The 138618-nt window shown below is 53.8% G+C and overlaps 1 protein-coding gene and 3 long non-coding RNA genes across 5 annotated transcripts; 2 read left to right on the top strand and 2 right to left on the bottom strand.

Moving 5' to 3' along the window:
* Positions 1-3842: 3842 nt before the first annotated feature.
* LOC137206513 (uncharacterized) lies at positions 3843-10268 on the bottom strand. The gene is made up of 4 exons (XR_010934676.1): positions 10122-10268; positions 9407-9604; positions 8674-8737; positions 3843-5279 (listed from the first exon to the last, which is right to left on the bottom strand). It is a non-coding gene; the product is annotated as an uncharacterized lncRNA (long non-coding RNA).
* A 55103-nt stretch (positions 10269-65371) lies between these two features.
* Positions 65372-68964, bottom strand: LOC137206512 (uncharacterized). The gene is made up of 2 exons (XR_010934675.1): positions 68802-68964; positions 65372-66015 (listed from the first exon to the last, which is right to left on the bottom strand). It is a non-coding gene; the product is annotated as an uncharacterized lncRNA (long non-coding RNA).
* Positions 68965-76117: 7153 nt separating this feature from the next.
* On the top strand, positions 76118-134732 carry PMEPA1 (prostate transmembrane protein, androgen induced 1). Of its 2 annotated transcripts, none has more exons than XM_067708592.1 (4): positions 76118-76250; positions 125377-125531; positions 130028-130081; positions 130542-134732. In XM_067708592.1, exons 2-4 carry the CDS (start codon positions 125421-125423, stop codon positions 131088-131090), a joined length of 714 nt encoding a protein of 237 aa, XP_067564693.1. In that variant the 5' UTR covers positions 76118-76250; positions 125377-125420; the 3' UTR covers positions 131091-134732. The 2 variants fall into 2 exon arrangements, with proteins under 2 accessions (XP_067564693.1, XP_067564692.1); XM_067708591.1 differs by lacking the exon at positions 76118-76250 and adding an exon at positions 77076-77229.
* LOC137208110 (uncharacterized) lies at positions 78729-124286 on the top strand. Its single transcript, XR_010935462.1, has 2 exons — positions 78729-123429; positions 123827-124286. It is a non-coding gene; the product is annotated as an uncharacterized lncRNA (long non-coding RNA).
* Positions 134733-138618: the final 3886 nt, after the last annotated feature.

Genomic DNA, 138618 nt, shown 5'->3' with positions numbered 1-138618 from the left:
TGTGCTAGAGGCAGAGAGGCACGAGACGGGTGGGTGGCGTTGAAGGAGTCAGCGGGGGCTGCACAGGGCATGCTGAGGAGTTTGGAATGGTCTAGATTTTATCCCAGAGGCACACTGCGGAAGGCTGGAAGACAGACAGCCCTCCCACGACTTGCCCCCAAGCCTTCCCCTCCCTCTCCCCCTCCCCATTCCCCCCTCAAATAACCAGGCATCCAGACCTTGGGGCTCCCTGGTTTTTCCAGCTGTTACAGTTTGCCAGGAACTGGACCCCTGGCTTCTCTGAAGGGCTCGGAGGTGAGGGATTGAGGGGTGCCGAGTTCACCCAGGACGAGGGCTACCACCCTCCTTGCTGGCATCCTCCTTCCCATCCTGCCCCGCAAATCCATTCTCCACAGACCGCCCCCCCCCCGCCCCCGGGATCTTCTCAACAGCCAGACAGGCCCTGTCCCTTCCCATCGCCCTCCCAAGGCCAACCAGGCCCGTGTGGTCAGCCCCGGCCCTGCTCCCGTGTCCTCCCTCTAGGCCTCACTACTCTCCCACCACGTGGGCCGTCTTCCTTTTCCCCAAACATTCTGAGATGTTTCCCACCTTAAGGTCTGTGCACGTGCCGTTCCCTCTGCCTGGAAGGCTCTTCCGCACCCGACCCCTTGCAGCTGCTCCCTGGGGCCCTCAGGTGTCAAGAAAGCTGGCGTCTCCTCCAGACACCAGAGGCGGCGCTTCCGCCCTTCATGCCTTGGTGGCACGGCCACGGCCTGTCATTACTTGGTGTTTGTGACTGTTCGCTGTCTGCCCCTCCCCCAGCCCCCCAGCAGACCGGGAGCTCCTGCTGTCACACCCCCAGCATCGAGAACACTGCCAAGCACGGAAGAGGAAGCCAGCGGATACCTGTTGAATGAATAAATGACGTTGTTCAAACGTTTCCGAGCCAAATGCTCTTCGGCTGTAAAATGATAATCCCAGTCCCCCCTCCCCAGGGTTTTCGGGGGTCCTGAGACGCTGTATGTGAAGCCCTCGGAGCCAGGTACGGCCGGTGGCGACTGCTCGGTGACCGCCAGCCCTCACGCCACCTGCGACTCCAGCTAGCAGGACGCTTGAGAGCACAGATTCCGGACCCAAACTGCCCGCTTCCTCCACGTCTGAGCTGGTGACCTTGGGCACGTGTGGAGCCAAATCTTCATCTATGTAAAGCGTGCGCTGCTGTGAGGATGAAAGAAACGGACACCGTGGACGTGGAGATCTTAGCAGGTCCCTGGTGATGGAGAACACCACAGAAATGGCAGCTGAAGTTACTCGGCACACGTCTCTCTGGCTCAGCTGGAATTCCCTGGAAAACAGAGCTGGGGGCCGAGCTCGCCCTGACACTTGACTGTGGAGTGCAGTCCCAGGAAGCAAGAGTGAGAAGAGGGAGAGGCTGGCATCACCAAGCCAGCCACCGCTGCCTGCTCGCTCAGGCAGGATGTCCCGGGAGAGGCCATGAGACCCCTTCCTCCCAGACCAGTCTGCCTGCAGAAGGAGGCGAGGCTGACTCATCTCCTGTCCCACCCTGGTCAGTGCTCTACCCCGGTGGGTGTCGACTGCTCCCCATACTCTTAGACTGTGCTGCTTGGAACAGCCACTGGAGAAACCAAAGCATCTGAGGGTCCTCTTTGTGTGAACCTGGGCCCCCAAGTCCAAGGGCAAAACGGGGGCTTCGCTGAAGCCAGACCCTGGCCAGGGGCCGGGAGGTCCAGGGGTGGGGCGTGCAGAGGTGCAGGGATGTGACAACAAGGGAGGCGGCTGGTGGTTTGCAACCCTGGGGACAGAATGCTGCTTTGCTGGGGAAAGCAGCCGTGGCCCCAGGAGCAGGTGGGACCGTGTGGAGCCCGGAGTGACACATAAACTGGGCTGGCGCCCTCACTCCGCACCACCTGCACGGCTACCCACCCCACCATCTCCACGACAGGCCTGGTAATCGTCCCACACCAGCTTGTAGGAAACAAATCAATTACTATTTCTAAAGCGCTAGGAACAGTGCCCTGCGTACAAAAGCACCACCTAAGAGTTTGTGAACAAGTGAACGAATCTAGGTATTCTTCATGAAAAGGGTGCGGGTGGTTTCCGGTCTGTATCTGATGTATTTGATTCTTCTTCGGCCAGCGTTGGATAGATGGCAGCTCCCTTCGGGGCGAGGGTGTGGCGCGCGGGCCGGCCTCGCGCCGCTGCTCCCAGCGCCCTGGCTGTGCAGTTGCCACCCTCGGTGGCCGTGGCTGCCGCAGGGACTCCGCCATTATCCCAGAGTCGGAACCGGTGCTCCAAGTGTCATTTAAAACTAAAATAAGACGGGGGAGTTCATTTATGCCGAGACTACGGCATTTTCCCAAGCTGCCTGCAGGACAGAAGAATAAAAAATTTATCCTTAATCGCATTTTGCTGAATTTCGCCTCAGGAGATTTCCTCCCCGCAGGAGTTTGGAAGGATTCCAGTCTGTGCTGCATCCCCTGCCTCAGCCAGCCTCCTGCCTCTCTTCTCCTCTTCGGGGACTCTGCAGCCACAGCCTGTCTTCTCTTCTTCCTGTCTTCACCCCGGAGACATGTCTGGACACTGGTCACCCCACCCCAGGCAACTCTGGGAAGGAAAGGGAAAAACCAGACAGCCCCATAATCAACTTCCCCTCCCTTTCCCCCTCCTCCCGCCTGTAGATGTGTGAGAAGACAGAACAACAGGGCACTAAAAGATGCTAAAAATTAAGGGGGGTGCACAGAGAAGTGGTGAAGCAAGGTCCAGGACACTAGATGATACAGTGATAACAACAGTTATGCATTTAAAAAGCAATCCATGTTTATGAATGTGTATTATGTAAATGCAGAAAGAAAAATTTAGAAAGATACCCAACAAACTTTTAACAGTGGTTCTTCTGGAATGGGGCATGAAGTGAGAAATAAGAAAAACGAAGAGGGGACTTCTGATTTCTGCTCCATGCGTACTTCTCCGCTGTTTACATTTTTTAAAAGTAACTTTTTAAATTTTAATTTAAAACATTAAAAGGGGATATCCAGGGCTTCCCTGGTGGCGCAGTGGTTGAGAGTCCGTCTGCCAATGCAGGGAACACGGGTTCGTGTCCCAGTCCAGGAAGATCCCACATGCCGCGGAGCGGCTGGGCGCATGAGCCATGGCCGCTGAGCCTGCGCGTCCGGAGCCTGTGCTCCGCGACGGGAGAGGCGACAGCAGTGAGAGGCCCGCGTACCGCAAAAAAAAAAAGGGGGGGGGATATCCAATGAGATTAAAAATAAATTCAAACTGTATTATATCGCTTTTTGGCAAATATGTGGGGAATTGCTATATGCTACCGATGGGAGTGTATACTGATAATCACCTGGTGGATGATTTTTCAGTATTTGTGGAAATTTAAATCCACAAGCCAGCACCCAGCACCTCCATTTTTCTGAGATGCGTGCACTAAAGAGACAGGCAAGGACATCCACTGTGGGACTGTCCACAATACCAAAGACCGACATCTGGGCTCTTCGTCTTTACCCTTGTTGAAGAATAACCCAGCCTCCCTCGACACGTGCTCCGTGTCACTCCCACCCAGGGGTTAGGGGTTTGGGCAGCTGGGCCAGGCCCCTGCCGGCCTTGTCTCCCACCACTGGCCCCGTTCTCTGCTTCTGGCCACAGCTGTCCCCATGGCGCCAGCAGACCCGGTGAGATTGAGAACCGTGTCATCTTTTTTTAAAATTTAATTTTATTTATTTTTTTATACAGCAGGTTCTTATTAGTTATCCATTTTACACATATTAGTGTATACATGTCAATCTCAATCTCCCCATTCATCACACCACCCCACTTCCGCCACTTTCCCCCCTTTGGTGTCCATACGTTTGTTCTCTACATCGGTGTCTCTATTTCTGCCCTGCTAACCGGTTCATCTGTACCATTTTTCTAGGTTCCACATATATGCGTTAATATACGATATTTGTTTTTCTCTTTCTGACCTACTTCACTCTGTATGACAGTCTCTAGGTCCATCCACGTCTCTACAAATGACCCAATTTCCTTCCTTCTTATGGCTGAGTAATATTCCAATATACCACATCTTCTTTATCCATTTGTCTGTCGTTGGGCATTTAGGTTGCTTCCATGTCCTGGCTATTGTAAATAGTGCTGCAATGAATATTGGGCTGCATGTGTCTTTTGAATTATGGTTTTCTCTGGGTATATGCCCAGTAGTGCGATTGCTGGGTCATATGGTAGTTCTATTTTTAGTTTTTTAAGGAACCTCCATACTGTTCTCCATAGTGGCTGTATCAATTTACATTCCCACCAACAGTGCAAGAGGGTTCGCTTTTCTCCACACCCTCTCCGGTATTTGTTGTTTGTAGATTTTCTGACGATGCCCATTCTAAGTGGAGGTATCACCTCACACCAGTGAGAACCGTGTCTTCTTCTCGATGGCATTCCAGAGCCGAGCACTCAGTAGGTTTCAGCCAACATTCGTGGAATGAAATAAATGAATTCATTTCTCAGGAAGCGTCCAAGAGACTTGACGGGTCCTTGTCAGATCTGGTCCCAGAGGAAGGCGGAAACTTTCCATAATTCTTCCTTCTTTCACAGCGGCAGAGAGTGCCGGCTGCCGCCCCATGGCCACGCTCCCCACCTCCTTCCTGAGCAGCAGATCCCAGCTAATGGCCTACGGGTCCCTGCTCCCCTTGCAGCTCGAGCACAATGAAATGAGCGTGGATGCTGACCGGAGCTGTGGGAGGAGGGGCTCCTTAAGAGGTGGACAGCCAGCCGGGGGTGCCCCTTTTGCCCTGTCCCCTGTCATTGACTGGGTTCCCTCACAAGCTGACTCTGAGTCAAGGATTCAAGCGTAATGGATTTTTTCAGAGTAGCGCCATGGGGAGGTGAGTCGGAGAAAGGGAGGAACAGTGCACAGCACACAGATGGGCAGTCACTGCTGTGGGCGACGACTCAGTGCTGCTGGGACCTTCGGGGAAATGGTGCAGAACACACCTCTCAGACTTATCCCACCAGGAGGCGAAGAAGCTGAGGTATTTATCCACCAGCTCTTGTTTATCTCTGAGGACTGCTTAAGGGCACTTCCTGTTTTCAGCCCCTGTTCCTGAGCTGAGAGTGAATCTCCTGGCAGAGTCATGGGGGCTTACAGTAGGGCAACCTTGGCCTATATAAGAACAGTGAGAGTCATCAGCAGTTCTTCTTACACTCCCAGTCCCTTTCTTCCTCCCTGGAACACAGAGTTGATGTCCGGAGTTTCAGCAGCCATATTTGACCATGAGGCAAATCTAGGTATGGAAACCACACGCTAAAGATGGAGAAGCAAAACCACAAAAACAAAAACCAAAATAACAAGAATAATACCTGGGTCTTAACTAACACCACAGAGCTGCCATCACAACCTACTTTCAAACCAGAGAGGTAAATAAATTCTCATCTTAAGCCACTATTATTTTAGATGTTTGTTAGCAGCAACCAAATGCTCCTAACTGACAGGTCATGCAATGGCCATGTTCCTCACTCCTGTTATGAGCCCTAATAATGCTGCCATGGGTGATCATGAGAGGGAGAAGGGGGATACTCTAATGATACCAAAATAACAGCTAACACATAATGTTTCTTCTGCACTTAAGCACTTTATGTGCCTTAACCTGTTTAGTCTTCATAACAACCCCAAGAAACAGATACGATTATTATTTCTATTTCATGGATGAGACTGAAGCACAGAGAGGTTGAGCCACTTGTCCAAAGTCACACAACTAGTAAGTAGCAAAGCTTGGATGTGAACCCGGGCCGTCTCGCTCTGGAGCCCAACTCCAATCCGCTACAATGCATCACCTTCTCCCTCAGCCTCTCCTGATATCCTTGAAAAGCCATTTCATTCCCCCACCTGCTCCCTGCCTTGAAACTTTCCAGAATGACAACTTTGATACTTCACATTATAAGTGAAATAAACCCATCAGGCTTAACAAAGAAAAGAATATGATTTCTGAACAAGCCTTTCTCAGGACAAAGATTAAATTGCCTCTTTGCAATTTAACAAAGCTCTTTATAGAAGAGGGGATGGAGGGTGGAGAGAAAACTCCTCAGAACCTGAGGAGAAGGCGTTGGGCTCCATAAAGCCTCGGCAGCCGAGGGCACGTGGACGTTCCCGAGCGCGTCCAACAAGAGAGCAGCGGGGCCTCTGCCCTATGCCGGACTGTATGCTGGGCCTGAGGATACAGCCGTGAACAAGACCACAGAGATCTCAGCCTCATAAAGGCACAGTCTGGGGAGGAGTGAGACATTAATCACGTTGTCAAAGGCATAAATGTAAAAGTATGATTGTGATAGGAGGGTCTGACCTTGACACGTGCAAAAGGCCCTGTGGCTGAAATGATTAAATGTGATAAAACGTAAACCTTTTAAGACACAACTTGCTGAATGGGAGCATTATGGGTATTTCCTCGGGCTGATGCCAGCAAGCATTTGCATCAACTAAGAAATTTCCCTTGTTGTGACTCTGCGCTCCACAAGCCACCCTCTGGCTTGTCTTCCACGGCAAGGTCTGCTTAGGAGGAGAATAGGGCTGATCACTGACCCAACAGTAGGTATTTCTTATTATAAGCAAATTCGGTGGCATTCTGGTCTGATGTAAGAACTCGGTTAAGATGCGAGATGGGCCCAGCTAAGCAAGTTGGTGCAATCAGGGGTCTCAGCCAGGGTTGATGTCTCTGACCTACTCTAATTTCACCCAGATAATCAGCCCCACCCAGTGAGCCAGCCCTTTGCAAGTGGACATTCTCCACCCCACCCCTCACCCACTGGAGTTACTGTGAGGATTAAAAACAAGGGGTTTGGCAGCCGCATAGCACAGGGAGATCAGCTCTGTGCTTTCTCACCACCTAGAGGGGTGGGATAGGGAGGGTGGGAGGGAGGGAGACGCAAGAGGGAAGAGATGTGGGAACATATGTATATGTATAACTGATTCACTTTGTTATAGAGCAGAAACTAACACACCATTGTAAAGCAATTATACTCCAATAAAGATGTAAAAAAAAAATATATATATATATAGTTGACAAAAAACGCTAAGTACTTTTTACATATAATCTTATTCTTAACTTCTTTTAGTAAATTAAAATGTCAATCAATTTAATTATTTCTCAGCCATTTCTTGCTAAGATCTAATAAACACATTCCTTTAGCTTATGAAGAAATTATACTGGAATGTTTTCTTTTATCCAATGCTGGCAATATTTTTTAAAATTTCACATTATATAACAATTTTACATCATGTTAAAATCTTGCCGTAGCATCAATCTTTAGATTACAGCATCCTTTTCTTATATTCGTTTGCTTTTATCTGCTGTGGAGAAATTCTTTTATGTCGTACTTCTTTAAAGTTTGTTTTGCATCTCTTTGTCAAAAATGTCCGCCATTTATTTACCCCATGTAGATTTGAAAGAAACAATAAAAACAATTCTTGTTTTTAAAAAAAAAAGGGGGGGTGCTTGGGAGACAGTATGTTTCCTTTTTATCATTTCTCAGATTTCAGACAAGCATCTCAGCCTGGCTTCAGGCAAACCCGGTGCTGCAGGAAGCCCTCAGCTCCTGCGTCTTTCCAGACATCAGCTGAGGGTCTCAAACATCCTAAGAGCAAATGTAAACTTTGCATTCTGTGTCTCCACGTGAACGAGGAGGCCGCTGGCCCCAGCAGCAAACAGAGACTGCATTGACATGTCACCCCACGACCTCATTTCTAAATTCAAACAAGGTAATGTCTCCCATAATGGGCTGTTGGGGCCTCCCTGCCCTGAGAAGGCATATTTTATCATCGCCTTGTTGGACCAGGATTCAGAAAGGGCTCACCAGCCGCCTGACAAGGCATCACAGTGTCCCCTTGAAAGGTTGTTGCCAGCTGTGAGCCCATCACTGTGAGTCTGGGGGGACCAGGCCAGATGCCAGCTCATCTGCCCACAGCTTGGCCCCATCCTGGGGTCCACCCTGTTTGCAAGGCTCCCCCCGGGAAAGATGCTCAGTGTGGCTGGGCCAGAGCAGGTGCGGAGAAGGCCGTTCCTGTGCCAGGAACTGCTTCTTCCCTGCCAGGGTCAGTGTCAGAGGGCACCTCTGGTCCGGCTCACGCCTTATTACTGGGGATGTTGAGACCACAGTGGGGGAAGGACATGGCCAAGGTCACAAAGCAAGTCAAAGCACAGCCAAGAAGAGAGAAACTCATCTTCCCTCTACCCTCCACCGGCCAGCCCAGAGGGGCACGGCAGCCCCACCCAACAGGTCACCCAGACTACTCACGTTTCAGGACCTGGTTGGGCTCCCCCTTCTTCCAGACCCCTCCTGACCATTCAGGCAGGCAGCAGGCCCCTTGTCCCAGCCCCACTGTCCCGAACTTCTCCCAGCACATCACTGAGCCCTGTGTTGGCCCTGCCTGGACACTTGTCTGACTCCTCATAGCACAGACCCCACGAGGGCAAGGGCCGAGGTGTGTGCCTTTATGCTGCACTATGGAAGAGGCACCCACGCTCGCAGATGTACGCACTCGCACAGGCACACGCTTATACAGGCCCACATTCTCACACAAGCTCAAACTCCCACAGAGACACACACTTAAACACACATGCACACACACTTATACACACTAGTACACACCCTGTGAATGAAGGGATGGATGAATGACACACTCACCACCCGTTGCACATTCTTGATTTCACACTCCTGGATCTCTGTCCCAGCAGGACCAGGCTGGCCGCTGAAAAGAAAAGGATTCTGTTGTCCTAGTGGTGCTCTGATTTGCTTTGTGACCTTGGCCACCCTTGCCCCCCATCAAGGCCTGTTTCTCTGTTAGTCAGAGGGGTGGACCATGTGCCCACTTCTCACTCGAGCGTGCGTTCATGACTTAGCACGAGCCCAGACTGCAGAGGTGAGCGGGCTGCGTTGGATCCCGGGCCAGCGCCCACCAGCTGTGTGACTCCAGCTGAACCATTCAACCCCCCTGAGCCCCAGTCTCCTCAACTGTAAATGAGCGTAGTAATAACCTCCTCACAGGTCTGCAGCCCCCGGCACTGGACAAGCATTTGGTCTCTCCTAGTTTAGGGTACCCCAAACACAGAGCCTGAGGCAAGGGTTTTGGTGCAAGTAGTTTAGGGGAGGTGGTCCAGGAGGGGAGGGAGTGGAGAGCAAGGCAGTGAAGAAGGTAAATGAATACAAGGTGTGATAGAGTGGCCCCCCTGTGGCCAGGGACCTGCTTAGAGACTGTGTAGGACATGCCTCAACATTGCCCCACAAAGGGCCAAGGGGTCTTGACCTCCCAACTCCTGTCTGTCATTGACTGAGGCTGCCCCTGGGGAGGGTAAAGGAGGACGTCTTAACTCCCCAGCACTTCTGCTCTGTCTCTATGCTTGGGCTCAGAATACTCCACCTGTGGCCAGAGAAACCCTGAGGCTTCAGAAGTGCAGGAAGCCGTCAGCAGCCGAGCTCCAGGGTGGACCATGGAGATAGGGTGGGCCATTGACAGCATCTGCTAGAGCTGCTGACATCACCGTCATCAGCCACAGCAGCGGCGTCACAGCATCATCACTGCTATATCATCATCATCTTCTTCATCACTGTCTTCATCCTATGCCCAAACATCAACCCGAACACAGACCTTACACCTTTCACAAAAATTAACTCAAACAGGATCATAGACCTAAGTGTAAAATGCAAAGCTAAGAAACTTTGAGAAGGAAACAGGAAAGAACTCTAGGTGACCCTTGGTTGGGCAATGAGCTATTAGGTACCAAAAAATGGGATCCGTACGAATGAAATAATCTATAAGCTGGACTTCATTAGCATGAAAAACTTCTGCTCTGTGAAAGACACTGTTAAGAAAATGAGAAGACAAGCCATAGACTGGGAGAAGACATTTGCAAGAGACACATCGGATAATGGACTGTTACCCAAAATATACAAAGAACTCTCAAAACTCAACAATAAGAAAACACACAACCCAATTTAAAAATGGGCCAGAAACCTTCACAGACACCTCACCAAAGAAGATATACAGAGAGCACATAAGCATATGAAAAGTTGCTCCACATTATACATCATCAGGGCAAGGCAAATTAAAACAACAATGAGATACCACGACATACCTATTAGAAAGGCCAAAGTCCAGGACACTGACAACACCAAATGCTGGTGAGGTTGTGGAGCCACAGGAACGCTCGTTCAGTGCTGGTGGGAAATGCAGAAGGTGCTGCCACTTTGGAAGACAGTTTGACTGTTTCTCATGAAACCAAACTCTTCTCATGGGATCTGGTGATCAAACTCCTTGGTATTTATCCAAAAGAGCTGAAAACATGTCCACACAAATACCTGCACATGGATGTTTATGGCAGCTTTAGTCATAACGACCAAAACTTGGAAACAGCCAAGATGTCCTTCAGTAGGTGGATAAATAAATAAATAAACGGTGACGCATCCAGACAGTGGAATGTTACTCAGCACTAAAAAGAAATGAGCTAGCAAGCCATGAAAAGACATGGAAGAAGCTTAAATGCATATTACTAAGTGAAAGAAGCCAATCTGGAAAGGCTACATGTTATATGATTGCAACTATATGACATTCTGGAAAAGGAAAGATTGTGGGGACAGTAAAAAAAAGATCAGTGGTTGCCAGAGGTGGGGGCAGGGGGAGGAAAGGATAGGCAGAGCACAGGGGATTTTTAGGGCAGTGGAAGTAGTCTGTATGATACGATAATGGTCGTTCGTGACATCAAACGTTTGCCCAAACCCGTAGAATGTACAACACCAAGAGTGGACCCTATACTACAAAATAGGATGGTCAGGGAAGAGCTGCTTGAGGAGGGGACGTTTGAGCAAAGACCTGAAGGAGGTGTGTGGTGAGCCGTGCCGGCATCTGCGGGAAAAGCATTCCAGGCAAAGGGAACAGCCAGTGCAAAGGCCCTGAGGCCACAGTGTGCCTGCAAGGAAGCCAGTGGGGCTGGACGTAGTGAGCAAGGGGGGTGTAGAAGGAGGTGAGTTTGGACAAGTGGCAGGTTTTGTGGACATAGATCAGGTAGGGCCCTGAGACCATTTTAAGAGCTTTGGGGTTTACTGTGAATAAAATGGGAACATTGCAGGGTTTTGAACAGTGGCCTGTCACGCTCTGACCTATCATTTGGAGCATAGTGGGGTGAGGACAGAAGCAGGGAGACCGGGGAGGGGCCATGGCCATGGTCCAGGCTGCAGAGCCTGCTGGCCTGGCCCGGGGGGTGGCAGAGGGAGCGGCAGGCGTGGCGAAATTCCTGTGGGTGTGGAACACAGAGCCGACTGGATTTCCTGGCTGGGTGGAGAGGGTCTTTGCAGTGGGGGGCGATCTTGGGGAACCCGCATTTCCCAGGAGGCCCCGGCTGAGCAGCCTCCCTCAGCATCAGTGCCCGAGGCCTGGCACCCTCGGGAGGCTGTCGTGGCAAGAGAAGAGTTTCCCCAGAGAAGATGCCGCTCTCCCGAGTGGGGCTCCTGACCCAGGAAAACGCTCCGAGAAAGGTGGGAAGCTGGTATTCCTTTGTCCCGAGGAGAACATTCTGTGGCCATGAATCTTCATTCAGCCGTCACCAAAGTGACAAACATCCCCACCTCCCTGCTGCTGCCGCCTGGCAGTCGCTCTGTTTACAGGATGTCTAGACAGTTTGGGGGGGTCGGGGAGTGGAGTCCCAAGGCAGTTCTCAGACTGGGCACATGGCTGTTTCTGCAGAGAAGAACTAAACCAAGAGGCAGAAATCTGCCTCTGTCTGGAGAGTTCATTAAATAGGAATACGCTTAATTCTTTTCTTTTTTATCAGTTGACAGCTTCCAACAGATAAAGCTTATTTTATTTAAGCTTTCACATGCCTGGTGAGATAAATAGCCCTGAATTCCAGTCTTCACTTTCAGGGGAAAAAAATTAAAACGGATGAAATCAGAATCTTGAATAGGTTTCTTGAAACTTGTGCAAGGGTGGACCCATGTGACTGGGGCTGAATTCAACCAACCCCACTCTGCGGGGAGCGTGGAGGCGTGGGCAGGCCCCCGAGAAGGACCTAAGAGAACTTGTCAGTGGAGATCGTGCTAGAGAGGACACTGCCCGGCTTCCATCCCGGAGGGCTGTGAGGAAGAGAGACGGGGCTGCAGGGACCATGGGTTCGGTTCCGGCCCGGCTACCGTGAGCTGCCGTAAAACTTTGTCCCTTGTGCCTCAGTTTCCCCAGCTGGAGTGCTGTGAGCTCACGGGCACAATGTGGGAACAGGTCCCTGGCCCAGAGATGGCAAGCGTGTGCCGTCCCCTCCGCGCGCTCCAGGGAAGGAGATCTGGGATGCAGTCCTGCCTACGAGCAGCATCTGGCCCTGACCTCGGCTTCCAGTCTGAGCCCAGGAGCCCTCTCACAAGGCCAGGGCCCTCTGAGATCCACACGGAGTTGGGGGGTCCCATTTCGGGGAAATGGGGGCTCTGAGCGGCAGCGACAGACACTGGAGCTGATCTCACGGAGAAGCAGCTTGTCAACAGGAGCCGGGGGCTCACAGAACTACCCGGATGGAAGGAGACTTGGGCTCCAAAAGGCAAATCGTGATCCAAGCGTGGGAGGATGGGGGGAGACTTCCGAGTGAGGCCAGTGCTTGCCGCGTGCTGAGGACCCGCGGTGGCTGCCAGCGCTGGGCCGGGACTTCTGCTCGCATCTGAGCTATTAGGGCTGGGCCCAGGATCGCCCCACGCAGAGCCCCACTCACCTCCTGGGTGGCCAGGGGGCACCCAGACCTCAGACTCCCACCCTGGCCTGTCAGGGCTGGGCCCTGGGACCCTGGCTCCTGCTCTGCCTCTAACCCAGGTCCAGGGACCTTCCCCCCGCACCCCAGCTCACGCTCAGAGGCAAGTCCTGGGCCAGGGCCGGGCCTCCAGCCCGGGACACTGAGTCCCTTGGATCTGTCCAGGCACCTCCACGGTGGATTCCCCAGATCCCAGCTGCTTTGTGTCACTAGTTCCTGATCCCCAGCCCGTCAGTGGCTCTGATCAGAAAGCGGAGAAATACCTGTAGTGGCTCCATGAGTCCACCTGTTACTGACCCACCTGGAGTTTTGCATTAAGTCAGTTGGAAAAAATTGCTTTAAAAAATAGTACGAGGGAGGGAGTAACAGGACAGCTCGGGCTTCTTTGGGGTGTTGGAGTGCCTTGGGGTCCGGACTATGTTGGTGGATCCAAGAAATGCACAGGGGGCAGGACGACACTGACACAGGAGGGCAAGGAGAGTGTGGAAATCGGGAAGCACGACGGGTTCATCTTGGTTGTGACATTGTCCTGTCGTTCTGCAAAATGTTACCATTGAGCAGAAACCAAGCAAAATGCACAAATGATCTCTCTGGGTTATTTCTTACAGTTGCATTTGAATCTATAATGACCTCAGTAAGATAACAAACTTTTTTTTTTCTATTTTTGTTTTTTTCTGTTTTTTTTTTTTTTTTTTTTTTTTTTGCGGTACGCGGGCCTCTCACTGTTGTGGCCTCTCCCGTTGTGGAGCACAGGCTCCGGACGCGCAGGCTCAGTGGCCATGGCTCACGGGCCCAGCCGCTCCGCGGCATGTGGGATCTTCCCGGACCGGGGCACGAACCTGCGTCCCCTGCATCGGCAGGCGGACTCTCAACCACTGCGCCACCAGGGAAGCCCACAAACAATTTTTTTTTAATGAAAACCCCTGAACCTGATGACCTTTGAATGCTTTTAATGCATTCATTAATTTATTCCAAAGGTTCAATCGAACTTTTATTCAAAAAATATACATTAAGCAGTGTGTTAGTCAGTGGGCTGCCACAACAAGATAACATAGACTGGGTGGCTTGACATGAGATCTAAATCACAGGAAGAATCCAACCCATGAGGTTCAGGGCCAGAAGGTTCCAGAAAGAGGAAACTGCAGAGCTTGGGCTGTGAGGTGGGAATAAGCCAGCCCGTCTGAGGTCAGCAAACAGCAGGCTGCAGAAGGACAGGGCATATGAGGAAGATGGTGCGGGCTTGTCCCGGACAGAGCTGAGGGGCCTGCGTAGCACAGGTGGGTCAGGGGCCTTTGTCCCTGGTGACGTGAGGAGTCCCCAAAGGTGACATGATGAGTTTTTACGTTTTTAAAAGATCATTGTGGCTTCACATTCCTTCCAGCCCAGAAGCTATATGCTAACTGGTGTTTGTAAAGTGTCCGGCCAGGACTAGGTGTGATCAGACCCAGGAGAGGCCCAGCCTCTGTCCCATCTGGCATCTGGTTGGTCAGTGCAAAGGGGAGACTGAGGGTCCAGGGCCCCCACCACAGGTCCCGGCAGAGGGTGGCACCTTGGCCTCCTGCAGGTGACACCAGCCCGTGGTCCCCCCGTGAGCACCCAGGCCCTGTCTGCCCCCCGGCTCCATAAACAATCCCACCCCCCAGGCACAGGCACAATCGTGGCATCTCGATCCAGGCGCCCCACAGCAAGGAGTCACCCCCAAGCCAAGAGGTGACAGTGGGGTGAGGGAGAGGAAGGCCACCCCCAGTCTTCCCCACCTATCAGGGCTGTTCCGGAGGGGCTGCCCCAGAGGCCCAGGTGCTCACTGCTTGACGGAGAATTCCCCAAGTCATCCGTTGCAGCCGGATCTAAAGCAGAACAGAATTCAGACAGCTTCTCGTATGAGGTTTATTTCTAATTAATTCCTCACTGGCACATGCAGAATCTGCACTTTCTCTCCCTCCCGGCTCTTCCAACCCCATACATATTTAAGAGCTTGACAGCTTTCCTCGTGCTAAATATAAATCATGTTTTGAGCTGGGCGTTCACTGTGAGTCGGTGGTCTTCGCCTGAACGTCCTGGGGTGGTTCTGTTCTTCTGTTTCCTGCCGGCGTGCATGTGGGTGCCCCACACAACCATCGTCACTCAGTCCATCCACAGACTCAACGGGAAGTGGACACGTGTCGTTTTGTCTGTCTAGCATCTGTCCCTTCTCCTCTGGGAACATCGCCCCATTTTTCCTCTGGGGAATAGAGCTGACACCACACGTGAGTGTAGGGTGGTGCCTGACCCAGATCTGGCCAATCACAACAATGGATCCCTCCAGCCACAGTGACTGGTTCAGGGATGTGCCCATCACCCAGAAGGCACCCAATGTGCCCATTGGCCCCCAAAAGGGGCCAATGAGAGACTTCTCTGGGACTTCTGCCAGAACTGGAAGGATAGAGGCACTCTCTTTTCACTTAAACCACTATGTGAATGAGAGGAAATTCTAAAGCTTCTGGCAGCCTTCTTGTCACCAGGAAGGGAAAGCTGGACTTTAACTGAGGCCAACATAGAGAAAAGCAGAGATAGTGAGAGAGGCTGGGCTACAGTCACATTGCTTGAGGCCCTTGATCCAGCCACTCCTGAAGCAGAATCAAATGACATGAGCCATTGTACAGGAGCAACTTCCCTTTCTTTTCTTTTTTTTTTTTTTTTTGGCGGTACGCGGGCCTCTCACTGTTGTGGCCTCTCCCGTTGCGGAGCACAGGCTCCGGAGGCGCAGGCTCAGAGGCCATGGCTCACGGGCCCAGCCGCTCTGCGCCATGTGGGATCTTCCCGGACCGGGGCACGAACCCGTGTCCCCTGCATCAACCAGACTTTCAACCACTGCGACACCAGGGAAGCCCTGCAACTTCCCTTTCTTGCTTAAGCTAGTTTGAGATGGGTTTTCTGTTGCTTGCCACCAGGAGTCCTGATGCTACCAAGAACCACAGAACCATCCCGGCACAGTTGTCGTGAAGGAAAAAACAAAAACATAATAAATAGGAAGGTGTCTGGCACACGTGCCTCTCAACAAACATTGTTTACTTTTCTTTCTTTCTCGATCCAATTTCTTTCCTTCTTCACAGAAGAACCCCCAGGACACAGAACAAAAGTGGAGCCCTCGGAGGTCACGTGCCCGCATCTGAACTACACACCCTGACAGGTCTGTGACATTCCTGGAGCAGCTGGAGGAGGGAGGGACCCCAGGCCAAGCTTCTCCAAGGCCCTTTCCAGCTTAACCCCGCTCCTGCCTCCTATTATTAGCATCAAACACTTTATTTGGCTCTATTTGACTACAGTGCGCAAAGCGCTGTAATCAGACAGTAAACACGACTAATCCTCCCAAAATTCCCAAAACATAGATACTATCATTAACCCATTTCCCAAAGCTGACGCTCATATTAACAGAGCCACCATTTGATGAGGACCTACCATGTGCTGGTCCCTTCCCTAAACATTGTCACACGGGATCATCCCCCCCTAGCCTCTGAGGCAAACATTACCATTTTGGTCGCCATGACAAGGGCAGGGAAACCAAGACTCAGAGAGGTTGAGTCACTCACTCAAAGCCACACAGCTAGCATGCTGGGGATTGAAAGCTCGCTCCCTCACACCCTGCCCCGGGCCAGTGTCGGCCCAAGTGCTGCCTCCCACTGGCTCACCCCCCGGCAAGGGCCCTCGATGGCCAGACTCAAGTTGTTCCCCGGAGAGGCCAAGCCACGCATCTCTTAGAAGCAGCCCCAGAGCGAATATTTCCAACTGCTTTCTTACTGGGGAGGTGGAGCAGAATGCCCCCAAACCTGTAAAGTGGCCGCGAGCTAGTCCAGGAGGGATTCAACGGGGAACCTGGAAGAGATGAAAGTTTGTGGGAAGGGAGGGGGATGCAGACCAGGGAGAGAGTGTTGGCTCTGGACCCTGGGGTTGAAGAATGTGTGTTCAAACCTTGGTCCCCCTGACCCAGCCCTTCTAGAACGGACTGGCTTGTCCCAGTGGATGCGGGGATGCTCTTCTCCGATGAGAATGCCAGCTCACCAGTGCAGAAGGAAAGAGAGCATTAGCGAAGTCACCATTTGCAACCCTCGATAAAATAATTTATTCAGAAAAGGATCATCAGTGGAGATACTAAAACCAGGAAGTGAGAGGTTGTTGGGAGAGCAGAGTCCTTGCGAGAGGCCAACATATCCCCTTCAGAACCATTCAAAGGGAAAAAAGAACTCATCATTGTGGAAACGTTAGTGGCCACCATCTCCTCCAGGCGACCCCACTTAGCATTGCTGAGAGTGCGACAACCTTCCGTTATGTGTTTATGGGAAATAGAGGAGAGAGAAGAACAAGAGAAATCCAGAATGTGGCGTAGGCCACGAGATAGCTAGATTCGTTCACTTCAAAAGTCAATGACATGGGGAAGAAAGGTGGAGGGAAAATGTTCTAGGTTTCAAAAGATTCAAGAGATGAGAAAACGAAATGCAATGTGAGAACATTGTTGGATCCTGGCTCAAAAGCAAAACAGCTAAAAGGATATTTGGAGGATAGCTGGGGAAATTTGACTGTGGCCTGCCCAATAGAGAGTACTAAGGATTTATTCTTAATTTTCTTGGTGAGAAAATGGTGGTGGACATAAAGGAGGATGACCTTTTTCTTAGGAAATGCAGCTGAAGTGTTTAGGGGTGAACTGTCACGATGCCTGCAACTTTTAATTAATTCACACATATGCATGTGCGTGTGCGCACACGCACGCACGCACGCACACACACACACACTTACAAAGATACAGCAAACTTGGCCAAAAGTTAACTTTTGTTAAATCTAGGTGGCAAACAACTCCTGTGTATTTGACAATTTTCATAATAAAAAGTTGGAGTAGGGCTTCCCTGGTGGCGCAGTGGTTGAGAGTCCGCCTGCCAATGCAGGGGACACGGGTTCGTGCCCCGGACCGGGAAGATCCCACATGCCGCGGAGTGGCTGGGCCCATGAGCCATGACCGCTGAGTCTGCGCGTCCGGAGCCTGTGCTTCGCAACGGGAGAGACCACAACAGTAAGAGGCCTGCGTACCGCCAAAAAAAAAAAAAAAAAAAAAGTTGGAGTAGAAACCCAGCCCCATCTCTTACTATGGAGTGACCTTGAGAAAGTGAGTCTAGGACTGTGACTCTCCACTTCCTCGTGCATCACATGGGGACAATGATAGCCAAACATTCATCAAGCCCTTGGAAGTATTCAATGAGACAAGCCATGTAGAAATCTTGATTTTAAGGCTTGTCCCCTCACAGCACTCAGTAAATGGTAAATATTAGCGTCATTAGAAGGCAATTAACCTAAGTAGCCCTTGCTCTAACCCCAAGACCCTAATCCAAATAAACTCGGAAAGCACAGAATAATCGTCCAGGACCGGAAACCAGTGTTTTCCCTGGTCTCACCCACCCAGTGCATTGACCCAAATTCAATACTCCTGGGAGACAGGCTGCATAGGACCACAGTAGAGCCAGGCCCCCTGGAACGCATCCCTCTTTGATCATCTCCTAGGATCTTGGTGTCTACGTAGAGAGACAAAGGTAGGGTTCTATTCCTTGCAATAACGCGCTGTGGTTATGTGTTCAATCGGCAGAGTTGGAAAAGGTTGGTCACCTTCAGGGTTGGTGACAAGGGGTCCCTCACATCCACTCCCGGTGGACTGTAGCCTGGCACAGGTTTCCTGGAGGGCAACTGGCACCGTGCAGCAAAATCCCTGGGAACACGCGCGCCCTTTAATGCAGCGAATTCAGTTTCCAGGAATTCCTCTTAAGGGATGAAGGACACGCCCATAAAAAGATACAAGGACATGCATCCCTGAGCCCATTTGTAAGAGCAAAAGGCAGAAACTACCTGAATGCCCATCAATGGGGAAACGTAAAACAAAATAAGATCCATCCAAACCATGGAATGATGTGGAATCACTAAAAACGGTGATGTGAACAAACATGGATTAACGTGAAAAGATGTTCACTGTAGATTAATGCAGAAAGAAAGAGTTAACAAAATCAGGTGCATAAACTAACCTGACTATGGCTTAAAGTGTGTATGGGGTTGTGTTGTTGCATGAAAAGAAGTATTAGGAAGATTGGTTAAATATGTCATGGACAGCCATGTGATGGAATATCATGCGGCCATTTTTAAAAATGGGGGACCTCGGGCTTCCCTGGGGGCGCAGTGGTTGAGAGTCCGCCTGCCGATGCAGGGGACACGGGGTTCGTGCCCCGGTCCGGGAAGATCCCACGTGCCGCGGAGCGGCTGGGCTCGTGAGCCATGGCCGCTGAGCCTGCGCGTCCGGAGCCTGTGCTCCGCAACGGGAGAGGCCACGACAGTGAGAGGTCCGCGTACCGCAAAAAACAAACAAAAAGTAGGGGGGACACTCTTCTAAGTGCTGCTGTAGGAAAATCTCTAAGATGTATCGTCGGTGGCAAGTAGACAGCAACGTGCACAATACTACACTTTCTGTGAGTAAAACAGGATTAAAATACATATTTGTATTTGCCTGTAAACTATATACAGATCCTTACCACTAAAGAATAAAGGATGTCACCCGCTGGGTATAAGGAACTGGGCCAGCGGGCACCAGGCAAGGAATAAAGCTTTATAGTACATGCATTCTGTGTTGTTTTTGTTTTGAACCATAAGAATATATTACCTATTCAAAACTTTTTCTTCTTCTTTAATGTACCATAAAATAATTCTATAAAGACATATGCTAAAATGATGTTAGTGGTTGTTTCCAGTTAATAAGATTCCTAGTAATTTTTATTTTCCTCTTTACGGCTTTTTAAATGTCTGCCTCTTTTTTTCACAATGAGCATGCATTATTTTCATACCTAAAAACTTCTCAGACATTTCCATTCTAAAATAAAATTACAAAAACAGCCACACGTGCTTTTGTTTCTCCTCTATTTCCCAGTTTTAGCAAGCCCCCCACCCAAATCTGGTCATCAAACCCTGCCCTTAGCACACACATGCACGTGCACGCACACACACACACTCACACACACATCATTTTCACAGCTTTATTTCCTGACCCCTCCAGCTCTCTATTTCAGGTCTATTTATTTATTCTCAGGATTTGAGCAAACAGCTGAGGGCTCCCACACCCAGGGACAAAGCTAGAACCATTTCACAGAGCACAGGGCGGAGAGGGGCGAGCCAGACGAGATGGCCACAGGCCTGCAAAGTAAATAGGAAATGATCTTCTCTAGACAGAAATTAAAATCAAGTCCAAAACCATGACAGCTGTGTTCCAGAAACTAATCACAATGGCAGCTTACTTTAAAAATAGGAGAACAAAAAAAAAAAAAAATAGAACAACTTTTCTACGTCAAAGTGAAGAGCAGCTTCCCCTCAACACTCAACCATTATAGATGGAGTCAGAGAGAGAGAGAGAGAGAGATGTTTGGTTACCTGTCTCATCTAATCCTCACCACAAACAAGTAAAGAGTATTAGAATCCTCATTAAAAAAGAAGAAAAAACAGTAATAACTAACATGAATATGGTACCTAGTGTGTGCCAGGCACTAATCTAGTGTTTTAAAAGATGTTAACTTTTCTAATCTGAACAACTATGGTTTTTCTCAATGTATAGCTAAGAAAGCTAGGCACAGAGAGCTTTAGTAACTTCAGTAACTTTAGTAACTTGCCCAAGGTCACACAGCAGCTGAACAGCGCAGCCAGAATTTGGCCCCTGGCTGTTTGGCCCCTCTTCCATGCTGCCACCACTGATCCACACTACCCCACTGTCCTGGGGAAGGAAAATGGCATGAAGATAATCTTAAAAGCTTGCCCAAGGTCTCAGAGCTACTGGCTCACCCCTCCTCTCAGGTAGGATGATTTTGGATGCAAGTTACAAGGGAACCCTGACTCAAAAGTGGCATACATAAAAGGACCTGGGGTTCTCTCACCTAACAAGAAACCCTGTGGCAAGGAAGCTCAGGGCTGGTCAATATGGCATGGTTATGAAGGACTCGGGTCTTATCCAAACTCCCTGCTGCTCCACCTACCGCCACACGCTGGCTTGGTCCTGGCTGGTTTCCTCCTGGTCCCAATATGGCTGCCATTGCCCCAAGAGTCACATCCAGGCATGACTACATATAATGAGAGAAGGGAGACTCTTCCTCTGGTGCATCTCTTTTTAAGAAGAAAGATAACTTTTCCCAGGATGGATCCTCTTCACATCTCATTGGCCCCAACTGGGCAGAGCCCAGCCCCAGGGAAATGGGACTACCTTGATTGGTTACGCTGCTCAGGACCAGGGCTGGGGCTGGGGCTGAAGTACAGACCCCTGGGAGGAGGGTGGATTCCCTCAACAAAGCCAGGGCTCTGTAGAAGAGGAGGAAGGGAGCAATGGCTGCTGGGAAGCAGACAACCATGGCTCTGCCCCCTTCCATTTACCAATGGGGAAACTGAGGCCAAGAAGGCAAAATGAGTGCGGGGATCCTGACCCCCGCCGGCACGTTTGTACACCAGCCTAAGCCCAGCCAGCGAGCTTTGGGGTTGGGTATTCCAGGCGAGTGGTCTGGGCTCCAAAGGATGACAACACGGTGGCCCCCTCCCCCTGTGGCCCCCTGGGCAGGGCGGCGAGGGGTTGGGCTGGCTTTCCATGCCTGCAAATGCATACAGGGCGCACACATGTCCCCGGGCCGTGGGGGCCCCCAGTGCCCTCGTTTCATGCCCTGATTAATCCGTTCTCAATCAGCGCTTGCAAGGATCTGATCTCAATCCGATCTACTGGGGTCCAGCCTGGGTTCCCCCAAATTACATTGTTTTTTGTGCACCTGACTTGGAGGCAAACAGCGAAGAGGTGGAAACGGCCTGTTTCCTGAAGGTCGACAGCGTGGCTGGAGGACAGTGGCTCTGCTCGCAGTGTGCCGGGCACCACGTCCCCCTTTCTTTCATAGCAGAGACACCCCAGAGAGCTCCCTTTGCTATTCTGGTGACATGGGCATCCCAAGGCACCATCTCTCTGACGAGGAAAGGCATCGTGGCCTGAGGTTGGACAAACTGGACAGTCCAGCGCAGGCTCTCAACCTCTGACCGTCTAGAGGAGACGTTGTCTCCGGTTGGGTCTTAAAAGATTCCGTGAGGCACTGTACCATCTCCAGGTGGAGGCTGGGACTCAGAGTCAGGCCCTGCTATGCCCCACTTCGGCCTGAACTGGGACCCCGGTACTTTTCACAGCCCTGTCGTTTCTCAGCACCCCACACCATCAGAGTTACAGACCCTGCATTACTCCTCGTCTCCCCACACATGTGTCCTGTGCACCCACGCATCTTTCAGGCCCAGCACAGGGCCTGGCACATACAAGGATCAATATTTGCTCAATCACGTGACTAGAAAAATGAAATAACGAGGATTTTGAATCTCCACTAAGTAGGGAATGAATGCAGTAGCAAAGAAATTAGGTCACGCCACGGGCTCTGATGGCCGTGGACCCCCCTAGCAAGCCCAGTCTGGCCCCCTCGGCTGTGAACGAACACCTTCTCCTCGGTCTGCTCCCAAGTGGGGTCAGCTGGAAAGTACTCATGCCGGCCCCTCCCAGTGACTGACATTGGAATCACTTTGGCCTTAGAGTTTTGAAAGAGGTTGATTCTGATAAACTGACCTGAATGTTAAAGGCACGGGAGTTTAATTTGTATTCAGACGGGAAGAGAAGCAGCCACTCCGAGGAGATGGTGCTGTTTAATTAGGTCTAGTAGTTAACTCAGAATAAAGACGACGTGCAGCAGGAACCAGGAAAGGAAAGGAAGTCTCTTGGGAACTCGCAGACTTCAGAGGAGCTGCAAACTAAGGAGCCAGTGGTTTAGAAATGACGGATTTGCTTCCTGAAAGAAGCAGGCTCCCAGTCCAGCGCCAAGGGTGCTTGCCCTCCTGGCTCCTGATTCAGCCAAAACTAAGGAGAAAATAGCTAAAAATGTGCAGGTCAGGACTCAGGCGTGTGTGCAGGACATACGGGTCCACGGGTCCAGTTTTTAATACAAGCAAGACAAACCCCTTCTAATGCTCACGGCAGCACATTTGGTTCATAATAGCCCCAAAACTTGGAACAACACAAATACCCATCCACAACAGAACGGATGAGTCACACGCTGGACTACTATGCAGCCATGAAAAAGCACGAGCTCCTGCCACGCACGAGAATGTGGACAAAATGCAGACAAATAATGAGGAGTGAGAAGGACGCCGCCAAAGGTCATACCCCGTGTGCTTCCATTAATCAAAGAAGAGAAAATACAAGAAAAAGTAATCTACCGTGCTGGGAGGCAGACGAGCCCTTACCTTGGCAAGAAGCACAAGTGGGTGTTGAAAATGCTCTTATCTTGGTCACAGTGGAGGTTAGACAGGCACGCATGTGTGCAAAGTTCAACATGGCTACATGCGAGGTACAGGAACACTGAGCCACGTGTTTGGTAAGACCCGAGCACTGTGCTGTATGTATGTTAAACCTCAGTTTAAATATGTGTATATTTAAAGAAAACCCTATTCTAAGTAACACGGCAGCTAAGGCGGGCTTCTCTGCCATGGCTCTGCTTGGTGTCACACTTCTGACACGTGCAAGCTCGCCGCCCTCATCCCTCCCCATGCAGCCGACAAGCACAGTTCAAGTAATGGGAGCGATTATCCTCACAATTATAGGTTGAATCCTTTGCAGTTATCTCTCCAGTTTACAAAATATATTATACATCTTCCCTGCACTGTCTTTGCCCACATGGTTTAATCAAGTGGGGAGACTTGGCACCTCTTGCTTTTGCTTCAGGGCTCCAAGCGGCAGGGAGACAAGAAGGCACTGCAGAGTATGAACTGCTTTGCTCCTCGTGAAATTATACGGTAAGTGTGAAGCCGTCCCCATGGCCACGCAGGCGCAGGAGGGAGAAATGAATTATGCCGCAAAGTTATAAGATGTGAAAATTGATTCGGGAGTGCTAGCTGTTTTCAATTTTATATTGCCATTTATTTTAAGAACGCCCGGGCTCTCCCAAACAGGAGTTTATAGGCGGATAGAAAACATAATTAACACCTAAAGTGACACTCCAGGTCTTGGGGAGGTGTCTGCTTATATGCTCTGATCTGCATAGCCAAGGCAAATGGGATTCCAACCAGCCTTAAACGAGGCAGCTATGAAACGGCGAACAATCAATAAAACATTAAAAATCTGCTGTCTTTTTTCAGTTTCTTCTCCCTATCCTGTCTCTCTCTGAGCTTTTATGTGGCAACTTCTCTGAGAGGGGAAGGAAACAGTTGGTGAGACAATTCCAGGGACTTTTAGATTCAGCGTTTGAGAGGAAACGGATCTTGTGAAGTTAAAGTGCCCAAGAGAGACGATTTTGTGTGCGCATCTGCAAAAGGGGATCACGGGGTGGCAGGGGGATCATGGGGTTAAAGACAGAAAGATCTGCATCCCAGGATCAGCTTGGCCAGGTTCCAGCTGGCGCACAGCACGCCACCTCTTGAGCCTCAGTTTCTTCATCTGTAAATTGGGGGTAACAGCAGTGCCCGTCACCTAGGGTTGTTGGGAGGATTGAACGAAGTGATTCATGCTAAGCAACAGCAGGGCATCGGGACGAGCGGCCAGCGCCGGCTCTTTTCATCATTACATCCTGTTGCCTCATTTCCAGCAACAAACAGGTCAGGGGCCTGGTCACAAACGCCGAAAAACCAGGGCCCTGCTTATCTCCTGGAGCAGGGCAGCTACATAATTTGCGGGAGCCAGTGGAAAAGAAAAATATGCAGCCCTTCTTCAAAAAGCAGGGGAAAAGTGCCTTTAAAATTACTACACTACCATCCTCTTTCCTTCCTCCTGCAGTCTCTCTACTTGTTGTGGTGTTTCCTATTTGCCATTCGAAGTCATGCTAAGTAAAGAAAAACTGTTAAATCGTTAGCATGAATTTTATCATTCACCTTTATATTATGCAATGTCCGTTTTAAATACAAATATATGAGTGTTTAACTCACAGGCAGCATCACTGAGATGACACAATTTGTATTTTGTAGCTCGTACAGCACACGTGTTTTGTTCTAACCAGAACGGAAGAAACACTGCACAAAACTAACTCGACTGTTCTTACTTCCCTTCTTGGTACGCACACATTCTGCCGACACTCCATCTCTGTCTGGCTGATGAGAAAGGAGCTGGGGTTGCCTTCTCTCTCCCTTTCTCTCTACGGTGTGGTTTCCAGCCTACATGACTGGCTGGTGCAGGGAAACGGCAAAAAAAAAAAAGGATATGATGGGTCACTGGTGTCTCTCAGAGCACAGTTGCCTTCTGTCTGCGTCAGAAGCAAGTCCTCGTTCAGAGGGAGAGCCTTCGGGTGTTTGCCGTGAACGGAACATGCTCTCCTTGAGCTTGCTGAGTTGGCCCACATCTTGGGCCACCAGAATTCAGCCTTGTGTCGGGGTCATCGTGAGGGCTACGTGTGGACGGGGCGGCAGGGAACGAGGGCTCATGGACCGTGCGTGTTCCCTCTGCTTACACACACTCTCCATTGCCCCATGGACTTCACTTACAAAACACAAGTTCAAAGATAAGATGATTCCACATGTTGAGATGGCAGCGACAGCAGAGCATTGATCCAGGGCGTGATCACAAGGGGCCCCCGCCTGTGAGGGTCCTGGGAGGCTTGATCTGCATTTGAGCGGAAGCCTCAGACTCCACGCCGTTGAAGAGCGTGGACGCTCAATCCAAGGGCCGGGGCTCTGGGGCCAAGGTGGGTACAGTCATCATCCCCAATTTACAGACAAGCAAACTGAGACCCAGCAGGTTGTCTTGCCTCAGGCCCCACCTCCAATAGGGGTAGAAGTTGGGCTGAAACGGCGAGAGTGCAGCCAGAGGCCCTGCCTCACTCCCCTGGCCCCTTCTTCACATCTTGGGCCCCATCTTGAAAGGCCCAGGTGTAACACAGATATTGGTCCTGAGGTCAGAAGATGTGCTTCCTCCCTCCCTCCCTCCGTCTCTCCCCAACTTCCTCCTTCCATCGCTTCCTTCCTTCCTTCTAGGGTCGGGACTCGGTGGGGACAAGGGGAGGGAGCAGGGCGATGTCACAAAGGGCCTCGGACCTCCTGTCCTCTGGGACCAATTGGTTCATTCTTATGTGGTGACGGGTTCAGCTCCTCCAGGCCCTGGTTTGGCGTTTCCTTTTCTCCTGCACCTACCGTATGTGAGTGAAGGAGAGGGAGGTCTCTCCTGGGAGTGGGCCCATTTAAAGACATGAGACCTCACACCTTGCTTCCCACTAAGTCCCCCCCTTGGGGACCCCTGCTGCCCTTGCCTGGGGAAGGAGTGGAGCCTGCAGGACAGATCTCAGGATGCGCCCCTCTTGCCTCCCCATCTGCCTGGACCCCTCCCATTTACCACCCAGCCTGGAAGAGGAAGGAGGCTGGGGTGACAGGAGCCCTTGAGCCCCCAGGAAACAAGCCCAGAGACGCTGCATGCTGTACCCAGCAAGCCAGCCATGAACCCCCAAATCAGTGCTCACTCCCCCCCCCCCCCACCGGTCCCCTCACTCCTGGAATTCTGCTCGCGAGCTGCCCTCTGGGGAGAACAAGATAAACCGGGCCTGCCTCGGCCATTCATCTGCATGACCAGCTCCTGAGGACACAGATTCTGTTCCCCATTTAACAGAGGGGGAAGCCGAGGCCCAGAGGGGTGAAGTCCGGGCTGGAAGTTCACAGCCGGGAAGTGGTGACGGGAGACTCGCTCGGAACGGGGTCTCTCCAACCCCTCGTTTCTCTGCTCTGACACCAGCAGAAAGGCATGGATACGCTGTATTTTCTACACCTCAGGCTGCTACTTTTCCTGACTTGAAAAATCCTAAAATCCTGTTGTCACAGTTTCCCACTGCTGTTCCTTCAGCTCATCTTTTTTTTTTTTTTTTGGCGGCACGCAGGCCTCTAGCTGCTGCGGCCTCTCCCGTTGCGGAGCACAGGCTCCAGACGCGCAGGCTCAGCGGCCACGGCTCACGGGCCCAGCCGCTCCGCGGCATGTGGGATCATCCCGGACCGGGGCACAAACCCGCGTCCCCTGCATCGGCAGGTGGACTCCCAACCACTGCGTCACCAGGGAAGCCCTGCTCATCTTTTTTGAGGCTGTATTATTAAAAATTTAAAAAGCAAATACACAAACCCTTTTCACCAAAGGACTGTTACCCATAATGCATATAAAGAAACCAAGCCAATAAGAAAACGCCAAAACCAGTTTGTAAACAATGGGCCCAGTATTTGGATAGACGCTTCACCATAGAAGATACACGAGTGGTCGGAGTACAAGCGGCCTCTGTTCCCTCCTGTGTAGGGGAAGGCTGGCTTCTGGGGTGCCCTTCTTGCAGTCTCACAGGGCCCCGAGGTAGGGACCCACACACTTGGTTTAATGTTCAGCTCTTGCTCTCTTGAAGTTCTCAATACATTTTGAACAAGGGCCCCAAGGTTTCATTTTGTGCCGGGCTCTGCAAATTCTGTAGCTGGTCCTGGTGTGGCGGCTTGGCCACAGTGGGAAAGACCTCTGTTCCTGTCTGTGTGGGGATTGACCACAGTAATAACGACCTCTGCTCCTGGCCAGGTCATAACAACTTCCATTTACTGGACTCACTGCCTACCAGGCCCTGTGCCAACAGACCTACAAAATCATTCACTGCATTCTCACAACATCTCTGGGATAGATGGCATCCCCATTTTATAGATCAGGAAACTAAGGCTAGGAGAAACTTGCCCAAGGTCACAAGGCCAAGAGGTAGCAGACAAGATTTGAACCCAGGTCTGGTTCAAACACAACGGGATTTTGAGTTCTGTTTGAATTCCATCACACCATCAACATTCCTGATGTGATACTGAAAATTAAAAAGCAGGACACCAGAGTAAGACTAGAAAAGGAGCCTAATGAGGGTGCGGAGGCAGGCCCTGGAGGCCTGATCAAGCCATTCCTGAACTCCCACTCACACAAGTTGTGCCCTGGGAGGCTCCCCAGTCTTATTCCTCAGAAGAATCGCTCCCAGGGGCTCACAGAGGAAGCTGGCGGGAACAGACAAGTAACCCCTGATGGCGCTGGCACGTGCTGGGCTCGGCCTCAAGCTCAACCCAGAGCCCAGGACTTTCCTTTGGGAACACATGGGAGAATCACAGAGAAGGGCCAGAGCCTGGGTCTGAAGCTGGCAGAATCAGGGTTCGCACCTTGGCTTTAGCACTTCAGTCCGTGGTTTGGGGAAGTTCCTTTACCTCTCTGAACCTCAGCTTCCTCATCTGTAAAATGGACTAGAACTTCCCTTGTGGAGCCTTTGGGGGGATGAAAAGAGTATAAACAAAGCCCTCAGCTCTTGTCTACCAAATGCTGATCACTCAGTGCTAGGCGAGAGCTCCTCGGCCTCGGGAGCCACGCTGTTCTCAGAGGAGGGGTCTGGGGCAAAGTTTCTCAAAATGGAAACGTGACACACCACATCCCTGATGACTGACAGCATTTTCCTGCTGATAAAAAGGTCAATTCAAGGCTCAGAGACTGACTCCTTGCTCGCCAAGGATTCTTTTGTTTTTCTCTGCTGAGGAATGTTTTGCTTTCCCTTCTTTCTCCTGGGGGCAAACCCACTTCCCTCTCCATATCGCAGGCTACAAACCAGAAGGGAAGAGAAAAGCATGCTTGGTCCTGGGGCAGGGGGTGGGGGGGGGGGTGGTCCATTGTAAATGCACGATTTAATTATCTCCAGTTGAAAACTGGCAAGCTGTCCAGGGTCTTCCGGCAAGACAGCCTGAAGGTTTCCCTTCGTTGAATGTTAATGATGTTTTGGGAAACCTTTAAGCCACACTCCCAAGGAGAAAATGACTCCATGTGGTGGGGAGAGAAGGAGGGGGGCTACCTGGGAAACGATGGCTGGATTCACCACTGTGGGTTCTACACCCTGACACTGGCTGAGCACGCGCTCCCTGCAAGGCCCTCTCTCAGCTCCTTGCGTGTCCCAAGCAACTTTCCCACCCCAGGACCTTTGCACGTGCTGTTCCCATGGATAGAGCACTCTATTTCCAGATGTCCTCAGAGATGCTCATCTTCATGGCTTCAGGGAAGCCTTTCCCAAGTCCCCCCTCTAGCGATGGCTTCCCACACCCCCATGTACACACGTTTGCTTGTTTCCTGCAAAGCACTTACCTCAACCTGCAATAATTGTAGGTGCTTGACCTGTTTATTCATCTTGCCTGCTATGACGTAAGTACTTGAGGTCAGGGCAGGGTGTCAGCCTCACTCGGTGCCCCTGAGGCATAGCACGGTGCCTGTAGGTGGGCGGGGCGGTGGCAGGTGCCCAATGAATGAATGAAAGTTGAATGAATGAACAGACAGGCTCAGTGTTTGAGAAAGGGAGTGACAGGGCAAAGAAAGAGTAGGCCCCTTCCCCAGACCTCAGTGTCCCCTGGGCTCACCTGCTTTGCGCCAGCTACTAGACGCCGTGCCAGTGTCCTCTTCTCCCACCACAAACATCCTCACCCCTCCTCCCCAGAGTGTGGCTGGATGGGCAGATAGGTGGATCCAGGGAGGGGTACATGAGTGGGGACGCGCTGTGACTTTCCTGATTTGGTTTCCATGGGGGGAGACAGGCATCCCTGAGGCCGGGACGGTCACACAGCAGGCATCTCCTGGGCCCCAGGCAGCTGCTTACGCTTCCTCCCAGCCACCCTGCAGCCCTGCACTCGTGCCAGGACACACTTCTACCTTCACTGTTTCCTTGCTGCGGTTTAAGGTCAGTGTCTCCTCCTGTAACCTTTCTCTTGCCTGGGCCGAGCCCCAGACAGCTGGGCTGAGAAGGCACCCTCGCGATTTCCCTGCTGGGGCAGAGCAGGGAGGGGCGTCGTCAGGCCCTTCTAGGCACATTGAGGCTGTCCCCGGGTTACTGGTTCTCACTTCTCTCAGGCCAGAAACCCAGAGACAGCTTTCCCATCCTACAGGCAACCAAAGTTTCTGAGCAAGTAATCTGGGGGCGGGCAGGGCTCAGTGACTTGCCTCTGGGCGGCGGGAGGTCCCTTCGTTGAAGGGGTGACTGAAGCATCCTTATCAGCTGAGTTAGCGCTAACTGCTCTTGCTAGGTTTTGTTCCCATCTCCGCAAAACTGTTGAGATTTTTCTCTTTCCCATTACAGATCAAATGACACTTCTGTTTTGCATTTTATGCAACTGATCTCATGCACTTGGTCACTTTCTTCGAGCTTATAGAGCTTATATCAGCTGCAAAAGCACTGGGGAGACGGGGCTGGGGTTCCCCCCCTTTGCGGTGTTACACTCACAAGTCACAGCTCCACAGGTAAGGCCCACAGGTCCCCCCAGGTGGGAAGCAGCGCTGCCCCCAAGAAAGGGCTCGGAGCCCAAGGATGGCGCCCTGAGTGTTCACAGCAACACGCCCTTTCCAAATTGCCACCCCGTCACCTCAACTGCTTCTCACCGCAGCCCAGGAAAGGAGGAGGGACATGACACGTGAGGGACAGTGGGGCTCTGGGGTCATTCGCTCATCTCACCGCGCGTTCGTAAAGCACCGACTGTGCGCCAGGGCTGCCTGCGCGGTGCCGAGAACGCAGCGGTGAGCAGAGCAGACCAGAGCCCCGCCCCGCAGGTGTTCAGTCTCCAGTGGTGAACAAACGAGGAGCTCCGGCAAACCCACAAAAAAAAGCGAGAAACCCCAAAGGGAAAATGGACAAAAGATATGAACAGGCAATTTGCAGACAAGGAGACTCAAAAGCTGATAAGCACAGGAAGAGAGGTTAACATTCACCAGCAGTGAGAGCTATATGCAGATGACAGCAAAGTCTGACAAGAATTTAAAAGGCAGCCGAGGGCTGGAGGGGTGCACAAGGATGGCCAGGGGCATAGTGTCCAGTGCACTCGGGGGCATAGTGTCCAGTGCACTCGGGGGCATAGTGTCCAGTGCACTCGGGGGCATAGTGTCCAGTGCACTCGGGGCATACAGTGTCCAGTGCACTCGGGGGCACACAGTGTCCAGCGCACTTTATGGCGTTTCAGCAATTCTGGATTCTGGGTGTAAATGTCAAAGAAATGCTCACCGAAATCTAGAGAATGAATGAGTTTTTCATCACTGCCTCGGTGCAGGGCCCCTGGCAACCAGCTGGCATCCTTTGTGGGGGATGAAATCCACGGACAGACAGGAAGCAGTTAGAAGCAGCAGCCCGGATGTACCCATAGCAGCGTGGATGTGCTTTACGGCAGGAGGCTGAGAAAACAGAAGAAACAGTGAGATCCACAGGCTTCTATCATTTCCATAAAATAAAACGCACACACACAGAACAACAAAAGGACACACATCAACACTGTGGGAGGGGTGGGTTGGGAGCGCTGACTAACCAGAATAAAACAAATTAAAGAGAGCGTGACAATGGTGTTAGCTATCGTTACACGTGCTGCTCGAGGCTGGTCCAGGGTACCGACTCGCCTGGCTGGGAGGGGTGGGCTCTCGCTGGAAAGCCTTGACTTTGGGGAGGAGGAATGTCAGGGGGCCACAATCTCCCCACCTCAGCCAGGCTGAGGGAGGACCCCACTGGGAGCCTCGGGGACAGAAGAGAAGCCCACTCCCCTTCCCACCCGGCACAGCCCACCCACCTGCCGGCAGCAAGTGCCTGAGCATCGTTCCTCTGTCCACCCCCAGGCCCCGGGGCGCTGAGTTGTGCACGAAATCATATATTTGGACCAGCTAGGCCTGGAGTCAAACAGCCCCCGAGCCTCCTGCCTCAGAAGTGAATCATCACCTCCCAGCTCTGCCATCTGGACACCGGGTCTCCCTCCCACCACCAGCTCCTGGGCCCCCAAGGTCTCTCCGTTTCCCCTTTGACTTGTCCCTTCCTTCCCTCTCCACTGACCAAGGACTGAGTCATTGTGCGTCGAGGCTCCATCTCCACTCCATCCCCACACTACCCACACTTCCTGAGCACCTGCTCTGAACCCCGGAAGTTTTACACTCGGCAAGCTGTCCTCAAGCTGGAAGGTTCATGCGTTATGATACCCACTTTGCAGATGAGAAAACTGAGGCCCAGAGGGGCACAGAAACCACCCCAGTTCATGCAGCTGTGCAGAGAGGAGCACAGGCTCTGTCTTCTTCTGCCACTGGCGACCAACAGAGAGAGTTTGTGGGGCCAGTGTGGAACTTTCCAGAAAAACAGCCCCTTCTTCAGAGCAACATCCTGACAGAGCAAATCTGTTCTTTCCTGGCATCCCCTCCACTCCCGGTCTGACCTCCCCGTTGCAAGTCTGAGCCAAGAAAGCCAGCTCACGTTCAGAGGATCTGAGGTTTCACAAACACCCCTCAGGCCAAGAACCCCTTAAGGACCAGCCTGGGTCTCGTTCCCCTTTGCCTCCCCACACTCAGTCCTGAGCAGAGGAAGGTGTCTGGAGTCACATACACTGGGTTGAAATCCAGTCCCCCAGGCTGTGTGACATGGAGCAGGTCCCCTCACCTCTCTGAGCCTCCGGGGTCATGGGGGTCATGACTTTTGCCACGGGCCTGGCCCCCAGCTGGCGCCCACGTCCCACTTGTCAGCACGGATTGGGCTTCATTCTGGAAGGTATTTGCAAACGCTTATCCACCCTGGACCAACAGCCCCTTGGGGAAAGGAAGGGAAGGAGAGGGGTGACATCTCCCCCACAGGCTGGGATGCCTGAGGCCTGCGGCCTCGGTGAGCCGGCCAGACAATGCCCCAGAGGACGGAGGGCGAAGCCAGGATGGGGGACAACATTCCAGGGTGGAGAAGCCATAATTCCAGTGGGCGCCACAGACTAGGTGAATGTCCCTCTGCTCCCAGCGACCCCGGTCTTCTCTTCAGGGTTCAGTTTCTTTCAGTTAATCCAATTATTTCTGCTACCAGCCCCAGACATCTGGAGAGCTGGGGTTCCTGTCACCACAGGCCCAGAGGCGTTAGGTCCAGTCTGGCCGGAGTCACACGACGTGAGCAGAGCAGGACCCAGGGACCCGTGTCCAGCCTGGCCCGGTGCCCTGCAGGACCCGCTGCTACAGCCCCTACTCGGGAGGTTAGCTCAGCCAGCACTGACTGAGCACCTGGCACCATGCAGAAGGGGGAGACCTGGGAGACAGAGGGCCGGTGGGCAGGCTCCCTGCTCCCACCAGCTCAGTCTGGGGCAGGAGAGGCTGAGCAAGAGGATATCTGATGATTAAGAGGCATGGTTGATAGGGGGCGGGGTGGTTTCTTCCAAGAAAGAGGCCCTGGAGTGAGGGGAGATTTGAGACCCAGACTACAGGAAGGTGACAGACAGAGAGAGAGCTGGAGGAGAGCACTCCTGGCAGAGGGGGCGGCAAGTGCAAAGGCCCTGGGGTGCGAGTGTGCTGAATATGCTGAGAGAAGGAAAGGGGGCCGTGGTGCAGGGATGGGAGCGGGGCTGGGGGGGTAATGGGGAGAGCGACGTGCAATTCGAGGGAAGGTGCCAGGGGACAGATCACTCGGGCCTTGCAGGCTGCAGTGAACAGTTCGCATTTGACCCCAAGTGCCCTCGGAAGACGCTGGAGGGTCGCAAGCCTGGCAGTGACACAACATGAGCCTCCAAGCGTTGAAGTCTGAGCTGTGCTATCCCAGGAGGCCACCATCCCCCTGGGCTCTGTGCGCCCCCGACAGGGTCCTGAGATCAGCCTGGGGCAGGGCCGGGCTCTGAGGCCTTCAGCCTTAGAGCTGTGATTGCGGGCTGCAGATTTGGCCCTTTTACTTTTCCCAGAATCTTCTGCGTTGCTTCCCACATTGGCCGTGCCCGTTTCACTCCAGCCACAGTGGGAGAGGGTCCCGCTTTCCCCACACTTGTCCAAATATTTCCACACTTGCCCGGTGATGGGAATCACAGGGGTCCCTGCTGCCCACTCAGCCCCAGGCCTGTGCTCATTGGGGGTCCTGCTGAGGGGGTTCATGACCTCTGCAGGCCCCCAAGAGTCCAGGTCACAGAGAAGACCTGCTGTCTGAAGCACCCACCCCCCTACTCATGGCGCATGGCCAGCATCTTCCTCCCTTCCCTCTTCCATTTCTATATAGAAAAGGCGTCGAAGGGAGCCCACCATGGCCACCTCCCACCACCCGGGAGATGATCTGGACAGCGTCTCACCCAAACAGATGGGGGAGACTGAGGCCCGGGGAGGCAGAGACAAGTGTCCAGGGTGTGCGGGTAGATAAGTGCCCCTCCAGAGAGTGCCCCTGGCTGTATGTCGCTGTCGGTTACTGTCTTTGTGTCTCACCATCCCCCTCCTGTCCCGGTGGTTTAGCTCCACGAATGAAACAGGTTTCGGTAAAGAGGGGCCTGGGACCCAGGGGCCAGGAGGCAAATGTTCAAGCCTCCCTGACCTCCTGAGTGCAGTGGGGAGATGACCCCAGCTCTCACCCAGGAGCTGGGAAACCAGGTGGAGGTCCCAGCTTCCCCCAAATGCCTCCACAGGGCCCTCAGCTCATCATAACTCCCGGGACCATTCCTGCTCCGTGTTAAATTGGATAATAACTCTAGCTATTCAGCTGCATCATGGGCTCTGAGAGCCTCGAATGAAATACTGGATGACGATAATGAGAGTGGTGATGACGATGATGGCGACGATGGTGAAGGCGGTGATGGTGATGACGATGATGATGATGGTGAAGGCGGTGATGGTGATGATGGTGCTGATAATGATGAAGGTGAAGGTGGTGATGATGATGGTGAAGGTGGTGATGGTGATGATGATGATGGTGAAGGTGGTGATGGTGATGATAATGATGAAGGTGAAGGTGGTGATGGTGATGAAGGTGAAGGTGGTGATGGTGATGATGAAGGTGAAGGTGGTGATGGTGATGATGATGGTGAAGGTGGTGATGGTGATGGTGATGATGATGATGATGATGGTGATGATGGGAGTGTCAGTATGATGGCTGCTCCTCTGCCCTGACCCCCGTCACTGGCTAGGGGCATCCATCCCCCAGCTGCTGTGGGTAGGGGCTGCCTGTTAATGGTTCCCAGTTAACCCCTGATACAGAAGTGACGCCTTTCACAGGGGGTCAGCAACCTGCAACCAAAACCTGACTGAAGGGGTACGAAGGACCAGTCCCTTGCCTCAAGGGAGGCCAAGTCTGTCGTGCAGTACACGCCAGGGCTCCCCGTGGGATCAGGCTGAGGCCGGACTCCAGCTGAGACCACACCCTTGTTCACCAACCTCCCCCCATCCTGCACACTCTCTCCCTTTCCTCAGACGGCAGAATCGCGCAGGCCAAAGCCCCGTCTCAGGACCTGCTCCTAAGGAGCTCGGCCTGAAGCAAACTCACAGGAACATGACCGTTTATAATCTTACAAAGTACATCCCAGAACGGGAGTCCTCAGGCTTGGGAGGTGCAGGAGAAAGCCGCTGCGCCCTTTGCCCGCCTGGCTCTGTGGCTGTGTGGTCAGGTGCAGCCACCAGAGCAGGGCCACTGGCCAACTGAGACCAAGTGGCACGCGAAGCCTAAGTATTCGCCCTCTGGCCTTTCACAGGAAAGGATGGCTGACCCCCTGCTGTAGACCCGCCCCTTCCCAGCCTCTGATGAGGGAGGGAAAGAGGCGGAGGATAGTGACTGGACTTTTCATAAACGGTATCATTTAATCCTGAAACAGCTTCGTGAATGAGGCACTAACGTTATTCTCATCTTAGAAACGAGGAAACTGAGTCTCAAAACGATGAAAAAATCAGAAGTCAGGAGTCAGGATCCCAGCACAGGACTGCCTGGCTCGAAAGCCTTTAAGGTTCTTGCATTTGAACGAGGGGGATGGTGCAGACAGGAGGCTGACTTTGACTAGGGTAGCCTCAGGGAGAGACACCCCACCCAGCCTGGGACAGGCCCTCAGCGTACTCTTGCCTGGGGCGGATGACTCATTTTTTAATTATAAAAGCAAACTGGGTGTAAGATGTCTGCCTGGGCCTAGCAGCTCCAGCTCTTTGGGGGGTGGGGAGGGGTGACGAGCAGAGTGATGGCTGTTAGGGGCGAGAGACAAGGGTCCCAGCCTGGCCGCTCGGGTCCTCCCTCCTGCATCCTGAGGACTGGTGAGTAACCGCCCTGTGGCATCGCGCCACTTCCCTCCCAAACAGCTGGTGGAGAAAAACAGCAGACACAGGGAAGTTTATTCTCCAGTGATTTCTGGTCCCTGGAGCAGAGCTGGCTGTGAGAAGCTTCCCGATACAAGCCTCGGCCACCCAGGGAGGGTCTCGCCTGGACACTGCTGCGGCCTCCCCTCGCCTCCCCCAACCCGGGCCCACTCCATCTGCACCCCCGTGGCGGCCAGCTGACCTCATCACCCAGCCTGGGTCGTGTTGCTCCCAGTTTCTATCCTCCTAGTCTGAGAACAAGTTCCTTGCATGGTCTGCTAGGCCCTGCAGGTAGGGTTGCCGGATAAAATACCGGACACCCAGTTTAATTAGAATTTCAGATAAATAACAAATACGTTTTAGTATAAGTATGTCCAATACAATACTTGGGATATATTTATATGTTTTCAAGTGTGTTTGGCATTTACCTGAAATTCAAATGTAACCGTGCAACCGTATTGCACACCCTTCAACGAGCCCTCCCCATCCCCCTTGCAGCACCTCTCCCCATGTCTGTTCTGGAACTTACCATGCCCCACACACCACAGGGCCTGTGCCCAGGCTGGTTCAGCCTCCTCCCACTTGGCCTCATCCTTGTTTAATTCCACTCATCCTTCAGACCTCAGCTGAAATGTTACTTCCCCAGGCAGCCCACCAGCCTCCCTGAGCAAATCACATTCCTGTCTTCTGCACACACAGCTCCCGCCCTGTCCGTACCCTTCGCACATCTGTGGTTTACACGTGCGGATGTGATGCTCGGGCTCGTGTCCAGATCTCTGACCAGACGTCCATCTGTACAGGCAGGATCGTGTCTGCCTTGTTTGTTGCTGTGACCCTGGCACCCCGCACAGTGACCGACACACCGGATACTCAGTGAACAAGTGTGCAAAACACAAATGGACCAGGGCCGCAAAGGTCGAGTGAAAGCCCACGCAGGCCCCAGGCCTGATCCCGTCACCGTGGTGTCCTGCGTGGGGGTCGCAGTTTTGCTGCACACCAGCGGGCAGTCCAGCGCCCCTTGTTTGCGTGGATAAGGACTCGGAAGCAGTGTCTACTTAGCAGAGCTGGTCTGGGGAAATAAAGGTGGAAATTCTGAATTACAACAAATTCTGAATTACTGCAATGCACCTTTTTTTTTTTTTTTAAAGTTTTATTTTCCTGGCAGGAAAGAAAGATGCCTTTTCCAGAGTTAATATGGAAGAACTGACGGGACTTGAAAAACTGGCCAGCACCAGCTCCGTGTTCTTCCACGAGCAACAGAGAGATGCTTGTGAAGATAACCGTGAGACCAGCCTCGGGCCCAGCACTGTAAAAATACACATATTTTCTCATTTACCCAATGGCCCAGTGGCGTAGAGCTTACAGAGAAGGAAACAGATTAAGAAGTAAGAGAACCAGCTAGAAACCAGTGCTGGAAACATCTGTCTTCTAAGAACCAGGTAGGAGATAAAAGGACACTCACTCAAAGGACCCCAAAATTCAACCAGAGGACTTCCACTCCTGGTAAGGACTGAACGAGTCCCTCACAGAACCCAATAATAAAACCAGAGCCGGGCTTCCCTGGTGGTGCAGTGGTTGAGAGTCCGCCTGCCGAGGCAGGGAACACGGGTTCGTGCCCCGGTCTGGGAAGATCCCACGTGCCGCGGAGCGGCTGGGCCCGTGAGCCATGGCCACTGAGCCTGCGCGTCCGGAGCCTGTGCTCCGCAACGGGAGAGGCCACAACTTTTGGCCTGAGGCTAAGTGCAGGTGGCACAGTGCAGCCACAAGGCAACAGGACACCAGGGGGACTCGGTCTCTCTGGACCAAGAAACAAGAAAACGGAAGCTGGTAAACCATGACTGTTGACGAGAGCAGGGGACTCCTGGATGGGAAAGATTCAGAGGAAATCCCCCCGATTCTGTCTACCCCCACCTCTGACGGACCCCTGACCACTCCTGGAGCAGACCCAAAGCCACCCAGGTAAGATAAAGCCGTGAACGGGGCCGGAATTGCCGCTCCAGATACAGAATTTGAAGTTCAAATTCGGCCAACGTCACTGCTTGCTAAAACACAAGAAACAGCACTCACTGGATAAAAATAACAAAATCTTAGAATCTTCAAAATGTAACATTCATTATACCCAGGTGTATTCATTTGCTATGATTTAACCAATTCCCGGGAATTCCTGGTGGTCCAGTGGTTAGGACTCAGCACCTTCACTGCCAAGGGCGCAGGTTCGAACCCTGGTCAGGAAACTAAGATCCCCGTAAGCCTCATGGCATGACCAAAAACAAACAAACAAAAAACAAATTCCCACAAACTTCGTGCCTTAAAAAACATACAGTTATTATCTCACAGTTCTCTAAGTCAGGAGTCTCAATTCGGTCAGCAGGGGCTGTGCTCCTGAAGGCTCTGAGGGGAGATCTGTTTTCTTCCCCTTTTCAGCTTCTAGAGGCTGCCTGAGTTCCTTGGTTCATGGCCAAGGTAAGTGAGGAATAACCCTTTGTCATATTAAATCACTGCAATTCTGGGATTGTTTGTTACCACAGCATAACCCAGCCTATTCTGACAGATACACCCTGATATCCATGTTAAATAGGTCATTCTGGATGACCTATTTGAAGAGAAGATTGAAAGGTGGCAGGACCCGTTAGGGGAATCTTACAGCCTTTCAGGCAAGACCAGGGCAGAAGGAGTGAGGATCAAGAAAAGTGTACTGATTTGAGGGCTTTTTAGGAGGGAGGATGAGTGGGCTTGGGGGCTGGATAGCATGTGGGGTGCCTGGAGGAGGTCGATGACACCCAGGTCTCTAGCTCAAACACCGTGAGGACATTAGGAGAGGACCATTCACCACGAAAGGGAACACAGCAGACCGTACCGTGGGGGCTTAGATAAGGTAGCCAGCCAAATAATGGCCCCTTCAAAGATGCCTGCACCTTAACCCTCAGCTCCTGGACTGTGTCAACTCACGTGGGAAAAGACACCTTACAGATGTGATGAAGGGCACAGACCACAGCTGGAGAGAGCAGCCTGCATTAGCTGGGTGGGCCCAGGCCAATCACAGGGACCTGAAAACCAGGGGACCTCTCTTAGCTGGGTCAGAAAGTTAAGATGATGGAAGAGGCCAACAGATGCAGCTTGAGAAGGGCCCCAGCCGTCACTGCCAGCTTTGAAGATGGAGGAAGCACCACGGGCCCAGTAGGGCAGTGGCCTCTAGAAGCCAGAAAAGGCAAGAAATGGCTTCTCTCCAAAAGCCTCCAGAAAGAGGTGCGGCCCTGCCGACACCTTGATTTGAACCCACTGAGGCCCTTGTGGGACTTCTGCCCTCCAGCACTGTAAGATAATGAATGCGTGTTGTTTTAAGCCACTGAGTTCGTGGCAAGTTGTTACGTCGGCCACAGAAAATGAACACAGAAGGCGAGTTCACATTTGGACACACTGAGTTTCAAGGGCGTGGGACCTCAGGTGAGGGACCAACTGTAGTTAAGTGAGGGATTTGTCAGTGCCCTGCTGACCCCTGGGGACACCTTGCGCCGCTTCTGTTGCCTGTGGCATCTCTACAGCGCACCTCCCCTGGGCCACTGGAGCCAGAGTGCCTGGAAGTTAGGGTTCCCTATGCAACAAATCATCACCAATGCCTGGCCGGTGCAGGGGGACAAAAGTCCAGCTCTGCGCCTCCAAACAGACAAGCTCAGAGGCACGATTAACACCAGACTCCCAGGGATCAGGCGGCTGGTCCTCCCCTGGGGCTGCACCTTCCCGCCTTGCTTGGCGTCTTCTCCTGCCTGAACTGCTGCCCCTATTCATCCCAATTCCTCCTGGGAGCGCTTTCCTAATAAATCATGTTCACGTGTATCCTTGCTGCTGGGGAGCCCCAGTAGGTCCAGGTAGTTGAAAAGGAAGGTCAGGGGCGCCGCTCTGCAACACGGTCGCCACTAGGCACGCGTGGCTGTTTACACTTACAGGTAAATGACTTAACATTATATGAAACTAAAAATTCAGATTCTCAGCTGCAAGCTCTCAGTAGCCTCGCTGGCTGGTAGCTACGGTATCAGAGTAGAAAGAACGTTTTCGTTGACAAACGGTTCCATTGGGCAGTGTCGGTTTAGAGCTTAGGAAAGATGTCGGGGCTGGGGGCGGGGAGGGGTGGTCATCGGGTCTGTAGATGGAGAATGAAGCCAAAGAGACAGGCTGAGCTCCCAAATGCAGACAGCGCAGCGCTGGTTGTTCCTGGCCATTCTGGACGCGCAGTCCAGCCACGGCGCGCCTGCCTCTCTCTCTGTGAGCTTGGAACCCCTGCTTCTTGCCAAGAGGAACTAGATCACTGGGTGCTCCATGGAAAACCAGGAGGAAAGATGTATCATTTCCCCCTTCGGCCTGTCAGTCACATCATTAATATAGATGCGGTGAACGAAGGCAACCTCTTTCTCGCTGCCTGTGAGCTGCTTGAATACGCATCCGCAAGCTGACACGCAAGTGCTTTCCCGCTGCTCCCCGCTCGTCTGCATCCTGCTAATACCGTCAATGGGCAACAAGTCACAGCTCCAGCTGATGGGTGACGAGGCCGCTCGGGGATGACGGGCCACGGGCTGGAGTCGGCGTTTGTTGATCTGCAGTTAGAAGCACGGGGCTTGGGTCCAAGGCGACCTGGAGAGGAGTCAGTAGCTGCAATGCCGTGGGCTTATCACCTGATGCCTTTGAGACTCAGTTTCTCCTTCTCTGGCGGGGGCGGAGGTGGTTGTAGAAATCCCTACCTCCCTGGACCACTGCCGTGACGACCAGATGAGATGATGCAGGAAGATGGTCTCACGGGACGTCATACAACATAAGCCCTTAACAAACAGTAGTTGTTGTCAACATTGTTTAAATATGGAAGATGGTCCATGAGTGGCCTGTCCCCTCTCGACCCCCTGAAGTCAGAAATATAACAACACTACTTTGAATCAACAAGTTCAAATCTTCTAGGAGATTTTCCCCTAACCAAGAACTGATGTAAGAGGGAGGGCATGGGTTTAGTGTCACACAGACCAGGGGCCCCTGGGTGGGCCATCTCACCTGTGTTTCCCACTTTCTTTGGTAACAGTGCCAATGCCTCCTCCGAGGAAGGTGTGGGGATCCACGTGCAAACCACTGGGGAAGGGGAGGTACTTCGTTAAAGGATTTCTCCAGTGCTTTCCTGCAAGCAAGGGTTCCCTACTGGAGAGGAGAGTTGGCCTTTTGGCGAACGTGCGTAAGAAACTCTCCTGGGGGACCCCATGGAGGGTCTAATTCAGCAGAGGTGAGCTGTGGCAGAAAGCCCCTCGGCCCAGAGGCAGTGCTGGGCTTGTGTGAAGGCTGGACGCGTGCCAACACCGAGGACGTGCAGGTCTGCTCCGTAGACTTCAGCGTGGAGAGAGTTGAGAGGTGAAGAGTCTTGTGGCTTTAAAGTATGTCCACAGGTTCTCCCTCCTTCAAGAGGTGGAGCTGCGTTCCTCTCCGTGGAGTGACAGCTGGATTTAGGGACTCGCTTCTAACAGCTGGAACATAGAGGAAGTTACCAGGGCATAAAAGGCACTGCAGCCTCCTCCTCGCTCTTTCTTGGATGACTCAGTCTGGGATAAGATGCTGCCATGTCCTGAGGACACTGGAATAGTCCTACAAAGAGGTCCAGGTGGCAAGAACTGAGGCCTGTGCCCACCTCCGTTGTGTGAGCCAACCTGGAAGCAAGTACTGCGGCCCTGGTCAAGCCTTCAGATGGTACAGCCCCAGCCAGCATCCTGCGTGCGACCTCAGGAAGGACCCTGAACCAGACCTACCAGCTCAGGGTGACCATGGAAACTGTGAGATTTAAAAAAATGGTTATTGTCATAAGTCACTAAGTTTTGGGGAAATTTGTTACATAGCACTAGATAACTAACACAGGCTTTCATTTGCTTATTTGAATGAATGGATGAATGTTGGTTTTATTCTTACTTGGTAATGAGAGACAGGACAGAGTAATACAGTGATACTATTGGTTGCCTACAAATAACCATTGCCCCTTCCTTCTTTCCCCCCCAAATTTTAATTTTGTTCAGGTATCTACCTCTCACAGGCACCTCTGTAACTGAGGAAAAGCTGACTCCCTTCTAGATATAGTAATTGGCAGGTCCCTGATTAACCGACCTAAGCCAGTCGTGGTAATCTCATCTCTCTTGCTAGGAGTTGGTGCAGTTTAGCCAGTCAGCTCATAGAAATGCCTAGGCAGATACTCCTGTTTAAATAAGGGGCATGGGATTTAGGTTAACCCAAAGAGACCCAAGGAAAGGGAGGCTTATATGCCATAGGCTGTTATGAACAAGGAAGCCTGCTGCTGCTGGTAGCATCTTGTGACGTGAGGGAAGCCAGCCTGAGAACAAAGCAAACACAAGGAGGACGGCAGAGCCAAGAGACTTGCAGCACGATGGAAGCAGAGCCTTGATCACAACGTGCCTGAAGCCCTCCCTCTGGACTTCCTATTACATCAGATAGTAAGTCTCATTTTTCAAAGTCTTCTTTTTCAGAATTTCCATTTTTATGCACCTTGTTCACCTGTTTCTTTCCATCATTTAACAAAGATTTATTGAGCAACTACTCTGTGCAGGCATGGTGATATTCATCACTGAAGAAAACAGACTTAGGGCCTGACCTCAAGAACTTATAGTCCATGGGGCCCTAGTTGACCTTCAACCTCTTCAAATATAATGGAGAGTGGGAGACAAGTGATGGCTATGAGGATGACCTAAGACCAGAAACAGCCTTCTTCATCTAACAAGCCCATACTGTGGCGGAGTGAGGGGCATAGATGTAGACAGCCCCCGAAAGCCCCAAAGGGAAGGATGACAGTGGGACTGTGAAGGCCCCAGACCCTAACATCTGTAAGATGAAGCTAATATTAGGATCTACCCCATAGAGATGTTTGGAGGATTAAATAACCACAATTTAGTCGAAAGAGAGGGTGGAAAAGTGATCTGTAGAGCCTGAACGTGGGACGTGGGCTTGGCCTCCCACCAAGATGTATAACAAAGGGGTTCCCTAAATGTAAGAGAGGGGTTCAGACTCCGGGTGGCCAAAACATGACACATGCCTGCAGCCCAGGTGTCTGGGACAAAAGCTTGCACATTGAAACGCACGTGTGGCCCAGCCACTGAATGGCTAAAATGAAAAGGACAGACACTACCAAGTGTTGACAAGAACATGGGGTAACGGGAGCTCCATACAAGGGGTGAGGGTGCAGGATGGCATGGCCACTTCGGAGAACTGCTTCGCAGGATCCACTGAAGCTAAGCCTTCACCTGCCAACAATTCCACTCCCGGGAACACGCCTGGGACAAATGCACCACAATGCCCCAAAGATGTGTGCCAGGTACTCATAGCAGCACCATTTGTTAGAGCTGGAAACGACCCAAACGCCCATCAGCAGCAGGGGGGATAAATAAATTGTAATCCACTCATACAATGAGACACAGTAGAGCAGGGCTTCCAGCTTCGGCACCGCTGACATTTTGAGGTCGATCTTTCTTTACTACAGGGGCTGTTCTTTGTATTGTCCTCTACCCACTAGTGGCTAGTAGCGTGCTCTCCCCAGTTGTGACCATCAAAAATGTCTCCACACATTGTCAAATGTCCCCTGGGGGCTAAATCACCCCCAATTGAGAACCACTGCTGTAGAACAAGAAGAAGAAGGAAAGAAGGAAGGATGGAAGGGAGGGAGGGAGGGAAGGAGGGAGGGTGGGAGGCGCAATCCCACGTGCAAACACAGGAACACATCTCCAAAACATTGTGTTGAGCAAAAGAAACTAGACACAAAAAAGTGCCCAGGGAGCGTGTGGGTCCATGTACACGAAGTTCAAGAACAGGCAAAACTAACCAATGGTGATTCCATCAGAGCAGTGGTTATCTAGGGAGGGGTCACTGCCAGACGGGCTTGAGGGAACCTTCTGGGTTCTGGGAGAGGCTTATACAATGGACACTCACGTACAATCTCATCAAGCTGTACAAATAAGAGTAATTAAGTTTACTCTAGGTTTGTTAGATCTCAGAAAGTACTTAAAAAGTAGATGTGGCCACTCTAGCCGTCTGTCTCCTAGGGCCCCCTCGTCATTCCCAAGCCCTCCCCCTGGCAGAGAACCCCGGTATCACTACCATTACTCCTCTCTCCAGCTCCTTTTCTCCCCCTTCCTCACTCCCATCTCCCAGGGAGCCGCGCCCCCTACACACACACACACACACACACACACACACACACACACACACACACATACACAGCAGCGCAGGTCTCCCACCCAACACGGGTGCCGTGGCAGGGGGTGGACCGCATCTAGAGCTGCAATTCTCTCCCAGGAAGCCAACAAGCTCTGTAGAGCCCACCTTGGGCCTCCGGCTCCAGTCCGCCCTCCTGGGGGGCGAGAGGAATTTCTCCTCTTGTTTCACAGTCCCAGACCAACCCACAACTGACCCCGACCCTGGTGGGATCCAGCAGCGTTGGAAGAGCCCCACGCTGTGGCCTGGGGGTTGGCAAGCAAAGCGGGCTCTCTGCGTTAACCAAGGTGCCCTTGCAGAGTCTGGGATCGAGGGCAGGTGGCCCTGTAACAAGACTCACCCACCCTGGAACGTGAGGGCGTCCAACTGCTTCACTGGACGCATGGAGCTGCAGGAAGATGCATACACACAAGGAACCCAGCGTGGACAGAGGACCAAGAAGAGCCCTGGTTTATGCCCCCATCCTTCCATTCAGCTGAGAGGCATGGAGTCTGAGTCCATACTAGTGTCTGTAGGAGGTGCCGGGGATGCAAAATCAGTCACTTCTCCAAGGCAGGTGTGCAAACAGCCAGTGAGCACATGAAAAGATGCTCCACGCCGTTAGTCATTAGGTTAATGCAAACCAAAACCACAGTGAGACACCACTTTACTCCCACTAGGATGGCTAGAATCAGATAAATGGACAAGCACAAATGTTGGTGAGGGTGTGGAGAAGTCAGAATTCATATGCAACACTGGCGGCAACGTAAAATAATCCAACCGGTGTGAAAAACAGGGCTGGCGATTCCTCAAAGGGTTAAACACAGAATTACCACAGGATCCGGTAGCTCCACTCCTAAGGGTATACCCAAAGGAACTGAAACAGGGACTCAAATATAACGTGTACAGACGTCCAAAACCACATTAGTCACGATAGCCAAAAGGTGGAAACAACCTAAATGTCCATCGGGAGACGAATAGATAAGCAAAACGTGGTGTATCTATACGGTGGAATATTATTCAGCCTCAAAAAGTTATAAAGTACCGACCCAGGCTACAACGTGGAAGACCCTCAAACACATTATACCAAGTCAAAGAAGCCAGCCACCAAAGACCACATATTGTACGATTCCACTGATGTGAAATGCCCAGAACTGGCAAATCCATAGTGACAGAAAGTAGATTGGTGGTCGTCAGGGGCTGGGGGACGGGGGAGGGAGAAGCGGGGAGTGAGTGCCTCATACGCACGGCTTTCTTTGGGGGGTGATGAAAATGTTTGGGAACATGTTAGAGGTTGTGGTTGTACAACAACATTGTGAATGTGTGAAACACTGCTGAATGGTAGGATGAAAATGGTTAATTTTATATTATGTGAATTTTGCCTCTGTTTTTAAAAATCAATGAGCTAATCCCTGTTCTGAGGAATCCCAGAGGAGGCCGACTGTTTGGAAGGCAAGGACACATAAAGCACATTGTTCTGATTATTTATTATTATTACATTATTCTGATTATGTCTTATTATAATTTGAGTAAAAAAATTACCCAAAATCCAGCGGCTCAAAACCATTTTACTTTGCTAACAATTTATGGGTCAGAAACTCGGACAGGACACAGCAGGGATTAGTTGTCTCTGCTCCACTATGTCCTGGGACTCAGCTGAGAAGCCTCAAAAAGTCAGAGCATCTTCCGGAGGCCTCTTTATTCACATATCGGACACCCAGGCTGGAGTCATTCGTAGCCTGGGCTCAGAGGGGAGCCAGAGCACACCTTCACTGGACCTCTCCACATGGTCTGGGCTTCCTCAGAGCATGGCAGCTTCAGAGCCCAGGCAAACCAGGCAGAAGCACTATGGGCACTTCTAACCCACCATGTGGTCAGATAGCATCACTCCCGCCATACTCTATTGGTTGAGGCAGCCACAAGGCCACCCACCTTCAAGGGAGGGAACATAGACCTTACCTCTCAGTGGGAGGAATGTCAGAGCATTTAGCGATGTGTGTTGAAATCTTCATGCCCATCACTAGAGTGTTAGATAACTTATGCCCGTCTATGTAACGGAATACTATGCGCCTGTCGGAAAGAATGAGGCAGCGTATGATGTACTGATAAGGGAGATCATTCGAGGTGCAGAGTTAAGTGAAAATAAGCAAGGGGTAGAGCAGAGTACCAAGAAAAGAGGGATGTAGTTACAGCAACTGCTTCTACATGCACAGACTGTCTAGGAGGATGCACAGGAAATCTGTAATAGGCTTTGCTTCTGGGGAAGGGAAATGGGGGCTGGGGACACTGTCAGGAAATGGAGACACACATCATTTTCACTTTCTATCATTTTGCACAATTTTTTTTTTACTATGTGTCTGTATCATAGGTTCAAGGGAAATATTTATAAAAATTAAAAATAAAGGAATAAGTTAGATAAGCAGTGCCGTGGAAACACGCCAAGACGTTGTTTTCAAATTTACTTGTTTTCCTTAATATGCATTAGTACAACCACTTTTATAGACAAACAAAATGGTACATATACACACACTCACGATCGCCCTCCTGAAGGTCAGGAAAGACACGCACCAAACCGTAAGGAGAGGTATAGGATTGGGTGGGGGTGAGACGGCCTCATTTTACTCCTGATGCTTCTGGATTTTTTTTTAATCTTTCATAATAAGAATGTTTGCAAAATACTTATGAAGATGTTTTAGGGAAAGTTTACAGCTTTAAACAAGAGACATCACCATTCAGGGATTTCCCTGGTAGCGCAGTGGTTAAGACTGCGCGCTCCCAATGCAGGGGGCCTGGGTTCAGTCCCTGGTCAGGGAACTAGATCCCACATGCATGCCACAACTAAGAGTTCTCATGCTGCAACTAAGGAGCCCACGAGCCATAGCTAAGGAGCCCACATGTTGCAACTGAAATAAGTAAATGCACAACCAAATAAGTAAATAAATAAATAAATATCAAAAAGAGAGAGAGAGAGAGACATCACCATACGGCATGATGTGTGCTAAAAGGGGAGCCTGGGGCAGCAGAAGGATAGAGGAGGGCGGCTAAATGGAGCTGGCAGTCAGGGAAGGCTTCCTGGAAAAGGAGGCATCTGAGTTCTCAGAGGCTGTTGTCTCTCCCTGAGTCAATGGAGGAACTGCCCTAGAGGGAGCCCCTCTGCTTGGTCTCACCGGCTTCTCATCCAAGAGGACTAAGTCCCAGTAGGACCTGCCTCTCCTTCCTCCATCCAATGCCATTGGGATTTGCTGGGCCAAGACTGAATGCTTATAGACATGGGAGCCCCTGCTTCTCTTTTCCCTCTTTTCCCTGCTCTTTATAATAATAATAAACTCAGATTAATTAATAATCACCACTTTGTGCCAGTTGTTGCTGAAACACTTTATTTGTCTTAACTTAAGGAGGAGTACTATTATGATCAGTGTTCCAATTTTACAGATAGGAAAATGGAGGCACAGAGAGGCTAAGTGACTTGCCAAGGTCACACAGCTGGAAAGTGGCAGAGCTGGGATTTTGAACCCTTGATGTCTGGCTCCTCAATCCAGACCCTTACCCTCTCACGGGGCTGCCTGGCCTTCCGGGTACTCACTCTGTCCCCCAGTGGTCCCCAAATCCCTCTTCCTCCCGTTCGTTTCTCCCTCTCTCCTCTCGTCTCTTCCCACCTTTCCTCCCTCACATCTGCTGCCAGGTTGGCCTTGAGGAAGGTCAGCTTCCTTCCACAGACACAGCGCATTTCAGCCAGCTTGGGTTCCTGAAGGCGACCCTCCTCCCAAACTCTTTAAAGTGTATTTATCTAATTAAAAATCTCTCAGCAGCCCAACGTGCTGGAAGAGTTCATATTTAACCAACATACATGGTCAACTCAACCTGTCCGGGCAGGGCAGCCCCATCCCAGGAGCATCACCCTGCCAGGCCTTGGGAGGCCGGGGACGCCCAGAGCAGCCATCCGTCCAGCAGAGTCAGCGCCAGCCAGCTGCGTTTCTGGCCACTGAACCTGCCACTCAAAGCCCCCTTTTTAATTAACTCCAAATCTCAGGGGGCCGGAGCACGTGGGCAAACTTCTGTCTGACTTCACTGCAAAGCCCAAGCACATCCCAGTTTGCTTTCCAAGAATAGAAGTGGGAGATGGGGGAGGGAGGAGGCTGGGATCTAAAAATGAATTTGCAGCCCAGAGCAAAACAACCCAGCCGAGGAGAGGGGCGAGAAAGCAACACACACGCATGCAGCCCAGCCCAGTGGGGGCTGTCTGCTGCCATCCCGGGTGTGAATCGCGGACCTGGCAGTCTGCCCAACTGTCTGGCAGGGACGGTGGGGGGGGTGGCGTGGCTCATGCCAGGAGCAGGCAGCTGGGGACGCCCATGGGTGTCTGGATGTTTCCTGGGCTCGTTGGTTTTCCCCAGTAGACAGAAGTGACTCACGGGCTTGCAGGCTGGGCTCGGGGGGTTCATGAGTGCCCCAGATGTCAGTCGCAGGAGGTTTCAGGCATTCAGAAGCCAAACGCCTGAGGGGCAAGGGACGAGATTCCACCTTCAGGGATACCCTTACCCCCACCGGGCCCCACTTAGGAATTGATAGGGGTGGCATACTTACCTGCAACTTATAACAAAATCAATAACAGCAACAAGAATACTAATAACAGCTTCTATCTATTGAGATTTCACTCTGCCCATCGCTGCTCCAAACACTTTGCCTGAAACATCTCATTTGAGCCTCACGACAACCATGTGGGGTATGAGCTATTCTTGCCCCCATTCTGCTGATGAAGAAACTGAGGCCTGAGGGTTTGTCCCATGCCCAAGTTTGTCCCATGCTCAGGAAGGGATACCCTAGGATGGGAACCCAGGTGGGCCTCTTGTACGGCCCAGGCCCTTCACGTCTCAGCAGCAGCATCTCCCTGAAAGCCCGCCTGCCTCTGGTCACCCACGGCCTACGGCAGTGCCGCCTAGGCATGGCCTGCCTCCCTCAGGAGGCTCTTAGGGGTTCTCAGACCCAGCATCAATTAACAAACTACACAGAAAGGGCTCTTGCCTTTCCCTTCTCTTTCATCTCTTCCAGTGAGATCTGTCACAGAGAAAGTCTCTGTGGGGTACTAGCTCGTGGCCTGTCCTTAACACCCCCTAACCCTTACTAGGCTCCCTCTGGGGCCAAGAGAGCAGGCTGGCACCACCTAGAAGTTTATGACACTGATCTGTTCTCTTTGTGTTTATCTTTCCATCTTTATGGAGAGTGACCCAAATTTTCCTTTTAAGGTTGCGATACAAGAGTTCGCTTTTAAGATAAACTCAGTTTAAAAAGTCGAATGTTTTAGAGACAGGTACTGAAATATTTATGGATGAAATGACATGATGTCTAGGATTTGCTTCAAAATAATCTGGAGTGGGGGCAGACTCTGAGTCAAGGTATAGAAGAAACAAGATGGGCCACGAGCTGAAGTTTTTTGAAGCTAGCTAATGGGTCGTATATTGTCATAAGTATAATTCAAAAGATGTTTATATATAATTTTATATAAAATTTATTTAAAATTTTAATATACCATCGAATATAGTATATTATAAATTATATATAATATATTAAAATATTATCAATTATGTAATAAGTAGTTATATAACTAGACCCTATATTAATTACACATAATATATTATATTGCAATATAGTTTATATTTTATGTATTACATCTTGTGGGTACCTTGTATTATTTTATTTAAGCTACTTTTGTATGTATTTAAAATTTTCCATAGATACCAATGTTTTTCTCATTCTATATAAAAAATTCTATTAAAAAAACTTTTCAGTAAGTTGTTTTAAAGAAAAAGGTGAAGTAACAGTGTAAGCGGTACCCAGAGATGACAAAAACCATGGCCGGGAAGAGCAAAGGAGCAAGGCGTGCAGAACACTGGCACGCGACTTATTTTCAACATTTACAAGTTTATTTTCCTTCCCAGGAAATGGGGAGGGGGGTGTACTCCTCCCCCTCCCCAGGACTTTCTTCCTCTGGCTGCAGGACGTGGGCCCCTGATGAGGCCAGTGGTCTGATGTCATCCTTGCAGAGCTTGGGAGAAAGGGCAGGAAGGAAAGCACTGCCTTTTTATCTTTCCCTTTCAACGATATAAAAGTGCAATATTGCTAAAATGATCCCATCTGGAAATCCAAATGCATTAGGAGCAAACAGGCCTGGCTCGTGGAGGGGGAGTGTTGAAGGGCTCTGTGCTGAGGGCATCCGCAGGCCACGCTGCAGGCTCCACCCAGAGGACCTAGGCACTCGGAGCCTGGGGAGACAGGCCATCTGGTCTACCCAGAGCCCCGCCCCACGGAGGCTGCAGACCCTCGGTGGAGCCGAGCCAGACCCTGAGCGGAGCGGCTCTGGGCCCTGGGAGTCGGCCCAAAGGGACCTCACAGAGCAGAGACCATGAGCCCAACAGACAAAGGCAGGAGGGGCCTCAGAGTCCCCACCCAGAGTCCCAGATCCGCACGTTTCCCCCCTCGGGCCCCTCCCCCCAGCAGGGCTTCAACTGTAGCTTCAAACCCCAAACAACTACACAATGCCCCCCTTCTCATGGACATTCATGTATTCATGCATTAGTTCATTTAGTTATTTAACTAACACTTATTAAGCGCCTACCGTCCACAGGGCGGGGGGGCGTGTTCTAGAAGCCGAAAATACAAGAGGGATAATGACACTTCCCAGGAGTCTTAACACCGCCAAGTCAGGAGAACACTTTCATCACATCCATTCTCAGATGGGGCCTCTGGGGCCCACACACAAGGTGCCAGGGCTGCAGGCAAGGAAACAAAGAGGTACAAGCAGCAGCCGTGGCTGACGTCCACTGAGCCTGCGCCGGGGCCGGTCCTCCCCACGCGGCCCCGGGAAGTGTGCGGTCAGCAGGTGCCCTCCTCACACTGAGCTGAGGGGTGGGAATGAGGCTGGCCCGAGGTCCCCCGGCTGCCACGTGGCCAGGCAGAGGTTCCATCGATGGCAGCGGACCCCCGGCCACCGGGCCGTGCGCTCTGCATCGCCAACAGCCCCACCAGACTCCTGTTGCGGTGACCACACGGTGACCGAAGATACCGAGGCACAGGAAGAAATGGACCCTGGTCTGAAGTCGATGAGCACTTGCCTTGTTCCAGGCGCCACGGGGGCCCCTTTGCCTGGATCTGCGTGGTCCGATGCTACAAGCCCTGTGAGATTTGAAACGTGGCTGGTCCAAAATGAGACGAACCGTCAGTGTCAAATACTTGCTGGGTTTCCACTGGTTGATATGAAAACGAAGTATAAAATATCTCAGTGATAATACTTTTATTTGCTTACATGTCAGAATGATAAGATTTTGGATATATCAGGTTATACATAATTTTAAGTATATCGTTAAAATTAATGTCACCTGTTTCTTTTTACTTTTCTAATGTGATTACTAAATTTTAAATTACATATTTGTCTCAGGCTGTTTTATAGGTGGGGAGACTAAGGACACAGAGCGGGGAGCAGAGTCAGGGGAAAGAAATCCGTCCAGTCACACGGGCCCCCGGCTGGGAGAGGTTGTTGCCATCTTGAAATTCTTAAGAACCCAGGAGCGAGGGGTTGGGTGTTTGCATTTTGCAGTCGTGCACACACAGAGGAAGGCCAGCTGCCCACACTGGCCGCAACGCGAGGGTGCAGCAGAGTCAGCTTCTAATGCCGCGGCCCAGGTGCTAACTCTCAGCACCCCAGAGCCGCCGTCTGGGTTTGGCGGCTGAGCGCAGCCCAATGGCTGCAGCTCCATTGTGCGTCTATCCGCGAGGATGTGGCCTCTCGGACCCCAGAGCCCACACCCCCCCCCTTAACCACATCCTTGGTGGTTCCTTGGCCAGATTCCTCTCCCTGAAAATCTCCCCCATGTCAGGTACGAATGGGCAATGCATACCTCCCGGCCCTTGCTACTTATATTTCCCAAACGGGCACACCTCCTCTCTGCCCCAGGAGGCTCCGTCTAGCCCTCCAGCCAACTCCTCACTCATTCCCTGGGTAAACAGAAGCAAAGAGACCTAACTGGGAGCAGTTTCTGATAGGCGGGAATATTATCCAGGCACTTAAGAGGTTATTGACACCTTTTATGAACCTCATTGTTTAAAAGCCTGCCATGCTTAATCATTTTAGCACCATTAACTCAGTATTAACAACAACCCCACCACTTGTACTCCGAAATGTCACCATTTGATAGCACTCATGAAACGCAATGCCTTGGAAAATCCGAGCAGAACAGTTGAGTGTTCAGCTTCCCTGCAAACGTGTGTCCTCAGCTTGGCAGGTCCCAAACTAAAAGGGAGGGGGGCTGCTACCTGGGGTCTCAGAATCTGTCCCCTACCCAGCTGCTTCCCAGTCATTCCCCCTTCACTAGAGCAGGCCTGGGATCCTTCCAGGAGACCTTCCGAAAAAAGTCACCCATGAGCCCCACTCAGAAGAACACGCTGGGAGGTAGCAGAGGGCCTGAGATCAAAAGGGTACCTGATTGGAATTGTGTAAACACCTCACATTTTTATTTTTCTCATGCTTGCCCAACGATATACCCTTTTGTAAAGTAAAAAGTGTTTGCCCTTCTCCTCCGCACTCGAATCCCAGCTCTGCTACTCGAGAGCTGTGTGACCTTGGCCAAGTGACTTCACCTCTCTGTGCCTTCATTTGCTCATCTGTAAAAAGGGCATCAGGATAGCACCTACCTCCTGGTCATGTTGTAAAATTAAGTGAGAGACTCTGTACCTTCAGCACAGTGCTTAGTACCTAGTTAACGCTCAGTAAAGTACACGACCTCTTAAATTCCAGAGGTAACATTGTCCGCAGATTGGGGTGTATCCTTTCAGACTTTAGTGCACCTATAAAATACATCTGCATGCATATTTCTAGAATTTTTTCGTTTCATTGTTCTTTCACTGTTCTTTACAGAACTGAAATCATCCCATTTATGCTGTGGTACATCTCCACCCCCATTTAGGTATTTTTCTCATGTGACAGTAAGTCCTGGAGAGCCTTCCACCCCGATGTTTATTGACGTAGCAGTTTTTCTGAAAATGGTCAAAGAGTAAATACTGTAGGCTTTGCAGGCCATCTGGTCTCCATGGCAGCTACTCGACTCTGCCATTATAGCTTGAAAGTAGCCGTAGAAAATATGTAAATAACTGGTGTGTTCCAATAAAACTTTATTTACAAAAACAAGCAGAGCACCATCCCTAGCCCTCAGGCTGCGGTTTGCAGAGCCCGACTCCAGCCCCGCCCTTGTGGATAGCTCCCCAGTATCCCCATGCAGTTGTACTGTTGCGTACTCAGTTCCCTTTTGTAGGGCATTTAGGTCATTTCCAAGTTTGACTTTTCAAACGATGCTTCCAGGTCTCACACCCAGGTCCCTGGGCGTCTGTGGCAGGAGGCTGCATGCCTCCCGCTGGGATTGCTGGGTGATGCAGGAGGGGCCCCTTGAACGTTACGAAGGAGTATTTTAAATGCATAAAGCACACCCCTGGGCAAGTGCAGGCTGAAAGCACATTGAGGGATCAACTGTTTCCACTCTTGCTTTCTGAACAAAAGCAGGGCTATTCTATGAACTTGACCTCTTCAAGGTCACTGACAAGGTGGTGGGGAGTAAGGCCATAGGGACCATATTTCATGAGTGGAAACTCAGCCTGGGCTGCAGGACACAGCCCCCTCCTGGAGCTCTCACTCAGATAACCATGACCGACCTGTAACAATCCTACAAGGTAGGGACCAGTGTCGTCTGCACTGTTAGCTTAGGGGGCAGAGGTTCAGAGAGGGGATGGCAGAATATACTTGGTCTTGCCCCCAAATGTATTCGGATCTCTGTATAACTTATTTTAATTTTTTTTAACCTGGTTGCTAAAATGTACATATCAGGACATTTCCCATAAAAATCAGGATTTGGGCTTCTCTCGAGTATTCAGACAGGACTCGTTAAGGGCGCAGACTCGGGCAGAGGACCATCTGTGCTGGAAGCCCAGCCCTGTGAACTTGGACAAGCCACGCATCTCCTCGTGCTTTGGTTTCCTCTGAGTTAAAACAGTGACGCGAAGAGCACGTGTTCCCTCCTTCCTCTTGCTCCAGAACGTGCCTCTCTAGTTTCTCAAACTCACCAAGGTCTTGTCCTTAACGGGCCGGACTGTTCCTCGCACCCCAGCCTCTTTCCAAAAAGAGCTCCTTCACGTCTGGTCTTTCTGGCCTCAGCACAGAGGCCTCAACCCCAGGGAAGTCCTCCCAGACCTGCAAATCCAAAGCAGGTCCCTCCTCTCCTCCTGTTCCCTTATCTCCCCAGGAGTGCCAGGATCTGCCATCACTTGGTATCATTTGCTTGTTTGCTCCTTTGCTGTCTGTCTCCTCCCACCTCCATCACCCCCTCGATGAACGCTCCTTCAGCCACTCAGCCCTCAGCCCCCATAAAAAGGCAGAGTCGGAATTCGAACCCAGGCTCCTCTGACACCGGGGTTCTTCCCTCTAACCCTCGCGCCCCCCTCCCGCATCGTGATAAGAGATCCTCCATGGTGGACATCGGGGCTCCAGAACCACACCACTGCAGAGTCTGAGTCCCCCTCTCTGTCGTTCATCTTCCTCAGCTGGAAATGGGAACCAGCGCCCAGCTCCTGGGCTCATCCGGGCATTAGATGAGTCTGTAAGGGTTAGAACAGTGCCCCGTGTGGGGTATACGCAGTGTGAGCCATTACTATGTCATCATGATTCTCCACTTCTCAGCAGGTACACAGGTCCCCAGAATCCCTTCCCAATAGCAAATCCAAGCTGTCCTGGCTTCCCCGAGGGGCCAGCCAACAGCAGTCCTAAGCACTTTCCAACTCACGGACCCCTCCCAGCAGCTCCATTTCCAACTCATGGACCCCTCCCAGCAGCTCCAGGAGGTGCATTCAGTTCCAATTCCCACTCTAGAAATGAGGAGACAGAGGCACCGAGAGGTTAAGGAACGTGTCCCAGATAAAACGGTTGGTGAAGGGAAGAGCCCAGATTCGCCCTCACGCCCTTGATGCCAGGACCCACTGTTATAATCGTATGCACACGAGGCACCGCCTCTTCGGAACACTCTTTCAGGCATCAATTCCACCCATGGGAATTCATCCCAAGGCAAAAATCAGACAGTTACACAGAGGATGATGTTCAGGGGTGCTCTCTGCAGCATCACGTACACTGTAGTGAAAAACCAGAAGCAACCTAAATGTCCATCGACCGGGGATTGCTCACATCACAAATACTACACCCAAACCTCGATGCTCTGCCGCCATGAAAGATGATGAGAAATCTATGTTCATTAGCATGGAAAGCTGTGACAGCGAAGTAGAAAAAAGCAAGCCACTCAACAGCACTCGTAGTGCAAGTCTATTTTTGCTTCAATACGTACTTAAATATATATATTAAATACATATATATCCCCATGTGTGCAAATATGCGTAGAAATGAGATTGGAAGAAAATGCATCAGAATGTTAGAAGTAGTGTTTGTTTCTGGGCAGTAAGATTCTGGATTCTTTCCACTTTCTTTCTCCTTATAATTTTCTGTTTTCTCTATTTTTTGCCATGAGCATGTATTGCTTTTATAATTGGGGGCGGGTGGAGATGCAAAAACCGATTTAGCTCTTTTCATTTGGAAAAATGTACAACTTGCTTTCTGTACTTCAAGATGAATCGTGGGCACCTCTCTAGACCTACAGATAGGAATCAAAGCCTTCTCTGTGATCGCTGCCCTTGTTCTAGAGTATGGAGGGATCACACTTATTCAACCATTCCCCCAGTGACAGTCAAGGGTAGGGGGTGTCACCCCTGTGATCACCTCACGGCACACGGCAAAGCTGATGGCGTGTCACTCCCACGCTTACATTATGCTGTAAGGACCGTCTTGCTGCCAGCCTCCCTCTGGACACTTGGCTTCCTCACTGCCTTTGAAGAAGCAAATGGCCATGAGTCCTACAGCCACAAGGGAATCAATTCCACCAATAGCCTGAGGGAGTGCGGAAGCTGATTCCTTTCCAGCCTCACACCCTGATTTCAGGTGAGACCACCACCCCAGTTAGTACCTTGATCTCAGCCAGGTGAGACCCTGAAGCAGAGGCCAGCTAAGCCATGCCTGGTGTCCTGACCCACAGCAACTGTGAGATGATGAATGTGGATTGTTTTTTTAAGTATAGTTGATTTACAATATTATATTAAGTTTCAGGTGTACAGCATTGTGATTCAGTATTTTTACAGATTATACTCCATTAAAAGTTATTACAAGCTAATGGCTGTCATTCCCTGTACTCTACAATATATCCTTGTTAGTTATCTATTTTATACATTACAGAGTGAACGTGGATTGTTTTACACTGTGACGTTTATGCAGTAATAGAGAACTAAAACATCCTCGGTAATTCATTCACCCAACTCAGCTTTGCTAGGTAGGGGTGTCTGATTTAGGAAATAAAATACACGATGCCCAGTCATGTTTGGATTTCAGTGGAACAATGAAGAATTTTGTAGTATAAGTATGTCCTCTGTAATATGTGGAGCATATTTATACTAATAAATTATTTATTGTTGAACGGAAATGTGAATTGACTGGATGTCCTTTCTTTTATCTGGTGCCCCTACCGCGGACGTCATCGGTAGAGAGCTGGGCATATACCCGTATCTTCTGCTGGAAAGGCCTGCACAGCAAACCCAGGGACACCCTGCGAACAACCCTACAAGACCAGATAGGTGAAGACAAGGGCCTCACCCCAAGTTCCTCTTTCGTAACCCCAGATGTTCAGCACCATATCTCTGGTCCTAAATTGAAGCGCCCTGCCCTGCTTTTCAGCTCTCCTGGGTCAGAACACACCCAGGACCCACCTCCAGGACTCCTGGCCCCAACAGCGAGGGCTGGTCCCTTCACACGTGATGCTCTCCCGTCCAGTGGAGACAGCCCACCCTCCGCATAGCATAGCCCAGGGCCTGCGACTCTTGGCACCAAGCTACAAAGGTAAGTAAGATATAGTCTCATCCCTCAAGTGGGTCACGGCCTAAGAGCCAGAGAGAAAGAGAGAAAAAAAGGGGCGAGGGAGGAAGAAAGGAAGGAGGGAGGGAGGGAGGGAGGAAAGAGATTCATACGTGCAAAACTGTCGATAGATGCATTATTCATTATGGCCAAATACTGGAAACAGCTCCCGCGTGCCTCACAGGAGAAGGGATAAACACACATCCGAGGGCTACTCAGCAACAGAAGAACAAACCGTCGACACAAGACAAGGGTGACGTTTCAATCATCATGTGGAGTGAAGACGCCAGATACACAGAAAAGAACATCTTGTATGATCCGTGCACATGAAGCTCCAGAACCATCAGCTTAATCTGTGTGTTAGAAACAGGCTGGGGGCCCCCTTGGATGGGAGGCAGGGACGCGAACGGGCACGTGGTTTCCGAGCTGCTGCTCTCGTCCTGCATCTCTATCTGGATGTTAGTTGCAAGGGCGTGTCCACCATGAAAATTCACCCATCTGGTCACACAGGAGTTGTGCACTTTGCTGTATGTATATTATACGTCAGTAAATAATCTCATTGTAAAAAAGAGGTAGGTTGATAGGCAGGTGAATGGAGCTGGGGTCTAGCCACACGACGGAATACTACGCAAAGATAAAAAGCAATGAACTATTGCTACACGCTGCGACATGCCCAAATCTCAGGCTAATTATGTTGAGTGAAAAAAGCTAGACCCAAAAAAGCACATACTGTATGATTCCATTTATATAAAACTCTAGAAAATGCAAAGTAATCTATGGTGATAGAAGCAGATCAGTGGCTGCTTTGTGGGAGGGGGCGAGAGAGATGGCCGGGGGCACAGGGAAACTTCTGGGTAGTGACAGAGATGTTCCGTATCATGATTGCGAGGATGGTGTCGTGGGCGTGTCCCTAGGTCAAGACTGGTCAACTCGCACATTTCAAATACGTGTAGTTCATTGTTTGTCAACAATGCCTCAATAAAGTTATTGTTTAAAATAGAGGTAAAACCCCAGGATGTGCCAATAGATGGCACGTGGGGGGCAAGGGACAGAAGGGAGGTGTCGGAGGGATCCCAGACTCATGGATCAAGGAATGGGGGAGAGGTGGTGCGTCCCCCAGGACAGAGAGTTTTCTGGCCCCAAATGTCAATAGCGACAACACTGTTAAATCCCAGCCTAGAGGTAGACCTCCGGGGGTTGAAATTCTGGATCTGCCGCTGTGGGGTGAGAAGATGCAGCAGAGGGAGACCTAGGCCAGCTCACGCCTCCCTTGGGAAGCTCACAAACGAGGAACAGAGAGCACCAGCCCCCCCCACCCCAAAAAGAACAGGCACATTGTCACATGCCCTGAACGCGTGTGTCTGACGGTCGAGTTTGTCAGGAGGATGTGTAAAATGATACACAGGGGTCTAAAAATAAATAAATAACTGGAGAGGCCCGAATTAGCCGTCTGATGGTTTTAGCATGGAGATTTGGTACAGCTCGCTCCAAGCATCCTGGTTTCCCTGGATACGTTGGCCACGCATTAGCTGTCTCAGGCCAAAAATAAAAGAATTGCAAGAAAGAAGCCACGGGACATTGTCGCTGCCACCGCTGCTGTCAGGATCGCTCGTCATTTTAAAAACCAGACACCCCAGGCTCCTGGGACAGACGAGTGCCTCACTCTCTCTTCATCCTGACGGCAGGACAGTGCAGTGCCTGACGAGGTGGACCCTGGAGCCAGACTGGTCTGAATTCAAATCCTGACTCTAGGACAGCTTGTAAACGTATCATTTGACCTCCCCCAGCCTCTGAGAAGTTGCCTTCTTTGTTCAGCAAAAGGGAAGATGTTCCCACCTCATAAGGCGGTCCGGGGTGTTGGCACAGAGTGAGGCCCTAAATCTAGAAGCCACTTTCATCACTTCCAGAATAGCTGGCACAGGCGGCCAGCGTGCAGCACGCGGAGAGGGGGCACCATTAGATGAGGCGCATCCCTGAGCCGGCATCCCCCCGTGCCCACCCTGGCTGGAGCCCAGGGAGATGGCCCTCAGACAGGCCTGCCCCGCCCCCTGCCCCACGGCTCAGTCTCTCTCTGGGGAGCTGGTCCTGGTCTTGCCGCTGCGTTCTGGTTCTCTATGCATGCTCTGCGCTGTATCGACAGCAAAAAAGAGGAGTGGTAATTAACGGGCAGCACCTAAAGCAGCACTCTCGGCCCTGGCTGCCCATCAGAACCTTCTGCGAACTCTTAAACATCCCCAGGGCTTCCCTGGGGGCGCAGTGGTTGAGAGTCCGCCTGCCGATGCAGGGGACGCGGGTTCGAGCCCCGGTCCGGGAAGATCCCACATGCCGCGGAGCGGCTGGGCCCGTGAGCCATGGCCGCTGAGCCTGCGCGTCCGGAGCCTGTGCTCTGCAAGGGGAGAGGCCGCAACAGTGAGAGGCCCTCGTACCGCAAAACAAACAAACAAACAAGAAACATCCCTATGCCCAGGTTACTCCCTGGACCAGTCGGGATCTGAGGCTGGGCCCTGGGCCCCAGTGTTATTAAAGTTCCCCCAGTGTTCAGTGGAAGTTGAGACCCAATGTCTAGACCAGGGGTCGGCAAACTTTTCTCTTAAAGGGCCAGAGAGTAAACGTATTCGGTCGTGCAGGCCCTGAGGTTTGTCGCAACTACTTACCCCTGTCCTTGTAGCAGGAAAACTGCCACAGATGACTCGTAAAACGATGGGCATGTCTGTGTTCCAATAAAACTTTATCGATGGACACAGAGGCTTGAATTTCATAGAGTTTTCATGTGTCATAGGATATTTCTCTTTTTGTCTTCTAACCTTTTAAAAATGTAAATACCACGCGCAGCTCAGATGCAGGCGGCAGGCTGGATGTGGCCACGGGCTGTGTAGTTTGCACCCCTGGTCTAGAGGAACCACAGTGAATTTTTAACTCGCGTTGTTTTATTGAGCATCTACGATGCGCCAGGCGCTGGCGCACACAGCCAGACTCTGGGATACAGCGAGAAACACAACAAAGTCTCTTATTTACAAATCAGGGGCACAGAGGGGACCACATTTTCACCTCTTAACACCCCCAGGAGGGGAGGCCCCGCAGCTGCCAATAGAAGCCTGAGTCTAGACCAGAACTCGGATTCTGTGAATTGACACCGGAAGCTGACCCCCTCCTCCTCAGCGAGGGGCCCGTGTGCCCCCTGACCCCTGTGTGCCCCCTGACCCCCGTGCAGGGTGCCAGGAAGGGCCACACAGGAATGCGGTCCACTCCTTCCCTCCAGGGGAGGGGAACCAGCACTGAATCTCAGCCTCACACCTCTATATCCCAGGGAATCATTTTTATTTTCCCACCCATTTTACAGATGAGCTAACTGAGCCCGGAGAGGTGAAGCAATTTGCCCCAGGACCTTAGCTGGGCGGGTCCAGCTCTCAGGAAACCAGCCCCACGGAGGGGGTTGAGGTGATCCAGTTTCAGACAAGTGAAGCTGTGATGAGACCCAGGCACCCAGCAAGCTGCCCCCACCCTAGGGCTGGACTGACCACTTCAACGTCCCCCTCATGGCTTCCCCCAGCCTGGTATTTCCCCAGAGCCCACCATGGTGCTCTGAATAAGAATAAATATTCTTGTTTATTTCCAGCATGCGGACATGTCACCCAGTTGTGCACGTATGTCGATATTTTCTTAAGGGTTTTTGTTTTTTTTTTTAAACTGAAAATGTAAGCTCTCTCCTTCCACATTTATCCCCCCAGTCTCCACCCCGCAGGCGCTCCTTTAGGACAAACATACTTGCTTCTCCCCTCCCTCTGAGTTCCTCTTCGATGGGTCAATTTCAGCATCTCTAAACCTACCCTCAGGCACTTGGATCCTGAAATTGCACTAGCGTGAAGCCAGGAAATGGGATTTTTCCAAGCTCACCTCATCCCAGCTTCTCCATAACTTGCCAGGGTGGGTCCTTGCAATATCCCGTGCTCCTGATGAGGCCAAGAAAGGTGGGAAAGGTGTTTCTGGGCTAATGGGTGGCAGAGCCTCGTGGATCCACCCAGACCTGGGTACTTGGGTGGGGTGACCTGGAGAGGTGGGCTCCCCCATGGGCAGGACTCATGGGCTAGTATACTTTTTTAAAGGGCATTGAGGAGACCACCATAGGTCAGTAAATTTTATTGTTTATTTATTTATTGGGGTGCAGGATCTTAGTTCCCCGACCAGGGATCAAACCCATACCCCTGCAATGGTAGTGCAGAGTCTTAACCAATGGCGCCAGGGAAGTCCCTGGTTAGTAATTTTTAACTTGCCAACAAAGAACGTTTTGCAAGTTACTTTCTGCGGTCAACGTCGTCTCATCAGAGGAAGAACTCTTTAATATCAACAAAATGGAAAGCAGACTATCTCTGCAGAAAGTTCACACATCTCCCTGTTGGTCTCATTTCACAGTGGCCTGACGGAAAGGTCATCCCAGACCAGAAGCAGTCCCTAGCCCTGAGAGGGACAGTCACTGGACACGTTCATTTCTCTGAGCCTCAGTTCTGTCATCTGCAAAATGGAGATAAAAATAACCGCCGCCCAGGGCTGTTCTGCAAGCTGGCAGACTCATCCCTAACAGCGCCCTGCACCTTGCGCTGTGCTGCCCGCGGGAAACGGCTGGAAGGCTGTAGAAAGGAGCTGCAGGCAGCTCTTCACACAGGGCTCGGCTCAGAGCCAGGCTCGTCAGTGGCCGCTACCCTGGCTGGGGCTGCAGCGTCGTGGGTGTCACTATTACTGCTGGAGTTGTTGTTGCTGCCTTCATATCCTCCCCCCGAGCCCCGTCCTATCTTCTGATTCCAAATCTGAGTCCTTCCATTAATCAGATCCCGTGTCCGTAAAATGGGGACCCTACGGAGGCCCACGTCGCAGGATCCTTGTAAGGATCTTGTGAAATAATGCAGGTAGAGACCTGAGAACGGTGCTTAGCACGTGGCAGGAACTCAGACTGAATTCACTGTCATTATTGCTGTGGCTGTAAGCCAGCCCGCCCAACTGCGGACCCCATGCTCTTTCCACGACGCCATCTGCCCTTCTCTCTCCCTCCCTCCCGAGTCCATTTGACTAAAGATGTCGGGACCCACAGGCCAGAGTGCCAGGCTGTCCTTGGCCGTGAACGCAGGAGCACTGAGGGGCCCTGCAGGCAGGCGCAGTGTGGCTTCTACACTGACCTGCCCCAGAAGGAACCAGACCCTCCAGGAAAAGGAAGCCTGGGCCACCTGTCCTTGCAGAACCCAAAACAGTCCCCCAAATGTCAAACCAAGAAAGCAGTTTGGCTGTTGGATGGCTCCTGAACTAACAGGTGAGGCTGGTCCTGCCGGAGGGGCCCACGCGGCCCTGCTGACTTCGGATAGGTGTTTCCCATCCCCCCAGTCAGGCTGCCTCGGTCACTTCGAACCCTGATACCTCACAAAAGCAGTCAAAGCACACGGCCCCCTAAACGGGGCACCTGATGACCCACCCCACAGGAGAACGCAGCAGGCTCGGACATCTCCGAAGCCAGTTTGCCTCCTGGGGAGAAGGCCCGAGTTCATCTGACACATGTTCATTCAGCAGCTCTGCTGGGCTTTCTCTGTGCCGGGCAGGAAGCTGGGGTCGTGCAGCAAACAAGCCAGACGGGCCCCTGTCTTCGCAGCGCTTATAGTTGGTGAGGCAAAGACATGAACAGCAAACAAACACACACATTCGTACTCAAGGGTTCTTGCTAGGGGCCCAAGGGAAAGAAACAGGGCGATGGGGTAGGACACAGCAGGAGGCCAGGGGGAGGCTTCCAAGAGGAGGTGACACTTGAGCTGAGCCCTGAACGACAAGATGGAACTGGCCGTGAGAAGACCATTCTCAGCAGAGGGCACAGCAAGAGCAAAGGCCCTGGGCTGGGGTGGGTCGGGAGGTGTCATGTCCAAGGTCATGCAGCTTTGGATAAGGAGCAAGAAGCAGTGGGAGGAAACCAGGCAGGGCAGGTGACGGGGCAGGTCACGGGCAGCTTGAGTGCCACAGGCAGGGATGTGAAAATACAAGAGGAAGCGTCCAAAGATTGCAGCTGCCCCTGCCAGGTGGCTCTCCTCAGCCAGCGCTCCTAAGGCCCTGGCTGGCAGGAGGCCTCATCTGTCTCAGAGATTCAGCCTGAGGTGGGAGAAATGTGATCTTCTCATCCAGGGGCAACACGTTTGGAATCGGATTGCTTTGTCAGCCTTTGGGTGAGGAGAAAAGGGGTAAGAGTTGAAATCTGGTCCAGGATGGGCATTTGTGGTTTTGCCTGTTTCCCTGACAACATCTGCTCCCAGAGGCACGAGCAGAGTCAGGGGACTCAGGTGTCCTTTCTGATCGCTGGGCCACAGGCTGCATGAGGTCAGAGACTGCGTCTGTTCTGCTCCAAACCAAATCAGCAGGGGCCTGAACGTGGATGAGCACATGAGATGAAGGAACAGGGAAATTCTGGTAGGTGTTTTGGCTGTACCTGAGATCTTCGAAGCAAACTTACAGAGGCTTTCCTAGGGAGCCATCAACGCGCCGCGGATTCAAGAACACCTTTTCCAGGAAAGGGAGCCCTGAATGATACATGCCTATCCACTGCAACTTATGTTCCGTTTCAGAAACCGAGGACTGGACCTCCTGGAGAACAGGGTGATACCGGGTTGAATGGCAGCCCCAAAATTCGTGTTCACCTGGAGTCTCAGAATGTGACCATATTTGGCAATAAGGCTGTTTCAGATCTCATGAGCTAAGATGAGGTCCCACTAGACTAGGGTGGGCCCTAAATCCAACGACTGGTGTCCTTATAAGAAGGACAGAAGAGATTGGCGTGGCATCTATAAACCAAGGATGCCAAGGGTTGCCGGCAGCCACCAGCAGCTGGAAGAGAGGCCCCTCAGAGCCCCTAGGAGGATCCAACACTACCGACACCCTGATTTCGGACTCCTGGCCTCCAAAACCGTGAGAAAATAAATTTCGGTTGTTTGCAGCCCCAAAAAGACAAGGACCCTTTGGCAGCTCCCTTACCGTGGCCCACAGCGGCTGATGACTGGGGAGCCATGTGGTCCAGACATTGGAGAAACAGCATTCCAGACCTTCCACATTCAGTTCCTGGGGCTGCCCAAACCAATTATCACAAACTTGGTAGCTTCAAACAACAGAAATTCTTACTCGCACAGTTCTGGAGGCCAGAAGTCTGCAATCAGTATCACGGGGCCGAAATCAAAGTGTCTCAGGGCCATGCTCCCTCCAGAGCCTCCCGGCGAATGCATTCCTGCCTCTTCCAGCGTCTGGTGGCTGTCTCTGTGCCATGGCTTGTGTCCGAATCACTCCGATCTCTGCCTCTGAGGTCACATACCTTCTCTGTGTGTATCAACTCTCCCTCTGCCTCTTGTGATACCTGTGATTGCCTTGGGCCCACCTGAATAACCCCGGCTAACGGCCCCATCTCAAGATCCTTAATTTCATCACGTCTGCAAAAAGTGGATGGTCAAGTGACATGATTTTCAACAAGGTGCATGGCTGGCTCTCCTAATCAAATGACCGTCCTGGAATCCCCCCCAGTCACATTCTAGAACAGATCTGTGAGAGGCCCTGCCTCAAAGGCCCAGAAAAGGAAGTGATGCGCAGGGTCTGGCAAAGGTCCCCTCGGAATAAAGGTCACTTCCATTTTCCATCAGTAGACCCGACAGGCAGGCTGTGGTGATGCTCTCAGGCCAGGCTGCACAAGCGGGGAGTGGGGAAAATGAGGCAAGCTAGGCCTGAGGTCCTCACCCCCAGGACACAGCACCTGCTCAGCTCTCACCCCGTGTGGTCTGATCGTTTGGTTTATCAGGAACAGCCAGAAATTCAGATTTGTGAAGGTGAAATTTCCTCATTAAGTAAGCAACTAATTTAAAAAATTTAAAGTGCTCTGTAGATCAAGCAAGACACATCCAGTGGGTGGCCAGTTCCCAATGCCTGCTGTTGACTGGGGTCTATCAGAACCCAGCCAGCGTTTAGGAAGGTCTTCTCTGGAGCAGTATGGGAGGAGTGTCCACAGCTGAGGCTCTGGGGACAGATGGACTCGGGTCCAAATCCATCCTTCACCAGCTGTGGAACCACAGGCAAGCTACAACTTCCGAGCCTCAGTTTTCCTATCCGTAAAATGGGGTGATAAAATCAACCTGCCCGGAATGGGGACTGACATGTACACACTACTATATATAAAATAGATAACTAATAAGGAACTACTATATAGCACAGGAAACTCTACTCAGTACTCTGTAATGGCCTATATGGGGAAAGAGTCTAAAAATAGAGTTGATATATGTATATGTATAACTGATTCACTTTGCTGTACAGCAGAAACTAACACAACATTGTAAGTCAACTACACTCCAATAAAAATTTTTTTAATTTAAAATATAAAAATTAAAAAAAATAAAATCAACCTCCCTGGGAAGTTCACATTGAGATGCTCCAGGCCCCCAGCACAGGGCCTCCCATAGTGAATGTGCTATAAGGACTGGGCGTTATTATTATTGTTGTGTTTCTGAGATGCATCCTTTTGCATATTTTAATCATTCATACATTTGGCTGCAACCTACAATCACTGTGTACATTTAACATCTGTTCTGCCCCCTCTTCTCTCTTCCAAAGATGTTCTTAAATAGATTGTGTGACTTTAAAAAGATCGGATACCTTCCTGCTCAAGGTGTGGAAACGAAGTGCACGATGATCACGTCGGGAGAGATCAAAGACTCGAGACCCAGCTGGGGAGAGAAGTGTCCAGGAGGAAGCTGCGGCTCTCCCTGCTCTGCGGTCTGTCCTGTTCAGAGTTTCATCACTCACTTAGATGAAGTCCATGCTTGTGAAATTTGCAAGTGACCCCAAGGGGGAGGGGGAGCTCCAGGGCTGGTGTGTGAAAGTCCAGGGTTCGCCAGCGGTCAGGAAGGAACAGCAAGTGTGAGTCGCGGCACTCGGCTTCCTTAGGTCAGTTCCAAGGGTCAAGAGTGACATCACCAGCATAGCTGCAATGAAAACAGTGGCGATGGTGAGTGTCGGCGAGGCTGTGGAACACCAGCAAGGCTCACGTGACTGCTGGCAGCAGTGCACGCTGGTACCACCGCCTCTGGAGACTCTGGAAATATCCGCTAAAGCCAAACACAGGCCGACCTCTGCCTCAAAGCCCCACCCCTGGCAGTGACCCCAGGATAACGAGTGCACATGCACGGCGAGCACGCCGAGATGGTTCCAGAATGCCCGCGGCAGCCCTGCCTGCGACGGCCAACAGCTGCAAACAACCAAAATGAACCGGAGGACCCACAGGAGAATCACGGTGCGCCAGGACTGCTGCAGAGCAACGCAAAGGAGCAAACCACGGGTAGAGCGACGAGGATGAGGCTCCCAGAGTTAACAGTGAGTGAAGAGGCCAGACACAAACAGCACGTACTGTAGGATCCTGTTTATATAACGTTCAAGAACAGGAGAAGCGAATCCGCGGTGAAACAAGGTAGAATGATGGCTACCTGCAACTGGGTGTGGTGGGTAGTAACCGGGAAGGGACTGGAGGGAACTTTCTAGACTGGTGGGTGGTGGTTACATAGGTGTATACAACATAAAACGTCATCCAGCTATAGATTTTGGATCTGTGCACTTTACTCTAGATATATGTTCACAAAGACAGACAAAAAGTCGAGTGCGGAGAGCGCCAGCGGCTGTAGGGCAGGTGGCAGGGTAGGATCTGTGAACCAGGACTCCCGAGGAGGTGTAGACCATGCCAGCCGGTGCCTTTCCCTGGGCCCAGCTGGAAACCCTCCTCATTCCGTCCTGGTCCAGGCAGACCTCTTCCAGCAACATGCGGATCTGGAGGACATTACAGGGCCAAAGACCACCCATGGGAGCAGGGCCCATCCATGGGGTGTGACATGGGCAGTCACATGGGACTCTGCCCTCAGAAGGGGCTCTGAACTCTGCTGTCACCACCTCGACATTCTTACTAATTTTTGAACCAGGAGCCCTACATTTTTAGCTTGCACTGGGCTCCACAAATTATGCAGCCGGTCTTGAATGGGAAGCCGTGATGTGTAGCTGGGTCCTCAATTTCTGAAGGGCTATTCTATGGAAACAGAAGCACATTTTTGGTGGCAAGAGCATGAAGTTATGGAAGTTATAGAGCAACTGGACCTCAGCTTGATGTAAGGAAGAACTTCCTGCCGGTGACAGTGCCTCCCAAAGAAAGATCAGCAGCCCGTTTGATGAGTGCCTGCTGTGTGACAAGCATCTTCCCTGCATCATCTAACGCTTCACAATAACCCTGAGAGGAGGGACGATTGTTATCCCCATTCTGCAGAGGAGGAAATGGAAGCAAGTTTTTATGGTCGAGCGTCACTCAGCTGCTTAGCAGTAAAGCTGGGATTTGAACCCAGGTTTAAATGAGTCAGAGTTGGCATCCACCACCAGAGTTTTCAGATATTCCAGTGAGGGCTGCACGTCACATCAGGGGCCAGTGGAGGGGCTTTCAGCTTTGGGAGGTGCAGGACTCCAGGGCTCAAGGTGGAGATTCTGGGATTTTAAATGCAGACAGGGGGCAAGGTAAAGAATGCCAGAGCCTCACCTGAGTGCCACCCCTGAGGAGGCTGGTCTTCAGGTGCCTGGCCCCACCTGGGGGCTTCCTTCATGGTTAAACCAGGGGACAGAGACACTCAGGCGCTGGCAGGGACCCTTGAGTAAAGGTAGGCATGTGTGATACAACAGGGAGGGGTGGGGACTGTGGCGACTTATGCTAAAAAGCTTAGAAAAATTGCAAACATTAGGCAGGCAGAACCTAAAACACTTCCGCAGGCTGCCCACAGGTCACCAGTTAGTGGTTGCTGGTTTAGACTGCCAGCCCCATGAGGGCAGGGATGGATCTGTCATGCCCATCAATGTACCGCTGACCCAGCCCAGCACAGGGCCTGGCGCGCCCCAGTGGCAGCCTCTCTGTTCACCCCTCTTTGACCTCTGCTACCCAGCAGAGCTGGGCAATGTGGTGGGTGGCAGGACTCCAGCTCACCTGGCTGTGCCACACCCACCTGATTCCTCCCTTTTCTCTGAATTCCCAGGAGCACAGGGCTGATTTACGAGAATTTTCTTAGAAAAGAAAAACAAGTACTGGATAAATATTGGGATAAGGCAGTGGTTAAGACCAAGTCCTCTTGAATCTAACCCCACCGCCGCCTCCTAGCTACAGGATCTTGGAAAAGTTACCTGGCCTCCCTCTGCCTCGGTTTCCACATCTGTGAAATGGGAATAATAATGGTACTTAACCTGCTTGTTGTAACTCTTAAATTAGGGAAAACTTGAATCTTGTGACTATTAAATGAGGTAATACATGGCAAGTGCCCAGAGCGCCTTGCACACGATAGGCGTTTAATCAATACTAGCTATTGTTCTTTATTGCACAGCTACCATTTATCAAATCTACTACCTGGCAAGCCCTGCGCTAAAAATCGGTCTTTGAAATAATTATTCCACAAGTACATGTTGAACATGAACTATGGGGCAGACCCTTCACAAGGCACACGGTATCCCCGTCACTTACTCCCCTGGGAAGCTCACATCTTGGGAGAGGTACTGAGTTAGCGCTAGAGAGCACAGCAGGGTGGAGGTAACGGTAGGACACTTGCTGGTCGTTACACAGGAGCGTGGATTCTCAGGGTATCTCTCCTGGGTTCTACCTTATCCCACCAGGCCCTGCTTGGCACACAGTAGAGGCTAGCAAACATCTGTCCCATGAACGAATGCCACTGGATACTCACAAGACCCTATACGGTACCTGCTGATACAAACAGGTGCGGTGAGGCTGATCACCTGGCCCAGGACGCAGGAGGCGTGGAGGATGGCACCCACGCACACCCTCCAGGGCAGAGGACTCTCTCCCCAAAGGCGCCACCGCCACTGCCGCCCCGCCCTTCCGCCACCATGTGGATTTAAAACCCACGCTGCCGCCGGGCTCCTGCCCCTCTTCTGCCATTGGGCGAAGACGCCCGCACTTGTGTCCAATCGAATGGCTGCTCCCAGAATGCAAACTTGGGATTGGCTCGTCCGCTGTGTCATTTTGGGCTGCTTCTGACGTCAGTGGTGTCTGGCACCCCCGCCTCTTCCGCGTCTTGACTGGAGTTAAAGGAGCCGCAGGGGAGAAGACGCGCGAGTTGCTTCAGAGACACCTTTAAGTAGCCTTTAATTTTTTTTTTTTTAATTAACGTTCATTGTAAAAGCTACAACAAACAGTGTAAGAGAAATATAAGTTTCATTTAATCCATTACACAAAACTAACCACTGTTAACATTTTGGCAGTTATCATTTCATTTTTTTTTTCTAATAATATAATTTTATTTGTACAAAATTCGGATCGGTTCTGAAGCCTATTTTAAAATTTACTTCATGAAGGACTTCTCTCTGTATCGTCAAATAATCTTTGAAAACATGTTTTTAAACAGTTGCATTATCTTTGATCTTTATTCAAGCAATCCCCTATATTTTTCTTAATTTCATTGAATTTTGCTTTTCCAAATGAAAATAAATATCCTTGTCCTTAAAAATCAGTTCTCTGATTATTTCCTTAAAATATGTTGTAGAAATGGAACCAGAGGGTGAGGACACTCGTCCTTTAAGGCACATTGCAAAATTGTCTTGCATTCATTCATTCAGCAGGTACATACTGAGCAATTATACCTGCCAGTCGCTGCTCGGAGCTGTGGATACAGCAAAGAACGAGACGTGTAGCCCACGGCTCTTTCAAAAATGCTGCGCCAGTTTCATCACCTCTGAAGCCAGCTCTGTGTTCCCAAACCCCTTATCTGAGCCCAGGGCTCTCTGTGCAGAGAGGAAGAGGTTGTACCTCCAGCTCTGGCACAGGGACTGCAGACAGAAGGCATAGAGCATATGCTGGGTGCCACACCCCTGGGGGGAGGGGGACTGTTGGGGTACCATGATGCCCCATTCCTCTGGACTCCAACAGTTCCTGTCTGGCATTCTGGAGGCCCTGGGGACATCTGAGCATCTGTTCCTGGGACCAAACACGGGACACGCAGGGCACAGTCCAGCAAGAGACACTGAAAGAAGCAACTCACAAATTTATTTGAAAATTACAATTTGGGCTAACTTCTCCAAAGGGAAGGAGGGGATTTCTAGGGTTCATTTGTGTTTTGTATGGAACAGGGAGCTCCTGCAGCACAGAGCATGCAGTAATAACAATAATGAAATTTTTTCAAGAGCTTCTTCCTAGCCAGGCCCTATGCTACCTGCCTTACAGGAGTTTTCTTATTTAATCCTCCCAATAGCACTCTAAGTTCCTTGATGATCTCCATTTTAAAGATGATGAAACTGAGGCCTGGAGTCATTAAGTAACTTTCCCAATCAAGGCCATGCAGTTAGAAGTGGTGGCCTATACTTGTGTGACCCCAGGTTTTGGCATGCAGAATTCAGCGTTTGGGAAATGAATCACTGAATGACTGAGCCCCCAGAGAGTAAACTCTACAAAGGCAGAGCCTGGCTTGCCACGGCTGCAGTGTGGAACAGTCTCTGTGTGCCAGGTATGGTGCCCGTTGGTGGCCCAACCCAGCCAGGCGGACGCAGCCCTCCCTGCACCCTCTGCGACTAGCCTGGCCTGTACCCTCATACCCACCTCCTTCTTCACCAGCCCCCCTAATCCCAGCAGCAGAGTGCCACTGCCCAGCCTGGCACAAGTGCCTTTTATGCCACCAAGTATCACAGGTTTACATTATTACTCACTTCTGACAACAGTAAAATGTATCGTTCATGAGAACAGAGACACAGAACATTTCTGCCCCAGTATTTCTGGTCCATGAAATCAGCTTCAATGACAAACAGTTCTTTCTGGACATGTTTTAGACATGAGCTGAACATCTGGAATCTTCCAAACCCCTCTCAGGCTCAGCCTGTGGCAGGAAAGTCTGTATCCTAAGCTACATAAGGTAACCAAAGACCCCGCAGGGCCTGCGCCGGGAGTCAGGAGCAGGGTGCTGGCTCAGCTTGGCCCTTCTCCAGCAGCTTGACCTTGGCCAAGTCATGTCCCTGCCTGGGCCTCAGTTTACCCATCTGTCAGAAGACAGGATTTAGCTGAAATGTTTCCTTCCGTCCTTTCCTTCGGTCCACCCCTCATCTCCCTGCCTTGGTCTCAAAGCCCTGTCTTCTCTGTAGAAACCAGTTCCCTGATGGAAATGAGAAACTACACAGGAGAGAAGGAGGTGACTCCCCGGTGGCATCTGTGACCAGTTTAGCAGGGCTCCTTTGCTGGTCGCTGGAGAGCTCAACCATGTGACATCCGTCCAGGAGCTAAGCTCCTGCATCAGCACCTAAACACGCACAACACAACCAGCAAAACACACACACACACCCCTCCCCACAGCACGAGTGTGTCTCAGGATACAGCCCACACACGTGCAACACATATATGCACACACACACACACACACACACACTCCTCGCATCTTTATGGTTACGACTTCTGGATCTGGTTCTGGTACGAGGCAAGCACTTGTTCTTGGTAGGCACTGCCCAGGTCTCTGGCTTCTGGACACTTAGAAGCTGGTCATTAGGAGAGCACATAGAGACCGGAAGCGGAGCGAGTGAGCCAGCCAGGAAGACAGGACTGTCGGCCAGGCAGGAAGGTGGCCCCAAGTGTGGCTTATCTGTGTACGTGTGCGAGTGCCACTCATTTACTCCATGGAGGTTTGCCAAGTGCCCGCTGCATGCCAGGCCCTGCTCAGTGCACTCGCCAGGGGTGCATGAGGGACAAGCCAGACTGTCCTGCCCCCGTGGGGTTACCACTCAAGTGGAGACAGACGGTGAACACGCAGACACGTGTCTGCTGCTGCTGGTCACTGTGTTGAGGCCTTGAAACGCTCTCCCCTCCCCACCCCATGAAATCCTGTTCCTGCCCCGCTGAGGAGTAGAGGAGATGTGGCTTCCACGAGGTGAGGCAGCCTGCCGGGGTCATCTACGGGGCGCCCGGAGGTGCCCCTGCAGAGGTCAGCTGCTCTTGGTCTTCGAAGGCGAGGTTTTACAGACAGAAATCACCAAGCAGTGGGGCAAATGGTGGAGCTGGGGAAGCCTCTGTGGAGCGCAGGACCAGCGGGAAAGGCAAGGCGGACCTAGGCAGAGACAGCGAGGATGGCGCAGGGGAGCAGAAACACCGTTTGCTGAGGTCAGCCCACGGGCTCTGGGGCTCTGCCTTCACAGCCTGCTCCACCTCGTTCATGGGCTCCAGACCCTCAGCGGCCCCATCCGTCCAATGGAAATGCTTCACAGGGCTGACGTGGGGATCCAGTGAGCTGAGCCCTGGCTCCCTATAGGATCCCGATGCACAGTTGTTGAATGATGAAATGTACAAATACGAAGAGGCTAGAACAGGGCCTGGCACACAGGCAGTGTCCGATAAACATTAGCTCTTACTAGTGCTTAAAAGCAAAACAAGACAAGAATAATAATAAAAACACAAAGTCCAAAGATGCTGACTTGGGAAGATCGATAGGCCCATGAAAGCACCAGTAGCACTGGGGGCTGGAGGAGCTGAGGGAAAAAGTGACTCAGCGGAAGGGGTTTCCAAAAGTGGCGAGGCGGGAGAAGAAGTGGTTAAACCACTTCAGGCCACCAGAGACTGTTTCTGAAAAGGCAGCTCTGTCCCGCAGGCCTGGGGATGGCATGAGGTGAGGGGGCAGGGCTGGACCTCACAGGCCGGGGTCTGCTTTGTCCCCACTGGCCGCTGTCAAAGCAGGCCCCAGCGAGCACAGTCAGGACACGGCCGGCCACCCTCGACCACGACCCAAACCCACGCTTGTTTCCCTGGTCCCTGCAGGGCCGCCGACGAGGGCCTGGCACCTAAGTGGGACCGTCTGCAGGACTCGCAGGGCCCATTGTTCAAAAACTATTAATTATGAAGAACTTCAAGGTGGTGACAATAGAACCTCAAACCAAGCAAGGGGCCCTTCGGAGCCCGGGGCCTTGGCATCTGCCTGGGCTGCACACCCGTGAAGCCGGCCAACAGTGCAGCCCAGACGGCAGGTACTGGCAGGGGCGAGGCCTCCTTACGGGGCTGGACCTCAACGTTTCTATCTAAAGATCCCCCTGTGGGAGATCCAACCCCTGCTAGGGGCAGACAGCCGCATGTGCTGTCTGGAGGCCCAGAAAGGCGTGTGCCAACGGTCGTCTGGGGACACACACCCATTTCACAATCCCACGACCTGTAGCCGGGTTGGGAAATGTATTCCAAGTCCCAGATTTCCTTTAGTTCCTCTTCCACCAAGGGCTCTGGCCTGGCCATGTGCTGCCCCCAGCCTGGGGCTCCCTCCCTGCTGTCCCACCTCCCCAGAGGGGCCACCTGACCCCTTGGGCTCCAGCTGCATCCAGGCCGGGTTCCTTTGTTTCTTTCCAACTCTTGTCCCTCTGAAACCATCGCTTGGACTTACATGTTTACGCATCTGCTGTCTGTCTCACCCGCAAGAATCCGAGCCCCAGGAGGGCCGTAGGAAGGTGCTCGGTACACATGAGTTGAATGAAACACCACCTCCTCGGAGTGGGCTGCCCCGATCGGCAGCCCAACCTCTAGCCCATCATTACCGTGTCTGAAGTAACCGAGTTTAGCTACGGGTTTTCGGGCCTGTCTCTAGTCTCTCCTGACTCCCACGATGTCACAGGAGGGTAGGGAGTTTGTTTTGGTGGCTGCCCTGTGTCTAGTACCCAGCAGAGAGCCTGGCACTGAATAGAGGCACAACATTTACTGAGCGAAGGAAGGAAATGTCTTTCCCTGACTTTCGGTCTCCTTCCCACGGACTCAGGCTGGCCCAGCAGAGGTGGGCCACCTCCCAGTACCCACACTGCCAACAGAGTGAGCTCTCCCATCTCAGTCCACATCACCTCTTCCCGTGCCCAGCCTGAGAGCGCACTCTGTCCCCCGATCACTGAGCTCCCGGCACCACATAGGGTCATGCCTGGCACACAAAGGGTTGCCAGATTTAGCAAATAAAAACACAAGACATCAAGTTAAAATTAAATTTCAGGTAAGCAGCACATAAATTTCCAGTATAAGTATGTCTCAAATCCTGCACAAGATACACTTATGCTAAAAATTGTTCATGGTTTATCTGACATTCACATTCATCTGGCAGCCCTAGGCACACGTGAAGCCTCCCATGAGTGTGGGTAGTCAAGTGTATGCTTCTTCCAAAGCATCTTTGTCCTTTCCTGCTACCCACTCAGCCAGGGGCCCTGTCATTGTGGGAAGGCTTTCCAACTGTCAATATTCTCGTCTGCAAAAGTGAAAACAACATAAGGCCAGAGCCTCCCCGGCCGGGGTTCCATGAGGATTAAATAGCAAAACTGCTAATATATATTCAGCCCTCTTCTTATGCCCTTCCAAGGCACTGCCCCCCTCACCCCCTCACAATCACCCCAGGCAAAGCCACCTTTAGCATCCCCACTTTGAAGAGGACGAAACTGAGGTCAGAGAAGTGAAGATACTCAGCAAGGTCACATGATTGTGTCCCACTCGTCCTTGGAGGTGCCGTTGCCACCGCCATACTGAGACCCTGCATTAGGCCTCCAGGCAGAACTAGCTTTGGAGCCAGGACGGAGACCACTAACTAGTCCCAGGTGTCACCATCAAAACAGTGGGGTCACATTATAGGTGCTCATTAAATGTGACCAGTGCCGTTGCTCCAGACAGATGAACCAGAGGTCAGTGTAGTGGGTTTGTTTTTAATCCACTGAATTAACTGGTTATTTTTGCCTGGTGGCAGTTTAACCTGAATTGTGTAAAATGTTGCCTCATTTCCAAGACAGTCAACGGTGTGTGATTCTTGCTGCCAGACAGGCCAGATCGGCTGCAAGAGAATTCAGGAGCGCAGGGGCTGCCCCTGGCCTCACTGAATTCCTGGCACTCAGGGCTAGCTAGAGCTCAGTGAAAGTCTGTTGATTGAATGAATGAAGGAATGGCTGAAATGAGGGGCAAGGCTGGTGGTCTCCTTTGGGGAATGAGTGGGATTCAAGGTCATCCCCAGGCCCTGATAACAATTTCAGGGACTCCCCAAGGCGTGTTCCTGACTCTCCAGCTTTTTCTCCAAACTGCTGAGGTCAAATTGCAGCCAGACCTCCCCTGTTCCTTCCTTGGACCTGCTGGTGAGATCGACCCCTCCAGCCCATCGACTGTCCAGCCCATGGCAGGGGCGCCCTCCACCGTAGGCCCTGAGCGCTTCCCCCCTTCCTGGCCCCTGGGCTTGGCTCCCTCACCAGTCAATCACTCCTGAGCTTGAACCCTCTAGAAAAAGTTTCTGGGTCTGCCCTCCTAAGAAAGCAAGAGGCATCACTGTGCCCCCTTGGGGAAGAGACCTCACCACTTTTGGGGCTGCCATTCAGTGAGTTTTACAAGATACAGCTCTGGTTCCAGTCTATTAAAAGGAAATGCCAGTAACTTTTAACACCTACCCCTCCCAAATGCAAGAGTATTCTCCGCTCATTAGGAAAACTCCAGGCATTACAGGGATCTGTGGGTATTTAAAGAACTAAAAATATTTGGGCGGGGGCCAGGGTGGGGAGCTGACCTGGGTTCAGCTTAGACTCCTCCATTGTGTGACCCTAAGCAAGTGACCCCCTGGCCATTTTCCGTGTCTGTAAAATGGGGATAATAATATTCCTGCCCCTCAGAGTAGGCGTCAGATTGCGTTCATGTTGATAAGTTTCTGGCGCATGGTAAATAAGTACTTGTTAAATAAATGGAGATTTCGGGCAGGGTCTAGGAGAGGACACACCGAATTGCTGAGAGGATGTGGAGATGGGCCAGGGAGGGGGGCCTCTTACGTAATATTTTAATATCTTTTTAATTCCAGGAGAATGTGTTCTTGCAGCACTTCTGTAATTAAAACTTGAAATAAAAGTACACCCCCGCACTTCCTCCCCCGTCTTTAGAACTCCCGAGCTGTGCCCCTTCCCCGCCACCCCGCCCCAAGCCGGTGGCCCCTCGGGCAGCAGACGTTGGGTGTGGATTTGCTCCGGGCCCCGCCGGCTGGGAAGTTACGAGTCCCGGACACGTATTTACATGACAAGGGCTCCCGGGCGTTTCTCGGAGCTGTCCGGGGCGTGCCTACGCGAGTTCCAGTTTTCCCCAGTCTACCTCCTCTCGGTCGGGTTAAAGTGCGCGGGGGGCGCAGTGGGCTTGGGGCCTCTTGGGGCTGCAGATCTGGAGTCGGGGAGCTTACTGCGAAATCAGGTAATGGGTAACCTGGAGGGCTCCCCCCTTCCCTTAATTTCCCCTGCCCCGAGTCCCAGGGACATCGTGCTTCTCTGGGGGGGTGGGGGACAAGCTTCCCCCCGAGAGCCTCGGTCAAGGACCCCGGGGACCGGGTTGGGAGGAACGCACCCGCGATGGCTGGGACACAATCCCGCTGCCCCGGGCCTGGTCTGTGCCAGGCAGAGCTTCCTAACGGACCCCCGTAGGGGAGGGGACGCTGCGCCCTTCCTCCGCCGCGCGGGTCCTGGGTCTACGCGGGCCGCCTTGCTCTGGCCCTTTAAGAGCCCGCCCCCTTCCCCGTCACCCCGCCCCGCGGCCCGGGGAAGGGGTGCGGGGGAACCTCGGCGGGGATTGGCGCAGCGCGCGCCCCCTCCCCGGCCCCCGCGCGGTGGGAACCGGCAGCCCCGTCTAGCGCTGACGTCAGACCGTCTGCCTGCCTCCGACCGCGGTCTCGGAGCGAAACCCGATCTCCTTGGACTTGAATGAGGAGGAGGCGGCGGCGGCGGCGGCGGAGGCGCTCGGCTGGGGGAAGCCAGCAGCGGAGGCTCAGCCCCGGCGGCAGCGCGCGCCCCGGCTGCCAGCCCATTTCCCGGACGCCACCCGCGGGCACTGCCGACGCCCCCGGGGCTGCGGAGGGGCAGCCGGGGGGCGCAGGGGAGCGCGGCCCCGAGCACTGAGTCCCGCGGCGCCCCGGGAACTTGGCGGCGCCCCGAGCCCGGCGAGCCGGGGCGCGCCTTCCCCGCCGCGCGCCTCCTGCATGCGGGGCCCGAGCGCCGGGCGCCGGCCGGAGCCCCCCCCGGCCGCCCCCGAGCCCTCTGCGCCCCGCGCCGCGCCGCCGCGCCGTCCATGCACCGCTTGATGGGGGTCAACAGCACCGCCGCCGCCGCCGCCGCCGGGCAGCCCAATGTCTCCTGCACGTGCAACTGCAAACGCTCTTTGTTCCAGAGCATGGAGATCAGTGAGTGACCCCGCGCCCCCCTCCCCGGAGGCCCCGTCAGGCTCGGACCCCGAGTCGAGGCGCAAATGCGGGCGGGGGCCTGGGCCGTGCGCGCCCCCTCGGGCCGTGCGCCCCGCGCCCCGGCTGCGCCCGCCGCGCCCGGGGCGCGCCCTCCCGGCTCGCGGCAGCTGGCGGCCGTCCCGGCTTTGTCCCGCGGCGCTGCGAGCCTGGCACGGCCCCCGCTGCCCGCGCCCCGCCCGCCAGGACTCGGACCCGGGGCCGAGCTGCGCAGAGGGCGGCGGGGCGCCCGGCGCGGGAGGGCTGGGGCGGGTGGATCCGTGAAGTTTCCATTTTATTTCCCTAAAGGGCAGTCGCGATGGAGCAATTAGGCCGGCTCTTTATCAACTTTGGATTGGGGGCAGGGGGGTGTCAGGCGTGTGAGACACTGTCTGGCCTGCGCGGTGCCTGGGGCTCCGGGTGTGTGTCTGGAGCGTGCGTGGCTCTGTGGGTCTCGGTCTGTGTGAGTGGGTTTCCGTACGTCTGTGGAGTGTGCGTGTCTGGGTGTCTCGGTCTAGGTCTCGGCGTCCCTCTCTCTGTCGTGTCTGTGTGTCTGGCTCGCGGGCTGCCCCAGGAGTGTGTGTGCCCGAGTGGGTCTCAGGGTCTCTCTGTGTCCGGGTCTGGGTGCCTCTCTTGAGTGTGTGCATCTCTCTGGGGGTCTGGGGACCATTTGCGTCCAGGTGTCTGAATCCAGGGCTCAGCGCTGGCGGGTCTGGCGAACGTGGATCCTGAGTGTGTGTCATTGTGTGATTGTCTGTGTCCCCGACGCACCTATAAATAGCTTCTGTCTGGACAGCTTGGCTCAGTCTGGCTGGGACGGTGGTTACAAATGAGTCAAAGTTTGGGGCTGTCTGTATTTGGGACTGCCTTGCTCTGGAAGGGGGAGGTGGACCAAGGGTGGGGAGGGGAGTGTTGGAAGCTTGGCGCTGACTCGCCCTGTGCTCGGAGAAGTTGAGACAAATAAGCCTGGACGTCCGTCACACATAGCCCACCCAGGTGAACACTGGGGTGGATGGGCATTTGACTGGCACCCCCAGGAGACTGCCTTCTAACCTACCCTTTGGAGACCTCTTGTCTCTGAGCTTCGGTGTCCCCTTGGTCTCCCCTAATCTCCCCAGGCGAGGGTGGCACACAGCCCTTCCCTGCTGGGGCCAGCCTTCTTCCATCTGGGACCAGGAGTCCAGAGGCAGCCGCCACTGAGCGAGGGCAGTCACTGGGTGACTCATAAGCCAGTTTCCGCAGGCGGCTGCCACAGTTTTCGACCCCTGAGCCTGTACAGTGAGGCGCAAGGGGTAAAAATAACCCATGACCGGCCCTGCTGGGGCAGGCTGGCTGGCGTTGGTGGTGGGTCCTTCCATCTGCCGGTCCCCACTCCCTCCAGTCCTGGAATTGAAAGCCTTGCTCTCCCTCACCACCACCCCCCCCCACCACCACCCCCCCCCCCCCCCCGCAGCTGCCTCTTGCCAGGCCAGCGAGATGCCAGGAGAACCTGCCCAGAGCCAGCGTTTGCGGAATTGAGTTGCATTAAACCAGATTGCTTCCCAAAGGCCCTTTGTGAACTCGGGAGGCTAATGAAATGCAGGAGGATATTATTAAAATATGTTCACACATGTTTGGAGAGTCTCTCTGGTGCTAAGTGGATTGGTGCTCAAGTACTCCTCGTGCCTCATTTTCCCCCTCCCGTAAAACTGCCTTGGGGAACTCCCCGCACCCCGGTCCACACTGTCAGGTTGAACTTATCCGTGATGAGGGCTGAGCATGGCCGGACATTCTGCTCTTCTTTCTTTGTGTTCGGGACTTTTTAAAAAATTCATTTTTATTTCTGTGCCTTCTTGGGCTGATCAGCCCTGACAATATTTTGGCCGCGACACCGAGAGGCCGTTAAGTCCGATGCCTGTTTTGACCGCTGTGCTTCAGCGTCTGAATGGGACCCTTGAGGTTATTAGTGCTTGGAACCCTGGCCCGCTCCAGCTGGCCCTGAGGTGGCCCATTAGTCATCATGCTCAGTGTATTTTTTACACACGGCCCTCTACTTCCTGGAAGAAAGCCCAGGGCAGGGAGGGAAGCGGTCTTTAGAGCGCAGGTATAATATAACAGTTTGTTGCGAGTGCTAATCAGATTTCCCGGAAACAGTCTGATGAGGACTGCTTTAAAGGCCTGGAGTTTCTTTATACAAAAATAAGGAAGGAAGGAGGGAAGGGAAAATTGAAGGGAGAAAAGAAACGGGCAGTGGTCGCTGTGCCTTTCTCATGATCTGAGCTGGGGGTTCAACTGGAACGTTGAAGGTGGATTTGGAGTTGGTCTGCAGAGCAGTGCCCGGGTGGCTCCTCTTTTAGAAGAGAAGAGGTTGCCCTTGGTAGGTCCGTTAAGCCCCCTGGGCCTCAGTTTCCTCATCTGAAAAACGAGACCATGATGGTTGAAATAAAAAACTCTACCGTCTTTCAAGACGAGACCTCTGCTCTCCAAAGTCTGGCTGGAGGCACCAGTGCGGGAAATGGCTTCCTGCCCCTCGAATGGCGCTGGGTCCTTGGTGTGGGTCTTCAGCGGCCCCAAATATCAGACCCGGGCGGACCCCGGGCAAACTCGGGGTTCATACCCTCGATTTATAGATGAGGGGAAGTGGCGGTGGAAAGCTTTGTCCCAGGTCCCCAAGCAATGCTAGACTCAGACCCAGGGTTATTTCTCATGGAACGCACACACCATCTTGAAAATGGAACAGGGGCCCCAGAGTAGGTCCACCTTGAACTTGGGGGCTGGAGGAAATCAGCAACATCTCCTTTGCACCTGGAAGAATGGGAACTGGGTCGGCCCTGAGGGAGCCAGATACCTGGGATGGTCTTCGCTTTGACAAGACACTGCCAAGACTCTCCAGGGGCCCCCATCTTTCCTGAGGGTCGAGGGCTGTGGGCTGCTGTCCGATGGGACTTTGCTGTTCTCAGAACTCACCCCACAGAAAAATACACCATTTCGGAAAAGAGCCAGGGTTCTTGGAATGGAAAACAACCAGCTCAAGTGACAGCCCACCGGAGGTGACAGCCAGGGAGTTCAATGTGGCAACTTTTGAGGAAAGGATTCCTCTTGGCACACGCATTTGCATTTTTCTTGGCATTCTTTGACCTCTTTGCAGTTCTGCTGCATCTCTTAGCAATTACCCCCTGTCTTTCTCCTCCAGCTTCTGCTTGAGGCCGTTGGGGGCAGACAGATGCTAACTGTGCCTTCTGGACAGAGCGAGTTGTAGGGCCAGACAGCTGTTGGCTCTCGTGGCAGCATTTCTGGAGGGTCCTGGGAGGTGCCCCTGCCCTGGCTGCGCCCTGCACCTCTGCAGACAGTGTCTATGGTGGTGGCTTGGTTTTTTAGCACAACCGGAGCCATTGAGCCTCGGATTCCTCTTCCCCGACCTCTCCTCCGATTCCAAACAGATATCCCCACGCACTAGAGACTCCGAAACTCACAGGAACCCCACTTTCTGGTGGCTTGTGTGGCACATGGGCTGTGCATGTGTAACGCTGGAATCCAGGGTATGTCACCCTTGGCACTAGGACGCCCGGGCCAGATAAGTCCCTGTTGGGAGGGAAGGTTGTCTTGTGTGCTGGCTGTTCAGCAGCGTCCCCGCCTCCACCCTCTAGGTGTCAGGAATAGGGTTGTACTCCCCCCAGCAAGTGGCAACAACCAAAAATGTCTCCAGCCTTTGCCAGATGCCCTCTGAGGGGCGCATTGTCCCTGGTTGAGAGCCACCGTTTTAATCACTTACTGGTTTTTCCAAGGGGGCTGGAGGGGGCGGGAGGGCAGATCTCAGTGGAGAGAAGACGATCCTCAGTTCCTTTCCAAAATCAGCCCCTGTGAACGCCCAAGGTGACACCTGCCACTCGTCCACGTAGCCTTTATTGAGCGCCTCTCGTGTGCCACGCAGGGAGGATTGGGGCTCCTTCTTGATGAGATTTCCGGTTTTCGCCTTGGATTTGCCTTTATTAGGAGGAAAGACCCGGGCACCCTTGAAAGCTGATATTTCAGGTTTCCGGTTAAACTGTGGACGTCCAGCCGGCACCAGCTTTTACCCCTGTGGACCCTCTCACCTGGGACTTCTAACCCATATGTTTTCTGACTGTCCGGGTTTTAGGTTGAGGCGCCATAGGAGGCTGAGTTTTGACTGGATCTCAGGTCAGGCCGTTGGCCACAGCTTCCCAGGAAGTCTGGGTTAAGCCAGCGACCCCGCCCAGCACGTCCTGCGGGCAGGGGTGAGCTTAGTGTTTGTCAAGCCACAGAATAACTAATGGCTTTTGTGCACACACGCATACACAGGCACACACACGCGTGTGCACACACACCCATGCCAACACACACGCACACGTATGGGCTCACACACTCAGCTGCTACCCCTTTCTACCTTTCCGGCCAGCTTCTCTCGAGGTTGGGAATGGTTACAGCTTCTTCTGGGCGTGTGAGACAGACACAAAGGAAAAAAGTGCACATACACATACTTTCTCCCCTATAAGTTGTGCAAATGTATGCACTCTCCCTTTGAAAGAGAGGAAGGGAGATGGAGCTGTGTGTGAGGCTGCCTGGGAGAGGAGGCTGGCGGGGCGGGATGGCGGGAGCTGCTTAACTTCGGGACAAGGTGAGATGCACTTGAGCCCCAGTAACCCCAGAGCGGCCAGCTCAGGTGTGCCCAGGTACCACCTCCACGTACCAGCCCCACCTCGTCTCAGGGTTTTTAAACGTCCATGGTTTGGTCAATTGTTAAAACATAAGGAAGTGTTGGAGAGGAGGACACGGGGCGGTGGGGGGGCGCCCAAGCCAGAGGGCCCGCGTGGCCTTGTCTCCAGGTGTCATCACCCGGAGAGAAGTTGGCAGGCAGCTTGGCACCTGGGGTCCCACGCGAAGAGAAAGAGCTCTGGCGCGCCGAGTCTCGGAGACTGTGCTCCTGCCAGCCTTGGGCTCCTGTATGGTACACGTGCTGAGGAGGAGATCAAGGCCGAGGACACATTCTGTGCTTTTTAAAAGGTGTCGCGTGCATGCCTGCATGTGTGCGTGTGAAGACACTTGGCTAGGGGTGGGGCTGGGTGCCACGTGCCCCCTCCTCTTGGTGTGCCTGAGGAGCAGAGGGGATGCACCCCACTGCTCCGGGCCTTCCAGAGGCCAGCAGAGCACGGTTCAGGGTGGCAAACTCAGTATCCTCTGTTTCGGAGCGGGGAGCTGCAGAGAATGGCGGACGGACGTCCTGCCTAAAGGGACCACTGCCACTGGGCTCACCGTTGTCACGTGGGCCCTGTGAGGCCAGATCTCTCAGTTTCAGGGACCTGGACAGCTAGGTTTTGTTGTAAAACTCCTGGATTCTAAGGACTGACAGTTCCTTCTTTTCTCACCTGCTCGCAGGTCCTCTCTCTCCCGAGGGCTGAAGTGGGTTAAGAGTGTGACCCAGGGCCAGAGGGATGGAAGCTCTGCCCCACTCCCAGACTTGCTGGCTGTGTCACCTTTCACTGTCACTTGGCCCATCTGTAGGTCTAGGTGACAGCAGCTCCGGTGTGCTGGGGTGTTGGGAGGATTCAAAGATGATTCTCGGGAAGTGTGGCCTGGCGTGTGCACGGCTCTGCGTTCATGGGAGTCGGTGGTGACAGTGCGGTGAACTAGACCCGATGACCCACTTGTCCTGTCCCCTAGCGGTCACACTCTGGCACTTTGCCTTTTGAGAAGGACTTCAGAAGAGGGTTCCTCCACCCTGGGGCTGGGCTGCCGGCACTGGTTGGGGATGTTGGAACGAACAGGCCCATGTGGGTACCATGACCTTGAAAGTGGAGGTAATTGAATATTTGTGTGAGTTTCCTTGTCCCTGGCTGGCAAACCTCCAGCAGGCCCAGCCTTGGCCCAGGAAGGCCCAGACATCTCTTAGGGTCCCCCACTGGGTCACTGGAATCCAGAGCCTGCTTTGGGGGCAGAGACTGGGCTCTGGGGGTGGAGGGTATGTGGCCATGAAGAAGCACCACCCTGACACCAGATACCCCACAGGGTTCATTCCTAAGACAGTTGGGAGCACACAGCCCAGAAACTCCAAATGGTTTGAGGCTCTCACTTTGAAAATTCATTTCCATTTTGAACAAGTGAGGGTGCAGGGGTGGAGGACGAGCCATCAGAAAGAGACCGGGATCTTTTCTTCCCCGGTGGGTTTCACTGCTCCACCTCTGAGCACCCACGTCTTCGCTCCTGCCCTTCCACCTCCCCAGGTGGGCTGTGCCCTCCATGAAGTCACGTCGACTTCACTTTCCTTTGGGTGGCACCACAAAACCAAGCCCTGACATGGCAGGGTCTTGCCAGGGCCTCGTCAGGCACCGGTAGAGGTGTCTGTCACCAAGCCGGGAAAGGTCCCAGAATGGCTTGCCGAGAGGAGCAGGGGCTTTAGCACCGTGGGATGGGTTGAGAAAGGTTTGGGGGCATCCCCAGGCTTTCCAGGAGCCACAGAACAGCTTCTGTCTCCTGTTTCCAGGGTGACTGATGGGTTTTTGTTTCCACTCGCTTTCCTAGTTGGATATGAAGAGCTTATTATGTGCCAGGTACTAGTGACGCATTTTTCTCAATCTTCAAAACAACTCTGTGAGAGAGCTGTTGCTATCACCAATTTGCAGATGCAAAAACGGGATCAGAGAGGGTAAGACACTTGCTCCGGGTCACACAGCCAGGAACTGATGCTCTGTTGGGATTCAAACCTCAGCTCCCTGACCCCACAGCCCATGCTCCCGTGGTCTCTTCCCCATGACACCACACCGACTCCCATTCATGAGGGAAAAACAAATCTCAGAGCATGCAGTCGGACAGCATGCTGACTGACTTTCATTGGAAAGGTCTCCCCCAAACATGTGTCCCGCATCAGGCTGTCTCTGTCTCCTGCTCCTTCCTGCACCCCCAGACCACCACCATCCAATCCTGTGGCAGGGGCTTGCTAAGTGGCCCAGGGCTGTTCCTGGAGGGACCATAGCTTAGCTTTCCTAGGATTTCCAGGCCGTCCGGGGTCTGAGCACTGCCAGCCTTCTGGCCAGGGTGAGATGATGAAGATCTAGACTTTACGGGGGACCTACGTGGGGCAGAGCATCCCGTAGGTGCTGAGTAATTCAGCGCTTCATCCTGCACCGCGGGCGCTGTTCCAAGTGCTGCTCTGGGCACCGCAGAACATCAGGGGACAACTACGCAGATAAACGTACCCTCCAAGGGCTGCCGTTCTAGTAAGGACAGGGACAAGAAAATGAGTTCATTTCGGGGAGGAGGGCTGAGAGGAAACCGAAACAGGGGCAACCTCAAGGCGTCTTTCGGGGAGGCCCCCCGGGCTCCCAGACTGGTCACTGTGTTTGGGCTCCCAGAGCACCCTGTGGGTCTCTTTCCAGACCTATCATGTGGTATCGAATATTGTGTAATGAGTTGTGTCATCTCTCTTCCCTCTGGTCGCTGAGAGGTTGGGGTCCATTTTGTTTGTTATATCCCCGAGCCTGGTTGGTACCTTGTGTATGAGGGGGGAAGGGAGGGGGCAGGGCGGGCCGGCAGGCTCCTAGAAGATTCCAGGCAGGACAGGAGGTGGTCAGGATATAGACTTGGAAAACCATCCTTTTGGGGATCCCTCCTAAGCTTCCCCGCTTGCCCCTCTGCGAAACAGAGGGGAGATTAACACCTGCTTCATAGCTTGTCAAGACAACTGCCCAGCAATGAAAAGCACCGCGGGCACAAAACATTTTGAATGCTCCAGTGACGTTTCCACTGTCTGGGGCAGGAAGCCATGCCTCAGCCCCCTCCCCACCTCTGCCTCGGGGGCAGGTACTGAAACCCACGCAGAAAGGGGTCTCTCAGCGTCACTTTAGTGCCACTAAGAGCTTAGAAATGACACAGGTGCATCGCCGGGCCTGCCCCTCGCCCCCAAAAGGGGGATTTCTAGGACGATTCTTTTCCGCACACAGCTGTTTCAGACTCGGAGGGTTTTTTGATTGCTCTATCCATTTGTCACCCCCGGTGGAGCTGGCGTCCGCTCGGATGTGACGGTGAGACCCACACGTTGCAAGGAGTTAGGCAGCTACTGTGACTCACCGTCCGAGGTAACCAGGTGGTGATCGGATCTTCTGGACGTTCCGCAAAGTCTGATATGTATTTGTTTTTCACTGGAGTGGGGGGAGGAAGGGGGTGGTCACCTGGCTTAGAACCGGTGCCTCTGCAATGCACTTGTAGGATGTTGAAAGCATTGTGGGGTCTGGTTTTCTTTACCTTCAGATGTATTTTAACTATAGTCATTTATTACTGTAGTCGGTGGGTTTGGGAAGTGGTTCTCCTGGCAGAAAATAGAGTTTTAATTATTTGGTAACAAGTGTAAACTCCCAGGGGCTCTGGGATCTGAACGTTGTGGGTAAAGTTCGCTTCTGTCTTCCTTGAGCCACAGCTGTTAAAGTTACACTGTCCTCTGGAAACGTCTCCTGGTGCCCCATGCCCGGCACCGGCGCTGGGCTCCCCGGGGCTGGACAGATACACCTTAAACCACTGAACAGTCATATGAGTTCAGGACACCAACGTGCCTTTGATGTTTGGAGAAACGGTCCCATATCTTCTGTCCCTAATACGGACTTCGGTGGTGATGGGGCTGGGGGCAGCTGTGCCAGGTTCTACTTAGGATGCGTACAACTTTTGCATGATCTTGGCACAGAGTAGATGTTCAGTAAACAATGAAGCAGTGAGTGAAAGAGTGGATTTATGGTGTTCCTTCGTCACCCCCGTGGCTGCTGGGAGCGTGCACTGAGGTTCTGTAACTGCCGGCATTTGATCCGTCACCTTCTATCATCGCTGTCGCGCTTCAGGGATAGGAGAGTCTCTGCAGGTCCTTAAGGTCTGCAGGAGCTGATGTTTCTATCCCTGGCTTTGCGGTTGCAGGCAAAAGTGACAGATCCAGCTGTGGATCTGTGTGGGTGTCAGTGGTTAAGAATGCAGAAATATGTGCTTTAATATGTAAAACTGCATATCATTGGGTATAAAAATACATACATATATAGACTTACATTTATAATATAAAATATGCAGAATATTTTAAGACGTGTGCATTCCACCCAAGGCTAGGAGACTTCTCGGAGGTCCCCCGACTGGAGGCCACAGCGGGAACCACATCCCCACACCCCCTGCAGGTGTGCTTTGCCCTGGGCTCCCCCAGGGAGGTAAAATCAGGGTTCCCAGGCTCTGTCCTCAGAAGCAATAGAAACGAGCAGCTCAGTCAGTTTTCCTGCACGTCTTGGGCAAAGCAAACTGCCCTTTCCCAAAAGAGGTTTTTTCAGCCCCGCTGGTCTTGGGTACCTGGTTGCTGACTGCTCATCTGAAGTAGATTCCGCAAGACGGCCGCGTCGCTCCCCTTGCCTTGCTTTGCCTGAGAGGGTCCGGGCAGCTGCTGGTAAGTGGGGCTGCCCTAGAGCGTCAGCCAGGCGTGAGCTCAGTTTTGTTCTCGCTTATGTCACTTTGCCCACCAGGGTCAGACATTCCTGACGGGGATGCTTTCAGACTGTGCTGAAGCTGCCCTATAACGTTCAAACGCCTGACCAACAGCGTCAACCCAAGCCCTGTGGGGTGATTCGTCCCAGAGGCCACATTTACACTGGGGAGGCTCAGAATTTGCACGTGGCCATAGCAAGCGCTCTTTCTCCATCTGCCTAAGCTTTATAGCATGTAGAGTAGCTTTGCTCTGATGTCCCTCCAGTGGACGTCAGTTGAGAGACGGTGGAAGAGTCTGGTGGTTGTAGATGATGTATTTCAAAATCCCGATCACAGAAGGGAGAATCTGTGTGGTCTATTACGGCTGCTCCACTTCAGGAATAAAAAATAAAAGTCAACACCAAGACGTTTAGTAAAACTAAGTGCGTACATGCGTACTTCCTTTACACAGCTCATGTGGCTACACAGCAAGGCTTCATCAAGGTCTTAAATAACCCTCCAGAAGAAAGTAGAAAGCGAAGGAGGCAGGGAGGGTCCATTCAGCCTGGGGAGCCCTGCAGGAATTTGGTATCTGCCCCTGCCCCAGTTTGCGAATTCCCAAGTCTGAGAATTCAGGCTGAGGTCCTGCAGCTGGTCACGGGTCTAATCGCCTTCCTGAAAATAATTTAGTCGGTAATAATTCTGTAAACCTATGAATCAACTTTGCGCAAACACCCTGAGTAATTTCTTTGTTCTTTTCTTTCTACGTTGTAAATTGGTGTCTGTAAAAGCCAAAGGTTTGGTCTTGTGGAAGGCATGATTCATTTATTGGTGTCTGTGCTGCCCCGTTATCGTCCAGTCATTTCAGAACCCAGTCGCGGTGAGCCGGGAATGATTCATACGGGGCTGAGTTGAGCAGCCGATGGGGGTCACAGCCACAGGGGAAACAATTTTTTCTAATCTGTTTACAGTATGGGAGAAAAAGATGGCTGCATCGAGATGATGGAAAGGGTGTCAATTACATCGGTGAGTGTAGCCGATGAAATGACACCAGCCAGCCCTCTGAACACCCCTCCGTTTGCTGCTGTTGATCGTCCTGATGGACCACAGCTAAATGCACTCCTATCTCGGGTGTATCTCTCCTGTGTTTTGTGGATCCCAATCTCTGAGCAGGCTGACATCTAGGGACACCCCCAGGCAAACCTAGAGCAGACTTTCAACCCAAAAGCCACAAATGCAGAGAACATTGCCTTTTTAAAAAGTCTATCCACTAGGTTCACCGCGGGATAGTTCAGATGTCCAGGCTTAAGGGTCAGGGACCACTCCCGTCCCCCCTCTCATGTCTCTAACAAGGACAGTTATTAGGTGTTTGCAGTTGTCAAGTCTCTGCATTAATCTGTAGCGTGTGGGGACTTACACGTGGAACTGCTAATTTTGTCTAATTTTATTAGTTACTTTTCGCCCTAAATAAAATTGTCACCATCCTCCCATCCAGAGGGTAATTAGAGTCGCCTGCGACGTGGCGCAGAGGTGTAATTATGAGTCCAACTTCCAGTCATCCACGTGAATCTGGGCCCTGCCTGCAAGTGCATAACCCAGAAGTCGCTTATGTTTAGTTAAGGACTATTTCTTCCTGTGGCCATTTCTCTTCTGAAGTCTCCTTGTCTGGTTGATTCTCCATCTGTGTGACTTGCTCCACTGTATCCTGTCCTCCGCATCACTGAGTAAGGTCCTGGCTCGGGTATCTGTGGATCCTCAGCTCCTATAACTCTTTAGTTAGAGGAGAATTTAGCTGGTACTTACGGAACCACTTTGTGACTTTCAAAGTGTGGATCAGGGATGAGTGCGTGGCGTTTGAGCAGCACTCCCCTTGCTGCCCGTGACAGACATTGCTAATCGATCCCAGCATGGGACAGTGGCAAGGGCTGCAGAACTCCTGGAAGGAAAGGGACTGCTCCTGCATGCAGCCACCGGGACTCCCCACCTGCTCGTCATGTCACATGGAGGCCCTTGGGCTGCCTGACGCGTCGGGGACAGTCCCTACTATGAGTTCTTAAGGCTGTACCACCACTTTGATGTGACCCAGGCCCCGGCTTCAGCTGTCAGGCCTGGGTCTCTCCCAATCCTCTGGGCTCATTCATGGTGAGATCTGGAGTAAGCCCCCTACCCATGTTACTCTCAGCTCCCCAATATTACTTCATTTGTCTTTCTTTAAAATCGGGGTCACCAACTCAAATGTCACAGAAGCCTCCATTTTTACCTGGGATGCATGTTGCAGCGTTCTTTTGCAGTCTAGTGAGAATGAGCTCTGAACCCTCTCCTGGAATAGACCCAAGTGAGTGGGGGTGGGCTTCAGGAAGAAGAGGAAGAAAGGAGAGGAGCTGGGCAGTCAGTATTCAGGCAGTGAGCCCCCAGTGTCCAGCAACTCTGTCTGTTTCCTTGCTGATTGCCTTAGTGGCAGTGTGGCTTTTCGAGCCCCAGCCATTCCTGCCAACAGTCACAGACACTCACCAAGCACCGTGTACGCCCTCGGGGCAACCCCGTTGGCACAGGAGGAAGCGGAGCTAAGGCATGTGCCAGGGGGCGGAGATCACCAGCCAGGAGCAGAGCAGGATTTGAACTTGGGCTGCGGGACTCCAAAGTCTGTGCTTTGCCCGCCGTCCCCCCAGCTTCAGAACCGCCTGTCGCCCGTGTAAGGCTGTGGCCGACTCCAGGCCTCTCCGCCTTTGCCCTCGGGCTTTTGCAGCTGGGCCTGCGTCCTGTTCATCCCTCCTGCACACGCTCCCCTTCTTGGAATGGTCACCGGCGACGATCCCGGGGCTCCGTGCCAGCGAGAGCAGGAATCTGTCCCGTGTCGGGTTGCAGCTGACGGGAGAAAAGGGTCATGGTGACCTGTGGGGCGCTGGGCAGGGCCTGGGCTCCCCAAGAAGGGTGCCTCGGGAGAGGGCGCGAGGAGAGGGTCCAGAGAGCATTAGGACTGAGGTCCCTTTCCAGCCTCCTTCTCAACAGCCTTTCTCCATCCTGCTGGTCATGGAAGCCCTGGGAGGTCTGCAACCCTGACCCTCAGGCACACCCCAAGGCAGGAGTGGGGCTTCTTAAAGCTCCCCGGCTAATTTCCAGGGTGCGTCTGTGGTTAAGCCCCGCTGGGCTGGCCCCCACCCCGTGCCTACAGATGGAGAAACTGAGATTCAGTCGAGGGAAAGGAGGAAATCCGGGCTAGTTTTCAACCCGAAGCCTTTCTGTGGCTAATCAGAGCGCTGCCACTAATAATGTCGTCATTGTAAGGACAGCAGGCTGGCGGGACTCCGTGTGAGCCAGGCCGGAGCTCACACTTGCACGTGTCACTGTGCGCTGGGCAGCAGGACCGCGGGGCCCGTGAGCCCTGGTGTCAGCCTCATCTTCCAGCGCCTGTCCTGTCCTTCCAGGCCGGGTGCTCGAGCAGCCGAGCGACCCCTGAGGCCTCTGCCAGCTGCGGTGCAGGGGAAGGCCTGGGGTCTGGTGGGTGGAGTGGGGGCCCGGGGCCTGTAACTTACCGTCTAATTCAGGGAATGGTAGGGGCCCCCGGTTTCACCAGGATCAGGCTGGGCACCCACCGTCCTGGCTTCCTCTTCTGCCCCCGTGGCTGCCGGACACGCCTTTAACCCACCCTTCAGCGTGAGCTGCCCCTACCTTTGCCTTCTGGGTTCTTGGCTACCAACGTGTGGCTTTCTGCTTCACCAGGGGCGGCACGTCTCTTCTCGAAGGGTATCTTTCCCGGGGGGTGGGAGGGAGAATCCCGCAGAGGCGGGAACAGGGCACTGGTGGGCTTGCAGTTGAAGGCGGAATGTTCCAGACACAAGATTTTCTCATCCTGAAAGCCCCCGATGAGCCCTGCTCATACCTCTCCCCCTACCATTTCTTTCCTTCCCCTCCCTTCTTAATTTTGTTCTCTGTACAACGGGCTTAATTGAACCCTGAGGCTCTTGTGAGAAGGAAGGCGCAGCAAAGACCCAGTCAGACCTCACCGGCTGTCCCTTCCCTTCCCTTCAGTTGTTAAACTTCCTCTTGGAATCTGCACTTCCCCTGCTGTGACGTGTCTGTTGAGGTATAATTCATAGACAGAAAGCGCACAGACGTAAGGGTGCACTGTGATGAGGTTTGGCACGTGTCTGTGCATGTTACCAGTGCCCAGATGGAGACGAGGGACCTTCCGTCTCAGCACCCGGCCCCCGGCCCCTCCCAGGCTGTACCTGCCCCACCCTGCCCCTCACCGAGGCAGTCACTGCAGATTCAATCACAGAATCTCAGAGATTGAAATTTAATCTCAGGGATTAAATTTTCTGAGTGGAGAACTTTGCATAAATGGCGTCACACTGTATGTTCACTCTCTTTTTTTAATTATTTATTTATTTATTTATTTTTGAGGTACGCGGGCCTCTCACTGTTGTGGCCTCTCCCGTTGCGGAGCACAGGCTCCGGACGCGCAGGCTCAGCGGCCATGGCTCACGGGCCCAGCCGCTCCGCGGCATGTGGGATCTTCCCGGACCGGGGCACGAACCCGCGTCCCCTGCATCGGCAGGCGGACTCTCAACCACTGCGCCACCAGGGAAGCCCTGTTCACTCTTTTTGTTTGGCTTCTTTCACTCGGCCTCCTGACTTTGAGATCCATCCGTGTTGTGTGTCTCAGTAGTGATTCCTTTTTATTTCTGAGCGGCATTCAGTTGTGTGGATGAACCACAGGGCTGCCATTCAAACAGGGAAAAGCCCCGTAAAAGGGGCATGTGGACCCAGAGGAATGACTATCTAAGTGTGGAATTCCAGGCGCCTTCGTGGGGAAGAGCTTTTATAACCTGAATCTGAGCCCCATAAACGGGCACTTGGGGCCCGGGCACCTGTCCAGCCCTAGCCAGGGAGACTCAGGGTGGTGGCAGAGGCTTTGGAAACTCAGCAGGCTACACCTCTGCCGCCACCTGGCACGGCCCCGCCAGCCACAGATGCCAGCCCGCCAGCCCGCCTCACCTGGCCCGCATTCCTTTGCAGGGAATGAGGATGTGGGTGACCCCAGACAGGTATGAATCATGTCTGGGGGAGGTGGTTACTCAAGCAGAGAGCACCCAGGCTGAGTTCCTGACGGCTGATGGCTGACGGATGGCTCGGACCTCGGGATGGAGCTGTATGTCCTGGGGGTTGGGGCATGCCTCACTGGAGGGTGTGGAGCTGGCAGACGGGGTCCCCGACACTGGGACTCGAGCATTCCCTGAAGAAGAAAAGGATACCTGCAGAATGGCTTCCGAGGCCAAGTGCCAGTTCAGAATCGTGGCTGTGTTGCTTACCAGCTTCGTGGCCGCCAGGCCTCAGTTCTTCGTCTGTAAAATGGGGATGTTAGTAAGCGTTCTGAATTTTGGGGGCTGTACGTGACAACACATAGCTCACCCCAGGTATTTAGTGACTGCCAGGCACCGTGCGACATGCAGTTTTGCAGGAGCTGCCGTTCCTAGATCTGTTTTTCAGACTGGCAGGCTGGGGCTCAGAGGACAGAAGTCACTTGGGTCATAAGTACCTGACCTTGTAAGGTCAAAGAAATCGACAGACCCAAAGCAAACTGGCAGCCCATGAGAAAATTTTAGATGGCATGTGGATGGGTATTTCATATTTAATGGTTCTATTCTTAGGTTAATGTATGTTAAATGTAAATACGGAAGAGCGGAACAAGCAAAAACAGCACATCATTGACTTCATGAGTGTTGTTTAAAACGAGGCTAAGTAGTAAAACTCAGTCGATCGAGTATTTATTTTTTTTAAATATCAAGGAATATAAGTTCCTTTAACGGGGTATTTGGAAATGGCAAAGGTCAGGAAGGCTGGTTGACGTGATGTTTAAGATGCGCGCCCCGAGGAGTCCTCGGGGGTCTTTAATAAGCAATTACAGACTCACGGCACCTCCTGCAGAGTAGAAGCACTTTGCTCTTTGCCCCTCTAAGGTCACCCGGCCGTTTGAAGGTCGGGGTCAACTCAGTTCTAATGAGATCTAGGTCACGGGGTCGCGTCATGGGCGGGAACCCGAGGGGAAGGTTCACGGGTAGAGTTATGGATGGAGGGGAAACTCTCATCCTTCCCCCAGACAGACAGCTCCGAGCAGCTTCCGGCAGGTGACGGGCTCCAGCTTTATCCTCAGGAAGGTGCTAGTGGGGAGAAGCAAACCCATTGCCCCACCAGATCTCAGGGCCGTGGTTTGCACAGGAGTGCTCTGGGGCCGGGGTGTCCACGACCTGCCCCGCACAGCTGTGCGTCATCCGGATCTCGGTGTGTGTTTGAATCAAAATTTCTACGTTCTTTCTTTGTAATGGGAAAAATCTCCTTAATTTAATTGCCCTGCGCTGCCTGAAATGATTTGATGTTTTGCAGAATAGACCTGTGATTTATTACGTAGCCTGCTAATGCACCTTTTCGGCTCTGGGGAGAGGGAGACACAGTGGGAAGAAAGGGAAGCGCAGGGCCTGGTGGGTCCAGCTCCGGCCGGGGCCTCGCGGCGGGTGTGGGCTCCTGCCCTCTGGCTGAGATGCCCCCAGCATCACCTGGTCACTGCTGGGACATGTCCCGTCGTTGGGGGGAAGTTCTGCCACCTGCCTGGCTTGGGGTTTGGCAGAGCTGTGCTTATTTCTCCTATTTTCCGAACAGTTTGCATGTCGAAATCCCCTAGCGGTCCAGTGGTTAAGACTCTGCGCTTCCACTGCAGGAGGCGTGGGTTCCACCCCTGGTTGGGGAACCAAGATCCCGCCTTGCCCCGTGTTGCGGCCAAAAAAATAGAAAAAAATCAATCAATCAATCAGTGTTAAAAAAAGAAAAAAAACAGTTTGCACGTGACAGACGGTGGCGGGAGCTGTTTGAAGACCCCACGTGAGACTAGAATTGAGCCTCTTGGTGGTGTCAAGGCTCCCTGGGGGCCCGACCCCGTGAGGCTGCTCCAGCTGGGGTGTGAGCTAGGCTTCTTCCTAAAGAGCCCCTGACTCGGAGACCTTCCCGCACCCGGACCCCAGGTCTCAGACCCTGGGCCTGGGTCTGGTCCTAAAGAACTGAGAGGAAAGGGCAAACAGGTGGCTCCTTGAACCCACTGACCCTACCCGTGGGGCAGCGGAGAGCACACGGCCCTGGTCCCTGCCCTCCCTGCTCATCTGGGGCCCGCCTCGTCCCTGACTACCTGTCTAGGAATTTTTATTGCAGCCCACAGAGGCATTGCAGCTTGGCTGGAATGTGAAAGATCCTGGTGTGCGGCGGGCATCCGTAGGTCCCGGCCCCTGGGCGGGAGTGCAGGGGCAGAGGCACCCGGCCTGCTCACAGGTGAGCATGGCCGGCGTGGTACCGCTGCTTCGGGCCCCATCTGGCCTTTGTGCTGCCTCTTTGGGCCCTGATTCCCCTCTGGGTCCATTTTGCTTTGACCGTTTCCCCCGAGACCTCAAACCACAGCAAGGACTAAATCAACAGTTGCTTGCAGCACTTAGGCAGCCCCACCGTGTCCCCAGGAACGCGGCCCGGGACTCTCCCTGTGACGTGGGATCCTCCCGGCGCCCCCGGCAGGCAGGACGAAGATTGTTAGTCCCCGTGTACAGATGCACACGTGCCGAGGTCGAGAGGGCGCCGGGCTTCCGGCTCGTGGCTGCCGAGGGGCAGGGCCGGGACCTGAATCCCAGCAGCGTGGCTTCAGCTCCGCTTATGTATCCGTGTGGGCTACGGGCTCGGCCAAGGATCTCATCAGCCTTGCCGGTCAGCAACAGGAAGGAGGGATGGTGGCCTGGGGTTCCCAGAGCTCTGCCTTTTCCCTCCACCCTGGAGAGTGGACAGAGGGGCCCCAGCCTCCAGGCTTCCGCAGGCCACCCTGCCAGTGGGTGCCGAGCTCGCGGTGCCGGCCGGCGTGGCAGAGCCGTCCTGCCTCTGCTCCATCTGGCAGCCTCAGCCCTCGCGGAATTCCTCCTGCGGCCAGGAGTGGCCATGTCATCCCCTGCCGGCCACAGGCCAGGTGGAGACCGGGCTTCCCTGAAGGAGCAGAGGAGGGGGCTTCTGGGGGGCAGGACCAGGCTGCCCCGTGGTTATCCCCTCCGCCCCCATGATTCACGGGCACATCTGATCTGCCCTGAAGCGACAGCAGCAGCATTTGGAGGCCTTGGTGAGGCCAGGCCCAGCGTGCAGGGAGTGAGTGGTCACTGAGGACCCAGACCCAGGGAGCAGGGGGCATGGGTCTGCCCGCCGCAGCTTAGGAGACGGTCCTTGGTGCCGCTCCTGCTCTCGGGGTTTCTGCTTCCGCCTCTGCACAGTGGGGGTGGTGAGAGGCACCCACGCTATGGGGTCGTAGTGAGGATTACAGGAGAGAAGACATGCTTAGCTGAGCAATGGGCGCCTCGTAGATGCTTCGGAAATGCAGCCTCTTCTGTGGTTTAAGACGTGGCCAGTATTGAGAGAGAGATGGCTACACCCGCCCCAGGACCTGCCTGTGAGAAGGGAGGGGAGAGTGATGTGGAAGCCCTTGGCTCCAGTGGGAAAAGTTAGACGGGACCTTGAGGCATGAGTAGGAGTTCTACCCAGGGAGAGGTTTCTCCCGTGAGATTACAGGGACCAGCCCCTCCCAGGCACACTCAGGGATGTGTTCACCCCACTCGCCAGAGGAAGTAGAGGCACAGTTGTCCATGGCCGTGCAGTCGGGGCGGCGTTAGAGCTGAGGCTGTGGGCACCAGCGAGGTGAGTCTGGGCCCCTGTGTTGTATGTGTGTCAGGGACAAAACCTAGACCAGGAGACGTGGACCTGGCCCCAGCTTGCTCTGCAGCCTCGGGCCGGTTTCTTCCCTGCTCTGGGAGTGTGGAGGGTGTGGGCATCTGCCCATCTCCACTCTGACCTGTTAGTTTTCCACAGCAGAGGAGTGATTTCTTTGAGGGAAAAGTTTGCCCTTCCCCCACCCCTGAGGGACCAGGAGAGGAGTTCTGGGGGATGGGAGGAGCTGCTGCCTCAAGGGGGCCTCTCCAGACCCTGCCCATGGGCCTGCCAGCCTGGGCTCCCCCAGCACCTCCTTCACCTTCCCGTCTACCGGCCCAGAGACCCTTGATGACTCAGGCCTGCAGCACCTCTGGGGACCTTGACCCTCCTGAATCCACCCCTTCCCCTACAGAGCCTGCCCAGGGCTCCTGGCCAGTGCCCCACTCAAGGCATCTATGGGGCACCCATCTGTGGATGCAAGAGCCCTCGGCCCATCCTAGGGGTACTGGAAGGCTGGATGGGGTGGGTGTGTCATCTGTAATTTTGTGCTCATTAGGAACCTTACTGATGGGTAGTTTGCCTGAATATTTCATTCCTTCACTCGTGAATTCATTTGACACATTTACTGAGCAACTACTATGTGTTGGGCCTAAGACTCTGGAAGTTCACAGCCATGTAAAAGGCAGACTCACTTGAGTGGGGCAGACAGGAAGTAAGGAAACCAATGCAAGTGTAACAGTTTTTCCAAGGTCCCACAGGAAAAGGGAGAGGCGGGCGGGGCGGGGGGCTGGGACCGTCTTTCTCTGTTTCCTTTGCTTTTCCATCAGCCTTGTAAACTGAGGTTATCCTGTGGGACCAGTGCAGCCCGTTTTATCACAGGCATTTGTTCTTAACTCAGATATGGAGCTGAACAAGAGGAACTTCGCGACTTTCCCTCTGGGGCACTGATCCAGAAACCTGGGGTGGGCCAGGAATCAGCATTTTTATAGGTTTTCTTGTAGGAGATACAGATTCAAGAACACAGAGTCCTGGATTCTCGTCAGCTGGGGCCCCAGCAATGCTGGCATCCAGGGCCCATCCCCAGGGGTTCTAGTGGGTCAGGGCTGGCCTTGAAGCCTTTGTCCCCTCTCTGAGGTTTCCTAGAACAGATAGATGCCAGGCAGTGGAGTCACAGGGCTAACCCGTGTGCTTGCTGTTCAAGCTTCTGCTCGTGTTTCTAAACGGACCCCTCGGAACGCCCAGAGCAATGTATACCAGCCCTAAAGAGATAACGCTGATTTCACAGTGAAAATAGCCCGGTTCTTCTGATAGAAAAAAGTGATATGTGCTCCTTATTTAAGAAAAATTCGAAGAATTTGATAAATGACAAAGACAAAAGTGTAAACGCCCACAGCCCCATCACGTGGAAATGAGTTTACTCCGCAGGTCTGTTTCCAGGCATCTGCACTGCAGGCTGATGAAGGGCAGGTAGCAGTGGTTGGAGGGAGGGGTGCAGCTCCCTCCCCTGCAGCGGTTTTTGCGAGGGGGAGGAAGACGTCCCCTCCAGCTTGCCCGTGCCTCGTCTCCCCACTGAGACATGGGGTCTGAGGCCCGCCTGGGGACCTCCTGCTGATGCTGGTTGCCTGGACAGCAGCCTGCGCCTTCACCTCTGATGGCCGTTGGAGAGGCCGGGCCAGCGCCCGCTGGACCTCAGCTGCTATGGGAGACGCAGCCTCTCACCTCTGGGGCTCACATCGGCCGAGTAGTGCTGCTTCTGTGTCCATTTGATACCGCGAAGCTCCTGGGTCAGACTTTCATTGAATTGAAGGTCCTCGCTGGTGAAACATGGTCTGAAAAACCACAGATCTTATTCGAGCCTCTTTTTACAGACAAGGTGTCCCAGAGGCCCAGAGAGGGTGAGTAGGAACCTGGAGTCACACAGCCAGTGTTCACCACCCAGGTGTCCAGGAACACGTCCCCTCCCCTACTCGGAGCAAGGCCTTCCAGATGCTGGAAGACGCCAGGGTCCCTGCTGGGGACTCTCCACCCTGGTCCCCTCAGCCCAAAATACACGTGAAGCTTCTAAACTGATCAAGATGAACAGCTGACATTTATGGCCACGCCTGGCTTCAGGCACTGCTCCGGGGCCTTCCTGTGAATTAGCTCCTCCAGTGAATGAACGTTTTAGTGACAGGCTAAGGAATTCCCTGCATTTAGTTTGGAGATGGCATGCCACCCAGGCTGGATCCTCGGGGCTGAGCTCTGGCCACATCGCTGTCCCAGGAGGGACAGGCAGCGAGCGTAGGGGACCCGAGAGGTGTCAGGCCTTCACCACGCCCCTCCCGCCCCCCCCCCCACGCCCCAACCTTTCCGCCTGGGAGGCCAGGCCTCCGTCCTGGTCATACAATGCCCCCTTCTCACATTCAGACTGGCGGTCTAGACACTCACGCTCCCTTTTGTTCTGGAGGGTCAGGGGTTGGGGAGAGGCCCCAGAGAGTGGGATTTGGGCCGAGGCAGGAAGAAATCTTCCCCGAAAGAAGAAAGGGGTGGGGGTGGGTGAAGAGACACCCATTTCAAAGGAGGCAGCCCATTGTCTCCCCTGCTCGGCCGGTGACCGGCCTCCCAGCAAAACATGCACCGATTTATAATGATGGGGGCAGCTCCCGGCGCAGACGCGCCGTGAAACCCGACGGAGCTACGCCCCCTCGGGCCTGTGCGCCCGAAGCTGCCCAGCGGACGCTGTCTAAATAAAGTCCTGCGGCCCATGCCAGGAGATCTGGGCCGGGCTGCCAGCCAGGTCCCAAGGGCAGTGCTTGGCCCGGCCTGAGCCCAAGAAACCCCGTGGGAAGAGACACAGCCGTACCACATCCCCCGGCCTCCAGCCGCCACCTGCTCAGGGCGCTCCCGATGTCTGGGTGCTTCGTCAAGGGTGAGGCGGACCAAAACATCACTAAGGTGGGAGCCCAAAGCCACCTTGTCCTGTGGCCTTTGTTGACAGGAAGCTCATTGCTCGGGAGCTGGCACTGGCCGAGGAGAGACGCAGAACCTCCAGTTTGAAGCTCAGGTTCTAGGCCTGGTTCTTGGCTAGCAAGGTCTGTAACCACTTAGAGCCTCGGTTGCCTCATCTGTGAAATGGGGACACACATGAGATTGTCCACATTCCCTGCCTGGCACCAAGTGAGTGCCGTCCCTCTTGCTGTTGGTGATTGTGACATCGTTCAGTCTTGGAATGAGCCCCTTCCCCTGGGGAATTCGGAGGCAGTAGGCAGCCTGGGCAGAGGCCATCGCAGTTAGGAAGAGAAGCATCTTCGAGTGGAGGATGGCACTGGGAGGTAGGGGCAGCCGTGGAGGCCTGGGACTGGGGTGGGGGCGACATGCCCAGGATGGGGGTCAGGCCAGTGGGGCTCGGCTCAGACCAGGACTTGGTGCTGTGTGATGTAGCCAGTCGCTTGCCCTCTCTGAATGGCGTGTTCTCACCAGGAGGCCCCTCCCAGCTCTGCTGTGCTAGGGGGAAGCCCCCAGAATCGGAGTGCCACATAGCGCTCATCACCCAGTCAGGCCACAGTACCTGTTGGCCCAGCCTTGGGGAAGGAGAAGCAGGATTCCATCTCAGGGATGAAGATTTCCTGCTGAAACCAGAAAAAGCGTGCAGTGCCTTTGGGACCTTCAAAGCCACCACGGTGGCTGGAGCTGATGGGTGAAGAGGGGGCCGTTAGAGTTGGGAGGATGGGGTCTGATCTCGCCTGGTTTCAGGGGAGTTTGGGTACTGGGGAGCCCTGCAAGGGTTTAGAGCAGGGGAGGGGGGCGGGTAACAGGGTCCAGTGGATGCCCATCTCCAGCTGCAGAGTGGAGAACGGGCTTGAGGCGGGGGGGCAGCGAGGGGCGGTCCTGTCGAGGTCCATGATACCAGGGATGACGCTTGGACCGGGTATAAGGGGAGGGAGGATGGGCTCAAGGTTATGGTGAAGACAGAGGTTACAGAAGGACCTGGACCACTAGGCTGACCTCAAGGTGCTCAGAGCTGGGGGCAAGACAGAGGGACACAGGACCCAGAATGGTCAGGGACAGAGGCTGTCCCTGAGCCTGGTGAGGAGAACTTGCTTTCCGCCCCTGGACACTTTCCTCCACTGGTGGAGAGAGCTGCCCCAGCCTCCCAGGAGCCTTCTGGGAGGCCCTGGGGGTCTGAGATGAGTTCGGGAAAGCAGAGCAGGGTGGAGAGAGGCAGGCAGAGTAGGAACCCGTGTGGGCAAAGGTGTGGAGAGAGGCTGGACATTTCTGTGGGTGTCTGTGATCCCTGGGGCCCAGCCCATCAGTGGTCCTCCCAGCTGCCCTGGACCTGGTCCTGCCGGAGTTCTCCTAGTTCCTGCCCGTATTTTATCATTTCCTTTCAGGTCAAAGACTCCCCACGACTGTGTTTGGAAAAGAGTTGGCAGAGAACATTTTACTTACTTCCTGGGACACTGGGGACAGGAGGCTCCCAGAGGCCTGTGCTGGGCTCGGGAAATGTGCAGTTATTGATTAGTTATGTCTGCTGTGGTTGCCAGATGAGAGTGGCAGCAGGTGTGTGTAGGAGGGACTCACCAGTGCAGGAAGTATCTGGGTTCTTTCTAGTTCTGGCTGGGTCACCTGGGCAAGTCGCATCCCCAGTGGCCCTGGCCTTGGGGTCCAGTTGTTAAATGGCTGTGCTGACCCAGCCGGCCTCTCCCATCCTTCCAGAGCTTCAGCCCTGTCCCAGGCGCAAGAGACCGCGTGCTCCCGCTTCCCGTTGCCTCGGTTGAACCCCTTGACCAAAGAGAACACCGTTCTAAACCCCGGTGTCATATACCCCGTGGCAGTGGATGTCTTGCAGAACCTCCACATCCGTGTGTCTGGGTGAAACCAGAGGTTCTGCCTACAGACGGCGGAGCCTGTGGGCTGTTCACTGTGGGAGAAGCAGCCTCTGGAAAAGCAGTTATTAAAAATGAGTCTGGAAACCAAAACCAAATAAGGGAGGAAACACTCCATTCATTAGTCCTCTGACATATAGCCCACAGTCAATCCCCCGTTTATTTGAGTGGATCAGGGTCCCTGTAAGGACCAGCGTGGGAGGCTGCTGACGCTTTATGTCATCAGCACGCTGACCTCCCCAGTGGACAGTGTAGACAGCTTTCATTGGTGAGCCTCCCAATCCTGGCGGTGTTTTGTTTACGGACCGTGTTCCTTGTGTCCTCACTTTCGCCTCCCAGCGTGTGAAGGAGCCCGGTACCCACTTCACAGGTGAGGGCAGCGAGGCCCGGACCTGGGACTGGGCCTGCAGGATGCCGGGCCAGTGGCGGGGGCATTTAATCCTCACGACAGCCCTTCTGGGCAGGTGGCCGGGACCCTGCTGCACAGGTGGGGAAACAGGCTCAGAGAGGCAACCTGCTTTGGGCCACGTAGCCTGAAAGCGGTGGAGCTGGGGTTTGCTCTGTGTCCGTCTGGCTCCAGGGTCTGGACTCCGCACGTTTGAGAGACGGGGGAGGACAGAAACCCAGCACCCTGGCAGAGAAGGCGGTGAGGGTTGATGGAAAGAATGACCCCGCATTGGGCACCAGTGGGCACCAGGCCTTCCTCTAGAAGTTGGCAAATCTGAATTGAAGAGACTGGAGACCCCATGTCGGGGACCCGCCCCGTCTGGCCGCCCCAGGTCCCGCACACGCCCTGGGCTGGAGCCCACGAGCTTGGGTGCGGTTTCTCCTCCCTCTGACCTGACCTGGCCGAGTAGAGGCACATCCTCTGGTTTTGGGGGGGTTTGGGGTACACTGAACGTGTCCAAAGGATGCACCCCTGAGGCCGGCCCACCCCCGACACCGTCCTTGCCTGGGAAGGGAGGACTTTTTGCCTGTTTTGCTGCGACTCTACAACAGGGGCAAGGGCCGCTCCTGCAAAATGCACGGTTGGAGGTGACGCCAAATTCCTCCTCCCCGTTTATTCTCCGTGTCTTTCCCCCCACAGAGGCAGGTGGAGACAAGTTCTCATCCCACCCACAGCCCCCGCCCATGCTTTTTTTTTTTTTTTTTTTTTTTTGCGGTACGCGGGCCTCTCACTGCTGTGGCCTCTCCCGTTGCGGACCACAGGCTCCGGACGCACAGGCTCAGCGGCCATGGCTCACGGGCCCAGCCGCTCCGCGGCATGTGGGATCTTCCCGGACCGGGGCACGTACGCGTGTCCCCTGCATCGGCAGGCGGACTCCCAACCACTGTGCCACCAGGGAAGCCCTGCCCATGCTTTTTAATGTAACCCTGCCCAGCCTGGGTGTTAGCAACATTTTAGCAGCCGGCTTCTTAGAACAAGAAGAGCGAGAATTATGTGCCGGTGGGCCACGTACAAGTCCTCTTCTCCAGGCCACCTGGAGGGCGGCCCAATCAGAGATGATGTGTTTTCTATTTCTCCGGGGCGGCCCAAGCCCCTCCCCGCCCCGTCCACCGGCAGACCCCAAAACAGACCATTAACTTAGCGTTTTCATTGAAGTCCATCTGACAAATGGTTTCGACGGAGAAAGCAATACTGCATCTTTAAATGGCGACTTTGTCAGCGCGTCTCTGGGCCGCCGTAAAAAGTCCTTTGTTATCTGTGTCTAGACAGCACGCCAGCGGGATATTTGGTCTGCGTGAGGGAGAGCGATCTGACAAGGTTGAATTCATTTACCGGCTTATTTAAAGCAGAATTTCCAAACACTTGCTCATAAACTGTTTTCGGCCCAGACTGCCCCGGCCTCCCCCTCGCCCACGCTGCCTCTTCGTGCTTTTATAATTTTTCGCCGGTTTGGGCAGTGAGCGGGTTGCACCCGGTGCCCTGGCGAGGGGAGGTGAGGGGCGACGGGGGCTTGCGGCTTTTTTCTTTCTTTAATTGTCCTCTTTATGACTGTCTAGACACCCTGCAGATGTACGTTCGCAGGGAAGTGGCTTTTCCCTCTGGTTACGGGACACTGAGTAGGAAGGTTGCAGAGCTCCCCGCCCCCTACCATCTGACTGCCCTCCCCCTGCCCAGAACCTTCTCCCGCCATCTTCCCTCCGTTAACTTAAGGCACTTCGCCTTCTGGCAGCGTCTTTGTGTTTATAACACATTTACTTGACTGTGCTAATTTTATACTGCCACCAAAAAAAAAGAGAAAGTGACATCCAGGTTTTCTCCTCTCGGAAGGGTGGGCCGAGACCCCTCCCATCCCTTCCCCCAACTTCCCCCCTTCTTATCACTCTTTGGCATTCCTTCCCCCCGCCCCTGGGGCATAGGCTAATAAAACGAAACATATAGGCATAGACTAATAAAACGAAACACCAGAAGTTAGCTTTTTAAGGATGAAAGTATCAGGGCGACTTGAATGGGGTCCTAGGTTTTAGTTATTCGAAATAGATGCATTCATTAACTTCCTTGCCATAGCGACTAGGGGACTGTTGCCTCAGTGAACAGGGAGCAGCCTGTGCGCCTGGAGGGTCCCCGGCCCCCAGACACCCATCGCCAGCCCTGCAGGACCTGAACCTGCAAACAGGCAAGTTGTCCTGCCAGGAAGGGAGAGTGGGTGCTCTGGGCAGTTTCCAGACCCTGCAGTGCAAGTTGGGCTTGGAGGCGGGACGGGGGTGGGGGGGTCCTTCTCAAACTCCCCTCCCCTTGGGGGCAGCCACAAGGCGCTGGCGTTAGGTAGGAAGTCGAGTTGCTTTGCAGTCCAGCTATACGTTAGGCTTAGGCTGGGAGGGAAGCAGACACCAGACCTCCCGTCCGGAGCGGGTGAATGTAAGACGGAGACAGGGCTGCACTGCCTCCCTGCCTGCCCCCCCAGCCAAATGCCACAAGGTGCCCCCCAAAAAACTATTGTCATCGCTGTTGACCTGGCTGCAAAGCCATAAATTTCCACCCTCCGCCCCGCGGTCACGAATCGGCCCTCTGGGTTTTACATGGTAGGGGGCACAAAAGGTGGGGAGGGGGTTGGAGGCGTCCAGCTGACCAGATGTCTCCTGGGATCCCTGAACTGCATCTCATTTCTGCCGGCCCAAGCAAACCCAGCATATCAATCTACTTCCTTGAGTGGGGGGGGGGGGGGGGGCGGGGATTGGACATTTCATCCGCAGGAGATGGGAGATAAATTACCCAAAACACTCTGGGCTTCTCGGCCCGATCCTTTCATTTCTTCCCCCAAACAGACAAAACCCACAGGCAGAGGGGCCTGTGACACTGCTCCTCCCGTTGTACCCCGGCACTGGTTTATTACCGGCTTTGTGCGGGCAGCTCAACGACGGGCGAAGGAGAACTGGACCGCTGTGGGGTTCCAAGCCTGTCCTGGTCATTGCCTTAGCCTGAAATTCTGTAAGTCCAGATCTATCAGTTCTGATTTGTGACTGAATTGTAATATTTTGAGTTCCACAGTCATTGGGGTCTCTCCCCGCTCCCACATTACTATAACGTACGTCTTGAAGGAGAAAAATCCAAAATGAAGGTCAGGGACCTTTTTAAAACGAGGGCTTCCCTGGTGGCGCAGTGGTTGAGAGTCCGCCTGCCGATGCAGGGGACGCGGGTTCGTGCCCCGGTCCGGGAAGATCCCACATGCCGCGGAGCGGCTGAGCCCGTGAGCCATGGCCGCTGAGCCTGCGCGTCCGGAACCTGTGCTCCGCAACGGGAGAGGCCGCAGCAGTGAGAGGCCCGCGTACCGAGAAAAAAAAAAAAAACTAAAAGAGAGAGCCCAGGACAGCATCACCAGGTTTGTACTGTGTGCAGATGCACTGCTGACCCTGCTCCCTCCTCCAAGCTCCCGAGCAGGAATGGTCCTTAAGAAGGATGGGCTATTAGATATCCTCAGGCTGGCAGACGTGTCTGTGCTGTAATTGGGTCTGTCTTGGAGTAATTAAAGGAAAATGATTATATTAACCCAGTCACCAAGCCATCGTGGCACAGAGAAACGAGTGCCACCAGTATTGATGTTCACTCCAAAAATTGGCCTTTTTCAGCACATCAAAAATGCACTCTTGGCTTGAGTTTGGGGGGACTTTTTTTTTTTTTTTTGCATTTTTTTTTTTATACTTGATCATATGTCTCTTGGTCTTCTTTTTCCTTTTAAAGAGCAGCGGGATCCCCATTCCCTCTAATACAAGCAGCTTCAGTTCACACAGGGAGATGGGAGCTTTGAAAGCCGAGCTTAAGGATGTGCGTGGCACAGATGCCCCGAGAGCCTGCAGCTTGAGAGATGAGATTGAAAAGAGTCTCGTGTCTCAGTCTCAAATCTGGGAGGCCTGGCCTTGTTTTTTTCTTCTTGGGGAAGCTGCAGTTTCAAGACGGCCTTGCTGTGCTGCCTTATTTAGGAGGCGACTTGCTGCTCATTTGTCAGGCAAAACAGATGTGGTAGGGAGACAACATCTATTTTCATAATTCGAAACAAATCTGGTGGCCGCCTTCCTTTTCAGTGGGGCCTGCTCATCCACAGGGCCCAACTCCCCGGCAGCGTTTAGCAGAAATATTTATAGCTCATCAATTGAACCTTTCTTCTTCCAGGAGAAGTTGGTTTCTGCTGGCGACTGGGAACACTGACTCTTGCAGGCAGTGGGGGCTTGGCAGGGATTTTTTTTAATGGAGGATTGGGGGTGCCAGCCAGTCAGAGCAGCTGTGCTCCACCCCATCAGCAGGTCTTCTCAGAGTGGGCTGTTCGCTAAGGAGCCCTGCTTTCCTGTCACTGCACCTCTTTGTCAGGAGGGGCAGTTGGAGGTTGGTCTTGGGGGACCCCTCTGGGCAGGCAGCTGGCACCCCCGACACTCCAGGAAGACCCAGGACCTGGGCCACTATCAGTGGGGAGTTCGTGCTTAGGTTTGCAGGGTAACCGGGGTGTCATTTCCCCATTTTATGGATGAGAACACTGAGGCTCAGAGAGGAACAGCTTGCCCAAGATCATGTGATACATTGATGGTGGAGCTGGTCTCCTGGCTCAGGGGCAGGGTACAGAAATGACCCGGTTTGTTCAGATTCTGCTCAAGCATTCATTCCCAACTGCAGCTTTCCAGGTACCATAACCCCCAGCTAAACATAGCCCGGTGTCTGCGTACATGCAGTTTATGGAGGGAAAGAGAGTGGCCCCAGGGTTTGGGGAATTGGCCGTTGCGTGTTCATCCATCAGATGGTTGAACTCCTACCGTGTGCCACTGAGGCAGCTGGTGATGGACAGTGGTGACCGAAAAGGATCTGTGCCAGTCCTCGCGGAGCTCAGGCGCTCACGGGGGAGCAGACGGTAGTTTCAGGCGCTGGTGATGCCAGGGTCACGTGACTGTGCCTGGGGGCGTGTGCTGGGCGGGAGCTGAGAGGCCTCTCAGAGGGGCTGACACACATGCTGAGATTTGAGGGATGAGACCCAGCCAGCAATGGGAAGCTGTGGGGTCTGCTGGCCGTGGCACCTGGTGGAGGGAGAGATGGGGTTCAGTCCCCTCGCCTGAAAAACGCACGTTGACCAAAAAGTGGGGAAGTTTCAGATTCACGTGGGAGAGCCACAAATGATGCAGTTCTGCAGGTTGGTAACCACTGGGGACACCTGGACGAAGGTGTAGGGAGATCTCTCTATAGTATGTGAATCTATAGTTATCTCAGAATAAAAATTGTGTTCTAAAAAGCGGAAGACCTGGCAGGACCCCTTCCCTTCTCGTTGCTGGGACCACCCTGATGCGGGTCCCTTAGTATCCTTACCATTGTAGCCCAGGAAGAGAAAACGTGGATAGCTTCTGTCTCGCGTTCACCTGCAAACTGTCGGGTGGGGGCCCTGGGCAGCTTGCACACTGCCCCTTGTGGCCCTGGCAGAAAGGAGGCCCATGCAAGGGTCAGGGTGACTTCTGGGCCTCACACAGGCAGCTGGTTTGGAGGGCATGGTGGAACCCAGTGAGGCAGGGTTTCCCGTAACCACCAGAAGTTGGAAACACACGCATCTCTTGTCTGTCCTGCCGGCCCCTGGGGCAGACATCACTAATCACTCGCAGCACCCTTTGCTGTGGACCTGGACACAGCCTTACCCCCTGTCGGTGGTAGAACCTGGGGTGGATGAGTAGGGTCTCGAGGCCCAGGAGGACTGGTCGTGAAGATGACCACGCAGAGGGCCCCGCTTTGCATCTGGAGGCTAAGGTCACCCGGGACATTGCAGCTACCTGTAAGACTGAACGAAGACACTGTGTTTCTTTGAGGCCCCTGAGCTTATGGTCTTTGTGTTCGGGCAAAAGCGCTCTCAGATAGTGACTGCTGTTTGCACAAAACTCTGAAGCCAGAGGTTTTCATAGACCCCTGTTTTCCTACAGATGGTCATCCCGTTCCAGAAATCCCCTTTCTCACTGATCCGGGCCCCGCCCGTGGTTGGTTCCTTCTCCTTCCTGCAGAGAAGGGCCTGTAAACAACACAGGGGCTGCTTTCCCTCGTTTTCACTCATTTACTCCTTTCACAAGCATTTATGAAGCGCCTACTGTGTGCCTGGGACAGGAGATGCGTCTGTGATCAGGGAGCTGCCGCAGCTCCGACCTGCGGAAATTTACAATCCAAGTGTTCAGTGAACAAGTGCTGTTCCCTCGTTTGTCTCCTTTCACATCAGATGTTTCGACTGGGCTGTTGATACTCTTTAAAACAGCCGTGTGTAACTTAAGTCCTTGCCGCCGTCTCCGTCCTGAGCCTAATGAGGACTCTCGTGTTGCCTGACTCCTGTTCAGGGAGCAGGTTTTATGGACCAGGCGCCGTGCTTGAGATATTACCCATCGTCCAGAGTTTCTCGACCTCGGCACTGGTGGCACCGGAGCAGGATAACCCCTTCCTGTGGGCACTGTCCTGTGTGTTGTAGGATGTTCACCAGCGTCCCTGGTCCCTTTACCCGCTAGAAGCCAGTAGGACCCCCTTCCAGGTGGGACAACCACAATGTCCACAGGCATTACCAGATGTCCCCCGGTGGACAGAATCGTCCCCAGGGAGAACCGCTACCTGTACCCTCAGGGCCTGCCCTTGAGGTGGCCGCGTGAGTGTGGGCGGGCTGGCAGTCTGTCTCTTCATCTGTCGGATTAGGCGCTGACAGGACATCCTGTCAGTGGCCGCTGGGAGCCTTGAACGATAGAATGCACTTAAAGCTTGTAGCACAGCCCAGCCCAGCCATCTTAGCTGGTGTGGCTGATGGGCAGGAGTCATGCCTCCCGTTCACTCATCCAACCTGGGGCTTTCGGTGACCGCGAGGCAGTCTCCACGCCACCTGGAAAAGGCAGGCAGGGTCCTGGTGCGTCATGCTGACCCCCACCAGGTAATGCCAGTGTGGGCAGCTGGTATCCAAGGGATTGGGAGGCTGGCGCCGGCCCCTCCAGCCTTGCCCAGGTCGCTCCGTGACTCTGAGCAGGTCTCTTCCCCTCTCTGGTCCGTCCTTTTTGTTTCTGACCCATGTTGGGGGTTTCCAAGCTGCCGCCTTCCCCAGAGGCCCAGCATCCCGCAGGCCTGTTTTCTGTCCGGCTTCGTTCCTGACCCCAGTCACTTCAGGGTTCTCTGAACCACTCAAGGTCCCAGGTGTCCACCCCTTCCTCTCCCTTTCACCTTAATTAGTTTAAATATTAAGTTCCGGCATTTGCTTTTACATCTGGGACTTGAGTGTAAGAGTTTATTTGAACAAGTGGATCCTCCACTAAAGGAGTGAGAAGCCTGATAGAAATCGACTAATCCACAGCAGGGTGATTGTAAGACACACCAAATCCTGCAGGTCCCTGAACACAGCACTGGAAGATGTCGACTCGGTCGTGGACGTGGGGGCCGTGTGCTGCGTTTAAGGAGCTTCCACGGCGATTCTGACGTGTGGCCGTGTTCGGAAAATCGCGCTGGAAAGTGAATCGTTTCGAAACTCACACTTTCTGTGCTGCTTCTGCTTGCACGCACACACCCAGGCACCCCAGAGACTCTCGTGTACTTTGCCGGCCCCAGAGCAGCTCACTCCACTTCATGCCCTCACTCCGTGGCCCAGAGGCATCAGTCTTCTTTCTTCCCCTTGAATGTGGCAGACGTTCCTGCCTCCGGGCATTTGCACTGGACGTTCATTAAGCCAGGAGTGTTCTTCCCCCAGCTCTCCTCACCTTTCAGGTCTTGGCTTGAAGGCCACCTCCTCAAAGATGGGTCCCTGACTCCCCATCCGAGGAGCCTCCCCCCTTCCTGGGCACTCCCCCCATCACCCTCTTGTGCTGTCTTCCTAAACACCCTTAGCTGTTGGTGCTTACTTGCATATTTATAGCTCAGCTTTGGTCTCTCCCCAGTCGGCGTGAGCCCCATGGGAGCAGGCGTTGCTTCTCCTGAGCTAGCACAGGGCTGGCCTGGACCCCCAGATGCGGAGGGACCAGCGCTCATCACAGGTCAATTCCGGTTCCGGTCAGGTTTCCTGAGAAGACAGGTGAGCCATATTTGAGAGGACACTCAGGTGTCTCCCAAGACGCCCGTGTTGTTTGAAGATCCCTGCAGCTCCTGACTCTTCTGTGCCCGAGATGGCGACCAGCAGCAGTTTGCAGTCACTTCGTCATCGGCGACGCGTTGATACTTAACAGTGATGCTTTACCTTGGGGATACCTGACGCTTTGACCTGTCGTTTTGGGGCTATTGGGTTGTATTGGGGATGTGGTGATACTTTGGGGAACCCAAGCTGCTCTCTCTCCCTTTGGGACAGAAGTAGGAGGTGCTTTGCTCTCTGCTGCGGGGGGTGGGGGGGTAGGACAATGCTTAGAGGTTACTTAAAATCTTCTTTCTTCATTTCTAAATTTTAAACGGCATGTTTAGAATTTAATCTTCAAACCTGGGAGCCAGACCTGCAAGTTGAGAGATGACAGCCGAGGGATGGTTTCGTCTGGCTGGCTGCAGCACAGATGACAGATGCTGTGAGCGGGAGACGGAGCGAGGCCGGGACAGGGGGGCGGAGGGGCTTCTGTTTCGGCTCTTACCCTCCCCCCGAAGTAAGCCATCCTCCCAGCACCAGACCTGGGCCGTGCGTGCCCCAGGGATCGCTTGAAGCAGCTGGCATTGCCCTCTGCCAGGGTGATGTAGGGCCCCAAGAGACAGGGCCCCCCATACTCCTCACTTTTCTTTTTTAACTTTTTATTTTGAGATAATCATAGATTCGCATGCAGTCGTAAGAAATGATACAGGGAGAGCTCTTATACACTTCCTCCGGCTTCCCCCAGTGCTAACAGCTTCTGCGGCGATGGCGCAGTATCCCAGCCAGGAATCGGCGTTCAGTAGCGTCCATTGACCTTGCTCCCATCTTCCCCATTCTCATGCACTCATTTGAGCGAGTGTGTTTGTGCACGTGCGTTTGTGTGTACCTGTGTGCATGCTTAGTTCCATGCAGTTTTATCAGACGAACCACTGGCAACCAGTAATCTGTTCATCTCTATAATTTTGTCATTTTGAGACTGTTATATAACTGGAATCGTACAGTATGTAACCTTTTGAGATTGGCTTTTTTTCACTTGGTATGACTCTGAAGAGCCTCGCAGGTCGTTTTGCGTATCAGTAGTTCATTCCTTTCCATTGTTTCTGGGCCACGGAGGTACCCCTGGTTCGTTTGACCACTCACCTGCCGAAGGGCATCTGGGCTGCTTCCAGTTTGGGGCTGTTTTGAATAAAGCCCCTGTGAACTTTCACGTCCAGGTTTTTATGCGAACATAAGTTTTCGTTTCTCTGGGCTAAAAGCCCAGGAGCGTAATTCCTGGGTCGTATGGTAGTTGCATATTTCGTTTTGTGAAAGACCCTCCACTTTTCAGCAACACCCGTCCATCCTCTGGCCTGTGGGGAGAGATGTGAGTCCCAGCAAGTGGACCTTGGACGTGAATTCCTTCCTCCTTCAAATATTAATTGAGGGCAGCGTACGGTGCCAAGCATGGTGTTGCCCTCCAGGGGTTCAGCAAGAGCAAGGTAAACAAGGGCCTTCGCGTGGAGCTTCCTTGCTGCTGAGGTGAAATCAGCAATAAACAACCATCGAATCGGTAAAGAAGATATAGTTACTCTTACACGGTGCTGTGCCCCACGCCACGCACTCTCCACTCTTACAGTCCTCAAGCCGGCCAGGGAGCGGGCGCTATCCTTTGCAACGCCCCTCACTGCAGATGCAGATAAAGAAACAGAGCCACAGAGAGCCATGGGACAGAGTGGATAATCCAGGCTCCTAACTGTGCACTATGTTGCCCCTCATGGCCAAGACAGGCCATCAGGAGGTGCAGAGGGTGGTGGGAGGTGAGTGCATTTGGGATAGGATGACCGGGAGGCCTCCCTGAGGTGGGAACGTGAAACATCCCAGGACAGAATTGCACGTGCAAAGGTCCTGGGGTGAGAACAGGAAAAAGGCCAGCATGGCTGGAGTGTGGTGAGCACGGGAAGGAGACCAGAGGTACAGGAATGAGGTTGAGTGGGCATTGCAGGGCTTTAATCTGAGCGTGAGTCAGGGATCCAATTGGTGGTGTTTAAAGACTGCTCTGCCTGCTGGGCACAGGGTGGACTGGGGAGGGGTGTCAGCGTGCAGTGGAGGAAGCAGGGAGATGAGAGAGAACACGTAGGCAAACCTTTTGCTCTTGAAGGAGGACCCCCAAGTCTCCTCCAACCTCAGCCTGGGAAGACCCCCGCAGGCTCCCCGTGAGGGCGGTGGGCTCCCTCTGGAGCACAGCACAGGGCAGAGTCTCCCCGTGGCTGGATCTGCATCTGATGAGCCGTTAGGGCAGGAAGAGGACCCCTGCCGGCCACCCCCTCGAGCATCTGGACCTGGACTTTGGACTCCCCTGTGGGTCTGTCTCCTGGTGACTTTCCTGGTTTCTCTGTCCTTCTCGCCTTTTTCTCTCCTCCCTCTGTCCACGCCAGTTGTTATCCCACAAACTGAACTCGCCTGCTCAGCATCGTTCACTCCGGATCGCTGACGAACACGTGCGGATGCTCTCGTGTCCCTCACACCTGGTCAGGTGCGGCTGCCTGCTTTTTAATCTAATGACGCCCACCATTTATTATGCACTTGCTGTGTACCTGTTAGTGTTGGGAGAGCTAGTACACATCTACTAGCTCAGTTCATCCTCCACAATCCTGGGAGGTGATACCGTTACTGGTCCATGCTTTACGATGGGGAAACAGAGCAAAGGGGGCCAAGTAGCCACCGAAGGTCACACATACGGGAAGTGGTAGCTCCTGGACTCAAATCCAGAGCCAGGCCGCTTGTCTCCCACGGCTTTGCTATGTCCCCCTCTCAGTCCCCATCATAAGCTCTGCTTCCCTCAGAGAACAGCTGTTCGGAACCTTGGTCTTTCCATTCTTTGGAATTTTCTGCTCCTGGAAGATGTTCAAAAGGAAATGATACCGAGTGCTGGAATAGCCTCACCCGTGGCGTGGGGACCCGGAGAGGCAGCTGGTGTCTGGGAGGCTTGTAACTGCCCTCTGGGAATTTGTTTTGCTTGTTGCCTGAAAAGGAGAGAGGAAGGGACGCATGAGAGTCGCAGGGAAAGACTGGACAGATCTAGACCCCAGACTGTCACGCACGCACACACACACGCGCGCGCGCACACACGCATACACACACGCACACATGCACACACACACACACACAGGCACACACGCACATACACACACGCACACACGCGCGCGCGCGGGAGATACTCAAAGACAAACAGCCCGAGAGAAGGCCATACGAACGCAGACGGTCAACGATGCGAGACAGACACACAGACGCCCTCAGACAGACCCAGACTCTCAGGCCCTCGGAGAGAGGCAGAGACAGACGCTGGGGCTCCCACCTGCTGGGGGAAGGGGGTTCCTGCCGTGGTGACGTCACTTCCCCCACCCAAGCTCTTCCTGGCCGTGGGCCCTGCCCAGCCAGGGAATCCATGCAGTGGCCGACTGTCCGTGTGTCCAGCCTTGTTTCCTAGAGCCCATGCCCCCGCCCACTGAAACCTGTAAATAAACTCCTGGGCCAGGGCTCTTCCTCGGGACCCGAGGCCCACATCGAGGTGATGCACCACCTGTGTCCCCAGGCCAGCACGTTGGCACGCGTGTCACCTTGCAGCCCAGTCTGTCTCCTGACGGACTCGGCCTTTGCCGGCTGCCGCTCTTTCTACAAGACGAGAGGAGGTGAGAGAGAGTGAGGGACCACTTCAGCCTGGGGCTGCCGGGAGGCGGTGGTTTGTGGTGTGGCTTCGTGTTGAGCTTCTTGTCGGGAGAGGGTGACGGTTAGGACACCAGGCCCCGCGTGGAAACCTGTGTGAGTGTGGGCGTGTCCCTCCCCGAGCCTCAGATTCCCTGTCCCTGTAATAGGGGGACCATAAGACTAAACCCGCCGCCCAAACCTGGAGCTGCTGGGAAAGCTCCATGAGGTGAAAACTTGGACCCGGGAAACGGGGAGTGGGGGCCACACCTGTTGTATGCGTGTGTTGTTAGAACGGCCTTGGGAGAATCCAGATCATTGATTTCCTGTCCCAGAAATAAATCCACCCAGGGTTCTGAGCACACAGGTTCAAATCCTTTTGCCACAGAGAGCAGGATTTACTTACCGCCCTGGATATCCTCAGCTCCCGGGGCCTGGCTCTGAATCCCCGGGGCCTGGTGCAGGGCCTGACACATAGGAGGTGCACAGTGAACGTGCGCCCCGGAGTGAATGAGTGGGACTGAAAAGTCCCTGAGGCTGGATGTAGATGACAGAAGAGAACGTCCCTCCTGGAAAATAAAACCACATGCGCCCTGGGAGATTGCGGGCAGGCTGCTGGCTGTGCTTCTGTCCCCGTGGGTGCACTTGTGTCTCCATAGGCCCATCCCCACCTCCCCACCCAGGGCAGGTTTCCTGCCTCCACGGCTTGTAGTTGATTTCCCTGCATCAGCTCCTACTGTTCAAGGTGCCAGTAAATTGGGTTCTGGTGAGGGCTTCCCTCCTTGCTGGTAGACGGGCCACCTTCTTGCTGTGTCCTCACATGGCCTTTCCTTGGTGTGTGTGTGCGGAGAGAGAAGGTGAGCTCTCTGGTGTCTCTTTTTTTTGGCCACACCGCACAGCTTGCAGGATCCTAGTTCCCTGGCCAGGGATTGAACCCGGGCCCCGGCAGTGAAAGCTCTGAGTCCTAACCACTGGACCACCAGGGAATCCCCACTGGTGTGTCTTATAAGAATACTAATCCTATAGGACCAGGGCCCCACCCTTATGGCCCCATTTATCCTTAATTGCTTTTTCGGAGGCCCCATCCCCAAATACAGCCACACTTGGGGTGTTAGGACTTTAACATACTATTTTTGAGGGAACACACATTCAGTCCGTAACACAAGGTACCCTTCTGCTCCAAACAGAGGATTTGAGAAGGCAGGTGAGAACTGCCACTCCTTGTAAGTTGATCTGTTAGCACCAGCCCCCGTAGTAGCTATCACTTTAGGGTTTGCTATGAGCCTGGCACATCCAGGTCTACACCTCAAGCCTCTGCACTGCTCTGGAGGTTCCAGGCTCCTTACTTTTTGGCAATGTATTGACCAATACAAGTTTCTTTGCTGCCTGAGCACCATGGTGGGCCAGACACCAGTGAGAAACCAGAAAAAGGGATTCCCTCTTCCTTGGAGCTGGGAATCCCACATGGCAATGGCCTAGGCTTGACACCATAATAGGATGTAAAAGTTGCTCTGGGACAACCACAGGTGGGCTTTGAGGGTTGAAGAGGAGTGCGCACCCCCACCCCTTGCAAAGACTGGGCAGAAAGGCTCCTGCTTGCCAGTCTTATGCTGGCTGTGAGGAAGCTGCAGGACAAGGAGACAGCATCCTGATGGTGTGGACAGACTGACAGTGGCAAGAAGACACAGACCAAGGGAAGGCTAAGTCATGACACATACATTTTCTTGGAACTCATAGCGGATATCCTGGTTGGTATTTACAACATTAACCACCAAGTGATATGGGAGAGCTTAAAACTGCCAGAGAAAGCCAGAGAAGGAAGTGACCGCGGGGGGTCAGGTAGTTGGAGCTGGGCTCAGAGCCGGATTAGGAAGAGGAGAGGGGGCATCCCAGGAAGGTGGACCACCCTGGGCAAAGGCCCAGCAGAAGGGAAGTGCAGATTCTGCTCACGGGGCAGCAGGGATGCTGTTGGCTGCGAGGATCTTGTAGGCAATCAGGAGGCGATGAGCAATGAAAGTTGGAGAGCCGAGCAAGTAGCCCTCGTGGATGACAGCTGATGCTTATGGGCCACTTAACATGCTCCGGGCACTTCATACGGATTCAGCCGCCCCATCCACCTGCGTGACTTAAGCTGGGCGCTCCTGGTGCCCCGCCTCTCCAGATGCGGAAACTGAGGCGCAGAAGATGAAATAACGTCCTCAGGTCGCACGTTTGGCCGTAGGTAGAGCTGGGGTTTGGATCTAGGCAGGCCAGCTCCAGGGCCCCTGCTGAGGCCACTCTAGGTGTTTGCTGAATCAGATTCAGTTCCTGGGAGCCCAAGGGTTCAGGGGACCCCGTCCTGCTCTTATAGCTTCTCCAGCCTCTCCTGACGTCTGACCTTGGCCATCACTGCATCTCCTGCCGCTGCCCTGGTTGAGACCCAGAATGGCTGGGCCCTTCGTGGTCCTAAGGGAAGGGGCACCCGTGGCCAGCGCTGAGATCCCTCCTGACGGAGCGGATCTCGCCGACCCCGAAGCCTCCAGCACGGGGTCGGGTTGATGGAGGAGCTATTGAGAAGCGGCTCAATACCGGCCGCATTGTGGGCCGATTCAGAGCTGAGCTCTTTGTCTGAGAGGCCTGGAAAGGGAGCCGCATTCACTTTCCCTCTCCTGGCGCTGCCCTCCAAGCCCCTCCGAGCTCATGTTGGGAAACACCAGGCCCTTGAAAATTGGTAATTGAGAGAAACATCTGCTGGTTTCCAAGGAGCACACGGTGACTCCTGAGTGGTGAGGGCAAGCGAGAGTCGCGTTGTCACCGCATGCTGAAACTCACACACACACACACACACACACACACACACACACACACACACACACAGGCACACAGGCGCCTGAGTCTCTTTGGTATGTTAATTAAGATTGATTAAATTAAAGTTGTCAATGCTTGTTATAAAGATACAAGCAATATAGGCATACAAAAAGCAAAAAGGATAGACTCCCTCTTGCAGAAGTGGCATCACGAACAATTTGATTTTTATCCTCATTTTTGCTATAAAAATGGGTCCATATTATATATACTGTTCCAGTTTCATTATTTCTGCTCAGCAGGAATTGCAAACAGCCAGCCACCATCCGATCTATAGATCAGCCGTTCTCAGCCAGGGGTGATTCTGCCCCGCAGGGGACCTTGGGCGATGTCTGCAGACGTTTTTGGTTGTCACAACTTGGCAGTGATGGTGCTCCTGGTATCTAGTGCGTAGAGGCCAGGGGTGTGGCTAGATATCCTACAATGCACAGAGCACACCGCAGAGAGGTATCCAGCTCAAAACAGCAGTAGTATCAAGGTTGGGAAACCCCACTATAGACTTATGTACCTTTCTAGTGGCCCCATTGTATTCGATAGTGAGATAGATAGATAGATATATTTATACACACACCAGGGTTTGTCTAGTGGGATTTGGACGGTCTCTGGTTGTTCACGTTTACCAGAAACCCTGCAGAGGTGTCCTTATACGTATATGCTCTCAGCTCCTTCTGCGAATTTTTCTGTTGGATACAATCCCGGAAGTTAAAATTGCTGGGTGGAAAGGTAGTATGCATTTCAGGTTTTGGTACGTACTGCCATGGTGCCCTCCGAAGTGATTCTGACCGTTGACATTGCCACCACAGACAGCTCACTCACCCATGCCTCCTCTCCTCAATTAACAAAACGCATTTCATTTATTTCCAATCGCTTTCCACTGCACCTCCTTGTCCACTGACAGAAAGGGCTCTCTCACCGCAAATTCACTCCATCCTGCCAATAACTCTCCAACGGTGATTGCTGTTTTGCTGACAGTGGGTGTTTAAAGACGTTCGACGTCAGTGACAATAGAAAAAAGCAAGTCCCATTAGTTCTTTCCATGCGGATAATAGCAAGAAAGGTAAAAGGCACTGCTTTGTCTTTTCTTATTGAAGGAGCATTTAATCGTGAGGTTCTGAAATGATTATAAAGACCTTCTGCTCTCCCTGGAGTTGATTTCCCCACCCCATTCCCACACGCACTTTGAGACCCGGGGCTCACCCATTGCCCAGCTGCAGCTCCTTCCCAGGCCACCACCCAAAAGGCGACCTCGGGATGTGTGGGGTGAGGCCCCGCACACTTCTGCCACTCGGGTACAAGAAGGCAGTTCGCCTGTAACCGGGACAAGGTATCTTACTAGTTAAAAGGAGACGCACACATAAGCAGGATATGTGGGGCTAATGATTTACCATCAACACCCTTTAAACCTGGCCCTGTATTTATTGTCTAATTAATGAACCTTGACTGTAGGGTCCCCTGGGCTTCCGGATGCTTCCACCGCCACTGGGACAGACTAGAGTGGACCTTCTGTTAGGCTGCAGCTGTGGGGGGCTGTAGAGCTGCTTCCGGTGCTGCCATCCCGTGATGCTCTAGACTAGATGAGTGTAAGAGCTGGGAGACCGATGCCCACATGCTTGGGAGCTCAGGAGGGCGTGGGGGGCAAGCCCAGCAGGGAAGTACGTGCGTGTGTGCGTGCGTGTGTGTGCGTGCGTGTGCATGTGTGTGTGTTCATGCATGCACGTGTGCGCGGGTGCAATCCGGGGGGGAGAGGGAAGTGGGGGAAGGGGTCAGCTGGGCGAGGAAAGGCTGGAAGTGGTCGGGCAGAGGGTGTGGCTCAGGTGTGAGCGTGGACCATCCCCTGTCGTCCCATTCGCTCTACAGCACCACACACTGCATCCCTGGGGAGGCCGTCAGTCCAGCCAGTGTTGGGGAGAGACAGGGAGCCACAGTCTCACGGGGCAAGCTGTGCATTCATCCACACGTGTCTCCCCTCTCCAGGCGAGGGGAGGCCAGGCCCGGGGACTAGATGACCACCTGGCACCTGGGTATCACCTTGGGCTCCTCAGCCGGGGCCACCTGGAGGGGCCATCAGGCCCTTCCGTGCCCCACCAAGGGCAATGTCAGTGCCGCACCTAATCTCCCAGGAACAGTCAGAGGCTACCCGATGCCTGGGCTCCACTGCCCTCAATCCCAGGCTGAGAGACTTGACCCAGACCTGCTGCCAGACCCAGGATGACGGCACCTCTGCCCGGAGACACCTGGGAAGCCCCATTACGGGGAGAGGCTGCCTGTTTGGATACTGACAGGTGCTTCTTACATCTTTGTTTTTCTCTTTTATTATGAATGTAGTTACACACGCTCAACAGTGCTGAGTGTGCAGGAGCGTGTGTTACAAGGAAGGGGCCGTCCCCTCTTGGGCACCCACCAGGGTAACCACACCTGTCCCCTGGTCTGCGTAGACGCATGTAGTCACGGGCATATGTATTTATCGCAAGATTCGCTTTTGTTTTAAAATACACACGTTTGTGCTTTTCTAAACAAAGATGGGCTCGTCCTACCTGGTGGCTTCTCCTCTTTCTCACGGGGCATCTTTCCGTGTCAGCGCCCACAGACCTGCCGGCCGTGCCTTCCTGGTCGCGTCGACCCCTTGGAGGGACGTTTACGTGATTCCCAGTCATTCTCCCTTTTCACGCACACCCGCTGTGGGCCTTCCTGACCCTCCTCTGTTTACCTGAGAGCCCTGCGGTCCTTTATTCCACACATGTATTGTGCGTCTGCTCTGGGAAAGGTGCTGGGGACACAGAATGCTCACAGGGTCGCTGGACACTGGCATTCGAGGAGGGAGAGGCAGGAAACAAGCCGTTAGACAGGCCGCATGTGGCCTCTGATTACAGCTGCAGAGGAGAGTGAAGCCCGCACGGGACACGGGGTCCTGGGGACTGGGGCAGGCACTGGTTCAGACAGGATGCTCAGGGATGCTTCCTGAGGAAGTGACGTTGGAACAGAGACCAGAAGGTAAGGAGGGAGCGCGCACGTGGATGTGGGGAAGGATCATTCCAGGCAGAGGGAGAGGCACGTGCAAAGGCCCTCAGGTGGGCTGTGTTGGGACCTTTTACAGAACACAGAACAGAACTCTTATTAGAGCAGAGAGAGCGAAAGTGAGAGGGTCCCGGGAGAAATGCACGTGGAGATAAATACCCAGGAAGTGATTTGCCTGGTCAAAGGTTGTCTCTTGGAAGTTCTGAGAGATTGTTATTTTGCTCTGCAGAGATGCCCCCAGCTTGCACCGTCCATCAGCTACCGCACTGGCAGAGGGGCCCACTTGGATGGGCCTTCTCCAGCTACTGTGGATTCCACAGCTCAGGTCTGCTAGGGGATAGGTGTGGCCCAGGGCCTGGAGTTCTTGGTTCCCGTAATGAGGCTTCCCAGGTGGTCTCCCTGCAGAGGTGCTGTCATCCTGAGTCCGTGGCTCCAGTTAACTCACTTCACACAGCCATGTGAAGTGGGGACTGGGTGATCCCTCTTCCCCCCCCCCAGATGAGGACACTAGTGATATACCGAAGGTCACAGTTTAAGTGGTAAAGTTGGAATGCGAACCCAGGAATCTTGGGGGCAGACCTCGTGTTCTGAGTCTGTACCCTAAATTCTTCCACGAGCAGCAATGCGGGGAGCCCCAGGCCCCTGTGCAAGGCCAGATCCCCCCGCCCCAGCCAGCCTAGAACTTGTTTGCCCCTAACCCGCAACACCAGACAACAGTGGATAGTATCTCACGGTTATGTGTTCCGGTATGAGGTGCCCGGAGCCCAGCCGTGTGCTTGGCACAGAGTAGGTGCTTGGGTAAGTGATGTGGTCTGTCTTTAAAAAAGAGAAAACTGGCCTAGATTTGCTGCCCACCTCCCAAACCTTAAGAGAAAGACCCATTTTTTACTTACAAATGGTCTTACCCTAAGAAAGAAAGGTGCGTCAGGGGTGCTTGAAATAGCACCAGGAGCGATCAGAAAGTTATTCCTTTGACGTCTGGTTCAATTTTATTTGAAATTCCAGGGGGGGAAGGAGCTGGGCTCTTATTCAAATGCAGTGGTGGAGGAGGGGCAGCAAATGAAGTGGCAGGAACCCCAGGCAGGCTAGGGCTCCACTGAATGACAATGAGGCCCGCCCCGGCCCGGCCCCGTCACATCCAGGCAGGCCTAACGAGATTAGATTTTCATAAATTTCAGACAGTGCCAATTCCTAATTCCTCGGCGTACGGCCGGGAGGCCAGACAGGGCTGCCTGCACGGGCTGCTTGTTAACCAGGAAGCACGCTGGCTGCCCCGCCGCCCGGAGCAGACGCGATGGGGGCAGGCGGCGGGGGAGGGGGGAGAGCCGTCTGGTCTGGAGACCTCCCGTGGGCTGGCAGGAGTTGGGTGGACTCCGGCCCAGCTCTCCAGCCAAGGAAGGAGAAAAGAGCCCCAGCGCCGGGCTGCCGCTCCGATTATTAACTGAGAGCCCAGTGACAGTCGTGCCCACGTCGCATGGTGAATTCTACACCAGCCCCATTTACAGCTGGGAAGTGGCCGGACAGGGGTTTGAACCAAGGTTCCTGCGTTTGGTTCACGTTGTGGCTCCATCACCAAGAACAGGGGACCATAAGCTTGGACGCAAAAGAACTGCATCTTTACCTTAACCAGCCCGAACAGGAACATGGACACCAAACAGCAGGGCGTCAACAGCACCTGCGAAGTGGTCGCCGGTGGAAACCACAGGCTGCCTGTCGCGTCGAAACCGGCCGGGTTATATTTACTGTGATAGTATCCCCGGGCCACACGTGTGATCCTGTGTATTCTTCCTGTGTCGCAAGTCTGGTTGAGAGTTTGAGAACTATTTTGATACGGTTGGCTTCCTTTCAAAGCCTGACTTGAATTTTTATTCAGTTTAATTTTATTTTAAAAATCTCATTCTGAGAGCGCGTCCTGGCTCCCCCAGGTGCCGGAGGAGGAAGCCTCGGAGTCAGGACTGTTCTCTTCTGACTCTTGGTCTGACCGACGTTGCTGCCCCTGGGGGTTTGTGGGAATGAAGAGGGAAGGTCCTGTTCTGGGCGGGTGCCTGGCACTCAGGTAGCAGCAGAGGAGAACGCAGCTGTGAGTATCTTTCTGCAGTTTCGCGGGAGGTGCCCAGAGCTGCCCTGAGTGCCTGGCACGAGATCCTTCTAACCATCCTGTGACTTTCCTCCATGCTGGTGGGGAGGTGGTTACTGCTGGCCAAGATACTGGGTTCGAGGACACATGACAGGCGATGCTCCAGCGGTCCTGAACCAGCCTGGCGACCAAGCCCACTCCACACAAGCGCCTGGCTTGAACCCACACTGTTCCCGACACTCTGGGGCCACGGCACCCAGGACCGCTGGGTGTGGGGCATCAGCCTAACCTGGCCCTGAAAGTATGGGCTTGGGGGGGTCTGGGCTCTCTTGGGCTGTGTGGCCTTTGGCCAGTCACCTCCCCTCTCCCAGCCTCAGTTTCCCCATCTGTAAAGTTGGCGGCGGGGGTCATGTTAGTATCTACTTCACGGAATGCTGGTGACGGTTCAGTAAGACGATGCCTGTACGGATTTGGGCTGTGCCTGGCCTTGAGGGACCTCTCCGCGACGCTGCCTCTCTCAGTAGTGTCAGAGGGGCTGGGAGAGGATCAGAGATGCCCGTGCACGCGTCTCGACGTGACTACGTCTGTCTCTGGAGGAGGAGACAAAAGGAGGGTCAGGCCGCTCCAATGAGGCGGACGAACCTGTTAATTTGAAATTATTCACAAGGAAAGAAGACACTCAAATTAGAATGACCTTACTTTGCATGTGGAAGATGGGCTTGGCCACCCCCAAGAGCCTGCCACATCCATCACCCATCCCAAGGGGGAGATTATGAAGAAAAGTGGCAGGACCTCTCCCCCACCCCCACCCCTCAACAGCGAGCGGACTTGACGCCCAGAACAGGATGAGGGAAACGTGATGTTTCCTCCCCAAAGGCTCCTGTCCTTGGAGCAGAGACCAGTGCCCAGAAGTCCAGCCGCCACCCTGGGTGACCTTTCTGGACTGACCCTGGGGCAGAGGCCCGTGAGGCATGCTCAGCGTTTCCAGGGCATCGGCCTGGGTGAGGGGCGCCTGTTGTCCCCAAAGGCATGTTGGGAATTGTGACAGGATCACGTGCTGTTTTCTGCCCCGTCCTGAGCTCTTGACATCTATTATTTCATCCCCCGGGGACCTCACAGGGGTGCCTGTGCCCAGAGTCACACAGCTGGTAGCTGGTACATGCAGGGAGACAGGACTGGGCATCCTCCGAGGTATTCCCGGCGTGGGAAGGGGAAACGAACGGACACTTTGGGAACACTGGGAGAATTTAGCAGTTTCCCCTTCTCGCTCCCTGAGGGAGGCTCTGGGTTCGGGACCGGCCCTGCCCTTTGATCTAGAGCAATTTCTCCCTATGCCTCGGTTTGCCCATCTGTAAAATGGCAGTGGTGATGGCTGGCGCCTCACAGACTCGGGGGAGGCGGGCTCAAAGCAGGGCCGTGCGTGTGTTGTACATGTTATCATCCTGACCGTAGTCCCAGTGAGTAGTCGCCACGACAACGGGGAGCTTGGGCTGTGGACCAGCCTGCCATCTCCTCTTGCTCTAGTCTCCCTTTGTCTGTGACCAGGCTTTGCTGTGAGTCCCATGGCCACAGGAGACTTGAGCTGAGTGGGGGGCAGTGGTTGGACCCACGCCTTCCACCACTGTGCTGGGCACTCGGCCGCATGTCCAGCAGGATCGGTGTGGCTCCACATCTTGGGGGCTCCTCTCTTGGCTGGAACTCCCGAAGCTGCCCATCCTGCAGGCTTTGGCCTGCTGGGTGCTTTCAAAACTCTAGAATGTGTTGCCGGCGTTAAGGCCCAGGCAGTTCTGGGGAGATGGGGAGGTGTGGCTGCACTGGGCCAGCCTGCCTGGGTGCTGTCCTGTTTGGCCTGCTGGGCTTTCAATTAGCAGTGCCTGTCTAGAGTGCCCTGTGGACCTGGTGAGGAGGACCTCCTGCTCGATTAGTGATGCCTGCTGTGGGAGCAGGATTGAGGAGTTGGGTACGAATGCTGAAACCCAGGCTGCCCACAGGGGCCAGGCAGATGCGATCAAGCAGAATGGGGGCCGAGATGGAGCTTGGGGCCCAGCACAGCCTGTGTAGTGAGGGTGGCTGCCCTGCAGCTCCGTTCCTTTGAGTGGGGGCAGGGGACTGTGCATGCAAGCACCCTCAGGTCCCCAGTTTGCCACCGTTCCCAGCAGGTCCTTTCCGATACACTTCCCGGAAAGGTGGGTTCCTGTCGCCCAAGGCAGTGTCTCCCGGAAGGAGCACCCTGAAAGTGAAAGTTCACTGTGGTGCTGTCGGCGGGACCAGAGCCCCCTCACCCTGTGGCCAAGGTCAAAACACCCAGCCCAGGGTGTTCTCTGCCTCATGGGTTGGGGTGAATCACCTGCCGGCCGGGGGGGCCTCTCCTGCACCCCTCAGTGCCCGCCCTCCCCCCCCCCCCAGTCCGTGTCTCTGCACGGCCCGGAATACCCAGCTCGGTCCTGCTCGACCCTCTCTATTCAGGCTTACGGGTTCGGGCCGCCCTTGTTTTGCCGTGGCTGGAGTGCTGCAGGGCCCCCCACTGACTGTGGTCACCCTGAGGAGTGCTCTCCGTGCTGGGCACGTCGCCCTCGCACCACCTCCTCCTCCACACAGGGAACCTGGGATGGATTCAGCGAGTCAGGGTCCTGGAGCCAGCCTGGGGGTCCCCTTGGGGACCTGCCCAAGGGTCTCGGGAGCCCGCAGGAGTCTCCCTCCTCCTCTGGCCAAGACCCCAGGCCTTTGGCTTCCAGAATGGAGCCTAGAAATGATTCGTGGTTTCTCTTCTTCTGAGCGTTTTCCCCTCTCTTCTCCCACATGGATGTGCACAGGGCTGTGGCCCAGGGACCAGGGTGGTCACATTGGCTCTTTCGGCGCCCTGGGCTCCTTCCTAGGGGTGACGCTTCACGCTGGACCCCGGCCCCCAGAAATCAGGTCCTCCTGCCCTTTTGGGGTCAGGAGAGCTGTGAGGTTTGTTCACACCCGCTTGGCCTGCTGGGGCCTCGTCCACTGCTCTCTTTCAGGCCCTACCGGCCTTGTTGCCTCGGCCGCTGGACAACACCAGGAGGAGGGCAGAGGCCTGGCCAGGGCCCTGCAGGCCGCCGGGGCCAGGGACAGAGACGGAAGCAGCGCATACCTCCTTTCCTGCAGGCCCGGGTGGGCGGGGCGCCTGGAGAGGGCCGGGGGAGGGGCAGAGAGGTGCCCACCCCCAGGTCCCCGGCGGGGTGAAGAGTGCATGGCCTGGGGGGAGCGGGTGCAGGCCTCTCTGGGGTGGGCCGTGGGTGTTGCACAAAGCCAGCCTCTGTGTCTCCTGAATGGGCAGCTTCATCCCAGGCCCTAGCGGACGGGCCCTGGACCAGCCCGTCTGGGGAGGCGAGAGGTGTGGCCGCAGTGATCGGGGCTGAGGCCAGAGACCTGGCCTTTGCCCAACCCAGGCCCTGCTGTCCTCCTGGCGGGAAAGTGAAGAAGCCCCTCAGAGGGTTTGAGGCTTGTCCGATTCCCCGCTGGGCGGGGCACGGCCTTCTGGGGCTCGGGAAGTTCTCACCAAAGTCCCTGGCTACTTCACCCTCCTTCCTGGGCCCCCCAAGGCGAGGGAGGGCTGCAGCTCCACACAGGCCGGAGCCAGGGCCCGGGCTCCAGACCGAATTCCCGGGTGCAGAGGCGGCCGTCCAGCGGGTGGTCGAGCGGGGGCGGGGGGGGGGGGCACCAGCGCTGGGCCCTGGGGCTACACGAGTCTGTCACTAGGCCTGAACCGGGGTCTCCTCACCTGCAAGATGGGATGATAAAAAGTACCCGTGTGTACGCTCAGCCCTGAACGGAGCTCCTCAGCCCCGGCACACTCTGTCCGGGGTGCCCTGTGCCCTGTAGGATATTAAGGTTCCAGAAGCGCCCCCAGTTGTGACAAGCCACTAGTATCCCCAGACATTGCCACGTGTCCCCTGGGGGTTAGACTAACCCGACTCACTGACGGCCTCAGGCAGACATTGGCACAGCTGGGCAAAGGCTTGGCGTGGTAGAGGAAGGTGGGCGTCCTGCAGAGCCCTGGGTGGGGGAGAAGGGGTGGCCGGGGCTTCGGAGAGGACGTGCGGGCAGGCTGCGCGTGGAGGAGCTTCCGCGGCTGTACCAGCAGGGACGCCCACCGGGATGCCCTGATCTCCCACGGGACACCGAGGCTGGCGGCAGGAGGGCGGGCCCTCGCCGGGTTTGGCGGGGCCCCACTTGAGTGACCCGCGAGCGACACAGTCCCCACCTGCGGCCCGCCCCCCGCACCCCAGCTTCCTTGCGTCTCTCTGGGGGGAAGAAGAGCTGAGTCAGTGGCCCTGAGCTTGAACCTGTGGCCCTGGGGAGCCCTCCACCAATTGCTTGTTAGCGGGGGAGGGGGGCCTTCCTGCCTGCCCTCTGGGATCGTCCGTGGGCGGCCTCAGGCTGGCGGAGGCCGGCTGCGCCCCCTCTGCCGCCCTGTCCCTCCCCAGGTCCCCGGCATCTCGCCCGCCGCTGCTGGGGACTCTGCTGGCACCGGGCACGGCCAGCTGCCGCGCCGCCCGACACGGACCCGCTCGAGTCAGCAGAAACCGCCCGACTCCGGCAGGATCAAAATAACCTCCTTCCTTTTCCAGCACTTGAGGGTTTTTCCGCCTTCTGGGGGAAAAACAAAACAAACCCGAAAAAAAGAAATGAGAGCTGCAGTGTTTGCAGCCGCCCGGAATGGGGTTTCTCTGAGGCCTCTTCCCAGCGGTGGCCCGCACACGCTCTGTCCCGTGGAGGGTGGTATGTCTTCGTGCGTCTCGCGTGTGTGATAGATGTGTCTGTACGTGGCTGTGTTATCTGTGTTCGTTTGTGTTGGCGTGTGTGTGGGTGTGTAGGGGTGCTGACGCTTTTGCATATTAGGTGTGCATGTGTGTTGGGGTGTGTGGGTGCTCAGACGCCCCGAGCCTCTGCCCGCACCAGCGTCCCTGAGGTCTCACGTGTCCCCTTGGTCTTGCAGCGGAGCTGGAGTTCGTTGAGATCACCGTCATCGTGGTGGTGGTGATGGTGATGGTGGTGGTGATCACGTGTCTGCTGAGCCATTACAAACTGTCCGCGCGCTCCTTCATTGGTCGGCACAGCCAGGGCAGGAGGAGGGAAGACGCCCTGTCCTCGGTGAGTGCCTGCCCTCCCTGAGCTTCCGGGGGCCCGTGGACGCCCCTCATCAAGTGCCTGTGGGGTCAGGGTCGGGTGCTCACAGGAGCTGACGGTAGGGAGACAGTCTGGGGGGGCTGGGGGGGGCTTCTGGGTATAGGCAGTGACCCAGATGGAAGGGAGCCCGTGGACCAGTCCATGCAGTGGGGCTTTGGTCCCCAGATCCATCCGTCCATCCATCCGTCGGACAGACATTTACTGAGCACCCTCTGTGTGTCTAGAGCCTTCCCAGGCATTGGGGGGAGACAGCTTCGAGCAGGTCGCGGGGGGGTGCTGCCTGATGGGCCGGATGTAGACAGACAGGAGCGCCGGCTGCTCCGAAGGAAGCTGAAAGGAGTCACCGGGAATCCCAGAGGCTGGTTTACCCAGGACAGTCGAGGTGAGCCCCTGAAGCCGAGCTCTGGAGGGAGAAACAAGGGTGGGGTGCAGAGTGGGTGAGTGCAGGAAGGGTGAGAAGGACAAACGCGGCACGGTCCTTGCTGTCCCTACAGAACTGCAGTTTGATATGTTACTAGAACTGTGTGCCCTGTTGGGCATTCTGGAAACCCAGGAATATCCCCACAAAACTCCACAAACTGGGGCAGGTGGAGCAGCTCCCAGCGGTTTGGGAACTCGCCCTCGTCCAGACCTGAGCACCCACGTTCCCCTCATTCACCTGCACCTTCGGTGCCACCCCTGCCCGCCGCTCCGTGTTCCTCAGCAGATGGACCAGGGGGCGGTGTAGAGTCCATCACTAAACAGTTTCCATCTCCACGCCTGTCAGGTGTAATTTAACAACCTGGACAGAAGTAGCTGTCTGAGGGACGGGCTGCAGATGACACGGAGAGGGGGGCCCGTGGGCGGCCCCGGGGCTGTGCAGGGAGCACATCTCTGAGCCCGTGTTCACCGGGCGCTGGGGGGAAGCGGCAGCGGGCATGGCCTCCCGGCTCTGGGGGACGCCTGGGGCCGGCGCTGGTGCCCAGAGTCTGTGGGACTGAGCTGAGTCAGGCTGGCAGGCCTGTCCCTGGCAAATTTGGGCATCTCCGCTTGCGTCAGGCCTCAGTATGTCACCAGGTTGCCAGGGCAAGGCGCATCCACTCTGGTCCCTCTGACGGGAGCACTGGGCGCCCCAAACCCGAGGCCGGTCTGTCCGGAGGACACTCGGCAGCTCCCTGCAGGGCTAACCTGCGTGTTTATTTGCTGTCGCTGTTGCCTGAGTGACAGTGCCACCAGCTGCACTGCCACGTCCGCGCTCAGTAATCCCTCCCACATTTTACAGAGGAGAAACGGGGGCTCAGAGAGGTGGGAACATTTGCCTAGGGCCACACAGCTTCTAAGCGACAGCTTGAAGAGCCCATGACCCGTTTTGTCCCATCTCGGATGCTGGGGCAAGCTTTGGACAAATGAGAAGACGTCAGCCTGGTAGCCGTGCTCCAGGGTGGGGCATCCTACCCCCTCTGAGCCTCAGTGTGTGCGTCTGTAAAATGGGTGGAGCGAGCCTTTCTCCTTCCTACCCTGCATGGTCACAGGGAGGGTGAAGTTAGCTGAGGGAGCTGGGGAGATGGCAGAGGTTCCAGCGTGAGGGACCCGTGCCACCATAGCGGGGACAGCCCTGTAGGCAGCACTGGGACTTCGTGCCCAGGTGGAGGTCAAGATTCGGGTTCTGGTTCCTGAACATCTGAGGTTAAAAGAAAGTCTCCCCTGCCCCCCTGCCCCCGGCCGACTTCTACCAGCCACCTGCACAGGCCCCCGGGGATGCCCAGCTGGGTAAACATGGAGGCTTGTTAGACCTGAAGTACGTGTGGCGGCTCCCCTGGGGCCCCTGCCAGACAGGGCGTGTCTGAGGAGTCTCGAGGGCCCATGACCTCCCAGAGAGACCCAAACGCAGCCGCCGTCTGCTTGGCGCTGGGCCCACCCCTGGCATGGCTGTCCTGCCGTGGCCCCTTTTCAGGGTGAACCTCTGGGAGTTCATTTCCTCATCTGTCAGAGGGTGGGGCTCAGGTGCAGGTAAAGCCCTGTGGCCCTGGGACCTCACTTCCCCACCTGATGCTGCTGCCAGAGAAGCTGGAAAATACTGCAGGGGTACAGACTGTGGCTCGGCGTCTGCAGCTGAAGGCAGGGCGGGAGTCAGCCAGGTCCAGATAGACCAGGGCCGGGTGCCCACTCTGTGCGTCAGGTTTCTGGGCTCATCCCCACGGTCTCTTCTGTGGCTGCAGTGGCCCTGCAGCAGCCTTCTTGGTGGTGTGACGGACTGTCTGGCCCTTGATGGAGCCAGTTTGCGGACCCCTGGTCTAGATGGGGAAGCCATGGGCAGCTGGACGAACTCTCCAAGGAAGCTTTTAGAAAGAGAAGGAGGTGTCGGGAAGTGGAGCGGGGGTGAGAGAAGGAGCTGCCAGGAGCAGCCCTGTGGGCACTGGCACCTGGAAAGGCGTCAGGGCCATTCACTGAATAAGAGAACAAGGTGAGTTAAGACACAGCCTGTGGGCAGGTGTAGTGCAGCCAGCTGGCCTCCGGGTTCCTCACAGCAGGGCCAGGCTGATACAGGAGCTGAGATGCTGTGGGAGGCGCATCCGGCAGGTGGGAGGTTCCTGGAGGCCTCCCTGGAGGAGGAGGTGACCTCCAGGTGCACAAGTTGGGCGTAGTCAGGTGACAAGGATGGAAGTGATTCTGGGGTCTGCGGTGGGGCCTCCCAAGCAGTGACTGGTATTTTCCTAAGCACTGTGGGTGGAGACTCCCCGGGCTAGGGCTCGACGGAGGGCTGGGGGGTGGGCAGTGGTGGGAAGACGTTGTGGGGACCTCGAACAGAGGGCCTCCTAGGGGGGTTTTAGGCAGGGGCCCGTCTGGGTCACATTTATCCAAGTTGACCTTGGCTGCTTGCACCCCTCCCCAGGACTCCCGACTTGAATGGGGAGCAGGTGGATGTCCCCCCATCTGCTTCCTGGTGCTCACATGGACTGTGCCAGGGGCCCGACTGGGGGCCACAGAGCCTGCCGGGGTCGGCTTGAGCCCGAATGCTTCTGGAGGCGGTGGGCGAGGTTTGGATCCCAGCACTGCGCGCTACCAGCGGGAGCAGCTCGGCTCAGCCACCTGACCTCCGCCTTGCCGGCTTTGTCGGGATGTCGGGAGAGTTGAGTTAGTGCTTTAAAGAGCATAGCACAGTGCCTGGCGCCAAGGCGTTCCTAATATCAGTAACAGAATGGCCCTTGATGACCATATTAACAGTAATCGTGTATGTCTGCCCTCCGTATCCCCACGCCCGGAATAAACTAGACCCCAGTGAGTCTTTGTGGGGTGCTTTCCTGATGAGAGACACAGAGCTCCCCTAGTGGCCGTATAGGAAATTGCAGCCCTCCTGGCAATTCCTCCCCAGACTGCCAGTGAGAATCGTCGTACAAGGGAACCCTCAAGAAAACATGTCCCCCAAAAAACTTTGGGGTGATAGATATGTTCATTATCTTGATTGTGGTGATGGGCTCCTGGTAGATACCTATGCCACAACAACCAAATTGTATGCTTTGAATATGTGCAGTTGATTATATGTCAGTTACATCTCAATAAAACTGTAAAATTAGAGGAAGGAAGGCATCCCTCCCCATAGGCCCGGGCCTATCCATGCGTATCACCGGAACAGAAGTGGTGCTGCATGATGGCATGATTAACTCTCCTGTATTTCTTCATCTATAAACTGGGCCCCCAACCACGGGGGCAAGACAGACTATAGTAAGTGCTAAGTAAATACGTGGACAAGGTGATTACAGACATGATGGATGCTTTGAAGGAGATAAGCAGATGACGGGATGTTTAATGGGAGAAGGCCCTTCAGATAATGGTGCCAGAGAAAGCCTGCGGTGGGCACTGGAATTGAAAAGCGAGAAGGAGCCAGCTGTGCAGTGGGGCAGCCAGTGCGAAGGCCCCGTGGTGCACAGTTAGCACTTCCATGCACTAAATAGCGGGTCAGCGCGACAGGAGGGAGAGTGGTGGTGGCACCCGGCACTGTCACAGGCTCACTGAGCGTTGCGCGCACCCCAGGGGCTTTTGCATGTTCGCCTCCTTCAGTTCTTCGACAGATACTGCAGTTATGCACGTTTTCAGATGCAGTAACTTGACCGAGGTCGCACAGCAAGTACCTAGGCTTTCTTAGCCGGTTCACCCGTGCATTTGGATGTGTTCTAAGGCCCACGGAAGCTGCTGGAGGGTTTTGAGAAGGAGGGACCCACGAATCAGATGTATGTTTTGGAAAGTGTGAGTTCGGAGGATGCATTTTCGGGGAGCAGCCTTGGGACCTGGGAGATCAGCGATTGTGTCATGTCCGAGAGAAACGTCCAGGCCCGGGCTGGGGTCGCTGCAGTGGGGCTGAAGAGGGGGATGGGTGCAGCATCTCATGCCGAGTGGAGGCTCTCAGAGTCCACGCCAGGCTGCCCCTTGGCTCTCCCACCTCTGCCCGTCCCGCTGACCCTGTCCTCTTCCTCCCCGTACAGGAAGGATGCCTCTGGCCCTCGGAGAGCACGGTGTCAGGCAGTGGAATCCCGGAGGTGAGACCCAGTGCTGCCTCCCCTCCACCACTACCCTCCCCCTGCCCCCCCAACCCCCCACCCAAGGCTGCTATAGTGGACGCCGAAGGCCCCCTACCCAGTAGCTCCCCTAATCCGGACCGGGGTCACCTCCCCTGCTAGTAGAGCGGCTACAGGAGGCCCACACCTGCCCTTCTCTGAAGAATCCTCCTTGGTTGCTGGCATCGTCCCTACTGGGACATCATACGCTCCCCACCCCCAGGGAGCAGCCCTCAGTATCTGCGACACCGAAGGCCAAAGGCTGCCCTCTTCCAACTGTGTGACGATGTTCACACTCCAGGGCTCGCCAGTCGTCAGGGGGCTGGACCCTGGGCTTGGCTCCTCCCCCCGCCACCCGGCGGCCATCTCTCCCTTTCCCCAGAGAGCAGAGTCACAGGGGCCCTGCCGCTGGGGGGACACTCACTCTGCTCTTACCCTCCAGCCGCAGGTCTACGCCCCGCCCCGGCCCACCGACCGCCTGGCCGTGCCCGCCTTCGCCCAGCGGGACCGCTTCCACCGCTTCCAGCCCACCTACCCATACCTGCAGCACGAGATCGACCTGCCGCCCACCATCTCGCTGTCGGACGGGGAGGAGCCCCCGCCCTACCAGGGCCCATGCACGCTCCAGCTGCGGGACCCCGAGCAGCAGCTGGAGCTGAACCGGGAGTCGGTGCGCGCGCCCCCAAACAGAACCATCTTCGACAGCGACCTGATGGACAGCGCCATGCTGGGCGGCCCCTGCCCTCCCAGCAGTAACTCGGGCATCAGCGCCACGTGCTACGGGGGCGGTGGGCGCATGGAGGGGCCACCCCCCACCTACAGCGAGGTCATCGGCCACTACCCCGGGGCCTCCACCTTCCAGCACCAGCAGAGCAGCGGGCCGGCCTCCTTGCTGGAGGGGACCCGGCTGCACCCCGCACACATCGCCCCCCTGGAGAGCACAGCGGCCTGGAGCAAAGAGAAGGATAAACAGAAGGGACACCCCCTCTAGGAGTCCCGGGGGGCCAGGGCCGGGGCCGCAGTAGGTAAAACAGCAAAACACTCCGCACTTCTTGAAAGAAAAGAGAGAGAAGGACGGGGCGACACACAGGAAACTGCGACGCATGACCATCCTCTCCCCACCTCTCTGTGTGTAAATATTTACATGTTCTGTCTGGTCTGAATGCACAAAGCTAAGAAGACTTGCAAAAAAAACCATGTTTCTCTGTTGAGCTGCGTCTTGAAGGCAAAAGAGGAAACAAAATTCTACGCTAGTCTTTCCTGTTTCTAGTTGAGCTGCGTGCGTGAATGCTTACTTTCTTCTGTTTGTTTATGATGATTTCACTTAACTTTAAAGACATATTTGCACAAAACCTTTGTTTAAAGATCTGCAATATTATATAAATATAAATATATATAAAATAAGAGAGACTGTATGTGCGAGGGCAGGAGTATTTTTGTATTAGAAGAGGCCTATTACAAAAAAAAAAAAGTTGTTTTCTGAGCTAGAAGAGAAAAAAAAAAAGGCCATTTTTGAGTGCCAACTCAGAAAGTGTGTATTACCTTGTAAAGAAAAAAAACTACAAAGCAGGGGTTTAGAGTTATTTATATAAATGTTGAGCTTTTGCACTATTTTTTAATATAAATATGTCAGTGCTTGTTTGATGGAAACTTCTATCAACGTCTGTCGAGACTTTTAAGGGAGAAATGTTGGAATTTCACGGTGGACGTCAGGCAGAGGGTGGGCTCCACGCTGAGTCTGGAGAGAGGCTCCCAGAGGGGCTGATTTCCTGCAGAGTGGAAGCTTCTGTCTAGTGATAGGTTATTACCTCGTTATACATTCCCTCCCGAAGGAGACGCATTTTTTTCCCCTCTGGGCCAGGACAGCCTTTGGATCGCAAAGAAAATAGGAAAGTTACTCGAGGCCCCAAGTTCCAGGAGGTGGGCTTTGCTCTTCCCAAAATGAAGATACACTGTTACTGAAGGAATCTTAGTATTTTCTCCTCTTTTCCGAACCACGAAGGTCCCTGTAGGAAGGGGCTCGCTAAGGTGCTCTCTGCCCCCTGCCTGCCTCGCCAGGGCCACGCCAGAGGCGGTCAGGTGGCTCGCGCGTGCAGGATGCTCTGGTGATTCAGACTCTACCGGCTGAGGTGGGTGCAGCCCACTGGCGTATAGGAAAGGCCCAAAGGACTAGCCATGTGACCTCATCCCTGTCTTTATGTATTGATTCTCACGTAACAGGCCCATAACCAGAAGACCAGAGATGAAAAGGTGACACGCCCAGGTTTCTCCCAGGACACTGCAAAAGGGTTATAACGAGAAAGACAGTCGAACCAACGCGAACTCGAGCTTTAGGATGTAGAAGCAGAATTCTTTCCCTTCTCCTCTCTTTCGCATTTCATTCCCTTCCCCGTGGAAACCATCGTTTTTGATGTGTTTGTGTATCTGTGTTTTCATAAGCGTCTTCATCAGACACAACTCTTGTTTACCAGGGTTTTACTGAGTAGATGTCGGCGGGACCCCTTGCTGGTGGCGTGCGTGTGTGCAAGTAGAGAAGGCGGGGAGAGAGCGGAGTCGGGGTCCTCCCTCCCACCAAGGGTGGGCTAATACTCCATGGGGTGACGCCCTTAGCAGGAGAGCAGGCCGCCCTGCCCCCTGCCCCCTGCATCCCACGGAGGTGTCTTTTCATCTTCGGCAGAATGCCAACTAGCCGGTTAACATAAGAGAAAGGTATAAGAGGCAATAAGTATTGATTTTAAACAACTTTTTTATTACTTGAAAAACAAAAACTCGAGAACAGTTTTGAAGTTCTGACCATTTGAACTCTATTTCTATACGTACCTTTTAAGACCACGGTGACCAATAGATGACCGAGGTGTCTGAGTGCCCGCTCACCAGCCTGGCAGAAAGTTCTGGTACCTTGACAATAAAACCTGCCTCTCCGTGAGGTCTTCAGCCTAACCTTTGCCTAACCTTTGCTTCTCTCTCAAAAATTCTTTGAAAAGGTCATTCATGCAGAGACATCCATAGTTTGTCCTGAAAGGTACAGGGACACATTTATAGATAAAGTTTAAAAAAAAAAAAAAAATCGTTCCTTTATGTGAAACGTCTCCCTAGTGCCTTACTGAGAAAGCGGTTGACCCCTTTTGTCCCCCGGCAGCGGCGTTCCTGGACAACGCCCTGCTCACCCGGGCCCGGCCTTCCCGCTCGAGGTGGACAGAGGGCTACTGCTTCTTTAAAAACATCCCCATCGCCTCGTGCCGTGTCCCACCCACCCGCCCTCCACCCTGGATGTGCCTCCCTTGGGTCAGGCCACCCCTCCTGCCCCGCCAGCCTCTTGTCAGTACTCGTTGATCTCCCACCTGGGTCACAAACCTAGTCGTGGACCTTGTTTGTGTGAGTAGCGTAGCAGCAGACGAGAGCCAGGCCCAAGTGTTCCCGAGGTCCTCGAACCAAACCTTGAATCTCGTTGCTGGGTGGTGCGGTCTGCCGTTGCCGTATGAGCAGCGAGGTAGAAGAAGGAAGCAGGTGAGGGGGTTACTGACCTCAGCTGGCTTGAGGGCAGAGCACCCTCCCCATGCCCCCATTACGCCCCAGGATGGCGGTCCAGGCCTCAAGGCCGCCGCCTTGTCCCTGGGCTCCGTGCCTAGCGGATGACAGTTGCAGAAGTTCATGGTGGAGCAGCTCGTCAAGGCCAGGGCACCTCCCAAGAAAACCATGGGGTGTGTTTCTGCAGACCTCTTGGTTTCCCTGCTGGACCCAGAGCCCTGAGGGTACACTCCTTCCACTAGGTGTTAGCTGTCGTGTCCTTACCTTTGAAAAGCCTTTGCGCATCCCTCGGGAGGCCCCCTTTTTTCAGTAGAAAGTTGGTGGGGTTGGGGGTGGCCCTTGGCAGTGGCCGGTTGGAGGGGGACCAGGCTGGGCTCAGAGAAGGTGGCAGAGCTTGGCTTTCTCTAAGCCTCTCATTGTTTCCCCGCTTGTCAATCATCACATTTCCTCCGGAGGAAAACTCTTTCCCCCGCCAAGCCCAGGTCCACACAGACGGACTTAGCAATGTGCCCTAAGAGCCGTCCACGTCCCCGTGCTTTTGCCAGGAGCTGAGAGCGACGCCTCCCCACGGCTAGCAAACACCGGGGCGGGGCGAGGACCGAACCCTTCCCAGTCCTTTTCTGTCTGCTCTGTGAATTGTACTTTTCAGAGAATTTTCTTTTCTACGTGCAACACCAAGCTTCCAGATCCGTAGAACGTGCTGATGACAAAGGAGAGAAAATGTTCCGTTTTGTTTGGTTTTCCGGAAACTGTGCTTCAAATTCTGCTGTACTATAGAGCTCGGAAGGACCTGCTGCGTTCTCATTTGCCTGCCTGGTTCCATGGTGGTTGTGCTGATGGTGACGCTTTCACGTTGCTCCCTTGGCGTTGGAACCGCTCTCTTTCGCAGCCCTGTTTCCCAAGTTCTGTTCAAGTTACACGTATGTAAACTCTCCGTGGCACGCTGGGTGCGGCGCCCGCGTTGCCGCTGCGTAAGACTCTGTATTTGGATGCCAGTCCACAGGCCTGATGAAATCGCTTGTTGTGTATCAATAATCATTAGTGGCAATGATGACATTCTGAAAAGCTGCAATACTTATACAATAAATTTTACAATTCTTTGGAACGAGGCTCTTTCGCTTTCTTGGGCTGCATTGCTTTCCCCCTACCACCCCACCGCCCTCGGCACCAACACTTGGATGCCTTTAGTGGGAAGGAAGCAATCCCTCGGAGCTGCTGTGTGGCCTTGAGCGATTCCATCAACCTCTCTGTTTTAATTCAGGCAGCGTTCAGGGAGCCCAGTGAAAACACTTGCACGGGCAGGGGGTGCGTCGGGTGACATTGGGGTAAAAGAGTTTGCAAAATACTGCCTACTTTTCCCCCCTCTTGGGATATCAGCCACCGTGGCACGATGAAAGCTCTGGTAAGGGCTGCGAGAAAGAAACTGTCTTAAATGGGGCTCTTCCAGAGACGTGGACTTGTGTGAAGGGATGTATCAAAGTTCTGCTCCCAGGGGAGACAGTGAAGGGAGCTGGGAAAAGGACAGAGGGAGGAGAAGTGCGAGGGGGACTGTTTTAGGCCAAGTCCCAGCCTCAGGCTGATCCGCAGGGAGTCTGGGAAGCTCTGGGATGCAGACTGCACCCGGGAGAGGCAGGCTCTCAGATGCTCCTGGCTCTTCCTGCCTGAGAGTGGGGCAGAGAGGACTCCCCCAGGCCCCAGGGTGGCCCTCTGAAAACATCCCCAGATGCCAGCCCTTAGCAGCGACCCACATGGAAGCAGGGAATGGGATCCCGAGGGTCTGGGTGGGACACTCACAGTGCCCACTACAGAAATTCTTGTTTATTTCTCTAAATTGAACCATTTTTCATGTCTGGTCAAGGATTTTTTTTTTTTCAAGTCAGCCAAAACAGAGCTGATCCCCAGGGATGAACATTGTTTGGCCTCATTCCAGGTCTTGTAATCTTCTGGGCCATAGAGCCCTGTGATTGGGGCAGAACCGGACACACGTCTGCCTTACCTGTTTCCCTCTCTGGTGAAAAGATTACAGAGAATTGGGGAGACACCAAAAGAGCTCATTGCTCTTGGCTGGTGAGAGCAGGGACCGTGGTGCTCTGCCCTGGCCTGGCTCCAGAACCCGAGTGCCTCTTACTGGCGGTCACTCCCCTTGCTGACCCTCAGTCACCTGGTCTGTAGAATGGGTTGACAGCAGTGCCTGTGAGGTGGTGTCTGATTCAATGATGCCAAAGGGTGCCTGGCAGACACAAATATTAGCCACTCTCATTAGTCACAGGCTCCCTGGGACAGTTTCCATATACCTGAATGTCCCTCGAAGATTCTGGATGAGTTTGCATGTCCCAGGCTGAGCACACAGACAGCATCACCTCCCCAGGTGGTGGGGTCGGTCGGAACAGAGCTTTTCCCCACTGGAGAGGGGAGTTGCGGTTCTAACCAAAGAGCTGACACCCCTGCCCCACTTTGAGTTTAGCTCGAGCAGAAGTCGCCATGTGGGTCCAGGCTAACAACTGACGTCGCTACGGCTAATACTCACTGAGCATCTACTAGGCTCCAAGCACAATGCCAAATTCTGAGTGAAGGTGGCATCTCCTTTCGGGAGGCCTCACTTTGCACTCACTCCCCCCACGTTTTCTGAGCCCTGCTGAGGGATGCTGGCGCATCAGACCCAACCCTGACCTCAAAGAACTCACCTTCTGGTTCTAGAGACAGACTCGCAGCCTGGGACCACAGCCCAGTGTGGTGAGGGCAAGGAGAGTGTGCTGTCAGGAGCTGGGAGAGGTCTGTGAAGGCTGGATTTGGAGCTCAAGGATGTGAGGAAGGAAGACGAGGACAGCAGAGACCGAACCAGGCGCTCGCGTGAGCAGAGCCGCGAGGGCACTCGGCAGGGCACGTGCGCAGCCTGGCAAAACCATGCCCTGGAGGGGAGGCTGAGCCCCTGGCTGGGTGGGAGTGGGGGCACGGAGAAGCCCAGCGCGGTTAGGAACACCAGGAAGATAATCATGCGACCGAGAGGAGGGCGTAAGTTCCCTTTAGAGCCGATCTGATAAGTAGGTATTTCACATCCTCTGTACGCCCGTGCCAGGGACACGGGATGACAGGAAAGACCCCGTCCTCCCTCCGCAGCCTCCAGGCTGGTGTGTGCTGCAGGTGATGGGAAGAGCCCCTGACTGGCCTCCCGCAGGTCTGACATTGAGATGGAGTAGCGGGGGGCAGCCTTAGGTAGCTCTTTGTGAGGCCAGGACCTCAGCAGTTACCTAAAAATCAACAGGCCAACTGGTGTCCCCCATCACCCAGAGCCAGTGCCTTCTCTACTCTCCTATGACCCGTGGACCAAATCCCCAGCTGTCTGGTTTTGTAAATAAAGTTTTATTGGCACAGAGCCCCACCAGCTTAGTTACACATCATCTATGGCTGCTTTTGTGCAATAACGATAAAGTTGAGTAGTTGCGACAGAGACCAAATGGTCCACAACGCCTAAAATATTTACTATTTGGCCCATTACAGAAAAGTTTTCTGATCTCTGCTTTAGAACCCCACGTGGCTGCAAGATGGCTGCTGCAGCTCCAGGCATCACAACCAAAGATAGAAAAGAATCCCATTCTTCTTTGTATCTTTTTTAGAAAAAAATAAACCTTAAAAAATAAGCTTAATTTTAGAACACTTTCATGTTTATGGAAAAAGTGAGAAAATAGTGGGCTTTCCATACACCCAGTTTCACCCATTATTAACATCTTATACCAGTGTGATATACTTGTTACAATTAATTAATCAATATTGATATATTATCATTAACTAAAGTCTAAACTTTATTCGGATTTCCTTAGCTTTTCCCTAACATCCTTTTCCTGGTCCAGGACCCCACCTAGGACACCACATGACATTTAGTCATCACAACTCCTGAGGCTTCTCTGGACTCTGACAGTTCCTCAGACTTTCCTTGTTTTTGATGACCTTGAGAGTTGGGAGTCCTGGTCAGGTATTTATTTTATAGGCTTATTTTGTAGGATGTCTCTGTATTGGAATTTGTCTGAGGTTTTTCTCATAGTTTAGACTGGGGTGATGGGTTTTGGGGAGGAAGAACCCAGAGGAACTCATCACATCATATCAAGGGTCATACATTTCCAAAGATACTTAGGTCAGCACCCTTTCCCCCAACCCCTTTCCCTGAGGCAGTGACACATGTTTGTAAGACAGTTACAGTGTCTTGTCACATTCTGCCTTCCATCCAGGGATCCTCTGACCTCCTAAATGTTTTTTAATTTACATACACCAAGGTTCATCCCTTGTGTTGTAAAGTTTTGACAAATGCATAGTGTCACGTATCCACCATTACAGTATCATACACAAGAGATTCACTGTCCTGAAAAACTCCCCTGGGCTTCACTTGTTCCACCTCCCCTCCCTTCAAGGTCCTGCAAACATGGATTGTTTTACCAACGTGAGTCCTGTTTTTTTCCAGGAAACAGGCCTAGGAGGTGAGTCCTGCCCCATGGTTCTTGCTGAGAGGCCCACTGAGATCAGCAGGACACTGTCCCTTATAGTCTGTAACAGGCAGGGATGCGGTTGTTTTTTTGTTTTTTGTTTTTTTATTGTGTATATTTTACATTCTTATCAAAGTAAAACAGCGGGTCCAAAGCAACAGCCTCCTGTCCCATCTTTTCCAAACCCACAGCCCAGTCCTTGGAGGCAACAACCGTTCTTATACCTCTTCCTTCTGAGAATGACTACTTCATCTCCAAAACAATAATCTTCTACCTCTAGCTTGCGGTTTCCCAAAGTCAAGACGTTACTTACTGACTTCCTGCTTCGACAGACAAATATTTAGCACATTGACACGCCGCCCTACTTCCCAATAAAGAAATGTTCTTACTTGGGTTCCTTTTATGATTGTCTTTATGACTTCAAGTACTGTTATCTACACCTCTGTTTTGTGTTCCTTCTATGGGGACACTGTTTCTGGACTCCCCACCTGGCAAGTGGAGGGGACTGTACCCCTG

Source organism: Pseudorca crassidens, chromosome 15 (assembly GCF_039906515.1).
Source record: "Pseudorca crassidens isolate mPseCra1 chromosome 15, mPseCra1.hap1, whole genome shotgun sequence".
NCBI classification, from domain to species: Eukaryota; Metazoa; Chordata; class Mammalia; order Artiodactyla; family Delphinidae; genus Pseudorca; species Pseudorca crassidens.
This window is presented reverse-complemented; position numbering and strand designations above follow the sequence as displayed.

Bases quoted from the DNA above. Each gene is read 5' to 3' on its own strand.
- PMEPA1 (XM_067708591.1), top strand. From the start codon at position 77,118: ATGCACCGCTTGATGGGGGTCAACAGCACCGCCGCCGCCGCCGCCGCC. The intron at 125,532-130,027 runs GTGAGTGCCTGC...CTCCCCGTACAG, and splicing joins GGGAAGACGCCCTGTCCTCG to GAAGGATGCCTCTGGCCCTC. The intron at 130,082-130,541 runs GTGAGACCCAGT...CTTACCCTCCAG, and splicing joins CAGGCAGTGGAATCCCGGAG to CCGCAGGTCTACGCCCCGCC.